This window comes from Homarus americanus, unplaced genomic scaffold, assembly GCF_018991925.1.
Source record: "Homarus americanus isolate GMGI-L3 unplaced genomic scaffold, GMGI_Hamer_2.0 scaffold52806, whole genome shotgun sequence".
Taxonomy (NCBI): domain Eukaryota; kingdom Metazoa; phylum Arthropoda; class Malacostraca; order Decapoda; family Nephropidae; genus Homarus; species Homarus americanus.
Genome location: NW_024720773.1, coordinates 9,908,854 through 10,053,032, shown reverse-complemented (window position 1 = coordinate 10,053,032; position 144,179 = coordinate 9,908,854). Strand labels below are relative to the sequence as shown.

The 144,179-nt window shown below is 42.2% G+C and overlaps 2 protein-coding genes across 3 annotated transcripts; both read left to right on the top strand.

The window, feature by feature from the left end:
- The first annotated feature begins 26,511 nt into the window (after positions 1-26,511).
- On the top strand, positions 26,512-134,142 carry LOC121861060. Of its 2 annotated transcripts, XM_042358589.1 has the most exons (6): positions 26,512-26,717; positions 90,482-90,521; positions 114,397-115,344; positions 126,643-126,728; positions 128,717-128,841; positions 132,429-134,142. In XM_042358589.1, exons 3-6 carry the CDS (start codon positions 114,563-114,565, stop codon positions 132,576-132,578), a joined length of 1,143 nt encoding a protein of 380 aa, XP_042214523.1. In that variant the 5' UTR covers positions 26,512-26,717; positions 90,482-90,521; positions 114,397-114,562; the 3' UTR covers positions 132,579-134,142. The 2 variants fall into 2 exon arrangements, with proteins under 2 accessions (XP_042214523.1, XP_042214521.1); XM_042358587.1 differs by lacking the exons at positions 26,512-26,717; positions 90,482-90,521 and adding an exon at positions 101,919-102,383.
- On the top strand, positions 79,335-81,040 carry LOC121861061. Its single transcript, XM_042358590.1, has 2 exons — positions 79,335-79,478; positions 80,440-81,040. The coding sequence occupies exon 2, from the start codon at positions 80,454-80,456 to the stop codon at positions 80,841-80,843; it is 390 nt and encodes a 129-aa protein (XP_042214524.1). The 5' UTR covers positions 79,335-79,478; positions 80,440-80,453; the 3' UTR covers positions 80,844-81,040.
- Positions 134,143-144,179: the final 10,037 nt, after the last annotated feature.

Below are 144,179 nucleotides of genomic sequence, written 5' to 3'. Positions count from 1 at the left end.
GGGCCAATCTCCAGGTGATCCCATAAAACACAAATAAAATGAACTCTCGTAATTAAACACTCCCGTAGTTGGTGAACGCTCCTGTGGATTGTGAACTCTCCTGGAACTCTGATTAACAAACTTGACCACAATAAGAACTCTACAAGTCCTGAATATATTGAAAAGTTTGGCCGGAGTCGAGCTGTTGTTGTCTACCTGGACGTCATCGGTAATCAAATGCAAATTCAATGGAGCTTATTCCTCGTGTACTACAATGGGATTAACAATAGTCCAGGGGAACAATGAGAGAGAGAGAGAGAGAGAGAGAGAGAGAGAGAGAGAGAGAGAGAGAGAGAGAGAGAGAGAGAGAGAGAGAGAGAGAGAGAGACGCTGGTAAGGGGTTGCCTCATAATATAACTTGCAGTGTGGGCGTAGTGAGTGAAAGGAGCTACTGAGGAAGTGGAGGTGAGGGAAGAGGGAGGGGGAAGGAGGATGTATCTCTGACGGGGTAGGTCGGGGGGTAGCCATGGGTCGAAGCTGGCAGTGCGTCAGGTGCTGCGGCGGCTCCTAAGAATGAGTGTCTATTAGGCATGACTGACCTAACCTAGATTAACCTTACTTATCCTAGCCGCAAAAATAGTAGTAGTAGTAGTAGTAGTAGTAGTAGTAGTAGTAGTAGTAGTAGTAGTAGTAGTAGTAGTAGTAGTAGTAGTAGTAGTAGTAGTAGTAGTAGTAGTAGTAATAGTTCAGGAATCCACAGATACTAGAATAACATCACATCACTAGACGTCCCCTGTGATGTCAATAGGTAAAATGGGGTTGTGCTTTAACAGGTGATCTCAACAATAGGTAACTCATTAACCTGGGCACGATAACCATAAGATTACAGCACACACACAAAAAATCATCACAAGTTTAAATAAAGTGAAAATGCCAAGTACCAATGACAAGTTTAGGCGTGGTAAAAATACTAGGTAAGGGATACTGGCCGATTGTGAACACCCTGCGTGACCTACTGTTAGACGATACAGGTAGTCGGATCACATGAAGATTAGACACCCTCGCTTATTTCACCTGATGATGATGAAACATACTTACGCTTATAACTGGAAGGGAGGGGAGAGGTTAGGTTAGGTTAGCATAAGGTTAGATTAGCATTAGGTTAGGTGAGGTTAGGTTAGCATAAGGTTAGGTTAGGTTAGCACAAGGTGTTTTCTAACATCTTCTATTTAAAACAACATCTAATATACACCATATACGATACATCACTAAACAAAACCACCCATTACCAAATACAATTATCATAACAAGTCTCACATAATTTAATAACAAAAACGAAAAACTCAAAACAACTGTGAAAATTTCCCTCATCCAGTACTAGAACCCCCCCCCTCCCCTTCCCTACTCCCCCTCTTGTCTACCCCTTCCCTACCACCTCCCCCTCTCACCCCCACGGGAATCGCCATTAGGAGTTCGGTCAGGTTAGCGGACACTTCAAGACTTATCACCGGGAGAAGTTTTAGCCTCGCTGGCGACACTGAGCAAGAGGTGATGTGAAGTAAAAGTTTGTGGATTATTTTGGGGGGGAAAAAATATTCTCTCTCACGTCATTAGTACACCTTCAAGAACACAGTGGTTGGGTGGTTGATACTATTATTTATGTTGGGTGGTTGATAATACGTGTACTGTGTTTATAGTTAGCTAATGTGTCAATCACGCTTCATATTGCCCAAAAGTTGAGATACGTGTACTGTGTTTATAGTTAGCTAATGTGTCAATCACGCTTCATATTGCCCAAAAGTTGAGTTAAAATTTCATCAGTCTAACTTAATCTACGTCTGTTCGTCAGGATGTATGTCTGTTTAATATTAACCAACACCTTCATTTACCTACGTTATATATACAGTAAATTCCACACCTAGCTCTCTTTTAAGATCTACTATGTTAAAAAAGAATTGATGACTCGAGTACACATGTTGCCTCCAAATAGCGAATTGTGATGCATTCAGGCGTTTCAATGGCGTATAAAGAGGCAAGGTTTTTTCTTCTTCTACACCAGACAATAATTTTTAAGTCTTGGTTCCTACACTAGACAACAAGACTCGAAATTAAGATAGATATTTTTTTTTTTACTGGAGTCAAACCCAAGCACCATCTCCACCACAACAGGGACCACCAGCGGTACGTGTCAACATAGAGTATGCAGGTGCGTAGCCATGACGTGTCAGCCCCACGTCCTTCGATTCCTGTTAAAGATCAGAGAGGCGGTCACCACATTACGTCAGGCGGTGGTGCTTACTAATGCTCCTGACCGCACACATTCCCCACGTATATCCACACATTCCTCACATATATCCACACATTCCCCACATATATCCACACATTCCCCATATATATCCACACATTCCCCACATATATCCACACATTTCCCAGATATATCCACACATTCCCCACATATATCCACACATTCCCCATATATATCCACACATTCCCCACATATATTATATCCACACATTCCCCACATATATCCACATTTCCCAGATATATCCACACATTCCCCATATATCCACACATTCCCCCACATACCCTCATGCTACAAACTTTTCTCACGTAGTTTGAAAGTAAATAAAACCCAGCAGTTCTCGAGTAATTGTTCTTGAATGGTACTTAGAATCTCCTTGTTGGTAGACCAGTGGTGAAGCTAAAGGGATGCATATTGCTTTTAAAACTGAGACTCACAAGGAAATGCAATTATTAAAGAGAAATTGGCTATCCCTTTTACAGGTATTTCTACAAGATGGATATGAATGCCCTCAGAAAGCTAACTATGTCTTGCCTGAACAACACACCTTGAGATGTTGTTGTTATTTGTTTAAGCTGTTCTAAAACTACCATTCTTTATACCATGAATTAAAACCACCAACTCTTTGAGACAATTTAATCTTACATAATACCAACACCGGCTATATGAGCAACACAAATTGTACCCCCAACTGTGTATAGCCGGCACCAGTAGCAATTACGTTCTAAACAAGAGATAAATGGCATAAAAGGTTTCATAGCCTCGATACTAAAACACCTACAAAAATATATACAATTACACAATACCTGAAATACCGCTAAAGGATATATAACAAAAAGAAAAAAACACCATAGAATATTAATAATCTTTTTTTGTGTAATATAAAACAGTTCACATTTCATTTTCTTATACTGAAGCACACGAGAGCCAAAGGTCCTGATGCAGGGTGGAACACAGGCGGAGGTATTAAGCAACCCCACCGTCACTCTACTCCTCACACACTCTCAGCTCGTGATTGGGATTGTAATGGCACTGATACTTAAAATTAAAGTCCTCATCGGAAAAAATAAAAATAAACAAAAATAAATTAATACTTTCCAACTAAGTAGCCATAACTTTAATAACTTCCGAAATAGAAACTACGTTATATTTTTACTTTCAACAACACTCAGTTATATCAGCTTACTTATTTTGTTTTAGGAGCTTTCAAAACTGTCAGGGATATATTTTGTTTATAAAGTAGACTTATAATGAAGGGATTTGAAGGACAGACTATAATAAAAACTCGTTAAACACCTGATGAGACTTCTGGGTGACTGGCCAACACCGCGTCACTGCTATATTTACTCCATCGAACACCGAGTATAAAAAATCGCAATATATATTAAAACTAATGAGGTTGTCGTTAACGATATAAATACGTTATGGTGATGAGTCTTAAATAATAATAAAAATAGTAATACCAATAATAATAATAATAATAATAATAATAATAATAATAATAGTAGCTAATATGAGAATCTTGTTTCTAATTGAACGATGGTAATCCGATATCATAACGTTATCACCTTTATATAATGCAAATACCTATTACAAAAATCTCTTATTGGAATTCTTTGGGTTGGTAAATACATCTGACTTTTACTCCATGCAACAGTACCCGCGAGAGTCCACCATCTTCCATCAATTCTACGGGGTCTCGCTATCCTCTTCTGCAGCCCCTACTCAGTATCAAGATCATCGGGTCCTAACTATAACTTCTCTATCAGTGTGTTTATCTTATTTTCACTTATAAATTTACCTAATACAACTTCATTACTAACTATAATTTGAGGGAATACTGAAGAGCTATCAATGATTTCAACTATAGCATTACCGAATCAGAACTGGCAAGTGTATGAGATGTGTGTAATGGATGAATGAAGTGTATTAATTGTCAAAGATGTCACTACACACTCTCTCCTTTCCTGTTAACACGGGTAAGAAGAAGCAAGAGATAGTTGTTTTAGCTATTCACATATTTCAGCTGGCAGGATCACTTTGCACCAACACACAAACTTAAAGACAACAGTTACGGTTTTATATCCATGTCGGGTTCAAAGTAAACATTGCAGCTATTTCCTAGACTATTAACTGGATAATGACTGTTGCTAGATAATTAACTATAAAATGATTGTTCCTAGAAAATAAGTGGTTGCCGATAATATAGCCACAGGTAAAAGCCAATCTAAAATGTGTACATTAGGTAGAAAAGCCACCCTGAAATGTGTACACTACGTAAAAAAAGCCACTCTGAAATTTGTACACTAAATAAAGTCACCCTGAAATGCATACACTAAGTAAAAAAGCCACCCTGAAATGTGTACACTTTGTAAAAAAAAAAAGCCACCAGATAAGACAGTCACCCAAAGTACCTCAGTAGTACGTTAGCTTTCCTAAGTACAGTACACCACACCTAAGTACACGGTATAAGCTTTTCCTGGGGTATATTTCATTACCTCTGGCTACACAGTGTGGGTTCTCCCTCCCCCACATTTTTTACCTTGGGTACATAATTTTGGGCTTTATTACAGTGGCTTTGTTTCCCAGAGTCCTGTCCAATATTGCTGCTGGCTTCCCTTCACTCACACGGTAAATGAAACAGGACAGGTTCATCCCGAGGCCATAAAACATCGCTTTCTATATATCAACCCTCGTAATAAAAAAAATTTCGCTTTTCAGTATGAGGTGCTTCAATTGGCAGAGTTATTAAGCACCGTTCAATATTTCCGTTTACTATTGCAAAGCGGTTACCGTTATACGATATCTGAAAGTTATGGCAATAAGAGTGAAAATACCAATAAGCAAATACGTAATTTCATCTCTAGCCACAAGTTATTAATGGTCTGTGTAATATTGTTATCTTCTGTCAAGCTAAGTTATTAATTTTTCGATATCGGAGACCCTATCCTTTGTTATTATTTAAATGAATAAGAAAAAAAATCACGTATTTGGGCTATTAAATTGTGGTGGCGTCTCCCCCCCCCCCCACACACAAACACACACAAAGCGTCATCGTCAGTGAAACTCAGTTGGGCGGAATTCTGGACATTTTCACGTCGTTGGTCGAGGGTGAAGAGGGAGAGAGGGAGAGACGGAGGAATGGGGCCACAACAAGGCGGTCAATATCCCCCAGCTGTTTGGACACTTATCTGATTCTCCACCTTCATTATCGTCTGTTCCTTTGTTAACACAGCTAACTCTTCTGATATGCTAGAGAATGAAACTGTGAAATTGCCATAACAAAAATAAAGATAGTAGTGGCGTTTAATTAGATCTTAAGGTAGGGAGATATATACAGCCCACGCCTCTTGTTTCATTAGCTACCCTGAACACAAAATCTCGTCAAGACTGCATCAACCCTTCAAGTGAGACAGGCTTGCTTGTGAAACGCAGACTAGAGTGGCTGGCCGAGTGGCTGTGTCAACATAACAGAAGGTTGATTCGTGGGGAGAAGATGCTGGGTTGGTTAGAAATCGATATTAGGTCGAATGCATAGACGGGAGGCCACAGAAGCGAGTGGTGGTGTAGGCTACGCGAGGACGGACGGTGCGGTGAAGCAGAAAACACAATACCATTATCCTAATAACCTACGTGAGGTGATAATGGCGAGGAGGCACGCATGGGTAAGAAGGTGGGAAGATGGTGAGACCGTGGTGAAGGAGAGAGGCTGACCAAGTAAATGACCTTAACGCTACAATGTGATTCAGGGCGATCATTACCACACGGAAGGGCCTAAAGGATCATTACTAAGAAACTATTCAATTCAAAGGCAAAATCCACCTCACAACAACCTAGCCCTGGGTCCTTGTTATAAGCCAGGAAATGAGGCGATCCTGTGTAACCTGACACCAACACCACTCACCACACTGCCACCACAAGCGCGTGGCTCAACTCCATTATTACTTTGTGAAATGGACAAATGTTTTACTGAATGATTATTACTGTCGGGTACTGCACGACACTGAATAAAATATTCACACTTATTACTGTACTGTTAATCCAAAAACATATCATCTCTCTCGCCCCTGCCATTGACCATACCATGTACACATTAAAGTGCAATATTACATAATAAGCGAAATAAAGAGTTGCTCAAAGACTAGATTACACACGTGGTCAATGCAGTCAACGTTAGCGGCGCTCCTGGCATTACGAACATTGGTTTGTAAATTATAATGTGCCACCATGAAATACCACCACGGGGGTACAGGCGATTACAGCTAAGAGCAAGACACCTTGGACGACTTCTCCTGATTCATGACTGTAAACCTCACTTTATTACTAGCGTCACATAAAAAAACCTTGAGCCTAGTTTATCTCTGGTCATCCAACTGCAACAGAGCGAATACTTTCCTGGGCTAAATTCTTGTGAGGTTTAATTCAATATTATTAAGGTGTTTTATATAAGTTTTAATTTAATCTAACTGGTGACACCGGCAGGGTTATTAATATTCGTTCACGGGGACACCATCTGGTTACTGGCCTTCGTTTTTCAAATACTTTAATATTTAGTTTGTGCTTACGTTACGCTACCAACCCAACTGTGAGGCTTAATTCATGAATATCAAGCTTTTGTATTGTCTAATTCCTCAAAAAAAAAAAAAAACTGTATAGACCACCAACCATAGCTGTTAAATTTAATTCAGAAATACTGTATGGAAATTTCGCATACATTACTTTTCAGAAATAGGCATACTCGTATTTTTGTTTGTATACACGGTGTTAACCTGTAACCTCAAGGCTTTTGTATGTAAAAAAAAATATTAAGTTTGGTTGTCTCCAGTACATTACTGTAGACTGTCAGACCCAGGAATAATGTGTTGCACCGGACTTTTTGATGCTTTTCAATTTCCCTCCCGGAGACGAAGAGTCCGCAATTTATTTTCGGGTTAAGGCAGGAGACCCCGGTGGAGACATTTTCATTTTCCACCTTCAACCTGGCCGTATTTTATTCCTGACCAACCCATGAACTCAAGTTAAATATCACACAAGAAAGAATTTCGCAAGCAATAAAATGTTTACAGTCTCACAATCATTACCCCGAGACATTTTAAGAGAATCACTCCTTCACTCATTATCTTCAGAGGAAGCCTTTAACACCATCACTCCTCACACTTCAAATCACTATTCTCAAAAGGGACATCTCACAATACTCCAACCATTACTCTCAGATTGTGAATACATTTTTTAACAAATCTAAGTTCCCACATGTTACATTCCAGTTCTTAAAATATATTAGCAGGTGTCTGAGTTATCGTGTAGCCTTGACCTTCCTATAACATCAATACTTCATTGTAGTTTTGCCTTTGTGTTTATGACTGGTAATGCAACTTATCCTAAACACAAAGAAGTTAAAACGTAATAATGTTATATCTACTGAAACAAACTATATTGTGATAACACTGTTACTACTATTACTACTAGGAAAATATGGCTGTTGTTACTACTATTAAGATATTTTTACTGGTAGTGCTATGGCACAACTACCTATACTACTAATATTACAAGTACTATAAATGTCAATGCTGCTTCTATGTCTTCTGTTTTACTGTTTTCCTATTATTATTAAAGGTATCGTACCAATTATTAAAATATTACCTTTATCACACACACACACATACACTGGGTAAACATAATGAACAAAAATCATGAATCAGGACAGATGTACATGCAGAGCAGCTCTCACGCGAACTATTTGCAGGAACAATGCACCTGCCAATGGTGCTGCCAAGCCCTTGCAATGGTCAGTGCCACGCGGAGGTTGTACGGTACACAGCAGACTACCCTGCCTTCTTTCGAGTGGCCGAGACTGGTTGTGCAATTCTGTAAACACGCTATTCAATCTCCGTCCGCTTTGGTGACAGTCGTGCAGTCAAATTATGACTATGCTAACTTTATATAATGTTCTACAGCTAAAATAGGGGTAAAATTAAGTCAAACAGCTATTTGGTGGGGAAAATCTGGTATCGCGCAATGATTACGGTATGTGATATAAACTGTATAACCTGTTCGATGCTGCACTCGCTAAAAGGAAATTCCACTTTACCACCTCGTTAAACCGATTGAAGAGTACATTACAGAAGTTTTGCAATATCAAGCTCGTAAGTCATCCTTAAGCGCTTTTTAGGCATCCTACTGTGAGCATAAAGTTTCTAAATATCATCAGCTACGTCCAAGTCTTCAGATTCAGTCAGTGACAACGATATATATATATATATATATATATATATTACTTAGTTATTTATTTATCCTTTCTATATTATATATGCAATAAAAGTAAGTTTCTTATATGTGGACAACGAGATTTTAAAAAATGAACATTGCCTTCTGAAAAATATCGAAATGAGGAAGAAAATGTAATTAGAAATTGCTGTACAATAACAACGGCGCACTGCAGGCGATATCTTGTCATATCGTGTGAACATGCTCGCCTGAACTGTGATTACAACACGCCACCACACCGGCGGTCGCCACTTTACAAAATCGATTTCGTCCTGAATTTCTGTGAACTATACGAACATCGTAGGGCAAAACTCTAGTGTAATGAAAACCGCAGTTTATTTCTAATATTGATAAAATTAGAAAATCAGTCAGTTAATGTAATAAAAAAGTTTAAACTCATATTGTAAGCATCACAATACCACCCATGTTCTGGCCAGGATTCTAGAAGGTACCTAGATTTAATTCTTCTCCAGCCAGTTAAATTTTTGAACTCAGAGAATCCACTCTTGGAAATTATAAAAATAAAATAAAAAATCCCTCCAATTGATTATAGGATTCTGGGTTTGTCAGGTTTGGGCCATTTGAGATAGTTTATTTAAATTGGGTTAGGTTAGGTTAGGTTAATTTGGATAAGTTACCTAATTTGGGTTATTAGGCAAACCTGTCACCTATATTTTTTATTTTTTATTTTAATTAAGCCTGGTAACATTATTTGGGTAGTTAGGTTAGGATTGCATGATAATTTACATGGGGTTAACTTAAGATGGATCATTAATGTCAGGTTAAGTTCATTAGGTTGAGCTACATCATCTGGGTTAGTTTTGATTCGACTAGACTCAAACATTATACAGTAATTAAATTTGGTCAAGTTAAATTAATTCATAAATTCCCGGTAATGTGCAAAAGTACCCAGGAGTTAGTTTGGTTTATCCGAAAACAAGTAGATTTACCGGAAACTAACAACAGCTAGGTTGGTTGGTGAGAGAATCTGTAGTCGTTCCAATATTCAAGTTACGAAAAAGATGGAAGGGCTGTTTTGCTTACACTGACGTCTCGACAACAGGTTCAGACTCACACGTATAAATTTCATAATTGCATAATTCTCCCAGACTCGCCATTTCGGGTTATTTGGTTGGGCCAGGCTACGTTACCTGGGTTGGCCTAAGAAAATCACAACCACCCAGTAATGTGTATAATACTGTAGGTAAAATAAAAATAAAAACATAATCAGTACACTTTACTTTGGTTATAGATAGTTGTACCTCGATTAAGTCAGGCAAGAACACTCCTGTCGTCACCCATATTTTGTTTTTTCCGCCGTGGATACAAAATATAGGATGGCTTTCCTTCCCATGATTTTATTAACTTGAGTCGAGATAATCACATCACGCAATCACGTCCATATAATTAAAAATAATTGTCGTCTGAGATAAACTCTTAGACTAATTAACTAGTTATATAAAAGCTTTGGTAAGTATATAATTGTCAAACCTAAACACACTGTACTGCGCAACTTTATAATGCACGCAGCGTAATACTCAAGGTTGCAAGGCTGGGCTCTCAGATGCACCACTGCCCAACACGTAATTTAAAGTGTTCCAACGGCATGATTGGTTCTTGTTGAGTATTTTCCTTAATAAGGCAATATGTGTTACTGAGATGTTTTATATCATCAGTTAACAAGTGTGACGTGACTGATATTCGCCAGCTAAAAAATGTAAAGGCGTGTAAAGTATCTTATAACAGCAGCTAAAAGTGAAATATTAAATAAAAGTAGCTAAAAAGTGTGAAGTATCAGGTATCAGCGGCTGAAGTGAAACGTATCAGACATCAACAGCTAAACGAGTTTAAAGTATCAGATAACAGCAGCTAAACAAATTTAAACTATCAGATATTCCAGCAACTAAAAAAGTTAGAGTATAAAGTTCGACAGCTAACGAGTGTAAAACATCAATTATCAGCAGCGAAACGGAGTGTACGCCCTTTAAATCCTGTGCTGTTGTCAGTGAGATCGAGTGGGGAAGCGATACCATAGCCTCGTTATTTCTCAGTAACCATCACTAGAATATCATTGCTGCTGGTCCATTGGTACTGCACATTTATATCAGGATGTATTTTGTGTACTTTATTATTATTACTAAACCTGGAATAAAATAAAGGGTTTTAGTTAATGAAGAGTTAGAGTTAATGGAATTGAGAGTTTAAATCAACCTAACTTTGTACTGTCGGATGATACGAGGTACTAAGCAAGTTTTCTGGGGGAGAGGGGCAGAAGAGCATGTCATTTAAGTAAGTAGGTAAGTACATAAGTAAGTAGGTAGGTAAGTATTTAAGTTGGTACCGTACGTAAATGAGTAAGGTTGAATGAGTAACTGGGAAGGAAATTTGGGAAATGGATGGTTGGTTAGGCAGGAAATTATGTACTCAGTAATGTAGATTTAGTCAGGTAGTTAGTTAGGTAGGTTGCTATCTTTACTATTACCTTGTCCATTCTGAGGGCACTCGGGTTCCCCCCCAGCAGGAGCGGGAACCTCGACGGCCAGCTCCTCCACACCCTGAGCGACGGCCTGAACCTCGGACATCACGCTGGTGTAATCTCTTGACGCACGGAATTCAACCTTCCTACGGGACACTACACACGCCGGACCTTATCCAAAAACTTTTATCCCTCGACCAGGAAAAGCAGGTGGGATGTGGGTGCAAGTGAAGGCGGCACCAGGGACCGGCTACAGGTGGGTCCTCACTAGAGCACAGACACAATCGTACTGGCAGCGAGAAATCCGAACTTCCCGCGTAGCCCTCCCGGCCCTCTCACGATGCCAATTTGCTGTTTATGCTACCGTTTATTTGCGCCGCATCGTGGTTATCTAACTCGTTTAAGGGTTTCATTCCATTTAAGATATCGGAAATCTCCTTCTAGAGTTGTGAGGGTATCTGCTTAGCGTGGAAATTCGACGATGAAAGTCATGACGAGGGGAAATGTGTTGGCATTACCCAGCATTTATTGGGCCTGGCACTGGCGGTGGTGTCATCAATACGCGCGTACGACGCCGCTCAGGTCCACACACTCTTCCACTAGTTATCCAACATGTAAATTTCCCTTGCGATATTCACTACATTACTAAACTATCATACGGATTGATTTTTATAAGACTACCTTGTGTAGGACGGTAGAGAAATAAGATTCCATAACTCTGCGTTATTGCGTTCATATTTGGCCTCAAATTAATCAACGAGTAAATTCTCAATTCTCTTTATTATAATGAAAATGTAAAATATACTGTAGGTAATTTTCCAAATAAACTGTCTCGATGCATTGTACGACTGAAAGAAAGTGTTACATAATATTGCTTGTGGTGATGAAAAGTGTTATGTAATTGCGTATGGTGTCAACACTTCCCTGATAAGTGTCAAATAACTTGACAGATATCAGCGGCCGAAAGGAAAATAGGCCAGAAAACCTATGACCATTCATCCACAGTTAATTGGATCAGTAGCTGGACACAAGGGAAGAGCACTCTGATTACATTTCCTGAATCGTGTAAGACGGTAAACGCTGGGAGGCGGTTTGTTGTCAAGACTTTATAAATGGTTTATGTTAATTTCTTATCAGCCTCAAATATATATATATATATATATATATATATATATATATATATATATATATATATATATATATATATATATATATATATATATATATATATATGTGTGTGTGTGTGTGTGTGTGTGTGTTAATAATTCATAATAATATTTATTATTAATAGTTAATGTTATTTTTTATGGTAATGTTAATATTTACATGTATCATGTTAGATGAAATATTATAATACATGAGTAACCAAAACACAACTTGAATATTTGGTTTTGTGTTTGTTTAATTCAATAAAGATAAACAATAAGAATGCCTTTTGATAGCCAAGAACTCTATTGAAAACAAAGTTATTTATTCCCCATATTTATGTCACGGCATGACAGGTGATTCATCACTTGCAGGCAATGGAGTATGCATGTATACATACATACATACATAAATGAAGATTGATATATCTAAAATGAATGGAATACGTAAAAAACATCACTCATGACGTCACATCAACGTCTGTGGCGTCACGAATAGCTTTTGGACGCAGCCAATAGATGGCGCTATTATTGAAGTATCTGGCAACTGTCACGTACACACATTTCATTATATTTTAGCTGGAGCTTTCCTATCTTCAGAAGAGTATCTTTGGCGGGAAGTGGATGACAGTTGGATGCACCCAGGTTACTTCTTCCCGCCCATTTCGTTTATCTTGTCGTTATGGGTTTTCGACGGTATATGGACAGAATTCAATTATGTAGATGATTAGTTTAATGTTAATTCTCTAAAGTTATCTGAAGTACATTACATTTAGTCACAGAATTGCTTCAATAAATACCTCTACAGGTTGCTACTACAAGTTGTTCAATGGAAGTTAAACAAATATGGCGGACCTTGTATACCGCGTCATATTTTTTCAAGCTCTTTAAATATTATGAAGCCTGCATAACTTCACACCATATAAATTATTACACATTATTATTATTTTTGTAGAAATTTTGCATCACCAATATCTTTACAATTGGTGTAACAAAGATAATTTATTTTTTAAGATATGAAATTATTTAAGTATGTACATGAAGTTGATGCAAGTGCTACTTCCGATAATGTAGTAACTGGTTTAAACTAGCCTACACGCTCCGTTTTATGTGCACAACTTTTGAGTAGATATCTTTTCTGGCGGAGCTTGATTTTACATAGAATAACAAACCTCCCCTACATACGTTCGATTTAGTTTGCTCAAACTTTGTGCAGACAAGTATGAAAAAAGTTTGAGCGTGTAGCCGGCTTTAGTTTCTTACACTAAACAAGTTTAAAAACTTCCGGATAAATTGATGCACTTGACTGTCTATGAGCTGGGAGCTTGACGTGACGTTGGTAAAATATGGTAGTATTTTTTGAGGACGAACGTAACCTTTAACATATACCACAAAGCATTAATTTTTCATCACTAGGGTTCAATTTTGGATACTAGATCAATTCTCAGTTTAAACCTTAAATTATGACATTTTCATTGCTCAGTCAGAAACTAAATAAAAATAATGAGTAATGTTCACAAGACTGTTATGATAAAATACGGGTCGACTAGTGGGGTATTATGGGTGGGTAATGACTCTCCCCCACTCGGTAAAAATATCTTCTCAAAGTTATACTCACTCGTCTGACCCTAATTTAGTTTGGCTTTCATGTAATACGAATTCATTATAACTTCCCAGAGTTTTTTTTTTTATAAAATAGCCAGCACTTAATAATGCAGGCAGTTGAAGAATAAATTTAAGAAAAACTAAGATTAACAGCAACAGTGCATTGTCAAAAGAAAAACTATATTTTCAAAATTTTTCTATTATTTTCGAAAGAGGTTTGGCTACTGAAACGCAAGGGAAATAAATTCACTTGCTGGTCAGGCAGTCAGCATTTTTCTAAACTAGTATGTTTATTGTTGAAACGCTTATAAACAACGACTTATCCCCTTGAGTACAATGCCAACCCCAGTGAGTACAGTGCATGTCATCGTACTCGAGTGTTAATCATCCTGTCATAATAATAATAATAATAATAATAATAATAATAATAATAATAATAATAATAATAATAATAATAATAATAACAACAACAACAACAACAGCAACAATAACAACAACAATAATAATAATAATAATAATAATAATAATAATAATAATAATAATAATAATAATAATAATAATAATAATAATAATAATAATAATAATAATTATTATTATTATTATTATTATTATTATTAATAAAAAGAAGAACCTTATTTCAAAACAATTCACAAATGAACCAAGAATACAAACTGAACGTCTGGACACGTCACTAAGCTGTTAGCCACGGTTGTGTCGAGTTGTCCAGTTCTTGTCGCAGCGTCTCCCAAGTTCTCGGGTACTGAGATGAGCAGTTCCCATCTGAAAGAAAAGAGGAACGCAAACTTGCCACTTCAAATTTGCATACCGACCGTGTGATGGAAGTAGAGAAAGATGCGGTGGAGTGTATCTCTTATCTAACTATGTCCTGGCGCCCATTCCGAGAGTCTGTTGGGGTGAAAGGAATGGAGTTTGAGGTAAGTTTTTCGTCTGTCTTTATCTAGCTATCTATCTATCTATCTATCTATCTATCTATCTATCTATCTATCTATCTGTTAATGAAAATACCTGCCTCAGCCCCAACCAAACACAAACTCTATGGTGTTCCCGTGCCAGCAGTGACTTGTACCTACGGTTGCAATAATGTTGTGTGAGTATTGATAACAGCAGTAAAACCCTTCTATGTGAACCTAGTGACAATGAAATGTTTGCTCTGATAACAATTGACTGACATCCTCCAATGTAACCAATGAACTACGTGTGTTTATTGGTAAGTTATACAATTGCAAAATGTATATTGATAACAGTTGTTTGATATGGACATGGCAAGTGTATAACGTGTGTATATTGATATCAACTGTTTGACAACCCAACATGTGGCACATTGCAATATATGTACACGATAACAGCTGTCTACGGTCTATACGTTACTTCAGTCACCCTACGCACTTGTATATGTGTATCAACAACAAAAATTAAACATGTGGCACAACACTCAGAAAATCATATGTTAATATTCTAAGATTCCCAAAGCGCCATATTTTTCTGTTGCGACTCAGAGGAATATGCTGATCATAGGCGTCAATATTGCAGGTGCCTGGGAAAAGAACCGTGTGTGTGTGTGTGTTTGTGTTGTTGGTGGTCATGCATGCATAGTGGAGCACACCGCTGCGCCCTCCTCACTATTCGCTTCTAGAAATATTATTATTTTTTTGGCTTGGGTGCCGATAACAGTGATAAAGTATAATAAAGTTAAACACAATAATTAGAAGAAGAAATCACAAGAATAACGATGCTACGAATGATTATAAAAGTTGTAAGTATAAAAAATTATTGCATAAAATTCATGCACATATGCAACGCGCAGACACATTAGTAATTCCACAATATGTAATAACACAAGCACATTAGTTTATCTCCCATAAGACAAAAGTTATGTTATTGAACTTCCAATATATCTTACGTTATGGTATTGATAATCCTCACCTCATCGTATTTTTAATGTCATCTACAAAAAATGGATAATAAAATGAAAACAGATTAGATGACCATAATAGTTTTAAAAGTAGAATAATATATAAGCCGTTTAACTGTCAAGGTTACGGAGAAGCTATCAAGCCCGAGTAAACAAAGCCTGCCAGCCAGTGAGGGTGTGTGGAACAGATGGCGTGTGCCGTGTTTCTAAAATTTGAGAAGTAATTCCTAGAACGTTTCAAGGTGACAGCAGACAACACAACTCAACTAAACCTAACCTGGCAATCCTAGGATAGATTTAGCAAAGTTATGTTAGGATTTATTTGGTTTATGTAGGCTACTTTAGAAAGATGATGACAATTTATTTCAACCAATCACATTTGCGTTAAGGTTATTAGCACAATTCATTAGGTTTTGGAAGTGATTTACTCAGCCTGACACCCGTTTTTCCTGATCTGATTGATAAATTTACCGTATATGTACAATTTATATACAAAATATGACAAAGAAGTGAAGAGAAAAAACGTAGTGTCAACAGTGCCACCACCATTAGCCGCCGGTGTGAGTCCCTACGTGAGGTGCCCAGCAGGGGAAAGCACACGCACACACACTTCAGTTTTAGCTGGTTTCTGAATTGTTCATGTCCAGACTTTTTTTTTTTTTTTTTTATTCCTTGTGTGTGTGTTTCATTGGTATGGTGTCCTTGAAGCCTCGTATACACAGAAGCATAATTATTAGTCTCTGACTAGGCTGCTCCCCCCTCCATTAATGGTACCTCACGACTAGTCTCGCGAGGGTCATTGTGTGCAGATGTCAACACTTTCAAAATCCCAGCGGCATTGCTTGACGACTTCTCCATAGCCATTATCCCTCTCTGTGCATTTTGTAGGTTATCAAGCCTTCCTCGCCTACATTGCAACAATTTAGTTGATGAATTCTTTTGTCTTATTAAAATAATACTGCACTGTAAGTCAACAAAGCCTTACGTTATATTTATCTAAGAGCACCACAATTACGTCTAAGTTCCAATGAATTCTGTGTTTCTTTCCAATTTTATTTAGCGTAATATGACAGAATTGTATACACTTATATGAAACATTAACCACCACTGGAATAACGTTTGTGATCATGAGTCACCCAGCTACACGTTCCCCTGCACGCCACTATCAAAGATCTTTCTAAGAGAAAAAGTCTGTATCCTTCCTATACAGTATAATGCTATTCCCTCAGTTTGTGAATCAGTCAAACTAAGATTCTCTAAGGTAACTGAAAATATTACCATGTGCCTGATATCCAAAAATACTTTAATAACTAGTGGAAAATGGACGTATTTATTTATTGTGTATATTTCATGTTTTCTTTTAATTTATTTTGTGTTTTAATTTAGATAAACTCGGTAAGTGCATGCTTGCATATAATTATGACGAGGAAAACTGGCTATGTGATCGCTTACGAATCTTGGCTCAGAGCTGACTGGCACAAGTAAAAAGCAAGAGGTGGTGGAGCGTGGGATGGCAGGGGTAACACCAGCTGGAGGAGAATGAGCGGTAATCGATGCCTCCCCACACCAACAATACCACCTCTACCTACACACACCTGCTGCCTCCATGTAAATAATAAAATATATGAAGGAAATATCGTATGGTCACCTTCTATTCAACTTTAAATACACATACATGAAAAAAAGGAAGGTTGACACTAATTATTTTTTTCTGCATACTGTACTTGAAAAATTAAAACATCTTTCACACGGAAAAAAACACTATGCTATCAGCCAAGTAATTACGTATATATATTTTAACTAATATATATGTTTGATACACACTGAAATATCAAAGTACTGTCCTTCCTATTGTTAATGCAAAAAAGAAATTGCTGACCGTCTGACCAGTTGAATAAAAGAAAAAAAATCCAAAATGTATTGGTGTGAGGGTTCTTGCCTTGCGTCCCCTGGGGCTACCCTACACCACAGCGTCTGGGGAGGATCACGCCAGCTTACATCTGCATAAATTTGAAGTATATTTTCCGTATGACGATCCGAGTGTGGATTCTCAAAGGTTCGTACGAGCAAATAGTCTTCGCAAGTAGAAATGTAAAAATATCTTTAACTAGATACATTCTATTAACACTAGACAAAATTAACAACCATACTAAATTTGTCCCATAAACCCTTTAATAGTAATCTCACTTTTATTATTTGGGGGCTATTTTTGTACGTTAGCTTTGTGCTTTAGCTTAAGTCAAATAATTGGGTGCATTGTTAAAGTTTCAGTTACGAGAAATATTCACTGCACGAACTTTTGAGCGTCCAGATCCTAGTTCATTGCTGTAAAGGGGGTAAGGTGCAACTGCTGGGCGTAATGGCTCCCCGGCAAACCCTCCACCAAGGGTAATTTAATTTTCAATTTTGTCCCCGCAGCGATAATGATGCTCTCTGACTTTCATTAACCGTATAAAGCTACTCATTAACTAAAGTATCTTGACGTAATCCATTGTTGAGAAGGTTTATCTATTTCAATTTATGGTTTATTTACCAATTACAACCTGATATCACAAAGATATTTCCCGAGGTATATAAAATTCAATGAGTTATACAAAATTTGTGTGGGAAGATTACCTGATACAGACAGACAGACAGACAGATAGACCGACCCTATAAACAGACTACAGTGTAAATCATTAAAATTTATTTGACACTACTTTCATTAGATATATTCACTTATCATTAGACAACTCAACTGATTGATAACAATGAAAGACATTATCAGGTACTATTTTAACAGCTAACAAGTAAACCCAATTTATTTATTAACTTTAGAATATGCTGATTCTTGGATTATGTTAATACTAAGAGTTATATTGTCCCTTATGGATATGAATATTCAAACTGACTCACTGTTAAAGTATGTGGGGAGGGGGGAAACTAATATTCTGAGTTTTTAAAATAAGTACTATTTAAACCATGATACAGTAAACGGTGACTTTAAAACCTTGGGAACTGAAGCACTAAATAGAACACAACAACAAGAATATAGAGAGAAAGAGAGAGGAGGGGAGGAAGAATATGTAATCGTTGTTTCTTATCCACCCTCCGTCCTCCCTGCCTCCGCCGGCCCCTCCTGATAGTATCATATCCCCTGGATTATGCTCGAGAGATATTTTTTCTTACATAACGAGTGTGTGCAGAAGGTAAGTTATGATGAAGGGCTGAAGCTTAAGAAGGACTTGAGTGGATTAAGTATAGTGCGAGGGTGGAAAGGTGGCTGTACCTAGGGAGCTCAGCTGGTCTAGAAAATAAAAGAATTGTTAGGATAGGCTTGGTAGTGACACCCTCCGAGGCCGTATTGTCCTCCGTGATGAAATTATTTTAATAATTAACTACAATAGTAAGCAAAATAGGAAAAAAAAGACAAACAACCAAGTTTATAATAAAAAAGCAAAAATAATAATCGTTTAAACTCCTTAAACACATACAATTTCTTAATATTAACCAAAATCAATGTTCATGAAACTTGGATTGCAAAGACTGTTAGTACAAGTTATCATAATTTTTCAATTTTTCTACCTGCACTGTATTAAGGCGGCAACACAGTGGGCACTTTTCCTGCTAACTGTGCTGGGTCTACACGGCCCGGCCAGCAAAATAAAGAGACGTTTTCGTCACTTGGATGTTTTGTTCGGGTGCTGGGGAAGCCATTGTGAAGATTGTTTACAAGTGGTGGCGGCTGGCTGGTCAATGAAGACCTTGAATAATGTTATATTAATGCAAAAGTTTTAAAGTGACGAATAAATAGAGACATGTCACCGTTTTGTGTGATATTTTAAATTACTATTGTTTCACGATTGATTTAAATTTTTACTAAAGTATTCAACACTACCAAAGAGTAATGTATAGCTTAAGAAATATAATGAATATATAATTCGTCAAAACATTTGGTTATTGATCCGTTTTCTATTACCAGGGGATAAATAAAGACAGTTTAATTCGTCGCCACTTACTGTGGTTCGCTAGTAACAAAATATCTTGAAAGAATTTCCCACGTTACTGAATACAGTACTACATTTGTAATTTACCTACAGGCTACAGGTATATTCCGTGATATTTGTTTCAATTAGCCAGCCGTCATATTGGCCAACATCAGCGCAGACCAAGAACACTCCCAATGTTAAAAGGAATAGCACGGTCAAAATCGGAGAGCAATTTATTTATTTTTCAAACAAATTATACAAACCTAACCTCTTCTGGCATTGGAAAAAATACTGATATTAACGAATTTCTGTTAAGCTAGGTTAGGTAGTTTCATGTCTCTTGAAAAGTAACTGGTAGAGCCATTAGTGACTGTTCGTGGTTAATTTACAAGACTAATCATTGCATCTTGACCGTTGGCTCCATGTGACGAGGATTGAGGGGGACGCCATCGCCGCGTGAGTCGTGTTCGAGGATTAGCAGTGTAAAATCGTCAACTGATTGGTGAACTAGAGTTTTTCTCATTGGAATTACATTTTTGGCGAGTGTTGTATTTGCTAACATATAATACTCGGTTCTTTCTCTTTTAATATTTATTTGTAGACGAGTTTTAATTATATCATTGAAAACGTGCTGACACTGCTTGGTCAGAGATTACATTGTATCTTATTTTACAGGTGAATTTTCCCTTGGCTGGACACATTAGGTTAGGAGTCCGCCACAGAAGTATGTCCCATATATTCGTTGTGATAATTACGTTCATCCGTGTGAAAATGCAGCGATTGTGAGGATATGGAACACGCCAAGCAGTTCAACCTTCCGCTGTGGTCTCCAAAATTTGTTGTACAGGTATGTGGCGAGCCAAGGTTACATTTCGGCCAGTCAAAATGACGTCCATTATCGTCACACGTTTGGTTTTTCACTAAACTGCAGTACTGTACTGTACTGTACTGTACTGTACTGTACGTGAAATCACCAAGACCAGATAATTTCCGTGGTAGGCCTCTACTGGATCTTTACCCAAGCCAATCCTTGAGGAACTTGTGTTGTTGATAAGTTACTGTTTCTTTTATTGTGATAAATGTCCAACACCAGAGAAGAATTATTGATGTTTTTGAAGGATGGACAGGAATTACTTGAGTTTACTAATAATCATAGGCTCCAATGTTAGACCGGTGGATATAAATTTACTTAGCAAACTACCGTAAGTAGGCTGTGGGTTCCGTGACCGCTGGGCTGGGACAGAAACTGCTGAATACATGTATGTACTGCGTGATATTGGAATGTGACCAATCCCAGAATCCCACTGGGAATTTCCATAATACTATAGGATTAATATTGGCGACTCGCTCGTAGCAGCCTAATTTGTTTTGATGTTTTTTCTTGCCATATTTTCATCGCTGAGTTCGGATATGATATTCATTTCCGGAATAATTAGAGATACTGTACAATTAAGACACCCAGAGCTTCCATGCGCTCCTCTCAGTCCCAGACCTCCATAAAATATCATGGTTTGAAGGTGTGGAACAACTTACCCCACCCATCTGAGCAAAGACTTCGCTCCCTTCCTTTAAATCATCTCTGAAATTTTTTTTCTAAGTATTAATATACTTGTAATACTTACTTTATATACCTGCTTATATTATACCACCAAAATCGTTTATATCATAGATTGTCATGTTGATAGAAATTACCATCGCAATAATTATAGTTGCCGACTAGACATGATACAGCTCTGTACTCTTGTTCCACATCCATGTTGAACTGTCCCCCCCCCCCCCTTATCGTATGTACTGTAAAATATGTATGTACTTATAAATGTAAAAAAATAATAAAATAACGAAGTGACACCGTGGTAACATTCTGATATATTCTTACTACCACCATGGTGTACACCGAGTCCAACAGTCCATCATCATATCCTCATGCTAATTATTGTGAGTAGTAGTTAAGTTGTTGAACCTTATTGGTAAAGAGTGACGATTAACCGAGTATAAATATGTATCTTCAACGAGAAAGCGTCCCTCGTAATAGTTGTTGCACGAAACTAATTAAGCTTTTGAAATAAAGTGAGATTGGTGTTACTGATGGTGGAAAATGAAAAATTACCAACAATAGAATAGTATTTTAATAACAACACATATTGCTTGTACAATGATGGTGAAACAGTACATTATGTTTAGTTAGCCAAGTAATTTAGTTTTCTATGACAAAATTGAAATATCATAGAAAATGCATTATTTTGGTGTGGCTTATATTTTGGGGGTGAACTTAACCTTTAATAATCTCAAAAACAAAAAGGCAGTACAGTACTACAATTTCAATTTAGTGGGTAGAAGGCGAAGTTTGTACTTATAAATCTAAGTTAAGTTGCCTTCCAAGGTATAATGTACAATGGTAGTTACTAAGATGGCATTCTTTGAGTAATTAAGCCTAGCCTAACTTAATTTAACCTAACTTAACCAAAAACACAGTCCGGCAATATGGCTGCCATACCTATATCCACTGCGTGTTTTTTTATTAGTTCGTTTACTGGTGAGTTAATGATTACCGTACAGTACTTTGTGATCCGTGATGATTGAAAATCTAATTATTGCTATCTTGGGTAACATAGTTTATGCAACTTGTGGTAACGTTATTAACACTGTCCATGAATCGGAAAGATTAATTATCTCGATGAATTGATAGATACAGAACTAAAAAAATTTCTGCCTTTTTTGTGTGGACAAAAAGTTGTCATGGAACAGAATCCTTGGTGACGTTGTTTTCAACAATGACTCGACTTGTTAATGTGTATATTATCATTTGATTTCTGGGTTACATAATACATGAAAAATCCACTTGTCTCAAAACGCGAAACACTGTCACAATTATCCCCTCTGGCAGAGTCCAGCGTCTGGCAATATATAAACTATACGGCATTAAAATGTGTAAGTCGACACACCGCTATTTTTCCTCAGTGGGTTCTGTAAAATTTATTTCTGACGTGCCAGTGGGAGGTTAGTACAAGTGAGATGTGGCGTGTCTTGGCCCCCAGAGGCATCATTACACTGTCACTTGTGGCTTTAGTTGATGTAATAGATCAGTAATCTTGTGAACATCACTGGTGATCGGTATGGATTGTCTATGTAGATGCGTCATTTGCCCAAGGCCCTAAGTTATCTAACACGCATATATACTGTATATGCTGATAACCACATAGGAAACAAGAAAACACCAAGTTCCTGTGTGGTTATCAGCATATACATGGATCACGCGCACCTACAGGGATTTATTTACACACCCCTTTCTGCAGATCTGGCGTTTTAATATTGTAATACTGTACCTATATACCCAGAGTCTGGGGCCCAGGCAATGTTGTTTGGACCATCTGTTGCTCCGTTGGCAACAACTCATGAGGGATATTGCCTCGCTGAGTCGCCAGGAATGCTGTGAGTTGCCCTTTATTACTTGTTTTCATAGTGCTGGCCAATGACCCTTAGAACAAGGACCAGGGAGAGACGGGCGCTATCTGGAGTTCATCAGTAATGAAATACGAGGCTGTTGCGAGCGATTGAGGTCCGGCTCTTGATTAAGGTTTGGTGATCCACATGACCCTACAAACCTGGGTCCAGATTTTTTGAGGTTAGCACGATAATAGTTCTCGTAACTGAAGATGTAAGAATACCTGACAACTGAACTTTAAGCTACAACGCAAAAATAATGTCCAAAGGTAACGTGAGAATTATACTGAGATTGCCATTACTAAATAGGGTCGCTTAACACTGATTTGGGGTGACATTAATGTTTGACTATTTTCCTAAAGATTCCCCACTCAATTTTTTCTCATAACTTAAGTCGTAATGTAATTTCCATGATAAAATTAGTCAATTAAGGTTCGGTCTTACATCTTCAGGTAGAGGAATATTCATCGTTTTTTGGGCCCAAATTTATAGTGTTGTGTGAATAGTTTGAGTTTTAATAGGGAAATAGAAGCATGAATCCGAGCAAACAGAATTAATACTGTATTTGGCTAGAGAATGAGGCTTCATTTATACAGTACAGTATATTACCCACTGGTCACTAGTATACTGTACCAGGCATTCGTCTAAAGTATCGGAAATGCTTAAAGCTTAGTGAGCTCAGAGTATCCAGGAGTCACTCGTTATAATGTTTTATATATTTATTTGTTTATTAATGGATTATAGCAAAATTTACATCATGAGACCCTTTCAGACTGTGATGTGCTTCCACCACGAGGCCAACACGTCACCACCTTGCAATGATGTCACGCTCGTCCTCAATGTCCATCACACTGAGACCAGAGAATGTCAGGATCAGCTGTTTGTTCCTGTGTGTTGGACGCTGATGAAAGGTATGCTGAGGTTCAAAGAGTTAGTTCATGGCAGGAGTCCGGGTTAGGTTTCTCTATTTTCGCATCTTCATCTCGCCTGGAGAGCCCCATGTACAGTATTGAGAGGTTAATCCACCTGCTGACTAAAATCTACTTGAACCAATTATCAGTATTCTTAGATCATTCGATTTTTTTATTTTTCATTGTGCAGTTGCTGAATTTCTGTTTTATTTGTGAGAACCTGTGGTGAGAGTGGCCTACTTGGAGCCAATAACAAGGGTCATTGCACCTCAGCGTGAAGGTTGTGTTGACGTTAGAGATGCTCGCTGTAGCAGTTGTTGTAACGAGTTCGCTATTGAAAGTTTGAAATTAGGCCTTAGTTTTAATATTAGAAGTGTGTTTATAGTTAATTTCCTGTAGGGCGACACTGTTTACGTAGTTATGTCATAGTAGTGTTTTAGTTAATGCTGACGCTTGTAATATTATACTAAGGACAGGTCAGCAAAATTTTTAAAATAAATTGTCATATGGTAAAAGAGCGATCTTATGGTTGGGAGATTATTTATGCTGTGGTAGTGGTTTAAATTTAATTATCTGTTCATGCCTAAATTATCTTGTAGTTAGCACTGAAAGTTTTAACATAAAGGTTATAATCAACAAAAATATACCTGTAATTTAGATGTGGTATATTACTAAAACTCAAACTCTTCCATGAGAGAGAAATGTTAAAAGAAAAAGACTAAAATATTTTATACTGGAGGAAGGTGCCTCACCCAAGGGCCCCAGATGACTCTTCACATTTTAATACACGACTCGGTAACACGACACACCCAAATTATATAGTGGCGCAGAAAGATAAAGTAAAAATATATTTTCCTCTGTCTGTCGAGAAATGTAAAAATATATATATACTGTATATATCACGTCTTGAAGGCCGGCCGAAAACTGACGGTCATTGTAGCAGCTGCGTTGACGTAAGACTTGTATACAGTACTGTTGTCTTTATTTCTCTACCATTTTGTATACTGTGGATCATGAGATATACAGTGCGTTATTGCTGATTATAAAGGATATACACTTGATTCCTCCCACCGTAGTGCTTCACAATTATTTACAGATTAAGTACGTAATGAGGAAATACACTTGATTCTTCCCACCGTAGTTGTTCACAATTATTTACAGATTAAGTACGTAATAAGGAAATACACTTGATTCTTCCCACCGTAGTTGTTCACAATTATTTACAGATTAAGTACGTAATAAGGAAATACACTTGATTCCTCCCACCGTAGTACTTCACAATTATTTACAGATTAAGTAATGAGTAATATGCTCACCACCCGCAGGTTTCATTCCCAAAATGGCCAACATTACTCCCGGAAACCTTGTAACTTCACACAAAACTATATTAAATAGCTATTCCACTCCCCTGGCAAGGTTGTTGGTTCACCAAGAGCACCCTATAGTGTGCTAATATACTGTATTCCTGAATGTACAAGAACTGGAGTACAAAGAGGGAACTTATTACTGTACTTGGCTTTGGTCTGGAATTGAAACGACAGTCCATTCTCGTGTGGGGGCGAACCGTGTACTGTTTGGGCTAGAATTAGTGCAGTAATATAATTATCTAATTATCACCATCTAATTATTTTTCTTTATCTTATTTTGAATATAGGTATTAAATTTTTCATTTAATTATTTTTGTCTAATTATCTCTATCGAATTGTCATTTATCATGTACTACTAGCGTCGTTAATTTTCACTGGCATTCGTATTAATTTATGTATTTTTAAATTTTTGTAGTGTAATTATGCATGGCTGCGTATGTGAGGAAAGTCAATATCCGCACCAGTCCTTGTCAGGCGATGGTCGACAGGTGTGAGGCCCGCGCCCCATCCCTCCCTCACTAACGTTCCCACACACCTTCATACCACACTCACTCACTGGCCCACATACTGTAGCTGCAGTAGCTTTAGCTCTTCCTTCATTAAAATCACCGTGCTCGTCACATTGGTTCATCTTGTACTGAGAGCAGATATACAGTGGTAGACAGCAAGTCGGTTTAACAGGGATGATCTCTGGGGGTTTTTCGCTTATTTTCAATGGGATCCTTAACTAAATTCCTTCAAACCCAGTGAGGTAACCATTCAATAGTAACACATTTACAAAGGGTCAGTCTTCTAGTTTTGTATTTCCATGAATCATTGCGGAAGTCAATTGGCGTCACCACATCCTCGCAAAAAAACGGCAGTGTTTACACTTCGAGCTGAGAGTCAGCCAATGAAAATCAGGTACTGGTGGGCAAACAGCTGAGCTTACCCAATCAAAACTGAGGAGATGGTGGGCGACCCACGTAACCCCACCCTTCCCCTCCCGTCCCCTCCTCCCGCCATCCTCATCTTCCAGGCCCTGAGTCCCCCACTCCCGCCATCCCTCCCCCCTCCTCTCCCGCCAACTGTTTGAATACACCAACGTTCCTCGTCCTGGCCAGACTAGTTGCTGGCAAGACCTTGGTCGAGTGGGAGTGTGCATCAGCCCACCTCTTGAGACGCGAACTGACGCACTGATTATTCTTATTTCTCCCCTTTATTATACTCGCAGTGCAATAAGTGTGGGTTAAAAGTGAAAGTGGGTGTAAGTGATAGCGCTCAGCCGAGGGATTCAGACTTTATTGTGGACTGACAGTTTTAAGTTTCGTCAACCAGCAGCTGAAGGTGAGTTTTTTCCTTATACTATCTGTAGTTCCTTTTCTCAGAAGCGTCATTATCACCTCATTCGACGAGCTTTGGTGTATCATGTAATAACACAGTAATGGCTGCGTTGGAGAACGTCACGTATTCCAGTTGTGTGTAGAGATAGAAACTGTGGGTAATGAACTGTTGCAGGACCTGCAGAGGGATCTGGTGGGTGTGTAGGCTAGGAGGATGACTTGCCTGCTCACACTATCCCCCATCGCCTTCCACTTACATATTATGAAACTGGTTCGGACGCTTAAGGTAAAATAGTGTTCCGTGCGATAACCCTTTATTTCTCTCGTCTCAGATGACCCAACAGTAGTCGCCGCTTCATCACGTTAACTGTCTAAATTTGCTGGGTTTTGTCCACATCATCGATAGAATTAAAAACTCAAACTATAACTTTATACATACTGCTGGAGAAAGATTTCTGTAACTCAAACGAGAGATTTCGTTGAAGTTTTCGAATTGTTTTCATGCACAGTATTATCCATGCAAGGTGACCTTGTAGTGACCATTATTCACTGTCGAGTTTATTACTCACAAGCTATTCCTGTAACTCGCCCATGCAGGGTTCTGATCATATCTTTGAGTCCGATATTTTGGTACTGTAGAGGTAATGGGTTGTGTATGTTTGTTTGTTTGGTTGTGTACTGTACTAAGGAAATGACAATACCCGTATGTCCAGAGTCGGACGATTAGATATACAGTACAGGCTAATCATTGTACACCAGATATATATATATATATATATATATATATATATATATATATATATATATATATATATATATATATATATATATATATATATATATATATATATATATATATGTATATATATATATATATATATTATAATCTGCGGAATCAGACGTAAGTACTGTATGAATGTTTACTTTTTGTATTAAGTAACAAACGAAGATAAGGTTTTGCTGGATGCTAACCCAGTCAGCCCTACTTAACCTGGTATGCCCTTATGGGTTTGGTCTGAGTATTTGGGTTTTATTCCAACAATAAACTTTGTCGGTTTATGTAGAATCGGTTAAAGGGACTGATTTTGTACAGGATTTGTGGATTTTCTCTGCTGCTTTCATGTCCAGGTATAGTACGTCCGGGTTATGTTCAATAGTAGTTCTTTATTTCCTGGTTTATCACAGCTTACTCTTGATTTGCGTTGTGTATAGAGTGACATGTGAGAGGTTTGGAAACGTGAAGATTAGGCATCCCAACTTACTTCACCTGTGGGATTAGGTTAGTTACAGATAGGGTGTTTAATCGGGTAATTTAAGCTGGGGTGTCTAAGCTTCACGTGACTCAAAGGGTTCTGTATTCCTGGCTGTATCATATTGCATGTCTGAGTTAGATATGCAACCTCAATAATGGTCACAGGAAATACTTAGTCGACAAACACAGGTTACGTGTTGAAATAGATATTGCTATGATCTCGAATGTATTGGGGAGAGGAACTATTAGAATCCGCGGTGGTGAATATTATCAAGTGTTAATGCTCAGGTGATGGGGAGGATGTGTAGTGTGTTGGTGATGGTGAGAGGTAAGGAACATGAGGCGGAACTTGGTAGTAAGAGTGGGTGGGGGAGGGGGGTGGGGGTGATGAGTGGACGGTTTCCAGCTGTCGTTCCCTCACTCGTGTCGTGTGTCGGCAGCTAAATGTTTCCATCCTTCATCAACACCATCAACAGTCCCTCCTGACGGTGTTGTCGCTTGGGTGTTCCTCGGCGTCATTCTCGCTGGTGCTACAGTTTTTGTTTCCACCTCTCCTTATATGGTGGTTGTAACTTCTTTCTGAATGTTGCCCACAGAATCATTATTTTTTTTTCATTCGTTTCTGTTACCAGAGATTTTATGATTACCGTCATAGTTGGCGAGGTTGTCTATGGTTAGTGAGTGAAATATATGTCCAACACAGCTAATGGCTTGTTTAAATTCTAACGTAACACCATATTGTACAATTAAGAAGTTGTCGTGAGCATCTGAGTTATCGTCATTAACATTAGTAAATATATAAACAGGCTCTATTTATTTACTAAAAAGTTAATGATACTAGACTTAGAGTTAAGTAATGTACAGAAGATTTTGTCATTCAAGGTTAACTAAATAGTCTTGACATGGTGCTTATTATTGTCTTAGATCACATGCAGCATGATTATTTAACTTGTAGTCGTATCATTATCCCTTCTGGTCTATGAATCGTATAAATTAGCTGTCGATAGATTTATACTGTTTTTGGTTAAGTAGTTGATGTGAAGTAAGATATCTGGTGATTTCTATTTTCAACCACCAAGTTTTTGATTCAGTAGTGTAAGTAAATGTTTAGACTTTAGCTGAAGAAATATCCTCCTGGTCTTTTGTCGTGTAACTGTCTCAAACAGCGTGACACTCAAAATCGCCAGATGAAAATATTATATACAGTACCAGATGTTAGATGACAGAGTAGTGTGTGTTGGCTCATTGTTTCCTGTAGGCTTCATGTGCCTGACGTGTACAGTTGCTGAGTAGACTTCCCTATTAAAGGTACAGTCTGTGCACTTTTGATACTGTTTTAGGATTTATTTATGTTTTACCTTAAAGTCAAACAGGGATTCCAGGGATATTCATTGTACGAACCTTTTTTAATCCTCGCCTTGGTGTTGGGGTGTGGTAGGAAACAGCCGTTGTTACATGTAACGTTGAAATTTAAAAATCTTGAACGTAAAACTCATTGAATGTTATATACAGTATTCACCTACAGTATATGGTAAAAGTTGGTAATTTTCATTTGACGTTTTATGATTAAATGTGTAGACACGGGGGGTCAACAGGGAGGATGGGGGTCCTCATTTCTGAACCAGGGAAAGGGAACGGAAGTGTTTTGTCAACTCCACAGACCCACATCTGGCGGAGGCCTGTTAGTTCTTACAATTTATAACAAGACACTACTACATGTTCAACACGTTCGTTGACAACATACTTTTAATACAAAATTAACAAGGGCAGTTTTATTTTATGCTGAAAGGAGATCTCTGTACACCTTGATCCGTCCCAAACACAGGCGAGTGTCGGTAGACCAGAAAGTTAGCCTTCGAGAATGTGTTCTAAAGCAGACCAGCTCCTACATAACCCTCCAGCATCCTCGGGTAATTTTTATTTTCTTGCGAGTTAAAACTGTTAGTGACAGTTATTGCACCTGGGGGGTAATACATGTCACGCACACACCCCGGGGATTTATGAAACGGCTGTAGAAAGGAAGGCCGGAGTATTGTGGCTGACATAACACGTACTAACTGCAGTTAAGGTCACTATAGTAGTGGTAACAGCGGCAGTGGTCTCAAAATAGAAGAATGGCGAGTTTCAACAACAGGTTGTAGGTGGCCGCAAGGCAGACGGCAGAAGCAAAAGCATAAGTGGTAGCAGCAACCGAGAGCAAAAACAATGCTATGCATCAGCGGCTGGCAACATTATAAGCAGGGGGTAGAAACAGCAGAAACAGTAATATAAATGGGTGGTAGTAACAGGATAGCAGAAGTAGAATGTGGAGGAGGAAGCAGTGGCGGGACAACCCATCACGTAGATTGCCGCCAATTCTATGGGGGCGAGTGGCCGGGCCTGTGGTGATGGTGGTGCCTCCTCCTGCCCCTGGGACCGGTTCCTGGGTGGGTAGCGGTGTTGCACCTTCGCATGCCTCCTCTCACACACCTTCCTTCCTTTATACCACTCAAACTCCTCCGAGCTTCACTGTCATATCCCCACCCTCGTCCTTGACTCCTCCACACATCGGCATTATTCCATAACTATCTCTTGCTCGTAAACATATTAATATCTTGTATACAGGTCTTTCTTTTCATGCTCGTTGCCATATTCTAGATTTAAAATTGATTTCTTGTTGTATAGTATCTATCTCATGTGGACGTAAATAGTGGGATTTTATTTCGGGATGGTGTTGTGGTGGGTGGGAGTGTAGGCAAGACGTCGCCTGCGGAGAGTGTTTATGTTGAGAGGAGGAAGTGACCGGCACAGAGGTGGTTTGGCGCGGTCTCTGTGGTGAAGAGTTATGGGTTCAAGGGCATCATCTCCTTGTCCTCCCGCACCCACCGATGCCAATCTTTCTCTCCTAGCACTCTGTCGCCCTCTCATTTATTTGTATTTCACACCAGTACTGTTTCGTGGCCAAAAAACCCTGTTTCATTGTTTTTATTCCTCCTGCAGAGATAAGTTTTAGTCGTTAGTATCTCCTTCCCTCTTTCGACACGTAGTAACAACTATTTGCTCGGGCTATCGTTAGCTAAATTGGCTTGTTTGCCATTGTTTGTATTCCGGCATTGTCTGTACACATACGCTAAACCAATGTGAAGTTGTATGAATAATTTACAAAACATTTGTCAGTCCATTTTTCTATCCAATCACGTACATATCCAACTATCCATACACGTGAGCGGTTTGTTTGTTTACCGGCCTCACCAGAGGTCAAGGCGGGCCTGGGAGGCATGAGGGACGGCGGTAGTTAATGAGGGTGGGGGAGTCACGGGGGTGGGTGCTGGTCTCAACCCCCCACCTCCCACGACACCGGTGCCTCGGTGTTTGAATGGTCGACGGCAGTTGATGCGTTTAACGTATGTCGGATAGAAATCAGAATTGATCACAGCTCTTTGGAAATGAGACCGAACGTGCTTGGTAGTGTAAAGGCCTCCTGTTATTGTAGTTATAATAGTATAAATCCATTTACCTTGTATATATTGCAGTGTTCAAAGGCTGGTGAAATCTGCGTCTTATTGGAGGCGTCATTGAGATGATGACGTGTTGTTCCTGTAATACTGTACCTCTATTACACAGTGAGTCACATGTAGGGGGTTGACGAGTGGAATATAGATCTAACCCCTGATGGCCACAAATGGACATGGTCTCTGCTGTAGAACCTCTTGAGCTTGCCTTCCACCACTGTAACCTATTGTTCAATTCTTCTCTATCATTATTTATCCTCACACCTCATATCCTGACACTACCCTCACCTACCATCACCTTCTGACACCCACTTCCACCATCACCCACATATTCTCCTGACACCATCCACTTTTCTCATCACCGCTCGTTCTCTCCTGACACCATCACTTATGACCAGACACCAACCACTTCTCTCATCGTCCCTTATCCCCTCCCCTGATACCAGCCACAAACACCAACCACCCTAGGGTAACTCACTGCAGTACGTAGCCATTCTTACCCCATCACTGCTAACCTTACCTTACCCTACCTCACCTTACCTCCATAGTCTTGCTGCCGGTAAACTTAAATACGTGGTTTCCAATTGTCAAAAATAATCTCTCCTCCGCGTTAGCTTTCCATAAGGGGTTGTGTTATAGGTTTTCGAGGGGGGAATATTAACCAGAGTTTGGCTGAAGTGTGTGTGTGTGTGGAGGAAGGGGGAAGGATAAAGTCGTACTGTCTGTTTTGGAGTAGGCTTTAATAAGGTAGAATTGGCAAAGACAGCTGGATAAAAGTTGAGTGATGGACAATGGTCATCAACCTTCAGTCCAACTTGAGGATGGAATCTTGATTGTGTTACGTAGTATTAAGCGATATGATCTCGACCATTCCTAGTATTCCTTTGTGTTTGTAGCTTAAAGTACATCGATAGGATTTATTTATTTATTATTATCATTGTTTAATGGTGGTAAGAACATATACTGTACCAGTTGTGTGATATGATTACTTTGGAGAAAACTCACCCTTACGTTTTCTTTCATGACGTTTGACGAGTAACAAGAAGCGCTGTAGTCAGGAAGGATAAACGGGCTTAATATTAAGATTATTAGATGCTAATTAACATGATTTTGTGAATTGATATTTGAGCCTCAACCTGATGTGATATGGTTGTGTATGAGGGTGGAAGAGGTTAACACGACCATGGCATTACTTAAAGCTTAAAATACCATCTGGGTTTTAAAGTAAGTACTGTAGTGTGGAAAATCACACGTACTTAGTAAGGCTCAGTAGACACTTTAAACACCTCGCACTTATTTGCTCCAACAGCTTGATTATATTTTTGATAGTGTGAGTAAATAAAAGTTTTAAATCACTAATGGTAAAATACTCAAGAGGCACGCAATGCATTCCAGTGACCTTATTTAGCAAGTTATTTTTTTTAGAGGAACATCAATGCAGTAGTGAACACTTCCGTCCCTTACTGATCCATTACCTAATGTTTAGTTTAGGATAGGAGAAAGTGGTACTGTATATACCTCCAAGCCACACCCCTGACTTACCTGCAACACTGAATGTCATTACATAACCCTCATGGAATCCCTTGCATAATATTAGGATACGTGGAACTGCAATCCTACTTAAGTACCTTTTAGAAATACACCAGATGCAGTCATGGGCTCCTAGTTGTCTTACCTTGGTGTGTATTTTAGGATAGGAGAAGTCATGTCCCAGCGCTATTCCTCTGGTTAAGTAGCGATATTAAATGCAGTTATTGAACCCCCGTGACGAGCCTTGCTTAATGAACACCTAACGGGGAGTGGAGGGGGGGGGGAGGTGTTGCAGTCCACCTGCCGTGAAAGTGGAAGTGGTTTGACCCTGGTGGTGGTGTGGAAGTGTGTGGTGACTGGCCGCTCCTGCCACCTGACACACACAGCCATGACGTGTCTCATGCAAACTTTGGATATCCTCAAATTATTCACTGAAATGTTGTCTGCTTGTTGTGTGATTTTGACACCTAATGTTAATCTATTTCTTAGAAAAAAAGTGAAAAAAAAACTTTTTAGGTTACTATTGAAATAATTACAATATAAAAGGAAGCCATTGTGGGTCGTAAACCGTAGGATACAATTCAGAAGTTCCGAGGTTAACATATTTTTCTTTTATCATAAGAGTTAGGTCAATACTCCTTCTGTATATAAAAAGTTGTTTTAACCATAACAAGACTGGGTTCGGTGCTCACTATTTTTAACCTGATGTAAAAGTTAGTACAGTATATTTATAGATAATGTAGTCATAAAACTCGGCACTCTGTACTCAAGCTATTTCCCGTTTAACAGCAGGTGAGGGTCACAAAAATGTTGGACTCTTCAACTTTTGTACACCCATCAACATGTTCCATCCACATTTACCTACAGGTCTCGGTTATTTATACGTACAGGTCTCGTCCATTTTACGTACACGTTTCGTCCATTTTTACGTACACGTTTCACGCCTATGTACACCTCCCGCTTACAATTAAAACTGTTCATGCCCGTCTCAGCTGTGTACGCGACAACTTCCGGATATTTGCTTACACCTCTCATATAAACACACATACAGTACTTGCCAACATAATTGCTGAGATAAGGGTTCAATTCTGATGGGCCCCTGTCCTAATAGGCCCCAACCCAACCTGACCTAACACAGGTTTGATCGAATAGTTAGGTTAGGTTGGACCCCGTCATAACTGGGCCCTAATCCTAATGGTGAGGTTAGGTTAAAGCCTTATCTGACTTGTCACTTTAACCTCCTACTCCCACCCTTCAGCCATTCTCTGTTATCAGTGTATGGTGACAGATGGTGGGCCTTAAGACTCGACCCACCTGGCACCTGGTCGTCAGGGAGGTGGTTGTGGGTGATGGATATGGTCACCTCAAGCGGCCGTGGATGTGGGAACTCACTGGGGGTAAATCGTGTGTATTGTGTGGTCGGACTTCTGGTAAGATTATGGAGAATTGAAAGGCAAAGATCAAGTTTTGTTAATGTAGAGTGAATTATTGAGTAATTTTTTTTGTATATTATTGATCGTTGTGTTGGAAATTCTCTAAAAAATGGTAAATATAAACAAATGATGATGTCTATAATGGACTCCTTATAATAGCTATACATTATATTGTAAAGTTGTATTATCATAGTCGCGTGTTAGGGCAATGTCGTATTTATCTCACTTATGGCCATTTAAGATAGGACTCATTAACAGGGACATGATTAACAAGCACGTAGTTAGCAGGTAGAAACTCCGACTTCGTGTATGTGTTTTTACCCTCGTTTGTGTATCCAGATGTTCACGTTCTCTCCATACATGTGTGTGTGTGTGGTCACTGTTCACATGGCCGCCGGGGCAGCACTAAGCCTCGGTCGCCACGCCTCACAATATTAATCGCCAACACAGCGGGGCGGCTAGGTGCTGGGAGTTCGTTGTGGCTGCGGGCTGGACTGTAGGGATGAGGGGGGGGAGGTAGTGGATGCGGGCTGGACTAGACCAGCATCCGCCAGTAGGATCGGCGGAATATGAAATAAGGCCCTCAAAACACCCATATATGGGACAGGGTAGGATGTCTAGTGCCTGTACCGACAAACAATAACTAACCCATGACACAACCCGAACACACTATTAGCTTAGCTAGGCGATCAGCCCGCCCTCTCTTACCACCTCCTAAATTTCTTCAATTTCCGAACTTTAACTTCCTTCCCCCACCTCTAATCTTCCTTCACCCCTCCTTTCCCTACAAAAAAAAAACCTGGGTGACTGGGAGAGGGGGAGGTGGATGAATAGAGGGAAAGGGGGGCGGGGCAGGTGATAGAGTGGAGAGTGATTGGTTACATGATCGAATTTAACCTAAGCTAGCATGACAGGACTAAACGATGCTGGAGCTGGTGGTGGAATATGCAATAATAATAGTAATGCCTGTAGCTTGATAACAGTAACAGCCCCTTGATCAGTTATTGATAATTCGAGTCTAACGTAACTGTGTGTCGAGCTTCTTGTGGTATTAGAAAACTGGGAAATAATTCGTTAGGTCATAGACTTGTGCGTTGATGAGCTCTTACGGTACATGGTGGAGGACGGACTCTACCAGGTGTGTGTGTGTGTGTGTGTGTAGCTGTCAGTGGTGTGAAGAGACATACATCAATGTCAGTGACACCAGTTTGACCACACATACTGGTTTCTGCCGGTATCATACCCTGAAACTCCGTGTGTGACTACATTTGAGTTTGATTTCTGGACTTGCTAATACTCCCCATCCCAACTCGTACAGGGAGATCTCGCTTACACACACACACACATACACACACACACACACACACACACAGTCTGACTACCACCAAACTACCTGAGTGGTTAGTATTCTTGCAAACTGGCTTATTAATTTTAACTCGGCTGGTGATGTGTTTTCTGGGTGAATATGTCCGCTCTTGAGAAGCGTTTTAGCTCCACAGCTTAACACGTAGAAGAGATTGTTTCGATCTCAACAAATTGACACTGTTCTGGGTATACTTTCTTTATCATTAATTTATTGCATTCTTCCCTGCTTCTTGTTTCGTACTATTTATCTGTATATCTATCTATTATCTTCTAGGTTCGCCGTTATTCCTTGTTGCTTGATGTGATTTGACTAAGGGGAAGTTGTTGTGTCCTGGAAGTAAAGAGTTCTACAATATATTCGAGTATATTTCCCATTTAAGTTCGGTCAAGACGCCAATCACCTCCATGCACTACAATGTTTCCGGGGAATTAATGCAAGCAATTACTGTCGGAACCAAAGTTGGATTTTTACCAGGAACAGACCATTGAGCGCTTTAAACTTTGGTCCGTTTTTGCTAATTCATAAGTTAGTGATAGTTTGGTTTAATTCGCCGGTCTCGATAATATAACTGGAACACTGAACATAGCGTCATTTATCTTTTTTGTAGTTTAAGTGACATATTACTACAACGAAGTTAAAACTATACAAATACTCGGATATGTTCTGATTTCATTTCAGTGTCCCCGAGTCAGCCATATTGGAGGTAGTGTCTCCTGGTGAGCGTTGTCTCCTCATCTGTGTTTTACCATAAACGCACTGGGGGCGTCATTACTATGCAACTCATTACATTGTCGGTGTGTACTGCTTGTGGGTGGCCGATAAGGTGGAGGTGGATGGAGACGGTGAACAGTGGGTGGTTGGGCGGTGTGTGAAGACAACGAACAGTGGGTGGGAAGGTGGGTGGCAGGGTGACTTGACTGAGAATATCTGGAATTGTTAAAACTTAGATCCTGTGGCCAACCCTCCTCCATACTTATCTTTTACATATATATTCCATGTGTTAATGTTACTTCGGCCTTTTTTTGCCATGTTAATACCGAGTGTATCCGTGTACCTCCCCCGTTGGCCACCACCGTTATGTTTGCCATTCTTTAGATTACTGTACTGTAGAATAGCTATTTTGGTAGTCCTCTGTCGTCCATGCAGGGAACGTGGCCGGTCGTACGTATTTGGGCTTGGATATTGTTAGCCTTGATGCTCCTACAGTTGGTGTCCGCCCGTCTTCCAAGCGGTCCTGAAGGATGGATCAGCGACTAGTAACTCATTACCTTAAAATGTCTTCTGTATGTGACCTGTAGCTTGTTACTTTGTTGATAGTTTTACTTCACTATAGTTAATGACACGGGTATGCAGTCTGCCATAGGCCTAAGCAGCATATCTGATTCGATATTTCATTTTTTATGTTCGTAGTAATGGAAAGTGGGAACTAAATTATTAGAAATAGACGTTGGTAAGGGTGGCTCCGTTAACCTGACAGGACAGTCGGGGTGTGATTGAAGCACAGAAGGGCTGCGACAGAATCTCTTGTATACGGTCACTTCGAGGTTGAAGTGTGCATACACATCAGCATAGGTGTTCAGGATCTTCTGTAGGTCATGTCCACTGTGAGCGACGGGGGTGAGATCGTTTACATACCGATGTTCAGTAATGGAAACGGCCGACACCTTTGTCTTTGTCTCGTTCTAAAAAGTCCCTTCATCCGGTATTGGATGGTCACCCCGCCGGATAGATTAACGCTGGCGCGGGCAGGGAGGGTTGGTTACAGTGAACTCCTTTTGTCAAGTGTTTTCTAAACCAGTGATCAATGTAATCGTATTAATATTACTAAGCAATAAGAATAGCTCAATATAATGTATACCTCACTGGCACATGCCTCTAGCCCAACACCGCCCACTCACCCCATCACCAACACCCAAAACTCACCTACCCCCTCTCCCCCCCCACACCTAGCTAACCCATCACTACCAACCACATCCTACTCACCACCAACACCCACTCGCCCACCACTCCGCTCGTAGCTTAGCTTAACCCAGTACCTATACGTGTGTGTCAAGACAACCGCACTGCCACTCCCACTCTCTCCTTGAGACAGTTGTCGAATAGTCTCCCTCACCAGCCAGTGCGTCGAACCCCAACACAGTGCATTACCCGCGATGTTTAAAACCATCCTGTGGAATGAATATAAATGATCCCCCCCTCCACCCCTCCCCTTGTCGTATAGTGGAGTGCCGCGTGTGCCTGCATGTGTATTAACTCTTGTCATATGTGTATTTCCATGATTCAAGTCGGGTTCTTCTCTTAATGAATGTGGGTAGTATGCTTACAAAGTGCTCTCTTGGACTAGCTAGCTAAGGGTTTAATTTGTCTCGGGGCATCGTAAAGCTCTCGGGGGTTCATCGTCGCCAAATTTATGGAATTCATTAGGATTCGTCTGTGCCTGCTTATGGAATTGACTATCCTTGTCTGTCTCTTTTTATCTGTCTGCTTATGAAATTGACTTTCCATGTATCTATCTGTCTCTTTTTATTTCTATTCCTTTTCTATTTTTATGTGAAGGGGACTTAAGGGATACGACCTGGACCTGATGGGGGAGACTGGAGAAGACTCGAGGTGGGGTGGGGGGGAGTTGTGTTCAGTTAATAGCCAAGTTTATGGAATTTATTATCACCATCTTATCTCTCTTGTTTATGGAATTGAATATCCATGTATCTGTCTTACTACTACCTCTCTGGGTGTGGTTCAAGGGGGTACAACAGACACCATGAAAGGAGAGTTAGAATAATGAGTGATGAAAGTCTCGAGTGTATAGGCTGCGATAGGTAAGTGCTAAGACGAGGAGGAATGTACACAGACTTGTTCATACTTCTCAATTTACATGAAGATCTAATATATTTTTTAAAAGGTTTATCGTGTCTCTTGGAAATTGTGTGTGCGTGTGTTTAAATTTTTATTACTCATCAGCCTAAAAGACCAGTTTGTTACAGCTTTCTTGTACTGTCAGGAGCTTGCTCGCCTTTTTAAAATATAATCACATCACCACCCATATGCAAACTATTATCCTCTTGGGCAGTTAAGGCCATAATTGACCAAAACACTGGACTAGGTTTCAAGGGGTCCCGCACGCTATAATGGTGGGGGGGGGGGGGTTAAACCTGTTTTCTGTCAATTAAGGTTTGTTACTATCTGTTGTCCCCCTTTGACTGACGTTTTAAACTACCTGGGTTTTATGATCCCAACTGAATTGATTTATTGTCTGCCACGGGTAATCCTGAAACTGTTCCTCCCATCATCAGAAACACGATCAAAATGCAAGTTTACTGGGAATGACCGCACGATTACAAGGGTGGGAGTGAAGATGGTGGTAGATATGTGTAAAGACTGGTAAGAGGGGTAAGCAGGTGGTGGTAGATATGTGTAAAGACTGGTAAGAGGGGTAAGCAGATGGTGGTAGATATGTGTAAAGACTGGTAAGAGGGGTAAGCAGATGGTGGTAGATATGTGTAAAGACTGGTAGAAGGGTAAGCAGATGGTGGTGGATAGGGCGATAAGAGAGGGGAAGGAAGGCGATGGTGGTGTGTGATTGCAGTAGAACACGACGCCATTTGTTTACTGAACTTTGGTCTTCTTGGTATAGGGAGAACGAGCCTATATGATACTATAGACTGGGATACCATACAGAGGTTCGTTCGTTAATGAGTCCTCGGATTACCTGATCAGACACCCCTGTTCATTTCCACCTGTAGATTAGCCACCCAAACATACTCTTAACACCCTAACTTACACTACCTCATCCTAACCTAACTTTACTTAACCTACCCTAACCGAACTTAACCTAACCCCCTACAGGTAACGTTAGGATGGTTATAATCTCCAGGATAAATAAACTTAGGGGTGGTTAATCTTCAGGTGACCCGAATACTAGTTACTGGAGACGTAAGTGTACCCAACTGGTTGACTTAAACTAAAGCACAAAAAAGTATAAGAAAGGCATCAAATTGACTAGATTACCTTAATTAGTTGGTCACTTGGCACCAGCACAAATTTAGAGAGTATATTTAGATAAGATTCTTTGTGTAATTTTGATGCTGTTTTGGGATTTTATGTTTGTACTTTAGCTTCAGTCGTTTACGGGAACAAATAATATGAGAAATATTCATCGTACGAACCTGCGTGACTAAAGGTCCTAAAGACAGGTCTACAGCGGCTGTATGTTGGGATTATTGTAGTAACTTTAGTCTTCACCGTCCATCAGAATCGAACGTGGGTGTGCAAATATACACCTGTGAGAACTGAAGCGTTTCCTTCACTCATATGGTACGCGATGTCTAAGATTATCTACCATAAAACAGTAAGGATGAAAGGTCACGACTTATGGCTACCAGACCATCTTCACGCATGCGCACTACTTTACTTGAAATAGGATGACGCAGCACTGTCGTTTCCTGTGACACGGATCAATATTTTGGTCGTAAAAGGTTAACGGTTGTCGGAAGCTGTGCTGTTGTTATATAGCTTGTTGGTCTGACTTAGCTGAATAACTCAGTATTGGTGTGTACAAGCAATGAACATGGATCCCTATGTCAGGACGCCTAGCACAGTTGCCGGGTTTACTGTACAGGGTGTTTACAATGTCACTTTATGTTTGTGTTCATAGAATCCCTAGAGGAAACTACGCATCGGAAACCTAGGTATTTACTACATCATTTTCCATACATAGCTATCTTTTTCACCTCATCTAATGTGACGTAAGACTTCCAGGAGGAATTGTCAAGAACGTAATTCCTCCTGCCAGCTTAAACCTCAACACACACGGTGAAAAATATACCTTTTATGTAGAAAATGGTAGAATACATATCTGTATTTCGGATGTGTAATTTCTTCAAACGACCCTGTAAACACAAATATCACGAGACCTTTGTAAACATCGGAAGAGTTCCCAGCGGGTGTTTTTACTGTACAGCCGGTGGTATTGCGTGGTGGGTGTGCTGTGTAGGGTGTAATCCAGGCCGTATGTGTTGTGTGTAGTGGTGAGTGTGGATAGGTCAAGCACGGGAGCGTGTGTGTGTGTGTGGGGAGGGTTGGAGGAAGGGGGATCAGGGTTGAGAGGAGGAAGGGGGCGGGTCATATACTGAACTGGTGTTGTTTACCTTCCCACCCTTATGGCCCCTCTAGCCTATCTCCTTTCCTTCCCTCTCCCTTCTCCCATTCTTCCCGCCTTAACCCCCTCCCCCTTCACCAAGACAGCGATCACGTGCTGGCACTCGACCCTGCCACCACATCACTCCTCACACTTATTATCCACTTTATTCATTGAGATAGTTACAAAGTCTTTCCTTGGTCGGCGTGATGTTATGTAGGGGAGATTAATTTTAATATAGTACCGGTATATCCTTGGCAAGTTACAGAATTATATCACGCGAGACTACAGTGAACTCCAGTTAAGTTATTTATTGATTTTGTAGGGGATTATATCTACTCTAAATCACCATACAGTATATCATTTTGACGCCACATGGATGGTTTATGGCCTTTGTTGGGGGATAGTGTTACCATACAGGAGTTTTATCACTTCCATGGCTCTGGTAACACTTTTATCCATCTATGTACTTGTTTCTTACCTTCCCGTCTCTTCTACATTTGTACGGGGTAGATCAAGGGGCAGAGAAACCTTACAGAAGGGGGGGGGGCGTATAATAGGGAGGGGATGCAAGACCTAGTGTAGAAGGTGACAGGCGATGGCTAAAAAGACACGTTCCTAGGCATTTGTTTATTGACCTAGGCATATTTTTATTGACCTAGGCATTTATTTATTGACCCTTATGCATTTATTGACTTCTAGACATTTATATATTGACTTGGCATTTTTTTATTGACCCCAAGACATTTATTTATTGACCCCTAGGCATTTATTGGTGAAGTTTATGGAGACCAAAAGTGAGTTGACTGTTGACTGTGGGGAATCTTATGTTACGTGTCAGGTGAAGACAATAGCAAGGGGTAAGGTGACTCTTCGTGGCTCCCGTTAATGACCCGTCACAACCCCGGGAGTAACTTGATACCACCAGGAAGCCATTCGTTACTCCTCCTCCTCTTGGGGACGCTAATAACGCTCGCCTCCTCTACAATAACAATACCCCCCCCCCTCCCCTGTACTGCACTACATCAAAACATTACTCTAATATGTGCAGCTACAGTCAATATTGCCGTGTACAGTATACGCATTTACGGTACATCATAACAAACATTGCTAAACTCTACAGCTGTATGGTACAGTATGTCTACACTTCTACTGTTACATTACCTCACACTGCCAATGGAAATAGGCCTAATCTTTTCATAAATTGTGGGAATTCTTGGTTGAATTGATTGTTAACCGTTGTTTATATAGCTGCACTGATGAAATAATGTGAATTTATATGATGATTCTTCTTTAAAACTTTTGTGGATGAGAAAATTTGGATCCGGTGGTCACTTGCTTCCTCATGTGCAGCTGTGTTTTGTCAGCAGCAACGACCGGTATTGCACTAAAACTTGAGAATTTGTTGCATATTTTCACACAAATCCTCATTTATGTCCCAACGACGAAAGGAAGTTGCTGGATTAAAAAAAATATATAATAGTTATGTACAGCAGATGTTTTAGCTTGGCGTTTGCTTCCTGTCTGCCGTGTACTGCTCTCACACACTAGAATACGTTGGAAAGTTACTGAGAGAATATCCCCAAACATGCATAGATGGAGAGAAACACGTCAGTTAAAGGACTAGAATATTTATTGTCCTCCAACACCCGCGTCGACAATTTACGGAATACAGTACAGGTTTTCTTGATACTCTTTTTTTGTCTTTATTTACATAGGACAAAGTGCTTTTCTGTGTTCTGTATGGTATTATGTTGTTTGCACCTGAAGCTTATTGTATTTCATGTCTTATTTTCATTTAATATTGTATTGTATTTCTATATCTATGGCTTCAACGATAAGACATGTAGCTACAGTAGTTTTGAGAATCGTAGTGAACAGTACCTAAATACCCTTGGTAGTTAAAGCACTTCAAACTAAGACCTATTAAATATTAGTGCTTTATAAACCCTGTCAGTTGAAGCACCTAAAACTAAAACCAAGTGAGTGGTGTCTAATAAACCCTGGCAGTTGAAGTACCTAGACACAAGACCTAATGAACAGTGCTTGATAAACCCTGGCAGTTAAAGGGCTTGAAACGACTAATAACCTGGCTTGAATTTTTATACTGTACTGTATATGGAAGTGGTTATATCGGGTATACTGTGCACATACCCTATCGTCCACAGTGTTAAGTCTTGTATTGCTGATCGAGGAGTATACCTGTGTATGCTCCAGGTGTGTGGCTGGCATATTTATTGTATATTTAGGCTACCGGTATTTGACACTTTACCTGGGTTATAATTTTGCAGTGTTGAGAGAGTTAGGAATGAGAAAGAGAACTAAGAGAGAGAATGAATTAGGATTGAGAAAGAGAATAAGGAAAGAGAAAGAATTATGAGTGAGAAAGAGAATTAGGAAAGAGATTAGAATGATATTAAGGAATGAGAATATAGAATCGGATTTAAAAAGAGAAAGAGGAACAAGAAAAGATTACAAATTATAAGAGAATAAGAAATGAAAAAGAATTTGGGATGCGACAGAATGAAGCTTAAGAAAGAATTAGGAATGAAAAAAAAATTAGGAATGAAAGGATTGGAATTGGGAATGAGAGGGCAAGCACGAGGAAGCAGGGTGTGAGAGCGGCAGGGGTAGGGAGTAAGAGTCAGGTTGTGGGACCCTGGGGCAGCGGACTGGGCAAGTGTACCCAGGCAAGTCTTCTTCCTGGTTGTGGTGCTGGGCGTGGCGGGCAGAAGACCACTACAGATTGTTCTTTCTCAACATGTACAGATAACTTACACACATGCAGTCACATATATACACATACATGCACAAGTACATAATTATTCAGTAGCTACATACTTGCCTACCTACACACATGCATAAACACACACACACACACACACACACACACACACACATACTGCAGTCGTGTAGTAATAGCAGCTCGATGTCCGTTTACGTACAGGTGTATGTGCATCGATAGGGTGTCCGTCTGTGGTTTTTGCTTAATCTCGGAAATACCATTATTCCATTATTATTATTATTATTATTATTATTATTATTATTATGTAAAATTAGATATACATTGCTGTTAAATTTTCCTCATTATTAGTAACCTTTCCCTCCTTTCTTGCCCAGCTCACTCCTCCTCTATTCCCTCCCTCCCCATCTCCCTTCTTCATTCCCTCCTCCCTTCTTTCCCCATCTCTTTTATTCCCTCCTTCCCCCCGCTTCTGATGATGTTTATACTTGTCATGAGCCTGTCACATCATTATATGCCTGTCATACCCAGTCACATCACATTAAATGCCTGTCATACTCTGTCACATCACTATATGCCTGCCATATCCTGTCACGGCATTATAAATCTGTCACACCCTGTTACTTCATTATATACCTGTCATAACTGTCAATATTACCATTGTATACCTGTCACACCACCATTGAATACCTACAAGTGTGTGTGGTGAGGGGGAACAGGTTTTCACTGCCTTCAGATGTCGTAAGCGAGGGGCTGTGACCTGGTCGTCATCACGCTCGACCTCACCATTATCTCGTTCCCTCACACTGACACTGATAAATCGTGTCACCGCTGAGCCACGAGCCCTCACAACGACACGACCGACAAACTTGCGGTAGAGGCGACAGTCATAACGCCTCAGTGTGTGTTTGAGGAACTTGAGGCCAGCTGTCGGATGTCCCTCTCTTCCCCCCCACCTCTGTGTCGTTCTGATCAAGATTCAGTACCTGGGGGTCTTGATCACCGAAGACGTTGGCTGTAGTGAAGGCATTTGTCTCGGCTGTAGGGAATTTTTTTTATTAGTTCATTGTCCTATAGCGTTTTGTATAGCTGGTAAAGAAAAAATTTCCCATTCATGAAAAACATTATCAGTCAGATCAGGAAGGGTGATGGAAATATACTTAAAATCCCTCGCACATAAAAGTAATATCAAACAGGTCAGGAAAATCAGCTAGTGTACAGACTCTCCTCTGAACCGGATATATTTGTCTTCATAAGCTGTAGAGTTTTTCAGTAAGTAAACGAGAATTGATCATAGCTGCGATAACCCACACGTTTAATAACCTCATAAGCATAAAAGCAAGCTGGCTGATTTAGAATACTGTACTTAGACCGAGGACCTGCTTATCCCCATCGGAAATTAAGAGTTAATTTACACGAATTTTATACACGCTGAAGGGGTCATGATGGGGTTGAAGATTAACACCATATTTTAGAGCCTGTTTATCTTGTGTCTGTTATCTCTGTTGGGGGTGAGGGATATATTTGGACGTGAAAGTAAACCATCCAAAATGCCACGGCTCCACCTGCCTTTCATCCACATTTGCCAGCTGTCGCAAGTGTTTGTGAAATGTATGACGTAAGCTGTAGGTGAACGAGATTTACAAGACGTGGTGATGATAGTAATGACAATAGTTAGAAATACCATCAACTAGTACGTTAATAATTGTTACGGTGAAAATACCACTATTGCTACATTATTCATCACTGGTGTTACTGTAACTATTATTGGTATTGCTATAACTAGTGATAATACCGGAGTAATAATAATAGTGTATTAATAGTTAACACCGATACATTAAACATATAATAAATGATGATAAGTAATAAGTAGCAGACACTGACAAGAATATAGACAGTCGCCTATACTGTCTCAAGAATAACCTGATAAAACTGACGGCCATGGGAACAGACGGCCTACAGACAGACAAGATAAAGCATCAAACAGACGTAGATAGTTAATATACTTTACAAGAGAGGAAACGAGCAGACAGCAAGCATACAACAGGACAAAAGGAAGCACAGACAGCTGACAGACAGACGCTCAGCTGTGAGGGGAGGGGGAAGGAGGTAGGTATGAGAAGTGAGGGGAACGAGTGGGGGGTGAGGCAGGTGTGTGAGTGGGCGGACCAGGTGTGGAGGAAGGTGTGTGGGAGGGCTGAAACGTGTATTTGGTGGGGAGGGAGGGAGGGAGGGGTGGGGGGGCATGTGAGAGGGGGAGATAACTAAGACCAGGTGTAAATGAAGCCAGGTGACAGACAGGTGTGTGGAGTCAACCGTCTTTCTGTGTGTGTGTGTGTGTGTGTGTGTGTGGTACAGGAAGTGGGTACCTCAGATGGCGGTAGATCATCACTGTACTGGTGTGTGTAATTAGCATTCTCACCTGTAGTTACCTGAAGTTGAACTGTGGGTGAGTTTCCGGTGTGTGAACTGACCAGGATATTCTTTGTGATTTACCTATCTGCTTCTCTACTATCTTGAACCATTTAAAAGATATATATATATTCTGCCATTGTCTGTGTGGCCTTGAACTTGTACGCCGTTCGTCCACCCGTCTGGTAGGAGTTGTCATCAAGGCAATTCGAACAAATTGCTATGGATTTTAACCAAACTTGTGATGTGGTTATAGAAAAAGATTTCAGATGAGTTCACTGACGGGTATTTTGTCATCGCTGTACGGAGTTATGGCCGCCTGGACCTCGTTGTGGTGTAGTGGGTGGTAATCAGTACTACCGGTATATGATTTTCTTAATGTATATAGTTATGGTTCCTTAGACTTCGTTGTGGTGTGACGGGGATCATGTCCACCCTTACTTGTCGGACTTGATGTACTAATTTGGATATCGAGGTGGGTAAAGAACACGCGGTAACTTAACTCGTGGTGTCAGAATACCAGATACATCATCGATGAGGAAATCCCCAGACTGGAACGTTTTAGTCAGCTGTGAATATTTGTAGGGGTATAATGAGACGCCCTGGCCACAGGTAAGGGACGACTGTAAGTAACTGTAAACACCAAACTCGGTGTATTTGAGTAGTACGTCAGCAATTGTAACACAAGTGTCAAGTACAAACAGTGTGCAGCAGGGTGTAGCGGGGCGTGTAGTGGTTCCCACCGGGTGTATCAGTGTACCCTGCCACCTATCTCCCTCCTCATCTCGTTTATCACGGGGTTTTCTTCACAATCGCATTTTTTTTAGTATTCCTTCTTCGTCCTCTGGTAGAAGGGAACTTTAGTTCCGAAAGTTTCTCCGCCTCAACGTTTCTTAGCCATTCAAGACGTTTAGCTATGTTTTCCTCGTCAGTATAACTCTGTCAAAACTTCGTCTCTGAGGGCCTCCTGGTGCTTCCTTATTACCCAGAATTAACGCTTTAAGAACGAAACTTTTTCACGCTTTTCCTTCATTGTAATACAGTATTGTAAACACCACTTGCTACAACCCTCGACACTCCTGGGCTAGTCAGTCATTTGTATTCTCACGGTCAACTTGGACTTCAGGTTACCGTCGATAATGGTTACGCTTCAATGACTGGCTGAGCGCCGATGTGCTCCTTATAGGCAAACACATGACAGCTTATTAATTGTCCTCAATCTGCAAGACCATAATTGGCCCGTCTGCAGTGACAGCCTGAGAATGAACAGCTGTCTCTCTCTCTCTCTCTCTCTCTCTATATATATATATATATATATATATATATATATATATATATATATATATATATATATATATATATATATATATATATATATATATATATATATATATATATACAGGTATATACAATACAATATATACATTAAGCATCAAAGCAAACGTTCACTCACACTGGTACCAACTTCAGTGTGCCCTCGTGAAGAATTTGGTTAGGTTGGCAGCCCAAACACGATAGAACCAAATTCGTTTAAAGGGCAAAAAGAAGAAGGGACATGTTTGATAACATACCTTAGCTTTTGTTCAGGAGGAGAAAAATAATTGTGTACTGCGGAAAAATAAGACGGGTGGGCAGGACATCGTTGAGCGTAATAAGACAGGTAGACAGGACATCGTTGGACACCCTGCAACTTGGTGCATGTGTCTCTCCCAGCTGCAGTGGTGGCCCGAGGTGACAGCTCTACGTACGTGACCCCGACATTGTTTCCTGATTGTTGGGACGACGTGATGGCTCAGAGTCGTGATGGCGTGGCTTAACAGGATAGCATGATTACCATATTAAGATGGCGTGTGGTCGGCGGAGATATGAAGACGTGATTGGTTGTGAGTGCAAGGAGGTGGTGATTGGTGGTGTTGTGACGATGTGATTGTTAGTGACAGGAACATGGCTGGTTTGATTGTGGTGACGTGTGCCGCAGTGAAGATGACATGATAAGACATGATTTAATAAGAGCAAGAGGGGCTGGATAGGCACACGAGATGCCTTAAAGAAACGATAACAATACCGTAAGTACATGATGTAAATAACATGGCTTCCTATATAATAAAACATGAACACAAACATGATAACGCGAAAGACATGAACACACGTGGTAGTACAAGGTAGAAGACATGATTGTAAAGACGTGATTTAATCAAAATGTAGACGTGATTGCATAAACGTGAAGATATGAACGCACATAGCCTGATATTGCTTAAACGTGAGGCTGCGATTTTATTCGTGAGAATGGAGTGTGGGGTGAGAGGAGGAGGAGGAGGAGGCTGGCAGGTGGTGAAGGTAGTAGTAGAGGTGTGTGTGTGAAGGTTGTGGTATGTGGTGGTAGCTGTGTTAGCTGGTGGTTGTGGTAGCTGTGTTGGCTGGTGGTTGTGGTAGCTCTGTTGGCTGGTGATTGTGGTAATGGTGGTAGTCTAGTGTGGGTTGTGGTAATAAGGGATGGTGTTAGTTTGGGTTGTTATTGTGTGTGTGGTGGTTGCGACATGTGGTTATGGACTGGTAGTTGTGGTAGTTGAGTTATAGTAGTGGCGGTAGATGGTGCAGGTGTCATCTCCGGCGGGGACTATACAGTAAATCCTTGGGGTAGTCCAGCCCAGGGCGCCCACGACCTGCCGGAGGCTCACCACAACGGTACACTTCACTCTTTCCGACAACACAGAGTCTCACGGTCCTCTCATTCTGTCTTATGTTTCATTTTTATTAGTGTTGTATCCTAATTCTTTTCTCTATTTTTTCCTTCTTGCTTTTCTTTCTTCTTCTACTTATCATTTTCATCGATTTTTATATTTTTTTACTCCGTTTTCTTCAGTTCCTGTTTCTTCCGTTTTTCTTACTTCCTGTCGTATCCTTCACTCCCCGTTTATTTTATTGTATTTCCTTTTTTTTCGTTCTTTTCCTCGTCTACGTCTTCTCTCATCCACCTCTCCTTCTCTCATCCACCTCTCCTTCTCTCATCCACCTCTCCTTCTCTCATCCACCTCTCCTCTCATCCACCTCTCCTCTCATCCACCTCTCCTCTCATCCACCTCTCCTCTCATCCACCTCTCCTTCGCTCATCCACCTCTCCTTCGCTCATCCACCTCTCCTTCGCTCATCCACCTCTTCTCTCAGCCACCTCTCCATCTTTCCTCTACTATTTATTTTCTATTACTCCTATCATCCTTATCTATTATTGTCTTGTAAGCTCGTATTTGTCACACACACACACACACACACACACACACTCACCTGTATAATTACTACACGTCACCACCTGTACCTCGGGGCTTAAACAGTAGTTCCTCGCCCCTTAACCCCCCCCTCTCCCCTTTTTTCCTCACTACCACAATCAACATTCAACACTACAACATTCACCACCTTTACTGCCCCAGACACCTTGCACCACTACCACAATCACTACCATCACTATCCCGGACACCTTGCACCACTACCACCATCTCATGTTGCCTCATCCTCTCACCTGTTCTCCCGGTCCAGTGTCCCAACCCTTTACTTACCTGGTATTAAGCAGAGTTAGATTAGGTTAAGGCAGGTTAGAGTATGGTAGGTTAAATTAGGTTAGGTTAAATCAAATTAGGTTTGGTTAGGGGTACATCTGATCTTTATTCCACTTTATTGCTGCTTATGTAATAGATTTGCTCACTTCTTCCTTGACAGCTCACGGTCATGTCACAACAAGAACACTTAACGTGAAGGTCATGCCCCGTGTTGGAGTGTCACCTGCAAGTTCATGTTGTATAAGATCACGCGGCTTGCACGGCCATATCAAATAATGCTGTCAATCAGGTCACGTCTCGGTCTGTCACGGGTCACGTCACGTCACAAAATCACCGTATGTCAAAGTTCATGTTACAGAAGATAAAGTAACGTGCAAGTTCATTTCATTATTTCACGTTATATGAAAGAGGCCATATCACGTAAGATACCCTAAGTGAAAAGTCATGTCACTTAATGTCACGTAATTTGAAAAGTCATGTATTACGTAAAAATCACTTAACATAAAAAAAGGCTATTTATCAACGTGAAAATTGACGTTACACAAAATCATGTTAGTACACAGATGATCATCTCAGAGTCTGGCACTTTCCTGAGTCACGTTCCCTAAAGGTCGACACACGCCAAACACATGTGGCACTCCCGTTGAATGTCAAACGAACAATGACATACAAAAAAAAGTGTCAGTCTGTTTAACGCTGCTTTACATACAATGGGTAATAATGTTTCTGTAAATGATTCTTTCAAGCAAGTTTACAATCTTAATGGTTTGTAGTTAGGCATGAGTACCTGTGTTTTGCAAAGACAGTGACTGGTATTTGTGTGCGAGTATTTTGCACACAGGAGGCGTTGGTTGTGGTTGCCTCGTTGGTTGTGGTTGTCAGGTCACTCAGAGGGTAGAGGCAGGGAGGGAGTAGAGTTTGGAGGCGGGGGAGGGACGCGGAAGTATGTGGAATAAGCAGTGGGTAGGGGTGAGTGGCTAGAAGGGGGTAAGCATTGACCGATGGTGAGGGGGTGGTAGTCGGTAATAGTAAATGAGCGGATGTGTTGCACAGTGAAGGGTGGGGAGGAGTTAATAAGGGAGGGGAAGGAGGGAGGTGAGGGGGATACAGTATTGCTGATGGGGTAGGGGGTGGGTGGGGGAGCCTGGTGGGGATAGGCGGTCTCAGCTTCCGGTAGTTACGGGTAAATGGTACTCTATTATAGTGAAATATTGTCTGGTTCTTGTGCACCTCACTTCTAGATTAGTGTTAAGATTATATATATATATATATATATATATATATATATATATATATATATATATATATATATATATATATATATATATATATATATAAACTAATTACCATTTACCTACAGCAATAAAAACACATTAATTATACAATGCCTAAGTAGTACAGTGAACCATTTCTGATGGCCGAATGGAACATTGTGGTTCAGGTTGCTGGAAGACACAGCATAATTGAGTGAAGAAACACTCTAAGCTTGATATAGATGTGTTGAAAAGTTCCCTCCCGCCTCAGTCACCAAGCCTCATGGGTGGGTCGTACATCACGCGGGTGAGACAGCGGTGCCTCCAAGTTCTGTTGGAATTTGTGGAATCACGTGCTGCTGGCGTTTGTGGAGTCACGTGCTGCTGGCGTTTGTGGAGTCATGTGCTGCTGGTGTATGTCTATAATTTTCACAGTCTGCTGGGGGGTGTCTGCTCTTCCGATTGTCTACTGGTATCTAACTACAGGTGTGTGTACAGTATGTAATCTTGGCCGGCTGTCTGTCTGCTGGTGTCTATATAATTGTGTGCCTGCCCCTCCGCTGGTGTCTTACTTGTCTGTCTCATTTTCTTTCCTGTGTGGTGGCTCACGTGGTGGCGGCGTCCACTATCTCATCCATGAGAGGTGTTGGAACATTGTACACGAGTACAGTATTTACCAGAACGTTTTCCTCAAGTTCGTACAAGAAAATGTGCACGAGTGTGGTTTTACTTCCGGCCATGTTAACTGTGCACCATTTTTTTTATAGGAATATTTATTTTTAATATGATTTTCCCCCTGTCGGGAAGATGACCCTAATTGTCTTTTAATAAGCATTGAATTAACTTTTCTTGTTGGCGTGGTTATGTGATCACTGCGTCACTACCACACCAGCATTAAGGTTTGCACCGTTTGCCAATTTCCTTTATTGGTGTCTTGGGGGAGGACTGCCTGACACAAGACAACACATAAACACTGTTCCCATGGTTAAAAGTTCCACGTCACCTTACACAAAACAGAAAGGGACTATGTGCAAGATTTTAATAGGTCTACGCAGTCCTATATTTACATGGCCCTACACAATTTTACAAAGTTCTACTGTTTTTTCTAGTCTAGCACAGCTGACAAAAAATAAATCTAGGATTCCATATCAGTCTTAAGTTGTGAGCAGCCTCAGGGTAGCTGTGAGTATTGCTGGTGTGATCAGTCCTGTTGCTATATACATTGAAGTTGACTATTTATACTGTACAATTGTGTAGGTAATTCGGATGATGGTGAAAATGTTGGTGGTTCTATTGGGGTGGGGAAACTTTGTTCGTCTCCGTGATTCATGTGATGGCCAAGGTTGGAGGCAGGAGAGCATGTCCAAGGGTGTCCTCCAAGCTACAACAAAAACATTCTCAAGTTACTTGTTGCCTCAGTGACTTCGGTCGTTTTGAAGTTCGTTTCGATGCCTCTACAGGTGGTGGCGGAAACTATATTTTTACTTATCTTCGTTAAAGAAATAAAAGATCTGGCGAGAAGGTGTCGCGTCGCGTCACGTAGGTTTGTTTACAACAAGGTCCCAACTGTTTCGTCCAGGAAACTTGTACAAAAAGATAGGCGAGTAAATTAATGAATAGAAAAGTTTATTTGTAGATGAATGAATAAGGGGACAAGTAGAAGCATGAATAAAAATTAATAGATAAATAAATGAGTAGATTCACAAATATGAATAGAGATATGGATAAGTTGATAATGAATATTATAGATTAATGAGTACCTTGATGGTTACATAAGTAAATAGATGAAATAAATGGACTTAATAGGTAATTAGACATGGATTTCATACAAGAACATATAATATGAAAAAAAAATGTGTACTATATACAGGTATATACCGCATATGTGTGTGTATGTGTAGGCATAGATGAACTATAAGCAGAAGCTTACGGACGTACAGCACATCGTCAGATCTGAGGGTCACGACCCCTGGGAAACGCTGTGAAAATTGCTAGCGTATTCCAGCCTTTTATTATTGGTTTTAAAAATAGTCGCGTGCGGCGGCAGGGATAGACACCGGAAGTGAGTGCTTGCCAACTTGTTGATCACCCTCTCCCACTCTACTGATTACCTACCTCCCCCTTCTCTCTCCCCGCCCTCACTCACGCCTACCTCCCCCTCACCAACCTCTCCCTCACCCACCTCCCCCTCACCAACCTCTCCCTCACCAACCTCCCCCTCACCCACCTCTCCCTCACCTACCCCTGCCTCACCTACCTCTCCCACACCTATTTACCCCCTCACTCCTCACTACCACTATACTACTCACCCCCCTCCCCCCTCACCTGCCTGCAGTTCCTCCTTCGTCACCTAATAATCCTCTTCCCCCTCGCCCCCCCTTTGAAATTACCGTCCTTCCCCTTCCTCCTTGTTAGTAGTAACCACCACCACCTCCTTTACTACCACCACCACCTCAACAACAACCACCCACCCCATTTCTCTCCCCTCATCTGCCAACCTCTTGTGTCCACTACCGCCCCCACCCATCTCACCACCTTTCCCATCCACTGACCACCTCCACTACCTCAGTTAATCTCCTCCCAGAATTCCAAGCACCCCCCCCCTCTCCTATTTTGTCACCACCCCTTCATCTCCCCATCTCAGCTATCAGTCCTTCTCCCTCTTCCCTACCGAGTCTCTAGCGTCCACCAGCTGTACCTCCCGTCCCCTCTTCTTACCACACCTACTTGTCCTATATAGAAGGTACCAATGGAACGTCACCACTGTATTGTAAACATTAACCACAATTTCACAGCTGGGGTCCTGGGTGTTTTTGAGGGCCTCCACCACACACACACACCTCCTCCCTCCAACTCTTTTTACTCTCTCCTTCATCCTCTTTATCCACAATTTTCTTTCCTCATTATTCACACACCGTCACCTCCTCCCCCTCCTCTCTCCCTCGACATGGTGGTGGGTAGGATGAAAGGAGGTAGGGGTAAAGGATGAATGGAGGTTGGGGTATAGGATGAATGGAGGTGGGGATAGGATGGATGGGGGATGGGGAGGTGGTCGAGGAGTACAGGTAATTAGGTTAATTGTTCGTTGTTGTGGTCTCGCCATCACTTAGCACCTGTGAGTCGCTCCAGATATCAGACACACCTGACACACCTGTATAATTTACCTGTACAGTATTATTATCATCAATTACAACGATGGCTTCTTTGATTATTGTTTTAGGTATCTTTATTATATTTTGCTGAGGACCTGTACTGTTTGTATTGATTTACTGTTCTAAGGTAAATCCTCCAGGTAAAATTCTTCATTAGGCTAATAAGTTTTACCTGAGAATTAATTACAGTCCAGTGTTATGTATTAAACCTGTGTGAGTTAATATAATAAGCAATGATACTGACATAAGTAATTGAGTTTGTATTTCCATAGTTAATAACGCTTTTTAATTCTAATATGTCCCATGGTTAATGTAAGAAATAATATAACCAGCTATTAATATGATTCATAGAAATAATTATTACGTTAATATCCATCATAAGAAACTATTGCTGTGGCCCGGTAATAATTTCTCTTATTAAGTTCATAGTCTAGTGAGTTAGTAGGTTAAGGAATACACTATTTTACACGTTAGTGACGCAGGTTATGGACTGTACTGCTGTTTACTGGGTCACCACCACCACACACTGTCTCGTTAACCTTAATGTAATACTGTACCTGGGTGAGAGAAACTATTGTATTGTGTTATTATTGTTGTTCCTATTATATATTATTATTACTATTGTTTTGTTCTTACTATTGTTATTATTACTGTTATTATTACTGTTATTATTACTGTTATTATTATTATTATTATTATTATTATTATTATTATTATTATTATTGCTATTGTTATTATTATTGTTATTATTATTTATCATTATTATTAATATTATTATTGTTTTTGTTAGTGCTATTATTACTATTGTTATATTTTTTCTCGTTTTTGAGTGTTTTATGAAATTGATGTGCCCTTGAGAAATGCATGTGTGTGTGTTTGGTGTTGATCAGTTTCTGCATTTTCCTTCCTGGTGTGAGTCACCTATGTTCCTCGTGTGTGAGTCAGCTGGGTTCCTCGTGTGTGAGTCAGTTAGGTTCCTCGTGTGTGAGTCAGCTAGTGAGTCAGGTTCCTCAGCTGGGTTCCTCGTGTGAGTCAGCTGGGTTCTCGTGTGTGAGTGGTGTTCCTGTGAGTCAGCTGGGTTCCTCGTGTGTGAGTCAGGTTCCTCGTGTGTGAGTCAGCTAGGTTCTCGTGTGAGTCAGCTGGGTTCCTCGTGTGTGAGTCAGCTAGGTTCCTCGTGTGTGAGTCAGCTGGGTTCCTCGTGTGTGAGTCAGCTGGGTTCCTCGTGTGTGAGTCAGCTGGGTTCCTCGTGTGTGAGTCAGCTGGGTTCACCCGCCCGATCCTTGTCGCTATTGCAAACACTTCTAATGTTTTTGTTGACATTAAATCACGTCAACAAGATACTAGAAGCTTATATTACCAATGCGTCGTGTTGTGTTTATTATCCTTCAGTAATTCCTTAGCCAATTCGTTTTATATTTGAATTATAATATTGTGTACAAGAGGGGAGCTACTTAACATCTTTACCTAATTCTGGATTTATTTATAATTATTATTAGTGTTGATATATGGTTGTATTGAAGTAAGTACATATTTAAGGTGTGGTAGAGACACGGTGTTCAGGTACGGTACAGAGAAACTCGCGCGCCCGGATCCGCTCTTGTTAAGGAGCTGTCGGTTGGTGAGTTGACCAGTTCAGTTCCCTCGGGCGGGGTCTCAAGGGGTGGATAATCCCTGGATGTGCTTCACTGGGCATGTGAGGTCAGGGCATGGGTCAGGGGGTCGTGTTTATTGGCAAAAATAGATCACCTCGTTGGCGAATTTAGTATTGGTGTTATTTTAGGTTTAGTTACTGTCATTAATGGAAAGTTTGTGACATCAGTGATTGATTGATTGTGGTAATTGCATCCCTTTCGACGCAACAGCTTAGGTCATATGCTGCCAAATTAAAATTAAGGCTTAAAGGTCTAAAATAATTAGTTAAAAACGTGGTTGATGGTATGGACTGTACTTTTACCTTTAAAGGGTTGATGGCAGTACAAGGTGATTAAGGTACTGTCAATAACATTATCTACCATGTTATGTACATGTTTAACTTGCAGGAAAGCATTTGTTGATTATGACCTACGATATCCACTCGGGTTATGGAACTAGTGAGAAACAAAACAAGTAAACAATAAGAGATAAAGGTTAAGATTTGTCACTTGACCCTCGCTTGACCTTGCTTGACCTACCTCGTGACCTGACACTGCCCACCTCACACACCTACCTCTTTTAATCCCATTATTACCCACACCACTTGTCTATACATTTTTATCTTTCGTTTTCCACTGTTTTGTATATCTGTCTGTCTGCCTGTCTATCTTATTTATTATATCTGACTTAACCATCTCGCATAACTTTCTTATCTACATTGTTCATCTGTTTATTTATCTCCCTTATCTGTTTTACCTATCTTGAATGTCATTTATTTCTATTTATTCGTCATGTGTATCTTATCTTGGTGGAGAAGGGAGGAGCTAGCGGTGGTGGGAGACACGTGTTGACAATTACACCTGTTTATCTCCTTATCTTTATTACTTTCTCGCCTGTCTGTGAAGAGTGGTAATGGAGGGTTAGGGGAGGGGGAATAGTGAATGATGGGAGACAATGGTGGAATGGGAAGAAAGTGTGGTCGTGGGAGAGGGGGAGGAGGTGCGTATTTGTGTATGGAGTATTTCTCGCTGTTTACCTGAAGATTGAACACCCTAACTGTCGAGCTTGGTTAGAGAGTTTAATCATCTGTTGGAATGTGCTGGGTGCTTGATCTTAAACTGATCCGGATATACTGATTGCTCCTGGGAGATTATCCTTGATGGCAAAAAGTGAGATGGATGAGTGAAGTTAAAGTGTGGGTCCTCTTTGAGTTAAAGACTTGGTAAAGACAAACTCGGAAATGTTTAGAGTGGTGGGCCGTGGTCACCAACCCTCAGACCTCAGGATGGTAATGATTGACTGATTGACATTTTCTACAGGAGTAACATGACTTGTTTATCCTGTTTAAGGGTTGGCTTTGGCTAGGTCCCAAATATTGGTCGGCTTGTCGAGGATGGACGAACGTTTCTTGGCCGAGCGCTTTAACCTTGACAAGATTATATTAGGTAACGTTATGGCGTCTCCTTGGGTAAAACATTGTACCCAACATTCCTCGTGGAAAAAAATATCCCCAGCAGTCGAAGGGTAAGTCATTGTACCCTCCTGCCCTGGTCCCTGGGTAAGACATTGTACCCAACATTCCTGGGATAAAACGTTGTGCCCAACAGTCTTCGAGTAATATATTGCACTCAACATTTCCCTACGGTGGTCGTGACAGTGGTCGTGGGTGGCAAGTTACCCTCCCCTGGTTCTCAACTCTCCCGAGGGCATCCGGTAACATGAGAAACAATTTAGCCTAAACTAGTTGGTAGCTTGACGACCTTGTGGCGCTTCACCTACTTGTTGGAGGAGATAACATTAATACCACCACCGAGTTGTGTCATTGTATTAGCCCGGTTCCCCTGATCTATTAAGTAACTATTACCAGGATTTTTGTGTGTTATTATTTGTGTATAAAATATCTTGGGTTGTTTGTAATATGACGATCTCGTGGTTCATCGAGGAAGGGGATAATATTGACTGCTCGTGTGCGTGGTGGTCGGGTTCTCTTTAGGTCTTCGGTAACATCATTCCCAGGATTATTGTGGGCTCTTATTTGTGTTCATATGCCTTGTCATTTCCTCCTCCTTGTTTTGACAACGCTTCCCCTGTAATAAAATTTAGAATCACGTGTGGGTGTGATGCGTCCAGCCCAGGAACATCTTTGTGCTGTCGAGTTGAGGCCCATTTTTCGTTTGTGAAGATACAATTTTGCTGAGCGTTTTCATTAGGTATTAATTTACTATAAGATGTTTTTCTTAGTCATTTTGTTTTATTTCACGTTCATCAAAGGTAAGAGTGGCTGGTTGGCTGCTACTATCGACGGGGATAAAACTACTGTATTGTACTTTTTATATTTATTTATATTCATAATCAGCTTTTCGCTTCCTCATAACCAACCTATCCACTCAGGTTTGGTTCCACCTTTGTCTGTATAGAATATTAACCTTTAAAAACATGCCACTCATTCTTGTTTAAGTGCACCAGCCAGACAGACCCAGTGCGTCAGCTGGGCAACAGGAGATGATGATGTTGTTGTTGTGTACGCAGGAGACGAAGGGCGTGGTGGGGGGAGGCAGCAAGGTGTCCAGTGTTAGAAATAATACCACGAACGGGACAGCTTTATCAATATTTCTTTGGAGCGACACAAATCAACCTATCATAACTATAATGCTCGTTATTGTGAGGCAGATTTAGGGGTGGATTAGTTTGGTTAGGTTCCGTTAATTTACGTTCATGTGATTAGGCCGCATTGGCTTGGTTGGCTACGTAAATTTATGTTAGCTTCGTAACATTTGGTTGAACAGAAGTGAAACTAGGAAAGGTTTACCGATACTGTTCGTGGTACAAGTCTCAACACTAGCCAGAGCGCGCCGTGTGTTCCCGCCTTGGCGTTCCTCCAGCAGTTTGAAAACCTGCCAACGGTAACGGCTCCCCCTCCCCGGATGACGGCTGAGCTGAAGGGTGGGGGGAGCTCATGGGGGGCCTTTCCCGCCACAGCTTGTCAGGGAAGAGGGGGAGGATGTGGAGGGTGAGGAAGGAAGATTAGGATGGTAGGATGGTGTTGGATAAGGTCAGGGTAACGGAATGAGTGGGTGGGAGGGGGGTCAAGGGGTAGGATGGTGTTGGATAAGGATAGTCGGTGAGGCTGATGATGGAGAGGGAAGGATGATGTAGACATGAAAGGAAGGAAGGGGCGATGGATGACGGGTTAGATGATGATATTTAACAAGGAAGGATGGTGACAAATGAGGATGTTGGCGTCACAGGAATGATTTAGGACTAAGGGACGTAAGTAATGATGGTGTAAAGGAAGGGGAGAGAAAAGTAATAGAGGTAGAAGAAATATTTACAGTGGAGGAGGGAGAGAAGGCAGTGACTTATTGAGAGAGAGAGAGAGAGACGGGCGTGATGAGTGAAGGAAGGGGGCGGGGATAGTGACATTTACACCACGCCCCTCGGGAACTGGTGAGAGAAGGGAGAGAGACAGATTAAAGAGAACATTTTTTTTTAGGCCTAGTGGTGAGGTTAACGCTGGGTGGAAATAAAGCTTAACAAGGGACGTCAGTTAACCCCTACCCCCCCACCCCCTATCCCCTATCCCCCATCCCCCCACGAGTGAAAGTGTGCCGTCCTTGCTGTTACTGATGGTGGTAGAGGTAGTTGTGGTGGTGGGGATAGTGATGATGGTGGTAGTAGTGGTGACAGGAACTATGTAGAAATGTAAATACAATACACGCTTAGGTATAAATATTACAAATGAAGGAGTTATCAGGAGGTGACGGGTTTTAGACAGGTGCCGCGTCAAATACAGATACGGACGGAAACAGACGGTGAGGTGAGTTGCTCTTTCCTGGAATGACTCGGTTTTTAGACTTGTCGATTATGTTCTGCTGTGATGGTGAGTCATTCCCCACGAGTGATTGTTGTGGTGGGGGTGGGTGAGTGGTTGTGGTGAGGGTGGGTGGGTGTGGTGAGGGTGGGTGGGTGTGGTGAGGGTGGGTGGGTGTGGTGAGGCTGGGTGGTTGTGACGAGCTTGGTTACGAAGAATTGGAGTTTTGATAAACCTTCTGAAAGGCAAATAAGTAAATGAAAGAATGAATATAGTTAATAAACAACAGAGGGGAAACTTTACCCAACACACACGATATTGATTTCTGATACAGGCGATAATTATGAGAAAAAAATGTTAGTGAACAAGTTTGAGAGCATGTTAGTTGTGGCGCCAGCAGGTGTGGTCCACGTGACTCAATGTACGTCAGTGGTGGTGGTGGTATCCTTTGCCCTTCGATCCATTATAATCGGATGTTAGCTAGTGTAAAGGTCAGTGTTGTTCTGTTTATTGTTTCCTGTTGTAAGTATTAAAAAATATTACTTGCTGGTAACATATTTATATTATGAAACAAGGGAATGTAGAACAAAATGTCGTTTATGTCAGTGTAGAGCTGAGAGACGTGTGCGGGGTGTGGTGTGTAGGAGTGGGTGGGATAGGTGTGGTATATAAAGGGATGTGTTGTGTTGTGTGACAGGGGTGTGCTGTGTGGTGGGTCAGTTTACTGGTGATGTATGGTGGTGGTGGGTCTGAGAGTGGGTTAGTGTGGTGTGTGTGTGGAGGGCAGTTAGTAGGGGAGTGGTAACTTACCATGTTAACCGTCACCACAATTTGTCTCAGTGTGGTGAGAGAGGCGGGCCTTACACACATTACACTTCCCTTACCTAACCCAAGACGATTCAATTACTCAGTGGACAAGCGCTTTCGAGTCTGGCTGGACTGACTGATAATATACAGCAGTAGTAGTAATAATAATATATTAGGAGGGTAGAGTCTGTCTTTTATAGTGTGGGGTAGGGACTCAGGAGGCCGCCAGCCTGAGACACATAACCCAGGTTTACGTGTGGTTGTTGTGACTGCTTGTACTCTCCCCTGTCTGGCCTCACTCTTAACAAGGACCCACTGTTCACTGCCAAGTCTCCCCTCTCACACTCCAAAGCATAAATGTTGAGCGTGTCATAGAATAGATAATAAAACCGTCTGGGAATTTGTCGTTTTTAGAGTAATAATCGTTTTACATCGTTGCCAAATGCCTTAATTCTCGTCTCCGTTGTCAGTTGGCCTTAAAGCTTGTCTGTTGCAGTTTATATCTGATAGAATTACAAGTTTTTTCTTTTTAGTTATTTAAGATTTGATTTGGTTATTGTATTTGAAGATTGAAATACTTAAACTGTGTGAATCATTGATATGTTGTAAGGGTGAACGGAAATAAAGTCGCAGGGAAACTAGTTATTTATTTACAGTACGTGACAGGTTAGGCTAGGTCAGGTTCTGTCTTTTTTTATCTGCTTTTTTTTTCCTATGATTTTTTCTGGAATTTATCCTGTGACTTTTTCCTGTAATTTTTCCTATGATTTTTTCCTGCGACTTTTCCTGTGATTTTTTCTGTGACTTTTCCCAGGATTCTTTGCAAGATATCAAAATCAGGTTATGGTATTTGATAACGTTGGCGTCTGAAATTTTTTAGTCTAATGTAACCACAATAAAAAATTTTTCAGGTTACAGTGAAATACGTCCTTTATTGAGGTACACTGATAAGAAAAACCTGTTAAGTAATTCCTGGTAGTTGTGGTGCCTAAAATAATGTCAATTTCAGCCTGGGTACAAGATAGTGTTGTAGGGAGACTTCAGTAGTGTTAGTTTTAGCCTGGGTATCTGTAGGGCGTTGTGTAGGTTGTATCGTGAGGCCAGACTCTTAATGTTGTGACGGCAGTGACAGACTCCCTACCTTATTTTACGTTATAGGAATCATCACCGTCAACTATGCAGTATATCGGTATATTTAAAGTATATTACTTTTATACAGACAAAGACGGAAATATATATTACTGCCACTACTGATTATAGGGACGGGTATAATGAGATAGAACAATGGTAATTTTGTTTTATTATCGTAATGTTGAGGTGAGTGTGATTGTGCCCAGGTAATGATGACTAGGATTTGTACCGGTGTTATTTTTGTGATGGCCGGGGTGGGGTGTGTAGTGGTGGTGGCGTTGGTAGTAGTAGTACCAATAGTGGTGTGGGTTGTGGTGTAGTAGAAGTAGTGTTGGCGGTAATAGTAGTGGTGTTGTTTGGAGTACTGTAATCTAGTAGTTGTAAATGGTTATGTTGTAGTAATATTGGTTATGTGGTAGTGGTGTAGTAGTAGTAGTAATGGTGGTGGTGTGTGGGAGAGGTAGTGGGGTAAGGTTCGTGAGAGCTTGGCCACAGGCGTCAGGTAGCTGGGGTTCACGGCCGGCTCAGGGTCAACACATCCCCATGAATGAATTAAGACACATCAGCCCTCAACCCTGAATCATACCTTTTCTCACTCTCTCAATTAGCAAGAGTCTCGCAAACATCTTCTTGTCCACTGCATGACATTTCTGTCTTTTCACTCAAGTTGCCAGTTTACAAACACTCGAGAGGACCGTGATGGACAACATGTGTTTGGTAATTTAGCAAGACGTCTGGTTAATGTCCTTCCGGGAGTGTTGACGTTCTTGCTTGATATTTATAATTACCGTGAGAAGTTTAGGGCGAAGAATGTGGGTCTGTTTGGTGGGTGTCAAGATACCCAGGAGTACGAGTATGTTGAAGTTCTAGTTGGAGGTGGAAATTGATGGTCTGTTTGTGATGTTAAGATGACTGAAAGTTACTAGGATTGAGAGGAGATGTATGGCAGGGCACCGCAAGGGCTTCAGGACAAACAGGTGGAGGCACGTAGTGACAATTGGGGAGGTGAGATGTGTAAATAACAGTGTTGTAGCGTGTTGGTGCGTGAAGGAGAGGAGTTTGTAATGTCAAGATGCCTGGGAGTAACTGAGGTCCTACGTCGGTGTACGAAAGGCGATCTGGCAGGGCTGCAGGTCAAATAACCCGGGGCACGGAATGACAACTGGCCATTCAGTATAGTAAATAATAGTGTGTGAAGAACGCGAGTGAGTAAGCTTGTCAAGATGCCCTGGAGTAACAGGTATGGAAGGTGACCGGAAGAGCACAGGTCAAACAGGGGTTGGCACGTAGTGACAGTCAGCCCGGAGAGGGAGGTAAATAAGAGTGTTGCTGTGTTTGGTGTGTGAGGTAGAGAGGGCGTGAGTGTGTGTGAAGTGGGTGGTGACGTGCCTGCCTGGTGGGTGGTGGGTGGGGACGCAGCTAAACAAGGAAGTCGCCCCAGACAAAGCAGCGCGTCGTGTCGTGGTGGTGCAGCGTGAGAGTCCAGCTCGCCCCTGTGTATGTCAGTCAGTCTGTTCGTCCGTAAGTCCGTCGCCCCCAGGAGGAATCATCCCAGGGAGCAACGCTGCATGTTCCCACACAACTTGGGGGTCCTGAGAAATTAAACACTTGGTGGATAATTTATCTGTAACAATTAACAATTCTTCTCCCATTTGAAATCAAGACCAACACATTCTCTCTTATTAACTATTGTTCACTCAAGGTGTTTGTTCAGCAACTCGCCAGTCTTGTATCATTTAATTCATGATTTCACAATTACTTTACCAGTTTTCTTGTCACATATAATATAAATTTCATACTTCCACAAAGACAATGTAAGATTGTGTAAGTCTTGGGTGTTAATTTACTTATAATTCCGTTTACCTTGTAATGTTGAGATTCAGTATTACAGACCCTGTGTACCCGACTCTCAGCAGTAAAAGATTTTAAGGTGACGGAATTATTATTAATATTACTTTTGTTGTTTTTGTTTGTTGGTTTTGTGCTATCGAAGATTTAACAAATCCATTGGTCGATTGGGTTCGTGGGATTGTTTTATGTTTGTGTGTGGGAGGGAGAGAGGAGGTAGATATACAGGTAATTCACGTGGGCGACCTCCAGAGGGCGTGCGGTGATTCACTAATGCCCCCCAGTCATTATTATGTTTCTTGAAGCTGACTCTCCCTATCCGGTGTGTACCTCTCACAAGACGCTTTAACGAGCTGTTGGGGGGACACTTGTATGAGACATAGCTCCCTCTAGGCTTAGTGGTTGCGGCATACAAGGTTGTTACTATATCTATTGATGTTTGTGTTTACAGAGTCCCTCGAGGAAGTTACACACCCCCGTCTTGTATGCTTTGACGTGGATTTACAGGATGAATAATACAGGCAACGTTCAGAAAATGATGGATTACGAACCGATGTTTTTGGGTGTTTTTCTTTCTCTCTACAGACAAACATCAAGGGAGTCGGTAAACAACCTGTACGTTGTGTTACTAGAATCGTGGTTCATTGTCGCTAGGTGAGAGGAGCCGCCCCGCTGAGCTTCTGTGTTGGGCAAATATTGTGAAGCCTCTACGGGAGTCATCTATACCTATTTGGTTCCGCGGACCAGTAGCCAAGTTGGGTTGAGAGATCCCCTGGGGTTGAGAGACCCTTTGGGGTTAAGAGACCTTTTGGATGAGAGATCCTTTGGGTTTGAGAGATCCTGGGGTATAGAGATCCCCTGGGATAGAGAGGATAGAAAGATCGTCTGGAGCAGGAAAAACACCTAGAGCTGAGAGACCCGTGGGACAATGAGACCTGTTGGGTATTACTGTAAGTCCCTCAGGGTATCAATGAGATCTGGAGGGCATCGCATATTAGCCTGTCTCAGGTGTGGAGGGACGGTCTGTTAACATTTAAGGCCAGTGTTATGTTATTTACTGTGAGGAGGGGGAGACCATCCTCTCCTAACCTAACCTCCATCCTTACTGACTACCGACACCTGTATGTACATTTTGGCGATAATTCTCAGTGGTACCGTGGAGTACTGTATGAAGTTATATTCTCACAGGGAAAAGGTACATGTCCATATATTCTAAGAAGGAAAAAAGATATTCAAATATTCTCACTAGAAAATGAATCATATTCGTATATTTTAATAGGGAGAATTTAAACTATTAAAAGGGCAAGTCTTGAAATGTAAAAAAAAAAAAGTTTTCAAAGTTTCATATTTCCTGAATATGTTTGCGTTTTTCCTCGATAATATGTCTGTCTTTCTTAATGATAATATATGATTTTACGGATTTTTTTTACGCACTTACAGGTGGAGTATTACCCAGCACATTTATATTTGTAAGTCTGTCTTGTTAGTAATCTTCTAAAGGTACATTAATGATAAAACTAAACGCTTTTCTTCCCATGACAATCGTATTCACATATTTTTCCTTGTTCCAGGTAAGTCGCCATAAACTACCGTACATCCTTCACCTTCAAGAACACCTTTGTGAATTTTGAGGGCCTTGTAAGGATCCCTGAGCACTGTTTGGGGACCTCTGGGTAGCTTTGATGACTCCCTAAGGGTTCTCACCTGGCAGCCTCTCCGTCAGAAGTAAGTCTCACGCTCTAATGTGGAGTATGATGTAAATATTTTTTCTTCGTATTCTTCAGTAAGACAGAGACGTCCTAGATAAGAAAGCCAGCCTTCAGTAACATGGCTGAGGAAGTTGGCGTCGTGAAGGAACCTTGCTTGCTTACACTATGTTGAACTGGTAGAGCTGTTGCAACTTATATACGCTGCCTGTCTGTGCCTGCCTTCTCTTATTATTACTGTATTAATATTATTAGAAGTGTCACAAAATCTAAAGAAGTACAACGGTCTTATTTTACCTGTGTGTGGGCCAGAGGTTGACCCCCTCCACCTCCAGGCATGACGGTCCAGTGTGTGTGTGTGTCGCCGTCATTGTGGGGCGACCTTGTGGTTCTTGTTATGTCCCAGCTCTCCCCCTCCTAGCACCCTGTAACGTCTCCAAGCATTACTCACTCCCAGGCTCTTGGTGTCCTATATAACCCATCCCAGCGCCTCTTAGTCTCTCCTGTTATCCTACAACCCCCAACAGTCCCTCCTAAGTCCTAGCACCTCTCAGCCCGTCTTAGTATGCATTATTACACTATAGTACAGCACACTTCAGCTCCTCCTAGTATCTCTCGGCTTCTAGCACCTCTCTGCTCCTCCTAGCATCTCTCAGCAGCCTTCATTCCTTTCCATCCCCTGTCCCGCCACCCACCCCTCCCTCTGCCCCTATGGAGTTCTTCACGACTTCCCTCCCTCCCTCCCCCCGGCCTCCACACCATCACCAACCAACCGTCACAACCACCACCCCCCGGCCATCACCTTATTGTAGTCCTATATATTCTTTCTTTTTACCTACTGGAGAATGTCACTCTTTACGTGGTCTGGTGCCTGCGTGTCCTTTCCTCTCTTGCTTATTGCATAAAACAATACGGGTTTACTCGCAGGTTTCTTTGGCTGTCCAGGTATACAAAGAGTTGTAAATAATACATCGATTTAATCAAGGACAGCCAAAGAAACCTGCTAGAAGACGCTTATTGCATAAAACAATACGGAAGAGAGGAAAGGACACGCACGCACCAGACTACGTGCTGAACCAGTGTGAAATTTTATGACCAATTTACTGATGTATCTATTGAATAACTGGTCAAAAGGGGTGTCTTCGTTCACTAGGTCACATTCATAAATTTCTTTCAAGCGGCAGATCACAGAGTGTGGCTATAAACGTCTTTATTTTAATTTACAATAAGTTTGTACTGTACTTTGATTTTTTTCAGTAATTTCTGTTACTTGAAACTTGAGAGAAATAGCGCAGCAGTTATTAGTTGTATTTTATGGGCTCCACCTGCTAGGGTTATTAAACATCTTTTACTAAACCTTACTTTCTACAACACTCAACATTTAAAAAAAACAATCCCAACATGAGGAGTTGTAGTGGGGGGGGGGGTTAGTTTCTTCTGGTCACAAACCATGATCTTGTCCGGGGGAGAAGAGGCGAATCATTTATCTTGTGCATCCTAACGACTTAGAATTGTCAAGCCAGAGTACCCACCGGCGTCAGGAGGAACAGGTATGGAAGGTTAATTGCCAGTGTTCGATATACGTGCAGTTAAATAATAGACACAATGGCAATATCTGGCAGGGATTTATGGAGGGTTATGTAGGTAAAAGGGATTGTGATTATAAATCCTATTAATCGTGTATTATAGTTTTTTTGTGAAATTTATGTATTACCTATAATGAAAGGCAGCGTTCACCGGCCATAAAGCAATCACATATATGACCCCACAGGTAGATGCCAGATGTTGCCAGGTATCCAAACAATTTTAATTGCGAATGTTATTAAATCCGTACAGGTATTATTTATTTATATGTTTTTAAGACTTTGTACTGTGCTTAGGGAGGTAAACGTGTGCACTCTGTAATTTTCTCCTGTACTGGAACGAGGTTTATCTTCTGACCTTACTACAACGTGGAACATTTACTACAAGTCGACCCAAGGCGAGGTGGGCCCGACGGTGTTCCTGTAGTTTGTACCGTTTAGGGTTTTAAGACAACCTGTTTAGGATATTGGTACACAGCCACTACTAGTAATAGGTCACGTAAACTATTGGTGATGTGTTCGTATTACTAGTATTGGCTTACACTAGTGACAGGTACATATTATCTTCTCAATGGGGATTTGAACCTGAGGACGAGTGAAATGAAGGCTTAGTACTCCCCTTCGCCATAGTACCGTCTCGTATTAATATTTGTACTTGTCCCCCTTTTTTTTTTACGTTTCTGATCGGAGCTTAAACTAGTAGGTTCTAACCCAAATAGGCCCCAACCTAGCTTAACGTAACCATTAGAACTATCTTAATGGGCCCCAATTCCCTTAGGCCTAAGTTTTAATAGGACCCTAATCTAAAATGGTCACCAATTCTAACGGTTTGGTTAGGCTGTGTTGGGGCCTGTTAGGACTGGGGCCCATATAACCTGCCACCATTTAAATCTGTGTAGGGCCAGACTGGGACACACCTTTTAATTAGTCTATTGTCTTCTCGCGTGAACGGTTTTTTCCTCGCGCCTCGTAAAAGAATAGGATTACTTGAAGATTAGATTGTGCTCCCCAGTACATTTCACCTGATGATTAACCACCCTAACGTTACCTGGGGGTTAGGTTTGTTTACTGTAGGTTAATGTTAGGATGGTTAATCTTAAGATGGTTAATCTTAGGGTGATTAATCTTAAGGTGAAATAAGCTCGCGGTGGCCTAATCTTCACGTGAACCCAAGAATTCCTGTCCACGATCTGAGGCGACCATTGTCTCCAGAAAATGTGCAGGTTTTATAACTATTGTAATAGAAATACATTGGAAATTTTGTGAAGTTCCAATTTGTATTGAAAAGGATCGCTGACAGTGTTGGCGTGGTCACGGCTTAATAAAACGTAGAGCATTCAAGTACTGTAACGGCATTATGAAAAAGGAAAAAGAATTGACAGTGATCTCGGATATGTGTGTTTGTGTGAGAGAAAGTTTTCCATTTTTAGTCCTGTTGTACCGTTTGAAATCTCTCTTTATTGATATCTTGTGTGGGGAGAGAGAGAGAGAGAGAGAGAGAGAGAGATCTTGGCTAATGAACAGGGATAGGAAGTTCCATTATTTCTCTGTTTCACTCATATCCTTCATATTATAGTGTGAGAAGGAAAGAGGAGGAGATCACGAGGCAGCCGACCCAGTCTTCACGCCCAACGCACATGGTCCAGGCCAGACCAGGCGTTTAAGGGGGGAGCCAAGAGACGGTTGGTGGTGGCCGGGAGGGGCTGGGGTAGGAGAGGGGATTTTGAGGAACCGTGTCGGTATTACTGGGGAGGAGGTACTAGTTTGGCCAGACTCTCCATGAGGCGGTCGACTGGGTTTATTGGTGAGGAGGACTGGTATAGTTCTCTAGACTGCTGATATATAAATAGAAGTAAGTTTATCCAGAAAGTTGCGTAGGTTTGATTTGGTTCGGTTAGGTTTGGTTACGTCGAAATATACAATGTTCTCGTTTTTCTGTTTGATATGAATTTGTCAGTCTTGTTAGTAAATATTTCGTCGAAAATTATGGTAGTTTTATATGGTGAATGGTGGTAACTAATGGAAATGGTGGTAGTTTAGTGTTCTTTAGGGAATTAAATGTATTTTGTGTTCGCCAATATTACTAATCATACTTATTATGTTAGAAAGCTACGATCTCACCCAGTGGTAGTTAGGGGTTATTAATGGAAATTCAATTATTTTTGGAGTCGTACCTTCAATAGTACCCGACTCAACCTTACCTTAACTTACTAACCCTTCCCCACCCCATCTTACCCAATCGGTGGTGTTACTACTGGGAAAGTTAGAGACACTACCCCCCCCCCTATTTAATACTATATGATATATTTAATTTTGGCATTACCCCATTAGATGTAATCACTGCGGGCACCTTTAATCCCCAATATATCTACAGTCAACCTAAACGAAACCTGAAACCATTAAAGAATTAGACACATTACAAAATTAAACGCTAGATGTAACAAGAGGGAATAAAAAAAAGACTGATATGGGATTAATCTTTTGTGATATGAATACCACCAGTAGCAGCAGCAGCTTTCATCCTCCGCTTACAATGGCCCGTGAACACAGCCTGGAAACATGATCAGAATGGCCGTACACAGCCCTACACTGGCGGTATCGGGGATATCCTCATCAAGTGTCGGGTTTCATAAACAACCTGGAATAGACGATTCTTCCCTGCCTCCCTCCCCCTACCGCTTCCTCCCTCCCATACCCGTGCGGTTTTGGGGTAATTGAAATGTGTGGGAATATTGGGGTTGGGTTGGGTGGAAGGGGTACAATATTGCCCTGGGGTGGAGGGGGTATTGGGGTGGGGTGGAATAGGGGTTGACTGTTTGTAAGGTCACGAATGAAAATCTACTGTATCAAACCCCCCAAAACTCCGAACCACCACTATTACATAATCAGAGCTAACCTAGGCTATTCTCACATAACCCAAAACTAATTAACCCATATAAAATCTAACCTAAACCACCTTAAAACCCACAACTTAACCTAGATTAAGTTAACTACCACAACTTAATCCTAACCCAACCTAACTTAAACTTAAATAAACAGCACGACTTAATCTTACCTAAGGTTATTTCCTTTTGGGGTTCACGAGTCCGTAGTTCAGACATTGAATCTTCGAGTTTAGGACTTGGGGAGCTATGGCTTCAGGGATTCACGGGTTCGGGAGGTTCGGTTGTGACATTCATACTAGTAACACCTCCTGGGGCTGAATGCAGTACCGCCTGTGGTATGTGGTATGGGCGGTAACTGGTAGCGCTGCGGTGTCGGACACTGAGATAGCGAGGCTCACCAAACAAGCCTTAGTTGGCCCGATAATCCCACAGTGGAATACTGTCATGGGCACACGCACGTACACAGGCGTACACGGATGCACTTAGGCAACACAGCGTACACACAGGGTCCACGGGGTTTATGGAGGCTACATAGGCTACACAGACGTACACACACATATATTTGCTACATGCACACGAGCCACACTACTTACCCCACCGATACGACCGTCTGTTTAGGGTGCACGCAGTCGAACGGACAATATGCGAAATGTGAGCCGCGGATAACAATGGTAGCTAGAGGGGGGGGGGAGAAGACGGACTCGGTCGGCCGTGAAGAATATACCCCAAGCTCTTCTCGTAGCTCCCAGGCGCGGGGCATCATAGGGCATACCCACCAGGACTCACAAGGACGTGCATCCCGTCTGTGAATGGTGATATGTTGGACTCAGTGGTTGGGGTGGGAGTATGGTAGTGTGAGTGGAAGGATGGCGGACCAGGCCAAGCAGCTCACGAGAGTATAAGAGGTAGATGAAGGAGAATAACAAGAGGATTACAACATATTAACTGAGGTCATCACAAGCGCGGTATTCACACGCCATGACGTGACGTATTCGCCCTTATGATCGGCCACGACTGATATGATTTCTCCCCTGGTGCTGTGAATGGAGGACCTGTTGGCAGTGACCTGTTAGGCTGCTGCAGGGCTGCGCGCACCACCTGTCCTCCAAGCCCGCGGGGATGGGCGGCTACCACCTGTCGTGGTGCAGGCGTCCAGATAGGGTGGACGACACCTGCGTGGCTTTGGACCCCCGGGATGAGTGTTCACCACCTGCCATGTTGGCATGCAGGAGGGATGAACGACTCGTGCATGACTGTGAACCCCGAGGCCAGGGCGCGAACCTCACTAGAGGTTGTTGCTTCCCGAAAAAAGATTTCTACTGAAGTTGACTTGTATTTACACGGAATGGTGAACGTGGTAGTGTTCACGGATGCAGAAGTCACGCGTCTCTTCATGAAGCTTGATGGACTGAACCTTCCTGATCTCTTGTGATACAACTGTTTGCATGTAGAAATGTGTATTGACTTTCACGTTACTTATACTGGGATATAACGCTGGCCGGAGAATAAGAAAGCTAGTAATCAAACCAAATTTTACCCAACTCGTCCCAGTGTAATCTAGCCTAACCTTAACTTACGTAATGCAACATAGCCTAATTTAACCTAATATAACTTAACCCCGCCTAGCCTAAAGTAACATAACCTAACGCAGCATGTCTGAGCTGGTTTAACTCCATATATCATAAGCCAATCTAACCTATCGAGTCCAAATGCGCCCTTAATCCTAATGGGCCACAGTCTTAAGAGGTCCCAAATCCTAATAGATCTCAGTCCTAAGGGACTCTTAATTCTAAAGGGCCTTGGTACTAAGACCCCCCCCCCCCACTTCTAATCCTTCTGACTAGGTTAGCTTGGGTTAGTGTCTGTAAGGACGAGTCCATTTGACCTAGAGCCGAAGAGAGCAACCATCACGGTAATAGTAGCCTCTAGACCACCACTCGGTACTAAATGTTGTGACTGAACCCACCCCCCTGAGGCCGCTCTTAAAAGGGAAATTACTCAAGAATCTTGGGAGGGGTTGAGTAGGGGCGAGGGTGGGGTGAAGGGAGAGGGAGTATCCGGTGATTATCAGTTTCTCCTTTACTTTTCCCCATCCACCCCGCCAGGCTCCTCCGTCTAGCTTTCAACCAACTGTTTTTCCTGTTCAGAACTCAAACTCTGCTTCTTCACTCTCCTCAGCTTCCTTGTCTGCCTCCTTCCACACTGTACACTTAAAAATTTTGAATTATCGGTAAAGCTTTTCGTTAAACGTTTCCAAATCTGCCTCGTTGGTAATCTTTTTCCTAGCAACATCTGAAGCTTTCTGCCAGACATTAACGAGTCTTGTCTCAATGGCCTGCTTATTGGCAATCACTGGAAACTTAAATTGACCATTAGCTATGTACTACTGAGCCAGCAACTTTGTGGTTAGATCTTCAACAATGGAGACTTAGAAAAGTGTGATTTTACACAGCTAAATTTGTAGCAATAAAATACCACTAAAAATTGTTCCCTCAAGATATGGTGGGGGGGGAATTAGACCGGGTGACATGTAAGGTAGATAGGGAGGGGGTGTAGAGTGGGGTAGGAGGTAAATACGATGTACCGACCATTTAGGAACACCCCCTCCCCTCCGTAACACACTCACCTGGTTACCTCACCTTTGATGGCCTCATTAGTCCCCCGAATTAGGACCCACCGGGCCCTGTCTTACCTATTTAGCCAAATTTTAAGACTTACAGCTGCCCTTCGAGCACTACACTTGTTACCAGCTGCCCCTAGAGCACTGTCCTTGATACCAGCCGTTACTAATTTATTTTTATATATAATTTAAACTTCTTTTCTATTTAATAATTTTAATCTCTACCAAATTTTTATTTTTATATTTTTTAGATTTTAAATTTCTTGACTTATTTGTTTATTTATATTCGCCATCTTTTATCACCTTACTGTAGTTTTTCTCCTCTTTTTCTCTCCCTGGCTAAATATTTTGTCATGGTAGAGTAATGGAGTGTTTGCTGAAGGGTAAAGGATAATTTATCATGAACAGCAGGTAGGATGGGCCTCCTTCTTTACCCGCCAGTCTTACCACCCCCTCCCTACGACCCCTCCTTCCCCCTCTACCTCCTCAACCCCCTCTTGGTGCTATAGGCAGAACAGTACACAGTTTATTATGTTCGTGATTCAGCACCAACATCAAATAGCTTACCATCTCCATACCCCTTATAGCCTACCACCATTATTAGAGTCTACCACCATTACTACCACCCCTGTAACCTACCACCACACATCATCATATAGCCTGCCACCGTTACTACCCTATTGCCTACCACCGCCACCATCATCATATAGCCTACCACCGCCACCATCATCATATAGCCTACCACCACCATCACTACCACCCCTGTAACCTACCACATCTACCACATGGCTTCCCACCGCCCAGATGGCCACTCACATATCTTCGGGTCTCCCGGGGTGAAGGGTCTACCATCCCTCATCGCTCGCCATAGATCTTTCATTTCACAGGAGAACTTAATGTGGCGATGATTTCCGGAGTGAACCCTTCATTTGTCTTGTGTGAACCAGGGGCGGCGGCGGTGGTTGGGGAGACAGGTTGGAGGTACAGGAGGTGGTGGTGATTAATGTGGCGATGATTTCCGGAGTGAACCCTTCATTTGTCTTGTGTGAACCAGGGGCGGCGGCGGTGGTTGGGGAGACAGGTTGGAGGTACAGGAGGTGGTGGTGATAAGACAGATGGAGGTAGTGGTGGTGGTGGAGAGACAGATGGAGGTAGTGGTGGTGGTGGAGAGACAGATGGAGGTAGTGGTGGTGGTGGAGAGACAGATGGAGGTAGTGGTGGTGGTGGCGGCGAGAGCTGGAGGTAGAGGCGGTGGAGGGGTATAGTGAGTTCACACATTTTATCACAATCTGTGGGTCCTCGGCTGGAACCCCGTCTGGCTTTTCGGTTTATATATGTTTTCGTAATTTATTTAGTTATTTTTGCACCTTTATCTGCATCTATATATTTTTGTCTGTCTGTCTAAGAGGTAAGAGATGGTCTTCCTGGCTGGTCGTTGTAGTAACCAACTAGTTAGCAGTCTTGTTTACATGGCATTGTCTTCTGTGTCTAAGTAACACAGTTAAATATTGCTAAGCGTTTTGAATCATTATGGGGGTTAAAGATTCACCTTGTGTTCTGTGTAAGTTGAGGGTATTTCTACTTGGTGTCTTATCACTTTGTCATTTTCTACACTTCTTTGTAAGTTTAGCATTTTGTCGTCAATTTATCATCGTCGTCGTCATCGTTTTACGGCCATTATTTGTGGTCTTTGTATCTAGTGGTCCACCCAGCTTAAAAGTGGCTGATTAATAATAATAATGGCAGTATATATAATACTGTGTGTGTGCAGGACACTTGAGCGGTGGTCTCGACCATCCAGTAAAGGTGTTGTTTACCCCATAACTCAGTACCCCCCACACACCGCCCTCCTCCACCCTGTCTGGCTTACGTTAGCACCATGACCCCATCTAACCCCACCAGCTGTGACCCCACATCACCACATTATACCACAGGAAGCACTGGTAATCATTTTCCTGATTGTAGTAATACAGCGTTTAAACAAATATATTAATAAGCGTGTGGATAATTAAATATTTTAGCATTTATAATCGCAGTAATAAAGATAAAAAAAAATCGATGACCTCTCCCAATATTTCCAAATTCTTGTAACGTGTGTACAAATTTGCGTTGTCTTTTACTGCCAAAAATCTAATCTACTGTACATCCAGTTTCACACCAGAATTCTATGCCTGCGAAAATCTAATATGTATTATAGTCCAAATTGACGCCAAAAGACTATTACCGTACTGGCAGACTGGCCATAACATGCCACCTAGAGCGCGCGAAAATTACTCTGCCCCACGTCAATAACAAGACCAAAATCTACCCAAACAGGGCTGGGAACACCTCCGTAAAAGCGGTAACAATGTATTTATAGCCTAATGTAGTGACCGCACGACGCAGCGGGTGTAGTGTTGTGTGAGGGCAGGACACGACACTTGAGTACGCTAAATGTGGGCGGGTCAAGTCTAGGATTCATAAAGATTCGTACGATAAATGTTCCTAGTGACTGAAAATACAAAGTGCACATAACTGGTTGATTTAAACTTAAAATATATTAACGTCCAAAAATAACATCAAAATTATACTCTTGAATACCTTAACTATTACATACATTCACGTATCACAAGTTAAGGGGACAAAGTTAAGGTAGATAATCTTTTGGTAAGATACTAAACTCAAATATAATCAGGTGCTAAGTTAATGTAACTAGGTAGTCTCAGGTCCAACTATTAATTTTATTCTGTTATTTGGATGTTATGTTTGTTTTAACTGAAGGCAACCCATCAGGTGCGTTCTTACATCATCAATTACGAGCCTTGAGAATCAGGACATGGCCTTGTACAACCATGTAAAGTTTTATAATAGTGAATCAATTTAACCCGGATGATACCCAACATCTGTTTCATCTTATTGATTTTAATCGTTCATATAATCTTTGGAGGAAACGTTACCTTACACCCAGTTATTGTCAAGTGAGGGAGGAACACATCATTTAGTGGTGGGTGTATGAGGGTAGGGAGTCGTGACCAGCGGTAACCTAGTCGGTGGTGTTGGCATTCCTGGCCTGCCATATATGTTCCCGCGCCTCTCCCTCACTCAGGAACGCCTCTCTCTCTCTTCCTATTGTCTCACTTATTTCTTTTCACCCTATTTTGTTTATTCCTTACTTGTTATTTTATTGTTTATCGATGCCTTTCAATAATTCTCACTACTTTTGGGGATGCTGTGAGCTCAAATGTTTGTTCCTTGTGTTTGAACGAAGGACCTGACGGGGCTGTCTTCGGCTATGTGAGTTGGTAGATAGGTACTGTAGTTGTTTTCTGTAAAGTCGTCATACAAATATTCATTGAGTCATAGACAGGCCAGGAATATAAAAAAATGACGGTATATAAACAATAACAAACATTAAGTCGATTCCGCCAAGAATAGCACAAGTCGGTCGCTTTTTCATCACCGTCAAAACAAACTCCCTCTCTGACCCGGAACTCGGTCTGGAAATATCCATATTAGGTAAAGGGGGTTTGGTTAAGGAAAGGTTGTTGACTGGGGTCAGGTTCAGTTCCGTTCTAGGTTAAAATTCGGGTATAGTACTGTATGATGATGCCTGTACAATGACTTAATGATGCGATGAAGGGAAGGGAACGGCTGTGTGTGTGTGTGTGTGTGTGTGTGTGTGTGTGTGTGTGGCATCATCAGACACAACCACAGTAAACTGGATAACTACTGTCACCTGTGTCGAAATTACTCTCATCATTGTAATTATTAATCTCTTGTGCAATTTTATTTAATCTTTGGGCATATGAGTTAAAAATAAGATTATCTTTAATTCGAAATGTGCTTTTATATAGTCTTTGTGTGTGGGTGGTGTTAGGGTGGTGTCGAGTGGTTTGTAACAGATGGGTTGGGTGTTGACATTTTATCTTATCACCCTCGTCCGTGTACCTGAGGTGGATCAAGGGATACAGATGCCTTAAAGAATAGTACTGTAATTGTATCTTCGTAGGGCGCCGATTCACACAGGTTCTTACGATGAACATTCCTCGTTACTGAAAACATGAATAACACAGAAATTATACTGAGCCTTTAAGCTTACATTACCCAGTTAACGTTCTCTTATCACCAGACGAAAGTAATGTACAGAATCGTTTGAAAATATATATTTTTTAATGTTTGCCAAGTGACCTTATATAGATATGGTACTATAGAGCTTGTCCAATCTACTGTAGTGACTTTTTGTTTGAGATAGACAGGTAGAGACGGATAATTTATTCTGTAAAGTCGTCATACAGTTAGTTTCGTTCTTACATCTTCATTTACAAGAAATATTCATGACAAGAACACTCGAGAATCGTGTCCAAAAGTGGTGAAGGTGTTGAGTGTAGCAACAAGAACCCGTTCAGTACTTCCTTCATTCCTGAGGGCCACGTTAAACATTCCCCACCGCAGAGATACCATCACCCCGCCCGCCTGGCTCACTCCCCGTCACGTGATCGCTTCCCGCCAAAACTCGAGCTACACAACCCATTCCAGCCATTTATCTTTTAAAAACATTTGTTCAATTGTTGTTGGAAACACTTAAAAACGTTTAATAACATCTAGCTGACGGTGTAAATAATAGTGGTACTTGTAACACCTAAAAAAACAACTGTTCCACTGATTGAATATAATTTTTTTTCCAACCTTTCTGCGGGGGAGGGAGGCGGGGGGTGGGTCTAAGAAATGTTAACATGATATCTGGATGCCTGTTGGAGTCCCCATCTTTGACAGTGTTACCTTTTAAGTGGATCTCTTGGACGGGTTCACTGATTGACATCTTCGCTCTATTTAGTTGAGTTATGGCCGCTCTCATCTCCCCGCGCAGTGATGCTCCCGGCTTTAACTGGACAACTGGAACACAGCAACGGATTGTGATGGAACTTCGTGTACTCATATAACCTACAAGACCTTAGATGAGTTTGGTAATCAGTATTTTGCTTCATAGTTTGGCGAGTTATGGTGGGCTTATGGTCTTCTTCGGGGATTTCAATAGAACTTATCTATTACGGAAGGAACCGCAGGAGGATTGATAAGGAGTTTTATATTTATGTTAAGGGAGGTGTAGGGCAGGATAATTTATTACTTAATTGTGTAAAAGGAGTTAAGGGTTTAATATGAAGTTTTGTATTTACTTTAAAGTGCTCAAAAATCTCACGGGGCCACACCTTAGATTCCCTTATATGTGTGCGCCTACCTACCTACCTACCTACCTACCTACCTACCTGCTGCTGCTTGAGGGTGTGTGATTCATGTACCCAGGGTGATTGGTGGTGGTTATCAGCTGATCGGTTAGTTTATCAGTGCTCTTGTTGCTGCGTTTTAGGTCGCTCAGCTGATAGTAATGTTTACATCGCTTATACTCTTTATCTTGTCAGCCTCCGCATGCATTATTCACCTCTTGGTTTATTCTTGGTGTCCAACGATTATGAGATATCAGAGGCGAGGGCGATGTCCTATAAGAGTATAAAGCCCTGCTATTGTATATTAAGAGGATGAAACCTGGACATACATACACACAATCATATACGCTACATGTACAGTATATAATGAGAATTGATTTCACGTGGAGATGTAGCAGCAACGTTGATTCATAGTGATGCAATAAAGTATATAGCATTGTTGTCTGTAAGGGTATACTACTAAATCATTGAAACTGTATAGAAGCCTGTAAAATAAACTGATCTGTACTCGACCAGGTTTCAAGCTTCAGATAATTATAAACTATAGGTCTGAGTTTCTAGTTATAGGCACCAGAGAGACAAGTTACAGGCTCCAAGTTACAGACAGGATACAGTACAGGCACTAGACACAATACAGGCAGTAATTTACAGCCACGAGTCAGGAGTTACAGGCTCGTAGGTACAAGGTACAGTGCCTGGGTCAGTGGGAGAAGATTACAGTATTAGGTATTCAAAGTGGCTCCCTCAGACGTGAACTTTGGGCCTCAGTCTGATAGTGTGTGGTGGGCAGGTGGTGAGGACAGGTTGTGGTAGTTGTGGTGGGTGGTAGTGGGCAGGGACCAGAAAGCGAGCATCAAGTGCTTCGTCATGGGCGCCGTTGCCCAACATACCAGTCAGTTCTGGCCTGACCCGCGTGGCCACTTGTCCCAGGAGTCATAGAGGCGTCCTGAGTCTTCTTAGTTTGAGGGAGGGCGAGACGTGAGGTGTTGGTGGTGACCAGTAAGGGTTGTCGAGGGTGTGGTGGTGACTACACCATCACGCAATCCCCTACCATCAACACACAACCTTCCCTACCACCATCGTGTGTTACCTTTACTCCCTGCACCTGTCTGACCCCCTGCTGGGTCTCCAAGATGTGTGATTTGGTAAATAGGGTGAGGTGGCAGTCATCTGCGGTGGGTTTGGGTGAATGGGCCTGTAGTTAGGGTAAGTGGGCCGGTATTTATGGTGAGTGGGTCACTATCTAGGATGGGTTAGGGTGAGGGGGCAACAAGGGTGGTTTAGGGCGAGTTCCCGTCGCTAAGTCTCCCCTCCTATCACGACATTTTGAGATTACTGTGTATGTATTACTTAAGGAAACAATATGTCACGTAAGACTATGAAATTGATAATAACGACGATGATGGTAAAATAATGATAATAAAAAGAGTTCACGGTTGCGGCTCAAATATTGGTCCAGCTCGTATTTCTCGGTGCTTTTCAAATTAAGGAGTTTCCGGTGTCGAGGGAAGAGACTGACAGTGTAACTATTTTATAATTTTTTTATTATGCATTCGATCGCATATTTCTCTGCCGAGAAAATATATATATTTTTTTCGATAACTTAAAGCCTTCCCCATCCTCCTCCTTCCTCATCCTCCTCCTTCCTCATCCTCCTCCTTCCTCATCCTTCCTCATCCTCCTTCTCAACTGGCTCAGCCATGTTAGTATTGTTATTATTATCCACTCTGTATCTGTATTTTTCTGGCTAAATATACTGTTACAATTCCTCCTCCCTCTCTCCCTTCCTCCCAGACCAAACACCAGACAGGAGAAGTACTGTACTGTATATCCCCGACTAGGCCTAAAAATAGGTGCCAAGCTAATTCTCATGTTTCTCATATTTGTTCGTCCACCTCTACAGTCTTGATTAGGCATTTGACTGGTTATACGTCTTTGCCTTCGAGTTGAAAAAAGAGAAGAAGTGGAAGAGAGAAGAAAGAAGTGGAAGAAGAAAGAAGATACATCTAACTTTACGAAGAAAATAGAAGGCAAGAGTGAACGATGCATAGTGGAGGAGGCGAGTGACAGGAAATTGGGTTGGGTACGGTCAAGTGGTGAGGCTGAGGAGGCTGGTTGGCTGAGCAGAGGCCTGGGTACTTGCTTGGGTAGTGTGGGAGTGACGGTCGTGGGTGTTGGTCGTTAGCTGCTCTTGTCCTGAAGTTGTCTTCCTCGTAAACAGGTAATATATAACTAAAATCAAAGTCATAAAAGATATTGGAGGAATTTTTTAGGTATTTCTAGTAATATTTTAGATGATTGTTGAAATGTGTGTAGGTATGTTGGGAGTGTTCTGTTAGGCTTCTTTGTCCTTTGTGACTTCATGCTCACGTTACACTCGTTCTTGGAATCTTGGGAAGGGAAAGAGCTGGCGAGGTGGTGAATTATTTTCGATTGCCTACAAGACGAATCGAGCCAAACCTAACTTAACCAACGTGATGTGACCTAACGAACTTAATTTATTTTTTTTGTGGGGGTAAGTTTCGTTAGTTGTTGTATTCAGTTAAAAATGGTTTCAATGACGTCGTTTATTGTGCTCCTCGTCACCTCAGGATTCCAAAGATTGTGGGTAACGGGAATCAATAGGCCATAAAGATAAGACGAGGGGTGGCGGAACTCACAACGCAACACACACAACGCAACACTCATAACGCAACACTCATAACTCAATACATCTGCTCACACACACATTTCAACATAGCACAGACACCTCGATCACTGTGTTTGGTGTTAGAGGATGATTTATCGTCACTGGAAGGATTGTCTCGGTGTTATCAGTTGGTTCAGCCTTAAGTTAGGATTACCCATCTTTGAACCAGAATAGATCTTGGTGTAAAAAGGAACTACCCGCAGGCCGGATATTGTCCACCCCTGCTCTTGGACATGTGTAGTGGTGATGGTAGGAACAATGATTCCTCAAGGACATGTGGTGGTAGGAATAAGGGTCTCTTACTTAAGACATGTGTAGTGGTGGTGGCAGGAACAAGGATATCTTGGGACACGTGTTGTGGTGGTAGGAACAAGGATTCCTCTAGGACATGTGTTGTGGTGATGGTAGGAACAAGGATCTTTAGGAGACGTGTAGGTGATATTGGTACTTCGAGGTTTACTGTGGTGACTGACGGCGTTTTTGGCTTCAACAGGTGAAATAAAAGCGATGCCGAAGAAGGGTGAATGTGGGGTGTGCTTCACGAAGTACAAGGAGGGTGATGTGGAACTCTGCCCCCTCGCTTGCGGCCACATCCTATGCAGCTCCTGCACCACGACCCTGATCCAAAAGTCCTCCAACGCCATCGTCTGCCCCTTCTGCCAGGGAACCAAAACCATTGCCCTCATCTGCGACGACGCGAACACCGCCGCCCAAAGTCGCAAGCCTGATAAGAAGAAGGTTTTGAACCGTCCCGTTTTCTTGAAGAGTCATCCCAATGTGTGTCTCATCCAGAGTAGCAGCGAACCCACCCTCACCGTCCTATCTGTTACCCCGGGAGGTTTTGCCGTCAAGAGCCACACCGAGCTCCCGATGAAGTCCACCAAGAAGAAGAAGTAAGCATGTTCCTTCCTGCGGTGATGTTCTGTGTCCGTGATCACGTGTCTTCCATCTGTCCTTCAATAGGTTTCTTCCATGTGTCCGTGATTATGTATCTGCCATACTTGACAGTGTAGTGATAATGTCTGACTCACAACGTATCTGAATGTCGCCCGTCTGGTGGTGGTATTGCTGCTTCGGAATAAAATTTACTTTAATATTTCCTTTTGTCTCTCCTGACATTGTTGTATGCGAGTGAAAATATAATATAGACGTCGATTAATTGGAGAAATGTGAGAGAATAATAAAATATTGAAGATAATGATAACATTTTCGATTTATGGTCGAAAGTGGGGTACATATGCCATTGAATCTCTGATAATAATGCACAGTTACATAATTAAGGTCTCAATCCCTTTTAACATACAAGACCCTCAAATTGATGATGTGTAATGATGCAAAGTGTCCAGGAAATCTTGTCTAGTACTGTAAGAGGCAGTGTAGCAAGGTTCAAATAGTAATAGTCATCACATAAGATCTTCCTTAGTGATGAAAATATTGAAGGTAAGGGTTTAGCGGCAGGTGGAGCTTCATAAAGATGTACAGTACACCTAACAAAGTCTTGGTTTGTAAGTAATTGGTATTCATCTCTTTAATATCCATTTTTTTTCAAAATTTTTTCTTTATTTTTTTTTACAGTAATATGATACAGAAAGTAGCCTGAGAGCTGTGCGGTAATACAGTCCATTAACTTTGGCGTCGAGTTGTTGTGTGGGGAAGGACATGGCAGCGATGGGTGACTGGTCTGTGAGAAGCGACAGGGTCCAACCAGATGGCTATTTGGGGCCTTATTGTGGAAGATGAATGCCATAATAGGATACATCTTTTACACCAGTGTTGCTGTTTAGTTGTTTTTTATACATAGGTGACACACAAGTGTTAAAAAAGGGTACCACTCGTTTCTGGAAGGAGTGAGTTAATTTTGGCAGTCAGAGGTTCTAAATGACGAACAAAGGATAGCCAAAGCATAGGTCCTCCCAACACACGTGTTCTCATGAGTTACTGTGTGTCCTTTACTCCCCACTCCTCTCAATTCTACTCCTGGCACCTCTATCCTCCCCTTCTCCCTGACCCTCTCCCTCCCCCCCTGTCAGCTGGTCGACCCGTTGGACCACAACCCCGCCCATATCCTCCTCGTTTTTATCTGTGTGTGTGTGTGTGTGTGTGTTTAAGGGAGTGTTGATGTAGCTAGTTTGTACTTCCCACGATATTGTCTTATCGGTGAACCAAACTTGTGGTAGGGTAGTAGTGTGTGGGTGAGCTGGGTGTTGTTCCCACGACACTTGCCACTTGGTGTTAATCTGATAGTCCCTCCAGTGTCACGGTTCGCTCGCCTGGCAATCGTGGCACCCAACACTCCCAATGCCACCTTTTGTCACTTTTGTGGGCACCTGTCACTGCACTTGACAAACGCAGGCATCGTTATCAGGTTGTCAATGGCTGTAAGCTCATTTAACACTTACAGCTTACTCCCGCGTCACTTTGAGCCCTCATGCACTTCCCTAACAGCCCTCACCGCCACCCTAACATCTCTAAATCACGCCTCCTAGAACCTTCACGCACGCCCCTTACAGCCCTCACGCACTCCTCATAGCCCTCACGTCCTCCCCGCCCCCACACACAGGCGCTGGCAAGACATACGACCTCCCACATGTACCTCAATTATCCCGAGATTTATGCTTTGTTTACACGGGTCAGCTGACGGGGCACTTTATTTACATGAATCAGCTGATGCGTTCATTGTTTACGGGGGGATCAGCTGACTCACTGGGTGGTAAGTCTCCTCACAAGATTAAAAAAAAAACTTGGAGGTTGAGTCATATTTGTGTTAAATGGTTATTGGGTTTAAGATGGAATGGAAGCGAGGAAGAAATAGGAGGGATACAACTAATTAGACGAAGAGAGGAAAGGAAAAGCAGACAATGAACGAAGAAGAAAGGAGAAGAGTGGAAGAGAGGATGTAGGGAAGGGAGAGAGAAGAGGAGATAGGGAAGAAGAGTAAATGTGGATGAAGAGGGAGGGAATGGGCTTAGTAGAGGAGGAGGAGGAGGACACTGATGGTGGTGATAACGCCAACACCACCCTCCCTCCCTCCCTCCCCGGTAAGCCTTTCCCTCCACCATACAACCTTTTTCCCTCCTTCATCCCCTATCTCTCATCTTCTCTCCCCCCTCCTTCCTTCATTCTTCCCTCTCATCTTTCCCCCCTTCCCTCCTTCCCTCCCTGATAACCCTTTCCCTCCACCATACAACCTACCTCCTTCATTTATCTCTAAACTCTTATCTTCTCTTCATCCCTCCCTCACTGTTCTCTCATCTTTCCCTCCCTCCCCCCTCTCTCTTTCTCTTTCCACCTTCTTACATCTCTACCACTTATCACTAGCAATGGCTATTTACTCTCCCCCATTTCCTTATCTCCTTGTTACTTCTCACTTCTTGTATATCATCTTCCTATCTCCCTGAGTTTGTTTCGTCCTGTGTCCTGCCTATCGCTACTACCACCACCACCACCACCACCACCACTTACTCGTAGAGGAAGAGGCCGAGGGTGGTAGAAAAACCTCCCGCTGAGGGACCTTGTTTAGACACCAGTGTTAATAGGTCGACCGACACACACATTGTCCCACAAATCCCGCCACCTCTCTCAGGTAGGCCAAGGTATTACTGAACTCCGCTACTGGTTTATATCTCTAGGATGAACGTCGACATCTTTTACCTCAGAGACCCATATTTTATTAAGCATCGTTAAACTCAACCCATTATAGATTATTTAGCGATTATTAAGTATATATATATATTTTTTTGACACAGTCTTTCTCTAAATCCATCAACCTGTCTCTTTCTGATAAGCCTACTGCATAAGCAGTTTTAAGCCGCGTCTCTTTTGTTTTTATTGGACAAACAACGAAAACTTCCCACCTAAAGACCCGTGTGTGTGTCAGGACGGTTGCCAGAACAGCTTTATGGTCGTCGTAAAGAAGAAAAATATGAGAATACAAATGACTGTATGTTTATGGTAATGAGAGTGGTTGCAGGTCAAATGGTCCCCAGTTCCTATTGGTCCCGAAGCTCCCACTGCCCCCACCGTGTCTTCAATAGCTCAGTGGTTAAGTGGACTCCAACCATAATTTAACTCAATTCAGCTCTACCTAAATCCTCTTAACTCCGCTCAGCTACCAACATCAGACCACCTCTCTCCTGAATGGGTAAATGGACCAAACCAAACCGAACCTAACCAGAACTAACCATTAGAATTGAGGAAGTAAAGTGTTGTTAAGTCTTATCTCGGGATAATAAATATAAAGTTACAATAAGTTTTAGAAGAGACAGTCAGCTGTTTTGATATTACTCTTTTGTTAGTCGGTTACATTTTAGGGTCTTTGTACTTCAGTTTAATTAAAAGTATTTATTTTTTTTTAGGTTAATCTGAAATATAGTAGAGTCATCGCTCGTATGGGCCGGAAATGTGTTTGTGATTATTTTTCTTCTACCGCCTTGTGATATTTTGGGTAAGAAATGCCTTATTGTGGTCTTGTTATAGTGTGTCTTAAACTTCAATCTACGTTTCTATGACAGCACTGATCCTCTATGGTAGTGTCCCCCATACCCTGGTCGGCCGTGGCAGTACCATGGTAGGTAGGACAGCCAGCAGGGGACGACAGAGGACCCCTGGGGACACATTAGCATAGTGAGGAGGGTAATGGTGATGGTAGTACCCGCGTGTATTGTTGTGTTATTGCTCTCTCTTACGACCTGTGCTCTTATCTGTCCTCTGCATCTGTTCGTCTTACCTACATTCATTTCCATCCTCTGTACATTTCCTCTTTCTCACCCACCCCCTTCTCCCCCCCCCCACAACAAACACATCCCTACTACACCCAGGCTACCCCCTACAAGCACATCTCTATACCTTCATCGTTCCACAAACACATTCATGCACCCTCGCTTTCCACAGAACACATCTAAATTCATTTAAGGACACACACAGACACACACACACACACACACTTTGACAATCAGATAATCATTATTAGTCCGGCGTTATCAGACGAAGCATTATTAAGTGAAGGCTGCCTGACTACCCCAGACACAGGGTAATGATGGCGACCTACCCATACCTGCCTGGTGGATCTCTGGACCAATATTTGGGTAACAACAAGATCACTTACCGTGGGAGTCCCAGTGACCTGCTGCTCTCTATGTTGGATGTGAACGTTGGTTGCTAAGGTTTGCGTATTCCATAAAAAAACGTTGGCTATTATTTACATCTGGTACGTTAGTTGATAATGTTAACCAGTATGTATTTATTTATCATATCCACAAAGGTTTCCAAGAAGAAGTGTGATTAAGTTTTCGCCCTAAGAATGATTTAATTTTTCAGGAATTCAAGAGTGCCGTCACCACCCTTCACGGGCCTATGATGGCACTTACCCCTACGTTTTTGTTTTGTTTTTCCAACCAGAGTGAACTGTGACGTCAACGTGAATTAGTTTTTATTGATCACCTCTTACAGGTTACAGTACAGGTATTATGTTTGTGGTCTGTAATGACAAGTTATGTTTTGGCGGGAAAGTTTGTATTTTTCGAAGTATAATAGTTTTAGTGGGTATAAATCAGAAAGTAATTACCCTCGCTCTTTACCCCGAGCCGTTAGTCGTCTGTGGTAGTAGTGGTGTGAGGTTAAGGGTAGTGGTGGTGTGAGGATAAGGGTAGTGGTGGTGTGAGGTTAAGGGTAGTGGTGGTGTGAGGATAAGGGTAGTAGTGGTGTGAGGTTAAGGGTAGTGGTGGTGTGAGGTTAAGGGTAGTGGTGGTGTGAGGTTAAGGGTAGTGGTGGTGTGAGGTTAAGGGTAGTGGTGGTGTGAGGTTAAGGGTAGTGGTGGTGTGAGGTTAGGGTAGTAGTGGTGTGAGGTTAAGGGTAGTGGTGGTGTGAGGATAAGGGTAGTGGTGGTGTGAGGTTAAGGGTAGTGGTGGTGTGAGGATAAGGGTAGTAGTGGTGTGAGGTTAAGGGTAGTGGTGGTGTGAGGTTAAGGGTAGTGGTGGTGTGAGGTTAAGGGTAGTGGTGGTGTGAGGTTAAGGGTAGTGGTGGTGTGAGGTTAAGAATGGAGGTAACAGCCGGCCGCAGTACCGCCACCATCCATCACCAGACGACGTGACCAGGCACCCTACGCTCTCCCTCCCCCTGACACCACAATATATCCTCTCTAATTTCATGTCTTCCCGGTGTGAACAAACGACTTAGAAATGGGTCTACGTTTAGTATAGCTCCCGGGCTTTAGTTCTTGTTATTTATTGATATGATTCTCACTGATTAGTTTAGTTTAATCATCATCTATTCCTTAAACCTAGTTGTCCTTGGTGAATGATTCCGTTTCATTCCGCCATTTCAGTTTTATTGGTGTATGTGTGTGTATGGTAGTGGTGGAAAAGCTATTTGGGAAGCAGACCACATCAGTTATCAAACCTGGCCTAACTTAACTGAGAGTAATAATGTGTTAAAGGAGTGTTGTGGGTTAGGTTAGTTTGCCATTTTGTCTCTGCTATGTACTCAGCAACTGTGTCCATGTGGCTGTGTATCCGGCAGCTGAACCCATATTGTATATTTCCGACGAGTGTGATCCGTTCGTTCTTGTAGCTATCCGGCAGATACAAGTCATTCGAGTATGAATCCAGAGACAAAGCCAACAGTGTTAAGCATCCGGAAAGCCTGCGGCGCCCTACCAGTAGCCCTCGGCCGGCTGGCGGGTATCCGGTGGGAACAAACGCGTCTCTCTGGCAAGCACACCCGGCGACCTTTTCCTAATGGTCACCTCTCTCCCTGGGATTAATTGATTGTAGCCACTGTGGTTGTACCTAGAGGAGGGAGGGGGAAGTATGTGAGGGGGGGGGGTGCTTGTAGGGGTTAAGGTTAATTTCTCTCCTCCATTCTTCCCTCCTCCTCCTGTTTCTTCCTTTTATTCGTCCTCTATTACTTTTTCATCTTTTTTATGTTTGTTTCTTCTCTTCCTTTTCAGCTTCTTCCTCTTTTCTTTCTCCTCTTCCATCCTCCTCCTCTTCTATCCTCCTCCTCTTTCCCTCCTTCTTCTCTCTCTCCCTCCTCCATCCTCTTCCATCCCCGTCGGGTTATCCTATATCCTGTGAGTGGTAGGATTCACGGGAAGGTCGGGTTTGGGGGACAAAGGGTTATTTAGAGTCCGTTGTAGGGGGTTGAGGCATTCTTGGTGGTGTGGCCGCTAAGTGATGGTGAGGGGGAGATGGTGATGGTGGGGGAGGGTAATGGTAATGGGAAGTTGAGGATGGTGAAGGGGGTAGTTGTTGATGGTGAAGGAGGGAGAGTTGTTGGTGATGGTACAGAATATAACATGCTGGTATGGTGAGATGAAGGTCGTGTGGATGGTGACGAGGCCGAAGTGGTGGGCTTTATCCAGAGTCTGGCTGACCACGTCGGTGACTGGTCAGATGTGCCCCGGTCTTAAAAGGCCTAACCATTAGAATTCTGGCTCACTCCTCATGGGCCCCAGTCCTGATGAACCCCAATGCTGACAGATCTTGGTCCTAACGGGCCCCATTCCTAATATATTTCGATTGGGACCTTTCTTTCATTTTGCCATCATTCTCTTTCCCATTAGTACCGTCCCACATTCGCCTCTCCCACACCTTTAATTGCCCTCTCCCAGCCCTCCACTTGCCCTTCCTGAACTCAAGATGACCCCAGCCTGACCCTGCCCTTCTTAGTCACACGGGACTTCACATCCGTCGTAAGGGGCCCCATTTATTCTTTGCCTCAACTTTACCATTCGAGTTGGGACCCCATCTCAAAGGGTCACAGTCGTAAGGGCCCCAATCCTTTAGGTGTTGTAGGGTTTTAATGATGTAAGTCTTAATGGGTCCCAATCCAATAGGACCCCAATCCCAAGAGGACCCAATAGTACGGGACCCCCCCAGTCTTATTGGGCCCGTAGACACACTATTCAAATCAACATTAAACACACACAGCTTAAAAACAATCATGCCAATTTTGAACCTTTGTACTGTACCTTTTAAGAGTGTTCGGGGGACATATTTATCTCGTGTTCAACTTCTTGCGGAGACATAAGAGTGGGGTCCAATTTCACCTGTTATTCAATGTCACTTAGGTCTTGTTCTTACCTGCTGACTCGTTCACAGAGAGTGGTGGTGTTACCGTACTGATTCTTTGAAGGCTCTAGGTATTGTTGTTGTTAGTAATAGTAGTAGTGCTGGGTTCATATATCAACATTTTGTATTGAAGAATGTTGGGGGGGGGCGTCACCTTTATTCTACTACGTCAAAGTGTGTGGGTGTGTTTGTAATTATTCAGCCAAATTCGTACAAGTGCTGGGTTGGTGCCACGACACAGTAACTTGGCTAGAATTTGACAAAGTATAAAGCTACAACAAGGCAAGAAGCATCATCCCCCTATATAGGTAAACCAGAGAGAGAGATTAGCAGAAATTTACGGCACTAACGCCACGTAAGTCAGCAGTAGGGCGGCGTGGATCTGGAGATGGTGGAGAGATAGATGAGGAGGGGGAGCAACCTGCCAGCTGTGTCTTCCACCAGATAACACCTGAGTGAGGACCCACCTGGGGAGAAGGGCGGTCTTCCTCTTGTAAACACACTCAGAAGAAGTTTCTTTTGTCAGGTAGGGAAAGGTGTCGCAAATGAAACAAATATTGTATCACGTGAATATTAGGCATTTTGGTTTATTTTGCCATAATATTTATCACCCTAACGCTGCTCCCCTATGTAACGTTAGGATATTTAATCATATAATCTTCATGTGATCCCAAAGCCTTTTACACGAATTAGTTTTTCCATGACGACTCTTCCTTAAATATATTATATCTCGAAACAGGAGACAACATGCAAAGTCTAAATGAATTGTTAAAAAAAAGACGACTCGGTATATTAGCTTCAACGACTAATTCTACAGGAGGGATCGTGAGGTCATAGGATCCAGGGTGTCAGCTCGGCCATTTTGCCACGTAATGAGATTTGAATGATGTTGCATTAGGTTGTAAGACTCATAGTTTATGTTGTTATGTTTCTTTTACTTCTCTGCTCTAAGATAGTTTGTCAGTTGGGACAGTGAGGCCATAGCAGGCAAGGTGCAAGACAACTCGGTCACGACGCTGCAACATAATAATTATTATGTGAAGTGTGTGACATGGTCTGTAACCAAGACTCGTAAACAGCTGCTTCACTCTCCCAGGAGATGCCCTGGTCTCCTCCCACTGTGACCTTTGCCCCTTTTTCCTCCCAAAGGAAGTTATCTTCTTGCGTAATGGTGTTGGTTTCCTCTCCTGGTAACGTGTGTCCTACTGGGTAGAAGCTTTTCCTAGTAGTTCTCATACTGGCCTCCCCTGGGTGTTAGTTGGCTTCATCCCTGGTCGTCTCTTCTCCGGGTTACCACCATGAGTGTTTGTCATTTACTCTTCCCCAAGGTAATAGTGTTGGTCTCCTCCTTTTGTGTTAGTTGTTAGGGCAGAACTTCCGGTGGTGTGGGCCGCCAGGTGTTGAGGGAGATAGGACTATCACCCTGCTGGCCCTGGCCGTTGGTGCTCTACGGTAACCACCCCAGAACTTATCTATATTCTAGGATTTGCTGCCGCCAGGGGCACAACAGTAAATTCACGGTTATGAATTTTTTTATACAAATAAATCACCAGTAGAATTTGGTTGATAATATCTGATACAATATAAATCTCGAGGATTATCTGAGGTAGTTGGATGTTTGAGGGAGGACCAGGTAAAGGGGTGAGGAGGCATGACCTTGGTCTGGGGCGTCGTGGGGGCTAGTGAGGACTAAGTTGAGGATGGAGGCGGGCAAGCACAGCAGGGAGACGTGGGTGATGATGGACTACCGGGAACCTGGGTTATGTGGTGGTGTGAGGTATATTATCAAGGAGGTCCTGTGCCACACCCCCCTCTCTCTTGCCTTCGGCCGACACCTCGGGGGGGCAGATGGTGGTAGTGGGTATGGCGCTGTGTGAGAGCTAGTCCTGGTCATTTGCTTGTTATTGTAGGGCTGGTGCTGTTAGTAGCAGATACCATGATGGTGGTATGTGAAGACCATATAATAATGATGGCTGATGATAATAATAATAATGATAATAAAGATATTGGAAAGATATTAATGATGATGATTGTTTCTGACATGAGAACACACACCATTGGGTCTCAGTACAGTATGTAGTAAAACGGATGGGGGTGAAGGTAGTGTGGTGGACATCGTCGTCTTGTGAGGGGGATGGCTGGGGTTGTAGGGAGGGGTAGAGGAGGGAAGGGAGTGGGGTGAAGACTGCCACATCTTTAGTGGTGACGCTGCCAGTAATTGCTTCAAGATGGCTCCTCTGCTTGACCCTTGTGTGCCTTGCAGATTACAGTGGCCATGACGTCAGTTGCCAGTTGTGGCTTGCAGTTCCACTTAGCCTTGCGCAGGATGTAAACCCTGGGGTGCATGAGGGTAAATCTGAATCTGAAATCTGTGAAATATTGTATTCTCTTGTGTTGCTTTCCCTGTATGATGTAAATTCATAGTTCTTTTTTTTATATATATACTAAAGGTTTTTATTTTTACAGGAAGACGGGGCGTGGAGGAAACGGCACCTCGACCAGCACTGTGAGTAGTGTTATGATCTGTGCAACATGATGCAAGCTGGCACGCGTTTTATAGTGATAAATGTCACATGTTTCTCCAAATTATTACCAGGTGCTCAGAGTTAAGTTACATGTTTGTTGGTAAGAAACACGGACTTGTTTTCAGGCCAGACCCATCTCCAGACCCAGAATAGATAAGGTTAGGGATAGGTTAATAGTAGGTTAAGTTACTTGTAGGATAGGTTAGCTTTAGTTTGGGTTAGTTTAGGCTATGGTAGAATAGGTTAGATTAACTTAGGAATAATTTAGGTCCTATAAAACTTTAAATCTTGGGTAATTAAGTCTGGGTGTTTATTTCCTCCTACACCCCGCCCTTCTGCTCCTCCCTCGTCAACAAGGAGGCGTCGTGGCGGAAATAATTGGGCGGGGTAGGGCTAAGGTGGAGGATGTAGAGGGCTGGAGGGGACGATTTCCCACAGTTATTAGTCCTCTGTCAGGCCAGGTGTTGGATACGTCTGGCGTCGTCCTCTATTGACTGGTCAAGTGGGGGTCCTCACTCCTGTTCTTGTGGTTTGGTTAGTGTAAAGTCTGTTGAAGTTGGGGTCTGTTATTATCACTGTACTTTTATTATTGTTGTTGTTACAGTATTTCGTTCTTAAATGAGACCTTGAAAACTAAAGTTGAAGTCATAGTGGCATTGATAGGAGTTTGTGGGAGGAGTTGTCAATTATTCACAGGTCGTTGTGACAAAGACAGTGTGACCAATTACCTTGCAGGGTTTTGGAGGTTAATTGCTGGGCCCTGATCGGCTCTGCTTACTAATGACGTGATTTGATTGTTGCTAATAATAGTGATGATGATAATAAAATAATACACACTAATAATAATAATCCTTATTTTTAAAGTTTGTTTATTACGAAATTATCCTTGGTATTGATTTATTTGCGTATTTACAGGGCATCGTGTGTGTGTGTGTTTTGGCCCCACAGAGCCTTCACTGTACAGGGCCGATACCACCACGCACCAGACCCCTGACTCATTGGGCCCATGGTCGAAATAAGTGTATTTATATCATGGTGGGGCCTTCTTCAGGTATATACGAGTCTGTCCTCTCTTATTAAACGCCTTGGATGATAAAAGTGGGGAAGGCAGTGATAAACTGCCTCTAAAAAAAACTAAAAACAACCTTTACATGTTTTTTGTTTTCAGTCTCTCCATCTCTTTTCCGCCTCCGTCCCTCCTTCTCTCTTCCCCCTCTATTTTTTCTTTCTTCTTCCAACTCTCCCTCCTTTCTTACATTCTTTCTTCACACACACTCATACACACGTACACATACACCCAACCCCCTACTGTGGCCTCCACGCCCCCTTCTCACTTCACTGGCAGGCTAGTGGTGGTGTCTGGTACTCGTCATATTAAGCTCACACACACACACACAAGCCGCCCCCAGTGACCCCTAATCTAACGCGCCTTTAGTCAGGTTAAGTTTGATGATGTAACTTAATGTAACATCGTCATTGCCCGTCAGGGTTAGAGGAGGTCGTGGGTGTTGATTAACTTGAAAGGACAGCATTGCCTTAATAGGTGTTTACTGTATTTTGATGGTTTATTACGTCGTTTTGATATTGTTACTTTTTTGTTTGTTACCATTCGTTATTATTATTATTACATATTCTACTAATTATTATTATATATTCTACTAGTTATTATTATTATTGTTGATGCTAATGTTATTTGTATTATATTACCACATTACTGTATATATATTAATAATAATACTGTATTCGACTCATGACGGTGCCGCAGTCCTAGTGGCATAGTTTTGGCTTACTTTGTCTACATTAGGAACCCGGTATGAATGACGTCCACTTGACCATTCACCGTGTAGAAGGCTCTCCTCTTGAGTCTCCATGTTCCAGTGTTTATTTTCTCTCACTTCCTTATCTCGGTGTTTAGTTTCTGTAAATTCCTGTTTTTCTTGATGCGTCATTATGGTGTAGTCATTTGTAGTATTTGAGGGGCCAGTGTACAGTATGTTGGCTGGAGGAAGTGAATAACTTTGTTCCTTGTGTTAAAAATGGTTATGAAATCAGTGGTGATGTTTATGATGACACGTAGGATATATATATCTTAATAGGACACCCATTGAGGACGCCTGAGTGAAAGGACACCTAGGATGTGAACACCGGGACACTAACCAGACTGTCTCGAGGCTTCTAGGGTAACAACCACCTGGCATGACCGCCCCCTGGCTCGTGTGGCGTAACTTTTAACACCCCCCTCTGTTCTGTGTCACCGATACACCCTCCCACTCTCTCTACCGTTAGAAAACCTCCCCCTGCTGCCTCTATTGTTGGTGACCTCCCCCTGCTGCCTCTAATGTTGGTGACCTCCCTCTGCTGCCTCTAATGTTGGTGACCTTACCCTGCTGCTCCTACTGTTGACCTCCCCCTGCTGCTCCTACTGTTAACCTCCCCTGCTGCTCCTACTGTTGACCTCCCCCTGCTGCTCCTACTGTTGACCTCCCCTTGCTGCTTCTACTGTTGACCTCCCCTGGTTCTGGGGACGCCCATATCCTGTACACTGTATTATGGTGTCAAGTATTCTAGAGGTGGTTGTGGTGACGCCCAATATCCTGTACACTATCACAGGTATAAAATTACACCACAGTTTGGCCACATATTGAACTCTGAAGTTACAACTTTTTTTTTGTGGTAGCTCTTATTTTACATCCTGATACCTATGAAAGGCAGAGGTGAATTTCCTGTGATTAGTGTTTGATATTATCTTAATTGGGTGATTATGAGGCTCTTGGGCGAGACATGCAAATATGTGATTATGTTGTCAGACTCCCTGTTATCAGAAGGTGGTACCTAGTTGTTGACTTTACACCGCTTTCTTGATATCTGATCTCACAGTTTGCTTGCTGGTTAGATGGGCCCCCAGTCTTAATAGGCCCCTGTCATACTAGGCCCTTATCTAATCTAAAATAACCAATAGAACTGGAGTTCATATTTAATGGTTAGGTTAGGTACAACTGAAGTTCACTTCTAATGGTTATGTTAGCTGGGGCCTATATGGACTGGGGCCCAATAGGACTAGTCCCCAAATTTAGTGCCTTGGTTAATATGGGGTCTATTTGGCCAGTCACCTGTACATATTACACCAAAATTTGTTATAATGTGGAGCTGTGAACGTGAGGGAACGGCTGTACTGTTGTTGTTTCCCCCAGTGCTGTTTTAAGTACACGGTGAAGTTCTATATGCACAGTGTTGTTACACGTCGTCTGGAGGTAATTACCACGTGTGGACATAGGTAACACAGATTAGATTAGATTTTTTTAGATTGCCCACGAGGGGGCTAGTTTATTGGGCACCCCCTTACATCCTGTGCAAAGTGAAGCGCAGAAGCGTTTATAGTGCCCATCGGGGAAGCATGCGGAGTTCATGCTTGCCTTTATGACTCATGCATTAAGGGCGTAAAAGCCAGAAGGGTCATGGGTTTTGTCAGCAAGTTACATAAATTGACAGAATGATGAGTGTGCAGAACCTCCCTGTACCCCGCCACATAGGTCAGCCAAGGTCGGGGGTAATTAGTGCCGCCTACGGGGTCATGGCCGGTGTGTGTGTAACGACTGTAATAATTAAGGTGATTTACAGGCGGGTACCTGTGTGAGACGACTTCTCGGCAGGTGGGATGGTTGCACACATTACTTGCATACGTTTATTGCAAGCAGACGAGTAGAGCGCAAGCAATCAAGCAAGCAAGGGTACACACACACACACACACACACACACACACACACACACACCAGAAATATTATGACTGGAATATTTTTAGGAGGAAAAAATCACCATGTTTCTTGCATTAGAAACTGTAAAGGTTGGTGGTTAATGTTGTAACTACCTGTCACAAACACACATATTGCCTCCCCAGTACTTACTCTCTTACAGGTGACGCTCCTCATTAGGCGTGTGACTTGGGTAGGTGAGAAGGGTGAAGGTGTGGGGAAGGGAGGGAGGGGTGAAGTTTGGGGGGAGAGGAGAGGGGTGAAGTTTGGGGAGAGGAGAGGGTGAAGTTTGGGGAGAGGAGAGGGGTGAAGGTTTGGGGAGAGGAGAGGGGTGAAGGTTTGGGGGAGAGGAGAGGGGTGAAGGTGTGGGGGAAGGAGGGAGGGGTGAAGGTGTGGGGGAAGGGAGGGAGGGTGAAGGTGGGGGAAGGGAGGGAGGGGTGAAGTTTGGGGGAGAGGAGAGGGGTGAAGGTTTGCGGGGAGAGGGGTGAAGGTTTGGGGAGAGGAGAGGGGTGAAGGTGTGGGGAAGGGAGGGAGGGGTGAAGGTGTGGGGGAAGGGAGGGAGGGGTGAAGGTTTGGGAGAAGGGGACAGTAGAAGAAAAGAACAGGTGGTGAGGAGGAAGGAAAGAAGGAGAGGTAGTTGGGGAGGAGGTGAGGTAATGGGTAGAGAAAGAAGGTAGAGGCAGGGAGCCGTTACCGTCACGTCACGACACAGGCGAGTCTCCCCAACCTGGCCACCTCCGCTTTCCCCCTCACATACCACCCCCTGGCTACCTCACCTCTACCACCCCCTGGCGACCTCACCTCTACCACCCCCTGGCAATTAAATGTTTTTGCCACTGCTCCCCGACGTTTGGTCTTGGTAGGGGTGGTGCCATACCTCGTTGGTAAGACCCACCTACCTGCCTCACCTATAGGTCACGACACACACACCACCAGTATCACCAAGACACTCACCATCATCACCATTACCACCACGACCCACATCACCAACACCACCATCACATCCTCCTGGGTTGTAAAGTCCTCCTGAGATTTAGTCTGAGATCGTAATATCCTCCTAGGTTTAATTCCCTGTCAGAAACATCCTCCTAGGTTTAATTCCCTGTCAAAAACGTCCTCCTAGGTTTAATTCCCTGTCAAAAACGTCCTCCTAGGTTTAATTCCCTGTCAGAAACATCCTCCTAGGTTTAATTCCGTCAAAAACATCCTCCTTGGTTTAATTCCCTGTCAGAAACATCCTCCGAGGTTTAATTCCGTCAGAAACATCCAAGGTTTAATTCCCTGTCAGAAACATCCTCCTAGGTTTAATTCCCTGTCAGAAACATCCTCCTTAGTTTAATTCCCTGTCAGACAGATCCTCCTAGCCTGTAAACCGTGGCCAGGAGGAACTAATCCCGTGTTAATTACATTATTAGAGAGGGTGTAACGTGAGGCAGGAGGAGGAGCCGTGTGTGTGTGGTGGGCAGGACGAGTAGGGTTGTCATTAAGGTGATCAACAGCGCTGGCCGCAAGCATGTGTTACGCCGATGTGGGGTGGATCACCTTACTGCTGCTACCACGGCACCACCACCACCACCACCTCCTACAGGACCTACAATATATAGCACCACCTCCTACACCTCCTTCTCGACCCATCTTAATAGACACAACACAACTCAATACAACACAGCGCAACACAATACAACTCAACACAACACAGCGCACTATCTTGTCGTCGAGTGAATTAATGTTGTTTTTAATTGTACACCTGTTGCAACACTGTATTGCTGTTACTCTCATTACTTTTGTTGTGGTTTGGTGTTGCTGTAACTGTTGCTTCTGTTGTTTTATTCATCACTGATGGATGTGGGGAGATGTAGCTTGACAGTACGACCTCTTGAGGGGTAATACAGCTGACGTGTTACATATCTTTGTTTACAGTTCACCTTGGATAAAACAGGTGGGGATGTGGATAAGAAAGTCGAGTGTGTTGTGATGTCTCTATAACAAGAAGTGAATATTTGCATCACATTTATAGATTTGTGTGTTGTAGGCGGATGGGAAGATCTTTCAGGGTGGGAACTCGGTAAACAAGAAGTGCGGGGAATAAAGGAAGTGAATGGTGATGAAGTTCGACTGGAGGGAACTTGTATGGAGTAGTGTGTGTGGTGACGTGAAAATAGCATGTGTTACGACTGGGGTGGAAAGGAGTTAGGGGTAGAGTGGATTTCACTAGCACTGATCATGGATATAACAGTAGAAGCTTCGTCAGGGGAAGGTATGGGGGGGGGAGAAGAGGGGCAGGTAGTTGGTATATAGCTTAAGGTTATATTTTGCTCAACGCGAACACATAAGACTTGAACGCAAATAGAAAAGACAGCAATAGATGTGTGAAATAGAGCAGTAAGGATTGTAAAGAAAATTTTTTAGAAGTGAACAGTTAGTATTAAAAGTTAGTGAGTGGAGGTGACCTGGAGTCTTCAACACTGGCGCCCGTGTTGTAATGTTGGCATGGACAGTGTCGCCTTTTATGGTGTCACGTGCTACACATTATGTCGTAACAAGGCTTCTTTCACAGTGGGATAATAAACGCGCACATACACACCAACCAACCATCATCACCATCACTCAATCTCTGCTTTCTTCCTACTCCTCCTCCACGTTCCTCTTCTATTTCTCATTCTCTGCTCCCTGCCTCCCTCCCCCTCCTGCTGGTGGGTGCGGGCGTCCACCTCGGCCGTGGTCGCCTCAGACAAAGTATAAAACAATACGATAGCAATTTATCCAGACGTCCACTTCCGGCAAGCGGGCGAGGACGGACCCCGGGGGCTTTAATCCTGGGTTTTAAAATACTGTAATGCACCACCGGCCATGCCAGGGTCGGGGCTTAACAATGGTCCTGTACGATAACTTTGTCCGCTGTCTGGTGCTAAGTTAAGGTGGAGTTTCTTACACACACACACGCAAGAAATTCCTGAATTATGTAATAAAATGTAATGACTCTTTGGCGCTGGTGGTGGGGGAGAGGTAGGAGGAGTAGGAGGGTGTAGTGGTGAGGGAGAGGTAGGAGGAATAGGAGGGTGTAGTGGTGAGGGAGAGGGAGGGCGTGTGGTAGGAGTAGGAGGTGGTGGAGAGGGAGGGTGTGAGGTAGGAGGTGGGAGTGTGTTGGTGGTAATGGTCTGGGTTGCTCCCATCTGGCGCCACTGAGCAAATGGTTGGTGGTGAGGTGGTGGTTACCCTGTGGCTCTGTCTTGTCACTCCTCGACCACACACACACACACACATACACACATGTACGTGTATTATTAAGAACAAATCAACCGCTGTATTTTATTTTTATTTTTTTACACATCGAGCCATTTTCTTTAATTTTACGTATGGGTGAAATCACAGTCTTGCACCAGCAGGAGAAACACGTGCACACTGACTCTCCTAAACCAGGAAAATGGTCCAGCAAGGTCCCTTTAAGTCGAGACCCTGAGGCCATGAGTCATTAAGTAAGGTTATAGTTGAGATTTTGAGTCCTTAAGTTACTTTTATGGGGGTTCGATCCTTAATGACTTACAGCAGTAGAGCCTAAGTGTAATTCTGATGTTAATTTCTCACACTACGAGGATAATATCTACCTGTAATATATTTTGTCTACTAACCTCTATGTTTACTAACTTCTGTGTATTGTTAATGCTCATTTGTTTACTTTTTTGCTGAATACAAACAGTTAAATGCCTTTATACCTTTCATTTACAAGGTCTAATTATTATAGGAACCTTTGTGAAATATGTTTTGCAAAGTCAGTTACATTCTTAAATCTTTACTTCAGAGAGATATTCATCATTCTAAACCCAGTGAATCCGGGGTCTTGATGTATGAGGTAGGCATGACACGCACCAAATTCGTGAAATAACGACGAGGGAAAAAAAACCCAGCAAGACTTGATATTTTCAGTCACGCACGTCCACCATGAAGTCGTTTTCTCACTTCCGGGCGTCGAACTGGCCACTACCGGAAGTGTCTTAACCGCCACGTCGCCTCCCTCACTCCCTCCCTCCCTTACTTTACCTTCGTCTTCTCTCCCTCGTTCCCTCTACCTTCGTCTCCCCTCCCTGTACGTTATTTTCCCCCTCTCTGCCCTATTTCCTTCCTTATCTGCCTCTTTTATCCTTCCCTCCCTCCCTCTCGAGTTCTTTTCCTACCTTCTTCCGTCCTTATCAACTCCCTCTCTCTTCCCTACCCTTTTCCTTATCACCCTCCTTTTGCCTCTTTTTCCCTCCCTCCCTTCTTCCCTGCCTCCCTCCCTCCTTTCCTACCTCTCTCTCCCTACCTCCCTTACTCTCTCCCTAACCACTCCTGGCAGCCATCTTCCCTCTTGCTCTTAACATTACATTGGGAAAGTTAATTCTTACACCCACCATTCAATAAAGGACCGTGACTTCTATCAAGGTGTTGTGGACCACGGAATGTCTCGTTATTGCAGGGTATTTTTATTATTACTTGTATTGTTATTATCATTATTTTTATTATCATCATTCTTGTGTCTATTATTATTATTATTATTATTATTGGTGGTGGTGGTGTTATCGGTAGATCTTGTGTGGTTTGGCGGGAAAAGATTCTTTTTCTCAGACAATATTTCTTTTCTTCTCTCGCCAGTCATGTGTGTTGTGGTCGCCACCGTCCTGGCCACAGCTGTTTCTGGCCAAGCTATCAGTCAGCGTGTTTTGTACGGGAGGAGGTGGGCCAACACATGTACCAGAGAGAGTGTGTGAGAGTGTTGGCCTTTTGAGGACAATGGTTTGAACTGTTTTATCGTCAAGGAGAGTTAAACCACTACTCTCAAAGGGGAAAGCCATCGTCCACAAAGGGTCAACTCATTGTCCTTAAAACTTAAACCTCCACCCACAAAGGTATAAAACTATAATCCTTAAAAGGTTAAACCATCGTCTTAAAGTTAATAACCCATTACCCTGTCAAATCATCGACATGAGAGGTTTAAGTACAAGTAACACAGCACACACAGATTATTATCATTCACGGGGTGTAGTGTGTGCCCTCACGGTGGACGGCCTCGGCAGGGGGACCTCGTGGGAAACTGGCCACGAGGGAAGCCTGTGTAGTGTGACATGCGTGCCTGTGATGACTTGGCCTGGCCCCTAGGTTATCAGTAGACAGTGGTGCTCCGAGTGACCCCCTCCCCAGCTCCCCGTTGTGTTCTGGGGGCAGCGTCAGTGAATACAGTTCTTTTGTGAGGTCACGGGGTATGTTATGTTAACCTCAGTATCGCCTAGGTTAAATTTTTCTCCCCAATAAGTCTTCAGCTGTGTTTTCTCGTCTCTTGTCACCCTTAACACAGTTCCTAGGTTTTGAAACTTTGGTGGATAATAGATATCAAACTACTATTGGGATTTAAGTCATTGTACTCAAAAGATTAAGATATCTTGCTCTCTGGGGTAATTTATTCTACTCAAAGGTTGGCATCGTACTCAAGGGGTAAAATAAAATTAGAGGCATAATATTTACAAACTGCTACTGATTAAAACGGAATATTGATCACCTGTGGTTTACTCGACCTCAGTCAACCATTACTTTACTAAAAAAATAAATTGAAACATTATTGAGCTAGAAAAATCTAAAGTGAGCAATAACAATAATGTTGACATGACTGGAGCTTTTGAGCGCTGCAGCTCTCTTCAAGGCATGAGTTGCTTGTTCATTGTGAAGGTCAGTTGTAGTTGTGTGGGGGTGACAGAATATATGTGGCGGTGGTAGTGGTTGGTGAGGGTGATGGTGGTTGTTAGCTGTAGGTGGTGTGGGCGATGGTGGTGGTGATGATGATGCAGTCACTAGAGTCCTAACCTGTGATATATGTTCAGTATATTTGTGTGTATTTCTGTTCATCCCTCCGTCACTCCTCCATCTCACTAACACATCACTCTTACCCAGTGCTTCATCTTGACTGTAGATGGTATCGTGAACCCCCCAAAAAATAACTTCCGTCTCCAGCTCCCGGACCGCCCGTTGAAGAACTCGACCATCTTGCGGTGAGCTCCTCTTTCTCGTAAGTCGATAGTCAGAGTGTCGAGAAGACCCAAGTAGCTCCCGCTCCTCCCGCCCTCCCCCTACAGCGACTAGGGGGATTAAGGCTTCTTCCTGAGCTGTAATTCACGGGTTCTCCCCCCCCCCCCTCCTCTCAGCTTACGGATTTGTAGGGTGTTGTACATGGTATCCCTGCCACTATACCTCGTGGTGCTGATATATTTACCCGTAGCTGTGAGCATGAACACGTCCTGAGGGTGTCACGTGGCTGTAAGGCAAGTGGTACTCAGTCTTAATCCCAACACAGTTATTGGAATTTAGTCTCATAAAGGTTAGGTCCCATCAGGATTGAACCCCAGCAGGATTGGGTCCCATTATGATTTGCACCTATTAGGATTAGGGAGCATTACGATTGGGACTCATTAAGAATAGGATACATTACGACGGGAATCTTGTCCAATTGGTTAAGTTAGATTAAGTTGAGGACTATTCCAAACACTGATGTGCCAGCTCAGATCCCTTCGTATAACGCTTTCAAAGTTTGTCTTACGCATAACTTGTACAGTACTTAATTTACCGTTCAACAAGGATAAATATAAAACTAAATTTTAATCATAAAAAAACATTAGTTCTCGCCAGTGTCTGACTCCTTATTGACACATCCTACCATTAGATTATTTTTCAATGATATCGGTTTAGAAAATTGATATCCCATGAAGATTGGGCACCCTAATTTATTTCACCTTTAGATTAGCCAAACCTAACGAGCACAATGTCTAGTGTGAACTGCGAACCAAGGAAGCTTCGACTGTGACTGTGTATATTTATCTATCTACGCTTCTCTTCCAGTTTTGTGTGGAGTAGGTCAATGGATACAGAAACCTGAGTGAGAGAGTAGATAACAGTGAGAGTGGCGGAAGACAATTGTAGAGAGCGATAGTAAAGTGCTAACACAAGTAAACAATAGCCACACGTTACTGGTTTATACCCACAACCTACATACTATATATAGCCCACAAAGTGAACCTTGAAAGATCTACGGTATATTTATTCACAACGCTTCATAACCGCTCAGGTTGTGTACCAAGTAGCTAGACTCGTCAGCTCGAACATATTTACCGGTACTTAGATAGTGTAAGTTGTATCATAATGAAACTTAAGTATTTGGTTCTTACTTTCTCCTCACATTATCCTTGACCGAATATTTTTTTTTCACATGAGTCAGGTGTACAGTGCACGATCCGCTCAGGCCAAGCAGTAGTTTTGTACGAGTTTATATTTCCTGACAGACGCTGATGAACCGGCCTCTCCCGAGGCACACTGAACACCACCACTTTCCGGCACGAACACCACGTACACGGATGACCCCTTCTCTGGGTTGTGCTTCGTGGCCCTGAATTTAAACTTAACAGTACGTAAGGTGAGGGCGAGTGGGAGGAATTTCAAGTTGTGTTGTTGAATAAAGCTATCGATTAAAACCAGTGGAGCGTGGCTAAGCTGGTCTGGAGAATATGTGCTGCGGGTGTGTGGAGCCGCAGCCTGGGTACTAGCAGCTCCCGGCCTTGCTCGAGCAGTGGCTGAGGTAGGCAGGCAGACGTGGGACGCCGGGCGGCCGCGCTCAAACTGACCTCACTGTCGGCCGCTAATCCCACCTCAAGACACCGCCACACCACCACTCACTCCGAGTCACTCGCCCGCCAGTTCATCTTGAGGCGTGGTGGAGGGAGGTCGTACTGCTCGCAGACTCCCATTTTCCTGGCTGGTGGATGCTGTGTCTCGTGGTGTATAGTGTTGTAGGGGAGACTGGCCAGTCACAAACATGAAGTTCACTTACTGAACGTCTCTCTAATTTCACGTGGATGTGTCGTCTGAAAACCAATCGTAAATGGATAACTTGAGTGAGGATATATGACTGCTTGGTGTCAGTGTCAACCTCGTGGAAGGCATGAGACAGTCGTAGTGTTGGTGGGCGGGGAGTGTTGTGTTGTGAGTGAGTAGCTGTGGGGCAGGGGCAAAGGGTTCAAACCTTCAGAGCCTTGAACATCACACACCAACGCTGAAGGAGACCCACACTACCACGGGGTGAGTTATACTTCCCACACAATAATCTTCCTTCCATTATCTCATGCCAAGTAACCCGAGACACTGTAACAAATTTTTATAAAAGCTTTGTGCATTAACTTGTCTTCCCTGATATAAGATTAAGATCACATATTTAGTTAGTCACACTATACTTTAACTACCTTTAAGACGTTTCCATTATAGTTAAGGTAAAAAGAGCATATTCAATTCCTTGTTACATCTACAATTGCAAATGTACGAATCTTTGAGAACCCGGACCCAGGGAAGTTAAGAACCAAACATTGTTTTGGGTGGAATCGGGAATCAAAGGTAGAATAAATAGTGGGTAGTGATGGCTGTGTTAGGTGTTGTCATTGATAATGGGTAATGATGACAGGTGCTAGATGTTGTCATTGATGATGGCAGTGTTAGGTGTTGTCATTGATGATGGCAGTGTTAGGTGTTGTCATTGATGATGGCAGTGTTAGTTGTTGTCATTGATGATGGCAGTGTTAGTTGTCATTGATGATGGCAGTGTTAGTTGTTGTCATTGATGATGGCAGTGTTAGGTGTTGTCATTGATGATGGCAGTGTTAGGTGTTGTCATTGATGATGGCAGTGTTAGGTGTTGTCATTGATGATGGCAGTGTTAGGTGTTGTCATTGATGATGGCAGTGTTAGGTGTTGTCATTGATGATGGCAGTGTTAGGTGTTGTCATTGATGATGGCAGTGTTAGGTGTTGTCATGATGAGTGATGGCATGGATGTTGTCATTGATGGTGGGGAGTTATGGCTGGTGTTGTCATTGATGGTGGGGAGTTATGGCTGGTGTTGTCATTGATGGTGAACCTCTGTAACCTACTCCGTGTGTGTGTGTCCGTCCAGGTTTTAAGTCAATAAGATTTACCGGGAATCTGTGGGTTTGTGTGGACAGGCCACGATGCGTGGCCGCTTCACCTCTCAGTCACAGGTTCTTGTACCCACCCGCGGCGGGCATCACCATTGTGCTCAGGCCTGGCCACGGTGCTCAGGCCTGGCCACGGTGCTCAGACCTGGCCACGGTGCTCAGACCTGGCCACGATGCTCAGACCTGGCCACGGTGCTCAGACCTGACCACGATGCGTAATATTCTATGTTTATTTGGATCACCTGAAGATTAACTCCTCTCTGGGTTATTTCACCTGATTAATAAACACCCTAATGGCTAGTAAAATGGTGTAAAGTAATTGTGTCTAGTTAAGGTAAAGTCTCGGTGAAAATTTGGTGATATATTTTTGTTTAGTATTGTACTTTTATGCTTTAGCTTATGTCAAAACACTAACATTATTACATCTATATTGAAGAGAAACATTCATCGTAGGAACCTCTAGCCTTGGTGGTGTGTCACAAGTACGAGAATGGTGTCACTTTCCAGTAATCGTTCACGTTTCACCTGACCTCTGACGCATAAAACGCTATCAGAATCGTCGCCATATTCTCGATTTTTTTTAATGACTGTATGACTAGCCGGAAAAAACTGGGACACTACTGAAATATTAACGGGATGATCAAAAACTTAAATGTACAGTTAATGACAATATTCCTTGGACATTTGAGGTAATATTTAGCGTCTATTTGTGATTAGTTTACAACACTCCCTCACCTACATGACCTTCAGGTAGATGTCAGGTATTGTCCAAAGTGTTCAGGGAATTTTGTCTGCTGCTTTACACACGGGATTTAATATATTTTTTTGTATTTCGATATTAAAAAATCTAATTGTCGGTTGTGGAGGAAGACGTGTGGTGGTGACTGATAAAGAGAAGGAAACAGCTGTTGTGGAAGACATTTACAATTTACACTTTTTATACAGAGGACCAGTTTCATGGGGTCGATTTTCCGGATAAGGGCAACGAGTTTCCGGTAGAGGATGAGTTGTCGAGTGGGATATTTTTTAAGGGTATTCTGTTACCAAACGATGCCTGGGTCTGAGCCTGTGATCGGGACAACAATAATACTGGTGGGTAACTGTCCCATAACGGCCATAATCGGGATTATCGAAAGGTCGCACGTTTAAATTTTCTCGTGACCTGGAATTTTAAGAACCCCTTTGAGAAAAAATAAAGTCCAAAATTACATGAAGAAATTAAGTTTTTAGTAATATATTTTTTATTTATACTTTGCTCCAAATAGGGAACGATTTTTTACTGAAGGAACATTTGTACATTCGAGCTCGGGAATAAATTGCCTGAGGAGAGAAGACTACTCCTGTCTCGGAGATTCATTGGTCTATAGGGTAAGTTAAACCTTGGGACCAATGAAACGCCGGAATAAAGAGTGGTGGTCGCCGGAGTGTTACGTTAGTTGCCCCGCGCTACGGATCCGCCAGTAATGAGTCTCCCGGAGTCATAGTGTGAGGGTTGGTACACTAGGCTCGTGTGTGTCCGTACTGCTCTTGTTTATCACCGGGAAGAGATTACGTCATGCTATGGGGAACGATTTAGAGGTTTGGTGTGGGTAACAAACAGGTGAGGGGTGGTGGTGGTGAGCCTGTGTGAGTGCTACTGTTACAGCCCGCACTTTTTACAGGTCGCTTATAGTTTTTTCCTAACATCTGTCATGCCCCAGCGCCTCCCTCCCCCCCTTACTGCCTCGACCCTTCCCCTCCCCCCTTACTGCCTCGACCCCTCCCCCACGTGTTGCCACAACCTCGTTATAGCGGCGCTGCTCATCACACGACTGAGTGAAGTGTAACAGGGGGAAGTATAGTCAAGCGGCGCCTGCACCTCCCCAGTCATTACACTCGGATCACTGTTGCCATCGCGGCGGCGCCATGAAGGACGCCTCGCCCTCCACACCTCAGACGTCATCAGCCGCAGGAATGGTGTTTAACTACAGTCTACTGCATCAGGAATTTCTAACATTTTGGCTTGATGGTCCGTACATGCCAGGTATCATCGCTGAAGGACCACTGGCTGTGTGACGCCCACTGTACTGTGAGGGTTAGTTAGGTGGACCTCGTGGCTATATAACACTTGCTGGCCAGTCACGGACACACCAAACTCTACGGACCAACTCATCCCCAGTTCACTATTCGGTACTATTAGTTCTACTAATTATTGGGATGTATGTTTGTCTACTAATCATGATGTATGTTTGATTACCACAATAAAGCGAATGGCAGCTCAGGAAATCAAACCTCCATTAAAAAGATGAACATTATAAAACAAACACCGCTCGAATCTTACCATTACCCTCTCAGGTTGTGAGTAACACTGTAAGGTTTTAGTTAGAACGTAAACTTCACTTAAAACTTTTTTATTATTATGTTTTATGTCTTTGCTGCCAAGGATCTTTTTATTACTCAGTTTTGAAGGTTAGCGCAGGATTAGGGGTTATTTTCCCGCTCCAGCATTCGTCAGTTGTGTACTGTAGGTGTTGTGTGCGCCTCGTTGAGCACCCCCTACCCCCTTCAGGACAACTTCCTCTGTGGAAGTAGGTCACGTAATCCTCTCGTCCATGATACTGGGTGACGAATGTGTGTGTTTGTAGACCTGTGTTTGTTTATGAACCTAGTGTGTGTATGTGTGGACCCGTGTACGTAAAACTAGTACCTGTACTTTGTTTGTGTGTGTGTAGCCCCGTGTAGGTAAGACTAGTGTGTGTAGGTAGACAAGTGTACATTTGATCTTGATTTTGTACACTATTTTGAGTAACCAGTTCTACAGCGTCTTGACAATTTTAGTACTACAGGGTATTAAATTTCCTCTCGTAGGCCTAGTGTCACTATACTACAGTTACACACACACACACACACTATACATACATACTGCCATATGTACCTACTACCTAGCCGTGCCTCCATGTCCGGGGTGGGGGGGGGGGGAGTGCCAGGTAGGCGGGTTACCTTGACCTACTCTGGCCCTCCACGCTTGGCTCTGGTGCCCCCACACGACTACCTGACACTAAGAATTGTTGGCATCACACACACAAACACACACACGTAAGATTTCTAAAACCCGTGTCATTACATTAACCTGTAACCTGTTCGAGCGTGAAGACCACACCTTCCAGACTGTTTACACACCTGCCTGTCCTTCCCCCACACCTGTGCCGTCCTGCAGAAGCTCCTCTCCATTCTTAATTCTTTGCTGTTGTGTCTTTTCGAAGAGTCTTGGTTGATTTGGGTATATTATTAAGGGGTAGATGAAGCCCCTGGCGCCATGTTTGGGTAGAGTTCAGGATTCCTCTTCTCCTCTCTCGTTTAAACAAAGAATAGGGTATGTGTGGGATATTGTGTGTATGTGTTTGCATGTGACTGGAGTAAATGTATGTTTATGGCTGTATACGTGAAGTGTTATTTGTATCTTTGTATGGTAGTGGTGTTAATGAATGTGTATATTTTGCTGTGTTACTGTATTGCTTTGTACGTTGCGCATGTACGTAATGTGAACGCTACAGGGTTACGTGCGGCACATGTAGTTACTGTACCTCCTCTTAGTGCAAGTTGAGTGCGCTTTCGTGTTCGTGCATATGACAAGTTGCGGCAGGTGAACAACCACCAAGCTGAGGTGAAACAGGATTATGACTCACTCTGTGTGTGTGTGGGGGGGGGGGTTCTTGAGACTTCACCTCAACCTGAAGCCTCTAATTAACTGGCGATTCTGAAATGATCTTTATTGTACGAGTTTATTTTTTCCCGATTGTAACACGTGAAGATGAGGTGGGCCAGGTATTGCTCTGGGCCATGTGAGAAGGACGTAGTGGTAGGCCAGGTGTCCCTCTGGGCCAGATGAGGAAGATGGAATAGGCCAGGTAAGGAGGACGAAGCAGGCCCGGTGTCCCTCTCTGGGCCAGGTGAGGAGGACGGCTGGGGTACCGTAATTACTACCTGATTATCATGTTGTCATCTCGTCTCAGGACACGACTTACCTGCGTCCTGGACTCTCTCTTTCTTTCTCGTAGTGTCTGTGTGGTGGCAATGTGTGTATGCAGTATGATTTTGTTTGTGTTTCTGTATACATGTGGTGTGTATACTGTATATATATTATGATGTCTGGTTGTGTATATTTTGTGAGTGTATTTGTATGTTTGTCTTTCTATCAGGGTTTCACACAGACAGACTCGTGACCTCAACACACCACCGCCACTCATAGATAATATTGTGCATTATGTATTTTTGTGGGTCTTTATGCTCAATGGTGTAAGTTTTTGTATCCAGGTGTTAATATATCGTACTGTTGGTGTTAGAGGATGTTTACACTCACTGAAATTGGGACTTATGGGTAATGTAGTGGTAAGTCAAATGGGATATACCTTTACTCCTAATGGTCATCTCCTAGCATAACGTGAGCATTAAAATAGGGCTTCTTATAGGGTGGTGAGGGGGGTTATGGCCTTTAGTGCTAGGCCTTAATAATAATGGCTTAGCTAGGTTTGGGTCTAAAAAGAACTGAGCTTTTATGACCAGTCACAGGGGTTGTGGGGAAGTGGAGAGGGCAGGTGTGTAGGTGGATGGACAGAACAGCTGACGTGTGGGTGGGTGTACAGGTTATAAGTGTACACTGGAGGGAGGAGGAGGAGGAGGGGGGGGGGGAACTCGTGTCCGGAACCGGTCATGTGGCCAGGCTGCATAGCGGGCATGGAGGGAGGTGAGGAGGAAGAGGGGGGGGGTTGGACTACAGGTGAGCGACAAGGTAAGCTGGTCGCCCCCGCACCGTCTGACCCAAGTCTATCCCTGCCTCACCTTCCCCTCCCTCCCCTGGGTGTGCCTGTCACGGTCACCCCGGCACTGTCTGGCACCGGGAGCTATTACTACTGTGACCTGCCTGTCTGCCTGCCTATTGCTTTATTCAGATGATCAATTCGGGACTTTCAAAAAACCGATCGGTACCTGGAGCTTACACTGCCCTTCTGGTACTGAGTGGAATGATAGATATTAGTTGCAGTTCATCTTGATTACTGTGTAGTGAAGCTCCCTCGCGTACAGCTTCCTCCATCATTTAGTTCAACAATAAATCACACATTTTCCTTCACTGTCCCTCATACTTGGTCAGTTTTTATTTATTTATTTATTTATTTATTTATTTATTTATTTATTTATTTATTTATTTATTTACACTTAAAAAAATACAGGAATAAAATCACATCAAGAAAAGACAAAAATAATAGTAAGTTTTATTTATTTATTTGTTAATGTGGTGATCGTGTGTTTGTTGTGGTCAGTAGTAACTTTTATTTATTTATTTGTTAATGTGGTGATCGTGTGTTTGTTGTGGTCAGTAGTAACTTTATTTATTTATTTGTTAATGTGGTGATCGTGTGTTTGTTGTGGTCAGTAGTAACTTTTATTTATTTATTTGTTAATGTGGTGATCGTGTGTTTGTTGTGGTCAGTAACGGTTGGTCGAGCAGGAGCTGTTGGCAGTGTTACAACAGCAGCAGCCTCAGTGTTGGGTAATTGTACACATGATACCCCAGCTATTTAATCTGCTGGGAAAAACGGTGTACATAACCTTGGTAATTGAAGCACCTGAAACGTTAATAAAAAAACACCACCTCTCCAGAAAAGACCACTCCAGAGACTCGGGTTCTCCCCTGACTCTGTTTCTCCCTTGACTCGGCTTCTCCCCTGACTCGGCTTCTTCCCTGGTTTAACCTCTCCCCTGGCTTAACCTCTCCCCTGGCTTGGCATCTCCCCTGACTTGGCTTCTCCCCTGACTTGGCTTCTCCCCTGGCTTAGCTTCTCCCCTGGCTTGGCATCTCCTCTGACTTGACTTCTCCCCTGGCTTAGCTTCTCCCCTGGCTTGGCATCTCCCCTGACTTGACTTCTCCCCTGGCTTGACTTCTCCCCTGACTTGACTTCTCCCCTGGCTTAGCTTCTCCCCTGACTTGACTTCTCCCCTGGCTTGACTTCTCCCCTCTAGTACTGTCACATCCTCACCTTAATATAACCTAACCTAACCTAACCTAACCTAATCTTTCGGGGTCCTGGAATGGGATCAACATACTGAAACTAATTAGGACTGAGATTTAATTTAGGCCTCACTAGTCTCAGTAGGTCTAGAGCCCATTTAAAACTTGGGTCCCATTATGATTAGTCCCCATTGAAATAGAACTGGACCTAATCACGTTGATAAGATTAAGTCGTGACCTGTTAAGTATAGTACGGAGGTCGACCATGTACCACTCCTTGACCCGTGTGTGTGTGTGTGTGTGTGTGTGTGTGTGTGTGTGTGTGTGTGTGTGTGTGTGTGTGTGTGTGTGTGACTCGGCATCAGACATCACGCACATGAGATGTTGGCATTTTTTGTGGTACAGTCAACAGGAAGTGGTACCCCTCCTCTCTCTACCCTCTCCTTACTTTATACCCCCCTCTCCATCTTCCTCCCTCCCTCTCCATCTTTCCTCCTCTATCCACCCCCTCCCTCTCCTCTTTCCATCCCCCTACCTCTCTCTCTCCCTCCTCTCTACCACCCCCCCGCTGCGTCATTTCAAGGAAGGTGTGTGTGGCAGGGGCGGTGACTGGTCAGATGGGCCTCTCTTGGAGTTAGTTTAGTCCTACTTTGTCCTTACCTAACTTAACTTTACATCACCTAACTCCACTCATCCTAATTTAACTCAGTCTAATCTAACCTAACTTACATCACCCTAACCTGATCTAAAATTTAACTTAATCTAACCTAACTGAGCATAATCTAGACCAACCTTACCTGACCTATTAATATGTGAGCCCCATCCTAATGGCTAAGGTAGTGGTCTGATAGAACTAGTTCCCATTAATGACATACGAATGGGTGGGTGATGGGTGGCAGAAAGTTCCACCCACCACCACTTAGGGTATGTGGTAGTGGTGGGGGGGGGGGGAGTCCTCACCCACTCCCTCACATGTTACTAAGTCCACAGGAATGCTGCACGTCTCCTGGATCACTGGCGAGGAATGTTGGCTCACGCCTTAAGTGGCAGATTATATATATTTATTTATATTTTACCCTAATCAGTTCGTGTAGGATCTATCTATCATCGTGTCCTTTGGCAGACTCGTGTGTGGGTGAGGGAGCAGGAGGGTGTGTTGGAAGGGGGGTACGGTTGTGGGGGGGAGGAGGTAGGCTGGAAGGAGTGAAGGGAAGGTTGAAAAGGAGACTGGTGGGGGGAGGGGGGTAGAGAGAGGGGGAGGGGGAGAGTGGCCTTCCAGGAGAGCGGCGCTGCGGGGGTGCTGGAGGCCACTACTGCCACCTGACCTTCACATACTGTACTCTCTCTCTCTCTCTCTCTCTTTTCTACTGTTTCGAGTTTTTACGATTTAATGTTTTCTGAAGGTCTGCCATGACTAAGATGTGGAAGTTTGTGGTGGTGGAGGGTGTGGTTACAGGGAGTGGTAGATTGGGTGTGGTTAGGAGTGGCTGACCAGGTGTGGTTAGAGGTAGTGGCAGGCTCTACTGTTCCCTGATCATGGTGTGTCTGTGTGTGGACCCTCCTGACCTTATCCCCTCCTCCCCTTCGCCATGCCACAACTGGGTCATCACACACACACACACACGAGAGGAAGATATTTGTATTGATAAGACACTGTATAATTTTCAAGTACCATCACCGATTAGAACACATGGATTTATGTTCAGTTACCATGATTGAAACTGTGTGAATTTAATTATTGTGTTGATACAGTTTTCTCTTATTTATACAGTGATTTAACAGAACCTGACCCACTGGAACTCGCTAACTCCCCTCTCCCTGTAGACGACGGAGCCATATTTCCAAATAGTTAGTTAAGACCTGGATGCGGGAGATACTGTCGTTTTGTTAATTAATTTCTTTAACATTACTTATACAGTACATAGTTCTTCATTACGTAGCACTGTATAATGTAAAAGGAATATATGTGCGTCTGTGATACCTATGAGTGTTTCTGTTGGGTCTGGCGTATGGTGACTCGCGTATGTTTGTGCGTTCAGTAGTTGTATTAATATGTACTGTATCATGCTTAAATTTGTGCGTAAAAGAATGCGTCGGGTAAGCTGCTGTTGGGCTGTGTGGCGGGTTGAATTTACCTGTAGTTAAGGAGGTTGAGGGAGGGAGCCCCGCCGCACGCCACGCCGCCAGCAGTCGATCACACGCAAGATGTAGAATTTGTAGAAACCGAGGAGGATGCTGTCTGAGGGCCAGGTATTTCCACACCCTGAAGAGATCTGTCTGATGAATGCCCTTCGAGCCATAATGGTGACGTAAGATTTCCAGGAAAGGTTAAAAGAAACCAGGTTGTCTTGGCCCTCCAGTGGTGGAGTGTGTGTCAGTCACGTCATTGGTGGAGTGAGGGAGGCTGGTGGTGTTTTTGCTCCTCCTGTCACAGATCGTCTCGGGCATTCCTCTGGCACCTCGTTATGTCTTGTTTCGTCGGTGTGTGTGTTGACCTCAAGGGGCCTTTTTTCTGTTAACAGTGACATTGTGTGTTTACTCCTGTAGAACAACCCTTTAGTTAGGTTAATGGTGGTTTAGCAAGCTTTTCTTTTTCCTTATGTGTGTCAGGGGGGCGGGTCAAGAACAGGTAACTCGCTTAGAGGTGGTTCACTGTTACCCAGCCAGAGTGGAGAAGTGTGCCATTGTTATACTTAATTACACAAATATTTCCATTATCTAAAATAAAACCATTATAACCAAATCATATTAAGCCAGTTATTTGTGTTATGACTTAAAGATTACACTGTTATTACCATTATCTAAACGAGACTCATTACCACCACACCAGCAGCGTGTTGCGTCATCACCAGGTGCAATGTTGTGGCTTGTTAATTAGCAGCATTTGGGTCTAGCATGTGGCCTACTCTTTATACACAAGAATTTATATCTAGCCACCTTTGGCACATCTCTCGTATATCTACAGTACAGTACACCTTTTTGTTATGACCAAACACCTGACTTAACCATAACTCGTGTCTGTGGGGACCTTTCTTTAACTATTTAGGCCACACCTGTATAGAGTTACCTTGTTCCAGTTTGTCACCTCGTAATGTCGAAACTTCTTACTTTTGACTCATATTGACATTTTCCTTTGTATTCAGTATTCAGCCTCCTGACGCCTCACCTATCTGGGCTAGAGTACCATACCTAACAGGGTAGTACCATTGTCCTCACGTCGGCAGGTACAGTAGTTAAGGCGAGTACCCAGTAACCTAGCGGCTCATTCTTTCAGATACTAACTCCTTTATGTGTCCCAGTCAGATCGAAGAAAAGAATCCTACCCCTGGTATGCCTTAATGTAGGGTTGGGTTACGTGTAGGATTTTTAAGTATGGCAGCTCGATGGTCAGTTGAACTTGATGATCGTATGGTATGATTTTTTTTAGTAGGATCGAGTGTGAGGTGTGTGATATGGATCTTGTGGTATGGTATTTTTAAGTGGGAAGGGGATAGGCCCGTGATGTATGAAGGAGAGGTATCTGTGTGTGTTAGGAGAGTAATAATCCACTCCCTCGGCAGCTGACCTTATAAGTACAGTATATATATATTGACAAAGCTAGTTTTTCTTATTTCTACAGCAGCCCGTGAGTAGTAGTAGTAGTAGCAGTAGTAGTAGTACATTGACTGGTAGAAAGGGCCACAGTCCAAATAGGCGACAGTCTAACCTAACCATGAGGAGTGTGGCAAAGTCCTTTTGGGTTCCAGTCTTAATGGATCTCCGTGTCAGAATAGGTTAGGTTAGGGTCTACTAGGAATGGGGCTTACTTGACATGTAACCCAGTAATTCAATGATGGGGAGGGGCGTGGCAGGGAGAGGGAGCCGAGGTGTGACTTGGACTCACCAGTAAGAAGTGATCCTCCTCTGACACGTCTCAAGTTCTCGCCACAAACGTTTTAACTTTAATACTTTCGTTTCTAATGAATTTAACCCTTGGACGTTTATTGATATGAGCTAAGGTGATACTCAATAAGATCAAAGCTATGTAATACTGTACTCGGTAAGGTAAGGGCTTTGTAATACTCAGTAAAATAAGGGTAAGGGTTTTAATACTCAGTGGGGTAAAGGGTTATAATACTCAGTGAGGTAAAGGGTTGTGTAATCCTCGGTGTAGGGTGTAGAAGCGGGTAAGGCGGTTACACTGGGAAGGAGAGCGGGACATCCTGGCCGTTGGTGTGAAGAACGTGAAAGTCTGTTAAGATCATTTGCATATTTCCCACGCTCCACCTTCCTGGTTCATGGCGAGTGATGAGGGGAGGGGTGGTGCCTGAGGCGGAGCTGGTGTGAGGGAGAAAGGGGGGACTGGCGTAAGGGAGGTGCTGGTGTGAGGGGTGGGGCTGGTGTGTTGGAGGATGGGGAATGTCAGGGCCGGGGTGGTGTACGGGGTAGAGCTGGGGAGGGGAGGGGCAGGGAGCTGGTAGTAAAGGGTTGGAAACATTATCTTGTTATTGTCATACAGTTTCTTGACTTAATGTCTGAAAGATAATTGATGGATATGATATTGAGAGAGAGAGAGAGAGTGTGGAGTGAAAACGGATATTTCTGTTCATCTATTTGTCTGTCTATACCTTTTTATCTACACACACACACGCACACAGCGCCAGGTTAGGGTCTTGTTAGACTTCGTTTGGCTTTGGTTGTCCAGTGGCCGGCACCAAGTAAATATTTGTATACCTTAGCGAGATAATGGTGATAACGGTGAGGCTGTCCCGTCACACTCGCTGCTGGTGACTGACCGATGACGTGGTTGTGACTGTATTCGTTGATTGGTGACCTACATTTGACTGTGAATGGTAATAAGCAGTAAATGTTTCTGTAGATGGTGACCACTTGGTGATGGACGAGTACCTGGGTAAAGGAGTAGCAGGTACCCGAGTGGTGACTGGCTGGTACCTCTTATTGGTACCTCCTGCGGGCATGGTGTGAACTGTACAATATTATGGTGGTATGCGGGAGGAAAGGAGAGGAGTAAATATGTGAGGAAGGTAGGAGGGAGGGAGGTAATGTATAAGACATGTAGTGTTGATGGAGCCGTAAAGGTGCACCACTCACCTGTGATAACATTGTCTGCCTCTATATTAACTATATGGTTTCTCCCCCAGGCTCACGTGAGGCGGGCGGTCACTAGCACAGTCACCAAGATGAGACTCCGCCCCGTGCTCTTGTGACGCCCCGCCCACCAAACTGCCACCCCGCCGACCCAGGCGAGGGCGGCGCCCACGGTATGGTGAAGCGGTGCCAGCGCCCACGCCCACGCCTACGCCTCTGATGACCCCAGGCCCCCGGGACGGCTCTATGCTCAAACACATGCTGACTGTGGCTGGACGACAGGCACACGGGGGCGGGGCGGCCAGGGGGAACACCCATGCCACCGACACACTGGAGGGCCGGCGCTCCCTCGGGGGCGGGGCCACGCAGGGACCGAGCGGGGCCACTCTACCTGGCCTCCACCACCACCACCACCTCCACCTCCCCGCCCAGCAGCACCACCACCCCATCTCCCCGGGCACCCTCAGTGTGAAGGTGAACGGCGCGGCGGGCGGGCGCCACCACCCCGCGCTCAACATGAGCTCTCTCTCCTCCTCGAAACACTCAGTGGGCGGCAACTCAGGGTCAGGCAGCCCGGGCACCACCACAGTGACGCGCACCACGGGGCTAGACCAGTCTCGTGACCACTCCCACCTCACAGACCTCTCCCATATCTCCCACCTCTCGCCCATCCCGCTCGCAGACCTCTCCAAAGGCACCATCGGCAGCAAGAGGTCCGCGGGGCTCATCCCTCGCTTCATCACCCTCACCAAGTCGACGGGATCCCGGGAGGCCCTCACTTCCTTGGGGCTCCTGTGTCTCACCTCCCTCCTGCTGGCGCTGCTGGCACTAACCTTCCTGGTGGAGCTCACGCCCCTCGCCCACGACGCGGACAGTGTGCAGGAGGTCACACTCGCCCTCGCCGCCCTCACATTATCACTCGACCTCAGCTGTCTTCTAATATGTGCCGCTCAGTTCATCTTCGCCATCAAGCTCGCCAAATCTCCCAACGGCGAGGAAAGGTGAGTAACATTATATGTGTACTGTAGTGTGTGTCCTCCCATCTGGGTCTGTGTGTTGTAGGGAAGGTTATTGTCGTCACAGTGCTACACGTAGCAGGTGTCACACCATAACAAAACTGGTCACTCAGTATCATGCCTACAGTTACCATAGCAGGTCAATATTCACTATAACTCGACATGTTAACAATCACCACACCATCACAGATCAAGTCACTATCACACTATCTTCACACATCAACCAGTCACTACACTGTAGCACGAACATTACACAGTGGAAGGCATCGGTCCAGAAAATCGCGTCTTTACCCAGTGTGTGCGTTATTTTTCCTGGCAAGAAGAATGTGATATCAATAAGGAATAGTAAAGGTTCCTACACATCTCCCTATTACGTAACTTTACACGTTTCAGAAACACATAGCAGTAATCAAGACCTATCCTTAGCACATACCACCAGAGCACCTCATATCAGTAGCCCATATGAGCGGCGACACAGCAGAAGGCGGGAGTGTAAGGTAAGGGTTGTCCCGCGTGGTGACCTACAGTAGTGGCAGGGCGCGCGGCCAGGGAGCGTGAGCGGGCAGTAGCGGTAACGGGACTGTCGGCATTCCTGGTGTACCGTGTAAACGTTGTACTCTGCCCACAGGTTTTAGCTCCTCTACCCAACACTGTCTCGTGATGCTTCAAGGAGACAGGGAGCATGTCAGATTCACAACCTGTACGATACTGTGTAGACCCATAGTGAGTGTATATGTATAAGGGTTCAGGTTTCGCATGACAATCATTTCTGAACCCATAGACTCGATGTAAACTCGCATTTGAGACACAAACATTTTCAACTTTGAATCCCTGACATAACCCCACAATCCCATGTTTTAGATTCCTTGTAATAAAGTTTGGTTGTGTATAAAACGAGGAAGAGGTAACTGGGGAAGATGGTGTCAGTAGCGGTAATGTGTCTGGTGGCTGGGGGAGTTTTTACCCCAGTTGCTGCCCCCGCCGGGTATAGAGGTGGACTCAGGGCCACCAGATTCCTCCCGTCTATACTCGCTCTGAAAAAAATAATTAAAAATGTGCCCTGCTCACCTGCCTGGCCCCGACCATATACAGTACACTTGTGCTAGAGGAGGTAGCTACAGGTAGTTTTGAAGTTACACACATATAGTAGTGATGGTAGCTACAGGTGTTTCTTGTTACACACATATAGTAGTGATGGTAGCTACAGGTGTTTCTTGTTATACACCTGTACTATTGGTGGGAACTACAGGTATTTCTTGTTATACACCTGTACTAGAGGATGTAGCTACAGGTGTTTTTGAAGTTATATACCTGTAGTAGTGGTGGTTAACTACAGGTCCGTATATGGAATAAATTATTATGTTAGACACTACTCTTCGTTAACTTTACTGTCTGGAATACTTACATACCCCCCTTTAGACCTATAATACATTACTCCCAATGGAAAAAAACTAAATCATAAACTACGCGTCGTGTTTTTGTGTGTGTATGGAAGTAGTTTGTTTTTATTGTATTTACTGTGTGTATATTATCATTGTGTGGGGGGGGGGGGGTAAAACTACGCCTCCAAGCACAAAACACCATTAGAGAAATCATGGGCCCCAGAGATACATATTTAGATAAAATAAAAAACTTCCTAACATGGGCTGTCCTATACAACTCATCGTCACCACAGTAATGCCTCACTACCGAGAGTGGGAACATAGTCAAAAGTCCTCATCCTACAACACCGTAATACTGTAGCTTAAACCTGTCTAGTTAAATACCCACAGTAGTGCACATCTCCCTGGAGGATCTGACTCGTGTCCTATACCCAGTACACCACACAGGGTTCTCTAATTGTGTTCCTGGCTGGTGGCAAAAACTGGTGGTGTGGTGGAGCGAGGGTGACGGGGTGGTAAGGAAGTGTTGGGGAGCAGTACTTTGCATAGCAGTGTTAGGGTAGGAGGGAGGGAGCCCAGGGTACGCAGTGGTAGAGGGAGGAGTGTTGGTCTCGACGTTCACCTCTACTGCCCGCTTATTTACCTGCACCACCATCACCACACTCCCTCATATCCTTCTCTCCCTCACTCACCCTTCCTCCTTTCCTACCTTTCTCCCTCATTCCTTTCTTCCTTACTTTCCTATTACATTCCTTCCTTCCCAACCTCCCTGCCCTCTTCCTCGCCAACCTTCCTACCCCTCTCCCTCCTTTCTGTCTTCCTTCCTTCCTACTCGCTCTCTGTCTCCTATTTTCCGTCCAACATCCTTTATCTGCCGTCATCTCTCACCATCCTTTCACTCTCTTACAGCTGGCCACATCGTACACTAGTCCTGGCGTCACTCCCCGACTCCCCCCGTGTTTATGGTGACCTTTAGGTGGTGTGTTGACTGTTTTAAGGTCCTTCCTACGACGGCCGTCCCATGGTAATCAACCCACCGTGGTCCACCCCGTTCGTTCATTCCTTCACCACATAATCCTTCCCGATATATTTTTTCTTCTCTATACAACCAGTCACTCGATTCGCTTGGGACTAAAACTGTGGCTTCCTCTTGTGAATCCTCAGAACTTGTCACAGTTTTGAGCCGTCAGTTATAGCTCTTGGGAGTTAAATTTTGTCACACACGCTGTCAGAATTCGGAATCAAAACATTCATGTAAATGTTAGTGTGAGGTGAGATGAGTGTTGTGAAGGGCGGAAAAGTAGGGAGTTGTTGTGTTTACATCAGTAGAGGTGTGAATAAGGTTGTGCTGGCCTGGGTTAGGTTGTGCTGGCCTGGGTGAGGGTGTGCTGGCCTGGGTGAGGGTGTGCTGGCCTGGGTGAGGGTGTGCTGGCCTGGGTGAGGTTGAGCTGCTCTGAGTGAGGATGTGGGGGAAGGGGGATTCACCTACCCCAGCTCGGAACACCAGTAGTAAGTGGTCTGTATATTTGGTATTCGTGGAGGGCAGGTTCCGGGGATGGTCATTACATGCTGGGTCGCGGCCTCGGGAGTTCGCAGGGCCTGAGGGCGGCGAGTGTGGTGGTAGTAATTGTGGTAGTATTGGTGGTGGTGGTAGTTGTGGTGGATGATGATAGTGATGGAGTGTCCCGGTAGCTGGTGTTCACACAAGGTCTGGGGTGTGATGTAGCCACCACCACGACACACACACACACACTGTCTATTAAGCGTGTGTAAGGCTTCACCGTGTTAGATTCCTCTATGATCAATATTCTGTCGGGTTGTGCTGTATACCATCGTGTCTCATGTTAACTTTAAGACTGTCTCATGCTTACACTGGCTGGAGAGGGACTACTACGGGGGAAATCAGTTATACGTCTCAGGTGTATATTATCGTAAACAAACAAGGTAAACCTACGAATGTCTGAACGGGCCCCAGTCCTAATAGGCCCTAACCAAACCTCACCAGATCTGACCTCTTGCGAATACGGGTATCCTGGTGAGAGCTATTTGAACGCAAGGCTCTGGGATCCTCGTCACCATGGAGAGAAAATACTGCTATCTTATTCTTCCTAGGTCGTGTTGGCTTATATCAATACATCAAGTTTCCTCGAAGTCTGTTTCTGTTTCCTCATTGATAGTCGAAACTGCTTGATGATATTGAGTCATGAGTTGGACATGGGATCTAATCATAGAATTAATTGCCATCGTCACGAACGTCGGAGGAACACGAACCTCGCCCGGCGGAGCACCAGCAGGAGTGGCGGCGGTACCTCCTCCCCTCTTTTAGATAGTAACACCCATCATGGTACAAATTTTACTGGGCCTTGATATCTCTGCCTGGGAGACGACACCATCCACTAGCAACTGAGGAGGTGGTGGGTGGTCAAATAGGTATACCTTAATGGGCCCCAGTCCTTACAATTAGGATAGGTTAGGTTGGGGCCTATTAGAACAGGAGACCCAATTGACCTGTGACCATGGGGAGTTAATTTTAAATGACCCAGACATGAGCATAAGAGTAAGTCGCTTACTTGTAATGGTCATTGTGGTGCGGTGTTCAGTGGTAACTATGAGATGGCCAGATAAGCCGCCGGTGTTACTGTGCGAGGTGTGAGTAGTTCTTCAGTGATATACCTGGATGGTGGAGAGATGGGTGGTGATGTGGGAGGGAGGGTGGTGGGTGGGTCCTGTTGTTCGCCACACACCCACACACATCTCCCTCCTGGCCCTGATTGTCGACCTTTACTGCCTCATTGAAGATTATATCTCCTCTTACGTGCACCCGTTTAAAAGGTCTTGTGAAGGGTGTTGTGGCCGTAACACGCGCTGACCGTGGTGCATCCTCAGGCACGTTCTTCTGTTACCGCCTTTAGATCCAGTTCCTCTATCAACACCATTATATAAGATGACTTAACTCCTTCAGTATGATGCCAACCACCCGAGTACAATCCACTAGTCCGTTGTTTATGATGTCTTCAACACCTGAGTACGGTAATGGAATATCTTGAGTACAATTCATTCCTTCAATACGATGTCGTAATCAATTGGATATACAGTGCATTACAGACTTGTTTGTTTGAGTACGGTGAGGTTACACAAGAGACTGCCATCATGTTGAGGGCCCCATATCTAACGATTAAGTTCGGTTGAGGTCCATTAAACCTGTACTCACCGTCCCTTTCCTCTCCCCCTGTGTCTAGGCTAATGATCCCTCCTTCACACTAACATTGCCGGACACACACACACACAGTTGCTGGCCACAACATAGCACCATCACCATCTCTCCTTGATAACGGGATATAACTTATCTGCTACTGATCTGTTGACCTTGTAGAGCCCCCACTCGACCTTGTGTTAACTCCCATTAACCCATCGTTCTCAGTGACCTGTCTTGACCCCTGACTCCTTGTGTTGTTGACATTGTTTTTGTTGCATATATTATAAGTATTGTTTTATTGTTGGTATTATGATAAGAATGGTGATTTATTACTATGCTTATTACCAGTGCCATTGATAGTACTGTTATCATCAGCTTAGTGGTCTGGGGTAGCTGGGAGGAGGCTAGTGTGTGATGGACGCTGAGGGTGTCATGACGCTCCTAACCCGGGTACAACAAGCAAGCTATTTTTAACTCCTCCCCCCTCTCTCTTCTTCCTCTTCCCTTCTCCCTCTTTTCCCCCTCTCTCTTCCCTTCCCCCTTCTCTCCATCCCCCTTCTCTCCCTCCCCCCTTCTCTCCCTCCCCCCTTCTCTCCCTCCCCCCTTCTCTCCCTCCCCTTCTTCCCCTCCTCCCTCCCCTCCCTCCCCTTCTACTCCTCACCTGGTAACTGAGCTCAGTGTAACCTGTTGATGGAGCTGGGCGGACAATAGCCATTATAGTAGTTTGTCCGGCCGGCGAGATGAATTACTGATGAACTGGCTCTGGTCATCTCCCGCCAGACCAGACCAGAGCTGACCTGTCTCGTCTCGTCTAGGGTCCTGTGCCTTCTACAATAGCTTCTTACTGCAATGTGTGTGTGTAAGAGCATAGAGGTGGAGGGTGGGTGACTGGGTGAGGATAAAAGTGAAGGAGGGTAGAGTGGCCAGGTGCATGATTTATACGCCCGTGAGGCCATGACCTTGTTCATGGCTCGGTGACCGTTCATTCACTCTCTCTCTCTCTCTCTCTCTCTCTCTCTCTCTCTCGTCATACATGTATACATACTGTATTTAACACAATAGTAACACCCATTTTCTACTGTACGCCCTATTAGCCTCCGTTCCACCTCCTCCTCCACTGAACTCTTTTGTTTTGTCTGTCAGGTCGTGTCCCCCGCTTTTATATACCTTTATAAAATAGATAATTAGTTCACACATCAACGGCCTCGTAAACCAGTCAGATAAAATCTCAACACGTGATTATTTTTGTAACGTTTACCTCTCGTGTTAACTTCCCCAGCTTAAGTAAAAGTTCATTCAGTTAGACTTTATTTTCTTCCATGGGTTAGAATTTAGTACAGAAACCTAGAGGTGGAGAGGATGGGTGAGTAGGAGGAGAAGAAGAAGGGGGAGGAGGAGGAGGACCTTCACTGGACCTGTAACATGACAATAATCACCCCCCCCCCATTGGGTACATTTCCGGTATTTACACCCTTGGATCACTGGTCGCACTATGTAACACAATGTGAAGGAGTGTGTGGGTTTGTGTTTTGAAATATTTACAGTTACCTAAGTATGATGAATAAACTCCTTGAATATGATGTCTTAACCTCTTGAGTACGACGACTTACGGGGTCTTTTCTGAGGGCCAAAGTTGGTGTAATGCTGAATTTTATTAACCTTTAACCAGGCTTGATTCTGGACTCGTTTTATCTCCCCAGGTGGTTGTGGTGGAAGGTAAACAAGGCCATTAGTTAAATAGGCCTAGCGGTAATTATCAGGTGAAGGTCCCGGTAATGTGGTGGTGACTGGGTGGCACGGGAGGTCACTAGCACAATGCTGGGCCATGACTGGGAGGCACCCGGGGACGTCTCAACTGTGTCACTCTCGCCAAGTCACGTCTCGTGTTAAACCGAACTCCCTGAACCCCTCGTGGAGATAACGGCGCCACATTTCTAATAAAACCAGATTTTCAGGTCATGTAAGAAAAACTTATGGGGGTCTCGGGTAATTTTGTTTGGAATTTCAAGATGGGCAAGGTTTCTATTTTATTTATTCATTTTATGTTATTTTTTTAAATTTTAGATAAACATGTGTTGTCAGGTAATGTTAACAGAGTCAGGACATTTTTCAGCCCAATTCGCATGACTGACGAGTAGCACTTCCATTTTTCTGTTTTCAGTTTTGCAAGTACCATCTGGTGGGGAATAGTACAAGTTACCTTTGGGGGGGGGGGGGCTACTTTAAGCACACGGATATGATTTTCTTTCAAAGTGCAATAACCCAACGACGGCAGTTTTTACCAGACGGTGTTGTCTGAGATACAAACGTTTTTCTTACATAACACGACATTTTGTGCACCAGGACTTGAGATTCAAAGCGTCAACATCTCCCAAGTCTGGGTGAATTTTTGTGCAGTTTTCATCCGTGGATAATACTGCCATAAGAAATATAGATACAATAAAGTATTAAGTCTTTTAATACTTTATTGTAACCTAAGTCTACGTTACTTAGAAATACGGGCGTATTATCTACAAGGGTAGTGTTATGTGTTTCAGACGTGACGTTCAGGGAAGTGGGCGGGACCAGCTACCACCAGTAACCCGTTGTGGTATACTAACAAGTGACTTTCTATCTAGAACTGTCACCTGGTTAATAACAATACACTGTAAATGTAATAGTAACTCTCTCTTGGTTGATACTAGCGTGTGATCACTATCATCATCCCGGTTGTTTTACGACAGAGTGAGGGGAAGATGACGTGTGTGTCTGTCTGTGTGTCACAACAACAATACAATGAGCCATTACCCTCCTTCAACGCCGTCCTCAGTTCCGGTACCCTCCACGACGGCCCCACGATTCTGAAAAGGTTCCTCCGTCTGTTTTCTCCTCGTAATTAGATGATTTATGCGAGTGTCTCGTACTCTGACACGACTAAGATGGCGTCGATATCATCGTGTTGTCACTCCCTGGGCTGAAGGTATGAAACTATAACTGGTTAACTTATATTGCTTAGCTGAGGTTTCATATACAGTGACGTCGAAATTGCATCAAGACTACCTGTAAACCGTAGCTAGAAACGTGCCTAAGTATAAATGTAACTAAGTAGGTTTCGTCAGTTAAGTTAGCAATTATCTTAGGTCAGTTATCTTAAGAGTCGTACACTATGACGATCTTGGGAGAGGCGGAGATAGTCTTATTAGATCGTAAACTGGTCCTCTACGACCTGAAACACCCTCGTGCTGGTGGCTGCCTTGCCCTGTGGTTGTCCTCTGGCTCTCTTAAGCTTCACTATTAACAGGCATCACTATCATCAATATTAAGTCATCGCCAGCATCAATATTAACAAGTGGAGGCCGGTGGTAGTGACCCCATGGTTAATTCACTAGTCCTGCTTCTTAATAAACAAATGACTACACTGGTTCCTGCACACCCTGCTCGCTTTTGAAGAACTCTTTTCACTTGGTAGGTGAGGCAAGCTGGGACTGTTAAGCGCTGTCTATTTTTATTTTGTTGTGATATTTATTGATGTGGGTATTAGGTGCTATAGTACACATCACGTCAGTGATCTGGTACTGTCCTAGAGGAGTCTGCGAACATTACAATGGTGTCCGTGGTGTTCCTGCTGTGAGATATTAAAAGACGCGCCGCGCAGACTACTAATGGCATCCCACAGACCAGCCTAACGCAGTCTCCTCCTGCTGATACCGAGAGGTGGCCTCCACTTCTAACCGAGGTCATCCTCTCAGTACTTATTATGATCGTGTACCTCCTCAGACCGGTCACACTGCGCCAGGGTAGGTGTGCTATGCCAGGAATGTTGTATACTGCGCCAGGATAGTTGTTTCATGGCGGGGTGGTTATGACCTCACTGGATGGATAGATGCCTGCCATCACGTCCCACACAGCCATAATTAACTGAACTCGTGCTGTTCAGTAATACTCTTGCCGCATGAGGCTTGATCCTCCGCGTTTAATTTACTGTTTGACGATTGATTGGTTAAACTAAGACCCCTTAATCTCTTGTTTTTATCTTTGCCTCGCCTGTACCGTCTCTCCCCCCCCCCCCTCGTGTCCCCCTCTACCTGCCCCAATCACATTTGTGCTCTACTGAATTCTCTGAAAACATCGTACTTTAATGATGCAGCTGCCAAGATTAAGTTGGTTTAGGGATGGGGATTTTTTATTTCCGAACATTTTTCTTTACTTGAAACGAGTATTTGGTACAAAAAACATGCTACACATTATGCACGCTAACGTAATCCAAATCGTACCGTGCCTGGCCAAGGTTGAGGTCGTAACAGAGACCTTGGCTGCAGTAGTTTGAAGTCAGGTGTTGTTAATAGCTGCAGTGCTCGTGGGGGAATTAGGTAGTAGTGGTGGGAGGGTGGGCAGCTGTTCTAAGCCAGGCTGAAAATACTTTACTTCTTCCTGGTGTTCCAACTCGCGCCTAGTGGCCCCTGCAGTAGTAGGGGGACTAGACCGTGTCGTGGTGGTAAGAAGTGGGCAGCACACGTTATGCCCGTTAGTGTGTGCATGCTGCGTCAGGAATACGTTGAATCTTCAGGTTAACTGAAGCTTTTACACTGCCAGACACCTCAGTCATGTGTACAGTATATTCATTTTACTCTTGCAAGGATTTGTTTTATTATCTCCGTCGCTGATTCTGAAACAAAACACTGGACGGGCACTTGCCCGCGCCGAAGCTTGTTAATTTGAGTCTTTGTTTTACTTGTAAGCTACTGCCTTACATTTATTGCCGTAACAGTTGTGATTTTATTCCTTAATGTTCTCTGGTATTTCTATTAGTGTGTCGATGTAGAATATCCTTTCACTTGGGTTAATCTCCCTCTCCCTCTGTCCCTGTAATAAAACGTGTGGTTCAGCCGTGAACACGGAGCCAGTGCGAGTCCACCGTGACCTGTGTCGGGGGGATTATCCCTCTGCTAATATCAGGGCTTCAGTGACGCGTGAAGCAAACTGTAAAGTGCTGTACATACACTACACACATCTTTCCTGTGAGACCATCGAAATCAGCTTTCACTGGCGACCAATATATTTTCCCACAGTGCACCAGCACACAATACTCGCAAACACACACACACACACACATGTACGTACGTGCAGCAAGACAAGAATTACCATCAGAGTTAAGTGGCAGACAAAACTTCTTATGTGCATACTGTTGGTCGCAGTATGTCTGCATTTTGGTGGACAGGTTGTAGCAGCTGCCTCTGATGCAGCAATGCAGCGGAGTTGACCTGTAAGTCCAGGGGAAGCAGTTATTGTAGACTTGAAAGATTCGAAGTGCTGTAGATGCTATGATGAGGAATGTGAGGAGTGTAGTGCCTGGTTCCAAGCTTCCCGCCAGAATGTGACCTCACCTTCACCACCAACCCCCCTCTCCCGCTCTTGGCTCTGGCTTGGGCTTCACGTACCATCGATTTGTATGCTTTATTTTAATAGGTTGAAAGTTTGTGATGATAAGCTTGATTCGCAGATTTTTTCCATTGTATTTTACAAGTCAGTAAAAAACCTTCTACGTTAAGGGCACAAATAACTGCAGTTGGAAGCTTTATATTTAGTATTAGGAAAATAATAGTGTATTCTAACGGGAAAATATTATCAATTCTACTGATATACCCTTACTTAGTGGTGATGTACTTTACAAACCAAGGCTATCTAAGTTATTGTTGACTTAATTGGTATTAACCAGAGTTACTGTTGATAACATGTGTTCTGTTATAACAATAGTAAAGTTATAAGAGTAAATATGGTGAAGATTGAGATAGGGAGGGAATCGTGGCTGTGACAGGAATGTGTGTGTCGCCAGTTGTGTCCACGACCGCAACAGCTCTCCTTCAGTCTGCCCGACTGTAGTGTTGTTCATAATATCCGTTTCAGGCCCTTCAATTTACAATTTTCATTTTGTTTTCACTTTCGTAAATGTAAGCTAAGTTTATAAATAAATAACAGGCCTATGATTGACTACATTCACTACGACAACTTTGTCTTAAGCGCATTCAATTTTGTATTTTCAAAACTAAAATGGAAATGCTCTTTCGCGTAAAGAAATTCGAGATGCATTCTATTTGAAGACCCGTGGAGGATAAACAGTATCAAGCGGTTGATTAACTAAAACGACTCTTGTCTTTTTCATTGTGTCCCACCTTCCAAGGAGAGACCGACAGCATCATTATGCATTTATGTGGGTTGTTGCAACAGGAATACCAGTAATACAAGTGTAGTGCTCTTTCATCCTTCTCAGGGGAGGTTCAGAACCCCCCCCCCCTTTCTATGTGAATTTCTCGCTTCCCTGAAATGCCGCATGTTACTGTATATACAGTAATTACAATACAGACATTACATAGGTAACAGTCATACAATACATAGATATAAGAACATACGAAGCATTATCCCTGTTCTTAGTTTCTGTGAGTGGTTGCACACATGTTTATTGCAGCTATCTCTTATGGATGGATGATGCCTCCTCACCCAGAGCTATGGGGGGAGTAGTCCAAGACATTCCTATGCTGGGCTGCTTGGCTTTACCCTGGGCAGTCATTCATTGAAGAGCTGACCAGACCTTCAGTACTGAACCTTAACCCTTGTGCTATCAACAAAGTCATTCATGGCCAGAAAGGGATACGGGGACATGAGTATATCCATTTTCCACTTCCATATTTTTGTCGAGTGTATCCAATCCTCAGTGCATTTCATTTGCAGGATGAGCAAGTACCTGCGGCAGTCCTCAGTGTCCCGGGTATGTGCTGTAGGCGGCTTCTTCATCTCTGTGCCTGTATTTCTCACAGGTATGTAGCTCACCAACTGATGAACATCTATGATGCATAAGAAATAATGGTGTATTTTGTTCCAGACATTATATATGCTGTATTAGATCTATCTTGCACCTGAATAGTACTGTATGTATTTCAGCCAGGTGATAAACCAGTTACAGTTACAGTACTTCACCTGCATTTTTATTATATCTAAATACTGTACAAGGAATAGTGTTTCGCTTCAGGGATAGTTACATTATCTTTAAGAGAGAACCCCCCCCCCCAGGGCTAGATGCATGTCAATTTGGTCACATGCTTGACCGGAATTATCATGGCAACCTACTTCTTGTGCCCAGTGATCAAATGCAGTTTAGTAGAGCAACACGCTAACCAAAACAACACTGCCAAGTCTGTTTCATCAGTACACCTATGGCTCTCAAATTACTGTACATTTAAGATAATCAAATTACATACCTGTACTCTATTATTAATTGCTCACTACATTATTATTAACCCATCAGCTATATGCTTTTATGAAATTTCTTGTATCAGTTAGCTAATGTATTATTATAATTACTCGAATTAGCTACCTACTGTTATCAAATTACAGTACAGAATTAATATTTTCTATAGATATTTCTATCAGTGTTCTGATGAGCTACATTCAATAGTCCCACCACCATGTACCCTGAGGGCCCATAACTTTTCTGTTGAAATTCCCTTTTGCAGAATCTCTGCATACCAAAACTCATTTATTCAGACTAGCACTTTGTAGAAATCCCTGCCCCAGAATGCACAGTATGTATTTTCTTTGTCATATACCAGGTAGCGTCCATCCTGCTTCATATAATAGTAGGTTAAATTCTTTAGTTGGCTATATTTGAATGCCATCTTAAGAAACCATTGTGATATTGCATAAGAAAGTCACAGACAGCAAATAACTAATTCCAGAGGAACCAATTACAAATACTTAAAAAATTGTGACTTGATGTTTAGGTCAGGAGCCCTGAAAACAAATTATGAATACTGACAGAATTTGTTTTCAAGTGATTTTGAATGTATATAAGGACTTAAGCTATGATATACTGTACTGTAGTTGGATTTTAAACATTGTTCTGTAAGTACAGTATACACATACCATGTGTTTCGACTTGTGTACATTTTCGATTTAAGAACGTCCCCAGGAATGGAACTCGTTCGTAACCCGGGGACTGCCTGTACTGTAATTGGTAAATTTTTTTTTTTTTTTTTTTACTGTGTATAAACATTTGGATGGCAAGGAGAAAACTTAAGCAAAACAGAGATTATTGTCATACAAGGAAATGGGAGGAGAGATAGCACAGATCATTTTGGCTCTTTAAATTTGGGCAAAGTACATCTCAGTCCTGTTGATTCTGTTCATAATCTTAGAGTACAGTATACTTTTATCCAAAACAGAATTTTAAAGAGCATATAAATCCAGTTGCAATTTACATATTTGAAATCTGTACGATGTTGTACAGTTTTTGGATAGTGTGTCTTGTGACACTATTACATTCGCTTATTTTGCCTCGGGTTAACTATTGTAACACTCTATGGGTCTACTTGCCTAATTATCTACTGAAGAAAGTTGAGGCGGCGTTGAACAGGGTTGCCAGGCTTATTTTTGCTCTCCCACCGAGGACTCCCACTACCCTATTCTTGATCGGATGGATTACAGTGGCTGCCAATTAAAACTAGGATAGAGTTCAAACTCTGTCTAATGACTTTTAAGGCACTAATGTTTGGTGAGCATAAGTATTTGGCCAACCTACTAATTCCTCTAAAAGGATCTGGTTTAGGAGTTCATTAAAGAAACCACATATTTATTGAATCAAGAGTTAATGACTAGTTTTGACACTTTTTGATACTGTATTTTTATCATAATATTTTACATAACAGTAAATGGTGATTTTTTTGTTGTGTGTGCTATACAGTATACGGTATAAGACTTGCAAAAAACAGCTTGCTATTTATACTACAAATAATTCTTATAATTTCAGGTGTAATTCTCTACACATTCATCCATTTCCAATCAACACCAGCCATCCTGACCTCAGTATTCATTGGCGTGGGCATCATTTTCTGTGGGTGTGCCATGATTCACAATGTTTTTATCTGGCAGAAGGTGAGTGTTGCATGTCTTGGTGCATTTCTTGTTACAGTAAATTTTCTTTAGCAGTCGAAATAGTTTGCTCAATTGTATTTTTTTTTCCCTTGCATACAAGCCTTTTCTTCTGATGCAGGGTGTTCGTGCAGGTGTTGATTCTTAGCACTCACCAACAAGTGGGCTATCCCACCCCATTGGCAGGATGAAACATTCAACTGGGTTTGTGTGAGTGTATGGAAGCAAAACTTAGGAAGGAAAGAAAATGCCCAGTTTTTGAGAATCTCCAGTTTTCTAAGATCTGGTTTTGATGGTCTATAGATGTTTAAGTACAGTACTCCTCAACAAGTAGATTAAGGTTCTTAAGTCAAGACGACATAATTTGGGTGATTACAAGAGTACTTCTAATGGCTTGGTAAAATTTATTTTGTTTTGCTGCCTTAATGATTTTACTTCTGCAATTGTTTGATGTTGCTTTGTTCCCCCACCCCTTGATATTCTGGATGTACTGTACTTGTACTAGGGTAGTTAAATACGTTACTTTCAAATTCCAAGGGAATAGGTGTTGGGGGGGGGGGTCTCAATAGAGATACTTCTTGACACTGATTAAGGATCTTGGGTCAAAAGGGAATTTTGCAAGTTAACAGTTCTGATGACTGTAAGAAAAAATTCTGCAACCCTGATTACTCCACTTGTAATTTTCCATATTAATTTTCAGTGTTTTTCTGGATGTGATACAGTTTTTAAACGGTAACATTGTTCAAAATCTCAATACAGTATCCGTACCGTACTGTACTGCTTGACACACTGAATAAGGATCTGGGATAAAAATAGTTGGAATGTGCATCAGAATTCATTGTAGTCATTGTTAAAGAAAATGACCAGTTCCTTAACCTCCTCTGTGAGATACTTGGTTCTTTCAAAGAATTAATTCTGAAACCTTTTGAGCTCGTGCCAACAAGGAGGCACCCCGTTAATACTGTACACACTGTCCTACAAAACAAGATGTTGATGAACCACTCGCATGACGATTCTATTAATGGTCTTGATGGAATGATTATTAAGGTGCATCTCTTGTGGAAGATTTTTCAACTTATGCCATTCTTATGTGTTTGTACCCATTCAAGTTTTGTGTAAGAAGGTTTTCATTGAGCACAGAAAGAAAAGATGATTGGTATCTTTGCAATTTTACTGGTGCTCTCTGGACCACCTTAATAAGAAGACTACTGGACTGTACATCTATTTCAAAATTCCAGGAGTCCTATTGTACTAGTTGATCATAGACAAAGCAGGTAAAGTTATAATAGCTGCCAGAAAGCTTGCAGTATTAGCCATGAGACAATAACTGGTCTGCAAACAAACACATAAGCATTACCTTTATGCATAACTGAAGAAATAATGTAATACCCCACAAATCATAACGCTGATATTCCACAATAGACGATGAATTAGAAAAACGAGAGCACTGTATTGTATATTTTGACCATCACCCATAGTCCATTCCAACAGTGTGACAAGAACAGTTCCAGAGGGAGGTTTTGTAGCAATGTCCAATTAGCATCCATTGATGTGGTTATTAAGTCGGGGAACCATTCTTCTCTAAAGATGTTGGAATTCGTATGATTTTATTTATTTGTTTTTTTGTTTTTCAATGAAAGCACACTATATATTTTCTTCTAAAACTACAATTAGATTTGTACATTATGGACGAATCATTCCAGTTAATGGTAGGACCCAGCTCACTAACATGTTTAAATCCAGCTGAATTATCTTAGGCATACATCTGATATTTGCTGGTTCAGATAGGTAGATGTGTTTGATATGACAGATTGGGCCCTTTGATCATTTCTTCGATAAATTATATAGCTTAGTCCCCAGTATCACTTTTAATGTGGAGGATTAACTCCCTTTCCTTGATATTTCTGTTCGCAGAGATATTTGAAAATTAAGTTTTAATAGTACAGTATGTAGAAAATTCACCAGTTCTGGGAGTTACTTTTTTTTTTTACCACTTGGTGCAAGTGAAAAGAGGTGCTATTTCAAGATGTTTTCTGAGAGCCCTCAGGATTAGTAGCTCTCAAAATCTGGATAAGGAAATTTGCAGTCAAGCTTAATTAGGATACCCCAGTTAGTTTTCGATAAGGCGGACTGTGGCTAAAGCAATTTATTATGATAACACAGCTTCCCTCACTCATAAACTGTCACCAAAAAATAAAAAAGCTTTACAATCAACCCATATGCTCCTAGATAAATTAGTTATTCAAAGAACAAATCAATATAGTTTTGTTATGCCAAAAAAAAAAATTTAAAATTTTGTTAACCCTTAAAGCCCGGGTGACATTCCTTGACGTCCTTAATTAGTAAGGCATAGTTTGAATATCCAGGCGGGACGAAGTACTTTGCATAGGCTATTTATTTATTTAGCAACTTAACTCGCACGTAATCTTTGTTTCAAATCTAGTGGTCCAGTTACCTATCTCGTGACACACCTAGCTCCTCCACACCCTCGACAATAGTGTTTTTCATCAAGAGTTGCTTAATTTGAGTGGTGATGAAGACAATGATGGGGAAGATACAGACCTAGATGATATCAAGTTTTTTGAGGTGGCCAGCAGTGAGGAAATTAATACAGATAATGGAGATCACTTCCCATACCCACCCCGCCAGTCACCCCCTCAGCAAGGTTGTGGTGGACACAGGCATAAGGGTTAAGTTCACCAAACATTAAAAAGCAAGGCAAACCCTGGTATTTACACCATACCATGTAATGGAAGTGTATGTACGTTGGTGAGGCAGGGAGGGACTTATTTGCTAGGTTAACTGAATTTAAAAATGCCATATGATTTGGTCAAGATAATTCAGTCTGAATTAAACATGTTAGTGAGTTGATTGAAAAGCTCAAATTTCAACACCTCTAGTGGACATTGGTCCCCTTGACTTAATCACCATGGAGGCTGTTCAAAAAACCTTACTTGAGAGTTCAAGACATGACACTCGCTGTGGTCAGCCACCACATCATACCTGAAGTCACTTGACGCCCCTATAAAATCTGCCTCTATAATTGTTCTTGTCACACTGCTGGGGAGGACCATAGGTTACAGTCGAAATATACAATGCTTTTATTTTTTTGTGTATGTGTATCTTATATTTAAGCAAAACTCATGCTTTTATTTTTCTGTGTATGTGTGTCTTATATTTAAGTAAAACTCATGAATTATGTTGACAGAAATGCACTTGCATCTCTTTTGTATATGTAATATGATCTTGTGTTACTTTCAAACTAAGACAAAAATAATAGCATTTTTAATTGTCACTTTTCAGTTAAGTGCTCAGATTTGAACACATTTGATCCCACTTGTGATAATGACATTAAACTTGCCTTCTCTCCTTATATTTGTTCATGAAGTGCAAAATGGTGAGTAAAATCTCCTGTGTAAAGCAAGATATATTTCATATTATGACATTGACAGTTTGTTTTCATGGGGGTATGAATGATTTTATATATACAGTACTGTAATATATATGTATATATTAATGATAAGAAACTGCTAATATAATGTTTGAGAAAATCAATTTAAAATTTATTAAAAGTATTCTCTATTCTGCAGGAAAAATCAAAAGCAGTGGCACAGCAGAACATCCAGCAAGCAGTAAGCCAAGAGGGTCGACTTCGGGAGCTTAATGCATCACCTCTTCCTAATGCTACACTCGATCTCTCAGGCACCACACCACCACACGAGTTGTCAACGCTCGTCTAATAATGCTGTATGAATTTCTCTTTGTGGAATTCTGTTCACAAGGTACAAATAACTTTACTGATCAATCAAGCAAAAGAAGATGGCAACGTTATGGTTGTCATACAGTGAGTTTGTTTACTTAGTGCGCAGGTAAACATGGAAATAATCACAAAACTATATGAAGAGTAAAATCCAATAACAGTGTTCATATTATCCAAAGAAAGATTTCTCTTTCAATAGACATACAGGAGTGCTCAACAGTTTGTAGCCAGTGCAACTATATTATACTGTAGACATAAAGAAAGGCAATTATTGCATTATAACAAGATTCTCCAGTTGTTCACAGCATGATCTGTTGGCTCTCCACACTATGAAAAAGTGCCTTGGAAGCAGCTACACCGTCTCACTGTGACAGTATGTGAAAAGACTAAACAACTGTGTTGTGAACACTCCTTTGTAACAGATTTTTTTTCTCTGGAGAAAGGAAAAAACAAACTCAAAGTGGAGTGTTTCAATAAGCCTATGTGATGCTATGACATAGAATTACCACTTATAGCTCTGAGAGTGAGTTATCAACACCAAAGTTTTTGCATTTGTAACTGCCAGTTATTCATATCATTGTAGCTCTTTCATGAGGGAAGGAAAATGCCCAAAGTATGTACGAGTATTCATTGTTCTGATTGAGCAGCTGGTATCACAGATCTCACGTATTCCCATAGATTCACATTTGACCACCAAGGAAATAATGAAGGGACAATCTCCTGTACCAACTACCTGATTCTCCTGAGTTGTATTCAGGGGACAAAATCTGTCTAGAGAGTTCATTCCCAAAATCCTATACAATACTACAACTACTTGAGGAAATATTTTTGTGTCAATCTTGCCCAATGTTCACTTTTTTAATGTGTATAATGTATGTATGTGTGAATATGTACATACTTTTATGTATTTAATGAAAAAGATGGAGAGTAACACAAAAATATGGAAGATTATATTTTGTATAAGCATGTTTGGAGAAAATTGCTTTAGTGCTATTGTCTTTCCTGAATTTTTCTCAGATTCAGCAAAAGGAGGAAACTTCTGTATTACATTACATATTTATTCAAAATTTTAATATCATTGTATATACACACTGGCCAGTACACTCAAAATTGGCCTTTGCCAAATAATACTTATTTAGAAACTTGTGTATTAGTATGTACAGTGTAATTTTTTTCTTCACAAGACAAGTTTGTGGACAGTACAGATACCAGTACCTCTTCTTGTGCAGCATCAGGTTCATATTATATGTTTTGTCAATCTTTCTACCTTATGCAGCACCTCAGAACTCTCTTAGTACCTGATGATGAGGAAAATGCTCACTGCAAAAGTATATTCTACTATATTTGGTATTCTTCAGGCATTAAATTGAAGTACAAACTTAAATATCTTAAATCCCCCTAATGACTTTCCAGAGAGGAATAAATCCTTCCCTTCTTTATAAATGTATCATTTGTATGAAGACTTTAGCATTTATTGTTAGTTTTATATGAATACTGTATATAATTTTATATGCATATTTATGAAAATGTAAATATTTATTCCAGTTCTTCGTTTTTATGTCATCCTTAATCACTATAAAACCCCATAACGCTGCAACTGATAAATTGGTATGGCACCAGATAACCTTCACATCTTACAGTAGTCACCAGGAGCAGAGTCACATGCAATAACTTGACAGGCTGTGACAGCCCCATGTGTGTTTTGAAATATAGTTATTTTGTTAAAATAGATAGACTTTTGAACCATCCTGTGTAATGAAATAAAAACAGTTGTATTAGTTACATACCAGCAGCAAGGGGCAATTTCTTGATGGGGATATAAGAGGCAGGCAAACTACTGTTTATACTGTATAACACTTCACTGGCACTGTACAGAACAGTAATTTGTTCAGAGGAACTTAACACTTAACCAATTAATTCATAAACCCATTTTTTTTACTGTCTAGCAGACGACATACTGTTAAAAGGCAGGACCCTTTCAAAACATGATCTAACGGCTTCAGGCCCCTGTAGTTCCTACATTCAAGTGCAACAGCTTTACCCTTATTCATGAGCACCCTCGTCCACCAGTCAGATGGAACAGTAAAATCTATCGTGATTGCACTAATCAAATAATTCCACCAATGCATCCAAACTCCATTTTGGATGATGCATCAGCTTGCAAAAGATGAGATTTTCCTAACTGGCCATTAACTTAATGGGTTATCATAAGCTGTTAAATGGTGATGAGGACTACTGTACTGTATTATAGTTCCCAAATCTAAATACTGTACTGAAATAATAATTGCCAGAGTTGTGACTTCCATCTTGCTTTGCAGTAGTGATATCTCCGTTAGCCGGAATCCCTCAAACCCCGATCTCTACGATAGCCATAATTGAAATGTTCTCGGAAAATCGTTCCCAACGCCAGAATTTTTCGTAAAATTCCCGCATTCGGAACGATTTTCCGGAAAATTCTCCAGATATCCGGAAAATTACGGGGTTGGAGTTTTTTCTGGGTTTGAGAGATGAAAATCAGGCGCATTTCCAAGAAATAACAAGAAACATTTTCCATTACCCGGAAAATTCCGGGGATGGGGAATATTTTTCTGGGTTTGAGAGATGATGTAATGGGCAATTTCTGTAACTTCCGACAACATTTTTCAATTACCCAGAAAATTCCAGGGATGAGGGATTTTTTCAGGCCTTGAGAGAGTCGTCTCGTTACCTGTAAATCTCTCATTCCCGGAAGTACTCTGCACCAATTGTTCCGGCTAACAAAGATATCACTGTAGTAGTGGTTTCTGGTTTGTGACATTTATGTCCCCTACTGCAGAAACGTAAGCACACTGGTCATACCTGGATAATAAGACATGGAATACAAATTACTGAACCCATCAAACAGTATCTACATACCAGGTCTGTTGGAAATCTTCTTTGTGAGAGTTACTGCATCAACAAAGCTGGATGTACATGCACGCACTGTAGCACACCATTTCTACATCACCCTTACAGCTGATTGGTGAAGGACAATATTGCTTCATACTCTGCATACCCTAATTAGTGATATGCAAAGTTAAATACCTGTTATTACTAAGAGGAAAATAAACATATCCTTTTCATGAGATATTTACCAAATAAACTGTACAAGAAATCTTATATACAAATACAACTAGTGGAATGGAATTCAAGGAAATGAAAATTAACAATTGACTTCAACAAATATAACAATAGATGCAGAACCCATCTGTTACATTTCCTTGGAATGATTAAGGGTGGCCACAGGTCAATTCATGGATCACATACTGTACTGTACTAGAAATGTTGGAGACTATAATTAACCAAAAATTATGGAGAAAATATTCATACTGATCATTTGTGCTTTATACAATAGCTGGAAAAAGTTTTAAACTCTTTCCTTGCAGCATGGCAGATATCAGAAATACAAGTGTGATGGCAATAGTACTGTACATGCTACATGGAATTACTAGACAGAAGCAAGGAAGGGCCTGATAGATAAATTTAAACTGTGTACAGTACTTCATTATTTTTCTTTTGCCATAGCTCTAATTTTTGTGTGTATTTGTTCTTCTTTGAATGCCTGATACACATATGAAAATATGACAACTTGAACAACAATCACAGCAGATATTGCTCCATAAATATTATTCTTTGGTAGTCCAACACCAAACTCCTTTTCCAAAAAATCTTTGCTTAAATAAAAGGCAATGATTGGGAGTGTAAACATAGCAATACTATGAAAAAAGAGCTTAAGTAAAACATTGCCTGTGCTTGGGGGTTTGAGGACCTTGTGACTTGAGGGCACTGAAGAAGGAGAGTTTTCTCTCAATGTTGATGTCTCGGAAACCTTCAACTCGCCTGCCATCTTCACTTCAAATTCGATTTTTACTGATGACTGGTCAAGATATAATCTGAAAAGATTAATTTATTATTAGAATATGATACATATCAAAATGTAACATTCATAAAACTAGCAATACAGCAAACACAGAAAAGTTTTATTACAAAACCCTACATACTGATGATAATCTAGATACTGTACCTGTACTACTGTTTGTACTACAGTATAACATTCTTTGAACCTCAAGCAGTAATGTATTTATGTGAACATTCTTTTGTGGCTTAAACATTTTCCTACACAATGACTTGGTTGCCTACCTCCCTGAAGCAGCTAGACTCAGTGGAGACTTTCAAAAAGTTACCTGTTACCGCTTCCAATGCCATGCGATGCAAAGGGCCTCCACATACTCGCGCCAGCCATTTCGATCTAGAGCCCTTTCCATAGTTGTATTTAACTCGTCCTCCGTCTCCCTTCTTACAGTTCGTATCCAAGTAGGCCTTGGTTTTCCTCCTCTTCTTGTTCCGTCCACTCTCAATACTCTATCCGGATGCACACGCAGAGCGTGCCCCAGCCACCTCCATCTATTCTTCATCAGCCATTCATCGATAAAGAGAACAATTGTGACTTCTCTTATCGTCTCATTTCTAATACGATCACGTCATCTTATGTTCAAGATTCTTCTCAATGCCTTATTCTTGAAAGTTTGGAATCTTCTGGATAAAGTAGTGTCATCATAATACCAAGATTCACTGCTGTATACCAAAACGGGCCTTATCAGTGAAGTATATTATCTCAGTTTGGTATGGACTGTTAGTCTATGTGACTTCCACACTTTGCCCAGTATCCCCATAACTTGATGACCTCTTCTTATTCTGTCCTGAAACTCATCTTCAAGTGATCCATCATTTTTGACGAGTGTCCCCAAATACTTGAAAAAAGGAACTTCTTCCATAATTTGGTCCTCCACCTGAATGTTCCCTTCAATTTCTTGGTCTGTTTTCATAACCTCTGTTTTTTTAACATTAATCGTAGTTTGCAAATCCTGAATGGGTCTGCTCATTAGTACCACATCGTCTGAATAATCCAAGTCTGCTAGGTACATGTATTTATTGTCGACCCATTCGATCCGTTCTCTTTTATCACCCACTATCTCTTTCAATACGAAATCAACAAGTACAGCAACCAGCAATGGAGACAAAACATTACCTTACAACACCCCACTCTCGACAAAGAATTCTGGGGAAACTTGGCCATCAATGTTCACACAATATCTGCGGCCTCTATGAATTTCTTCTATCAAACGAACGTATTTTTCTGGCGTTCCATAGTTCCGTAAGATTTTTCACATACCGGTAGTTGGTCTATGCACGCTATCGTAGGCTTTCTCAAAATCAACAAATGCCATTATCAACGGTTTTCTGAATTCCACACCCTGCTGTATTATTTGACGTAATGGCAATACTGTAGTTTAACGGAGCTTTGGGCGACAATTAGTTGCATAACAAAATAGCGTGCAAAGGTAGTGAGAGATAGCATCATTGTACTTATAAATCAAATCTACAAGTATATGTACAGCTTTGTTGGGAAGTACTGGAGTAAAATTTTTCAGAATTTTTGTATTCTTGGATTAAATATAATGCAGGAAAATAGTGACTTGGACTGCTTACAGAAAAAGATCAAGTACAGTACACATTGAACAATAACAAACATATACCGTATACAAAAATTTAAAAAGCAAGGCATGTAAGCAGAGAATCGTTAATTGTTGGTTAACACAAAATGTGGAAACGGCATCTAATGACGGAGAACAAAGTTTCTGGATAATATACTGGACAAGAATGTTTTGTCACTCAGTGAGTGGGTAGAAGAGTTCACAAGGTTAAAAGGTGATACAAATTATTTGAGATTTAGGGTTTGCCACAGAAAAACTATAAGCACAAATATGGAAATACTGTACAGGGGGTCCCCTGGGTTAAAAACAGGTTCCGTTCCTGAGGACGTTCTAAAGTCGGATTTGTATGTAAGTCAGAACACATGCTATGTGCATACCTTACTTACAGAACAATGTTTAAAATCCCACTATATCATAGCTTACGTCCTTAAACTGTATACAGTACAGTACACCTAAAATCACTTAATTTAAGACAAAAGAAATAGATTGACAAAATACAGTTAATGAAAGTAAAAAAATAAGTCATCAGGTAAATAAAATACTGTACAGTACAGTATACCTGTACTGTGAATTTCAAGTTTAACCCCATTCATATCGGCAAGCGTTCGTAAGTTGGGGAACCTCCTGTAATGAAAAGCTTTGGAAAATGCTATCATTGTCCCATGGGCTTGGTAAGAAAACAATTATTATAAGAGACATGAAGCATGTAGGTAAGTTGCAATACATATACAGTATACTTGTACCTGTAGTACTGTACTGACTGGAGGAAAAGCATGTGGAAGAAGCATGGAATACAGTAAACCCTTGAGAACTTGGAATAGCAGTGAAATATTCAACTGTAAATTACTAAGTTATTTTTTACAAAACTCGTAACATTCCGAGGTATGATGAGGCAATCTCGGAATAATGTGACCCACGCAGGATGCATGGGAGGCTCTGACTGATCATCTCCCCAGGTAAATGTCAGTAGGCTTAGTGAGGATACCTACCTGCAGTTGCTCTAGTTACTTTCATGTATCTTGTGCAAAGTGCTATTCCACATACAGGTACTCCTCGACTTACGACCACCCGGACATACAACCGCCGCAGTCGTACCAAAATTTTTTCAAATTACGTATTTTCGAGTCCCGACGTTAGTGATTGCGCTGTGTACTGACAAAATTTTCGTTTGTAATTCCCTTTAAAATGGCTGGCAAGCTTAAAAGTGAGAGTTTTGTGGTGCTGAGAAGAAAAAGAGACACCCATTTTAGATTGTCTATGTATTATTTTTGCATTTTCGACTTACGACCAATTCGACTTACAACCTGGATTTGGGTCCCTAACCCCGTCGTAAGTCGGGGACTGCCTGTACATTGAAAATTCAGCCAGTACAGGTATACATGTACTGTAGTGTTTAGGCGACTAATAAAATTTTAAGTTGTTGCTTTAAATGTTTACAATACAGAATTGTACTGTATACTGTACTGTAGTGCAGTGTGACCCCAATCATCTTTGACACCACAAGCTTGGATTTTCCTCATCCTTTGCCTCTGCAGTGTTGGTAAGTATCAATGTTTGTACAAGTTTTCTGATTATGGTATGTTATTTTGGCAAAATAGTTGGGTATTGGGGTGAAACAAAAGACTGGGAAGAAAGTACCTTGATAAATCCAAAAAATGTGATATAAAAAATATCAGGAAGGAATACAAATAATTTTTCCAAAGAAGAAACAAAAAAGAATAAAACAAATAACTGCCATGGTTGAACAAGGATGACAAATGTCACTTAAAGAAGAAAATATGCTTGACCGAGGTGCAAAAATACTAATGCTGTAACAGCAGTCATACTAAGAATACTGTAAACCAGAGAAAGAAACAAAGCAGTAAAAGTGGTGAGGAATCAAAAGCTTAAGCATTTCCACAGTTTTTAAGACAAAGCTGAAATTTGGTGGGGATGTGCAAGTGGCTTAGGGGTGGCCAACCTACGCACCCACCTTCAGGACGGATGATTTTCCAGCTTTGAAAATAAACCAACGAACCATACCTTACCTAACATACCTATCCTAAGATGGGAGTGAATTATTTTGGGTTAGGTTAGGTAGGTTCATTAAGGTGTTATTTTGCTAACAGTTGAATGGAAAGTTCAGTGGAAGCGTTCAGATTCTTAGTGTTAGGATTGTTCGCTGGGAAGCATGTAAAATTTTAACAGTAAGCATGTGTGTGTGTGCTAATCATATTATGTACTTTACTTTACACACTTAATAAAAATCTAGAGAAAAATCTAAGGTAATAGTATACAACAGTGCATACTATTATGAACACCTTAACCCATTGGGACATTTTACCACAGAACATAAATGCTTTCTACCTTAAAAATAGACAGAAAGTACACAAGCAATATTTTTTACATAGCTAATATATAACTTTAGGCATTTTTTCTTCTCCTGAACTCAAATCCACAGATGGAGGCTAAGATTCAGTAGAGTACAACCATGGAACTCTATACAGTACTGATTTATATACAGGTAGTACAGGTATATGAAAAAAAAATTCTACTGTAGTATTGTGTTTATGTCATCAATTTGTATTTTTTTAAAGATTTATTTAGATTTTTATTTCACTTAAGGAGGTACAAGTTTGCTGGATATAATATTGTTTACTTCTTACTCATGCGACTAAAATCCACCAATCAGTGGGAGCCATGATATCACGTGATGCTCTTGCACATGCTCTGGGGGTGAATTTAACTTGATTAGTCACAAGATGGCTTCTCTGTGCAAAGGGTGTTATTTTTCAAACTGCAAACCATTCAATGTGTTTCTGTAAATAATACTGCTACATTTAACATTTTCAAGGCCCCCAAACCTAACCCAAGAAGACAAAAGAAAAAAAAAAGGAACTGAAAGAAACCAAACTTGAAATTGTAAAGTAAAAAAAAAATAAAAATAAAAATCAGAAAAAAATAAAATTCCAAATAAAATGCAAGTACTGTATATGCAAAAGTATCACATGACATTGATACTTCTGGTGATTGGCAGAGTATGAAGTAAACAATGTATTTCCCCACAAACTTGTACTCTCATAAGTGAAATTGAGAAGTGAAATTAACTAGAAAACTATCAATTTCCAATGAAAATGCTATAGGGTAAAGTATTGGTTTTTTTTTCTCGATCTCCCTAAATAAGAATCAATATAAAGTTCCGTGCATGGTCACTATGGATTATTATTAACCCATTTTTGTTAGTTAAATTGTAGGTAATGGATACAGGTACAGCAGACATAAGCCAAAAATCACACTGGACATCGGTACGGCAGCTGTACTGACGGACTGTGTCGTTAATGGTTAAGTTAGTTAGAAATTAAGCTGCAGTACCAATACTGTTTCATATACGACTGCCACACCTACATCCTGTGCCTAAATGATATACTGTAGCAGTACATATGGTAAAATTGCAGATTACAGCAACCAAAGAACCTGGTAAAAAAATATTGTTACCTCACCTAACCTAATGCAATATATAAGAAAATTAACATAGAAAAAATAGTTTTATCGACTGAGTGTAGTGAATTTCCGGAATTCAGTGGTTGCTGTTTACTGCAATATTACCGTACATATATGGCAGGTCATTCCTCTGATGTATGAATTAGTGCCAAAATTAGTATCTGGTTGAATGTTTGCTACACTTCAGGAACCATGTAAATAAATCTGTTACAACTGTCTAACGTTGTCTAGTGAGAAGAAATCAATATGACATCTGATGGAAGTTGAAAAAGCTGCACTATCACCTGAACACAGAAGAAATCATAAAATTTATATCAAACAAAACATTTGGATTAATTAATAACACCAATTACAATGTAGAGAAACATTAATACTACTGTACCTTGTTGTGTTGAAGGTTATCAGAACAACTGTGAGCGAGTGTCTACTGCTGATATATCTCTAATGAGCTTCCCGTCCTCTTCATCTGCTATTATAAGTCCAGCTTAGGTAGAAATATTATCTTGAGGTGGAAAACGTAATAAGGTTCTCCCGAGTGTTGTTGTGGGAGCAGCTGATGAACACACTACACCAACATGGCGTCTCATCAACACCCAACACCAACTACACGACTACACTAACAAATAATTCCTTTTAATAATGCTAATATCCATGTCTTGGTAATTTTTGATTGTGTTTATAATTTGAATAGCAATATCAAAGTTATGTGTCTTTCTGTTATGGTAGTATTATGATTAAAACCTCATTGAAGACATAATGGTTCTCATGGTACTTTATATATCTACAATAGATTAAATATAGATTTTAAACTAAATAAAATAAAAGCATTAAAATACAGAGAGAAAGTAAGAAGTGTATTTTATAACGCAAATATTATCACTAAAAAAGCACTTCTACGTTCAATATATGGGACCTAGCATATCATGGACAATACCAAGGACTAAAAACTACTTTATCATTGGACAATACCACTTATGCTTTATTGAGTTCTCTTTTTGGTTACTCATTTTGCAAGTTTGATGTACTGTTTCTTGGATGACACATTTCAAGGTCGTTTTAGGCCAATTTGAAGGGTCATTGACCTACATACAGTTTTTAGAAAACCATGCATGAAAATTAAGTTTTGATATTATTTAGTGACTATAGCCTCTTGACCTTGAATCTCTGTAGGGAGAAACAGCCTGTAGGTCCATCCATTTTAACCTACTACCCTCGCAATCACTACTAGACCATAATCAGTATTACCACGTACTTCACTACCACCATTTTACACCTCTACAACTACCACCACCTGATATCTGGGTTCCCATTCAACTCCCTTTCTGTCTATTATGAAAACGTTACATATTTCCAGAATGCGTACTATTAGTTTAATGTTATCAAAAACCACTTGACCTAACTTAAATTTAAGTGTTTTTTCTTTTCTAGTTAATTATTGTTTAGGGAACAGACCTAGTCCACAAAATGCAAATGGAAAAGTCTTACTTGTACCACAATCACCTTACATCACTACCACCATCAAACCCTGACACCTCTACCACCACCACCCTAGTTACCATCATCATTACCACTATCACCTTACCCCTCCACAGCAGAAAAATGAATCAAATGTAATGATGGAGCACTGTGAGGTGGTAATGTACAGGTACACTAATAATATTTATGGTAGTTATAGTGGTGGCAGTGGTAACTGTTATCGCCGCGACCTCTGAATCCATCTTGTTGCGCGACCTGTGACCTCGCCAGATGGGTGGATGCACAAGTTTTTTTTTATGACCATACATAGGGCTCGGGATGCCTGTCGCTGGCAGTATCCACCCAACAACCTTTGAGTGTACACATTAGCAATACTAGCTGTTAAGTGAAGCTCTAAGCCCGCACACGTGAGTGAAAGAACACCGTGATTGTTGGTATTATGGTGAAATGTGAACTACAGTACATATGTGCATAGCTTAAGGAAATTTGGATAGTGTATTTACTAACTGGTGTATAATGTATGCATGTAATGGAATGTAATCAGTAGTTAACGAGTGTCTCATTCTTTACAGGTTTTGACCATAACAATCAATAAACACTGAGTGAGTCCACGTTGTGGGTTTCTCTCTCCTTTAAGACATGACGTTATCTAACTGTTGAACCAGTCGGCAATTAAAGTAACAAAAAAAATGGTGATAGTAATGTAAATCTAGATGATGGTGGCAGTGGAAGTGATAACAAAACTGGTGATAAGGATGATGATGTAAGCACTTCTCTGATTAGATGAACAGGAGGGGGTTGCAATAATGATAATGAGAATAATAATGTTGATAGTAATTTCAGTACAGTACTGTACAGCATATTACAACGATGATGTAAGGCATCTTGTTCCACCATCATCACAGGTAAAGAATACATTAAAAGCAATACAATGAATTTTCCCAAGTTGAACACCCTTTATTAGCCAAGATATATATATGTACAGTACATCACAAGGCATAGCGGAAAAGAATTTATCATCATACAGTAAAAAGTGGTCCTCAATTACTTGTGTTGTAGGTCAGGTACAAATATCTAAGTACTGTGTACACTGAGCAAATATACAGGTATTA

Excerpts from the sequence above, each read along its gene's own strand:
- LOC121861061 (XM_042358590.1), top strand. The coding sequence starts at position 80,454 with ATGCCGAAGAAGGGTGAATGTGGGGTGTGCTTCACGAAGTACAAGGAG.
- LOC121861060 (XM_042358589.1), top strand. The coding sequence starts at position 114,563 with ATGACCCCAGGCCCCCGGGACGGCTCTATGCTCAAACACATGCTGACT. Across the intron at positions 115,345-126,642 it reads TCTCCCAACGGCGAGGAAAG|GATGAGCAAGTACCTGCGGC; the intron begins GTGAGTAACATT and ends TTTCATTTGCAG. Across the intron at positions 126,729-128,716 it reads TGTGCCTGTATTTCTCACAG|GTGTAATTCTCTACACATTC; the intron begins GTATGTAGCTCA and ends TTATAATTTCAG.